At 39.9% G+C, this 144,179-nt stretch overlaps 2 protein-coding genes and 1 long non-coding RNA gene across 7 annotated transcripts in view; 2 read left to right on the forward strand and 1 right to left on the reverse strand.

Moving 5' to 3' along the window:
- Positions 1-12,150: 12,150 nt before the first annotated feature.
- LOC310893403 lies at positions 12,151-18,890 on the reverse strand. The gene is made up of 3 exons (XR_014578959.1): positions 18,835-18,890; positions 17,480-17,594; positions 12,151-13,884 (listed from the first exon to the last, which is right to left on the reverse strand). It is a non-coding gene; the product is annotated as an uncharacterized lncRNA (long non-coding RNA).
- Positions 17,819-115,702, forward strand: CHST9 (carbohydrate sulfotransferase 9). Of its 4 annotated transcripts, XM_083822339.1 has the most exons (5): positions 18,934-19,101; positions 26,259-26,475; positions 97,830-97,985; positions 98,426-98,463; positions 114,159-115,702. In XM_083822339.1, exon 5 carries the CDS (start codon positions 114,240-114,242, stop codon positions 115,254-115,256), a length of 1,017 nt encoding a protein of 338 aa, XP_083678465.1. In that variant the 5' UTR covers positions 18,934-19,101; positions 26,259-26,475; positions 97,830-97,985; positions 98,426-98,463; positions 114,159-114,239; the 3' UTR covers positions 115,257-115,702. The 4 variants fall into 4 exon arrangements, with proteins under 4 accessions (XP_083678464.1, XP_083678463.1, XP_083678465.1 ...); XM_083822338.1 differs by lacking the exons at positions 18,934-19,101; positions 97,830-97,985 and adding an exon at positions 17,819-18,875; XM_083822337.1 differs by lacking the exon at positions 97,830-97,985 and having other exon boundaries at positions 18,926-19,101.
- An 18,324-nt stretch (positions 115,703-134,026) lies between these two features.
- AQP4 (aquaporin 4) overlaps positions 134,027-144,179 on the forward strand; it is a 13,056-nt gene continuing 2,903 nt past the window's right edge. Inside the window, exons 1-5 of one of the 2 annotated variants that reach the window (XM_083822342.1) lie at positions 134,027-134,219; positions 138,242-138,656; positions 139,578-139,742; positions 140,112-140,192; positions 142,322-144,179. The exon at positions 142,322-144,179 is cut by the window's right edge and continues 2,903 nt beyond it. In XM_083822342.1, the coding sequence (XP_083678468.1) occupies positions 138,276-138,656; positions 139,578-139,742; positions 140,112-140,192; positions 142,322-142,600 (906 nt within the window). In that variant the 5' untranslated portion in view covers positions 134,027-134,219; positions 138,242-138,275 and the 3' untranslated portion in view covers positions 142,601-144,179. Of the gene's footprint in view, positions 134,220-134,271; positions 134,407-138,241; positions 138,657-139,577; positions 139,743-140,111; positions 140,193-142,321 lie in introns of those variants that run through there. The other variant, XM_083822341.1, reaches the window with a different exon arrangement.

The following is a 144,179-nucleotide window of genomic DNA, read 5'->3' on the forward strand; positions in this document are numbered from 1 at the left end:
CCCTTGCATAATGAAACTCTATGCAAAATCATTTATTTTGTTCTTGCTGTGGGGATATCCCCCGCTGATTCACTGTACCCTGTAGTGCCATGTGTGGACACTTAATGGTCCATGAGCAGGGATGGGTTATACAGAACCTCTGGATTGGTCAAACCTTCAACCAGATGGGCAGTAAGTTCGATCACTGCTGCTTATCAGTCTGGGACCAAACTTGGAGTACGTCATGCTGCCTGGCAGGGCTTTAACTTGCAGACTTAACTTTACTCAGGAGAAAACTATGCCAGATTCTGGCCTTTGAAGATTTCGGTAAACTTCTTTTTCAGGAAAAAAAGGGTTGCCAATTGGGATTTTTCATGACATGTCTGCTTTTCAAATATCTTTGTGAAAGGGGCTTGGTTAAGGGCATTGCTGGGGGAAACTAATTATAATTTTCAAATATGTTAGACTTAAATAAACATTTAATTAAAGTGAGACCAGCTCTTTCAGCCATTGCATATCATCTCCTTTTTGTAGAGTTGGGGAGTTCTGGGGAATTCCTGATACTACATATTTTTTTGACAGTGTCAGCAAATTCTTCAAACTAACCTTCAGTACTTCCTTTCTTTTCTCTTCCCTTCCTCCCAACTCCTTTTCTCAGAGACTTTAGCCTACTTTTTAGTCTCTTAATTTTCCATTTTCCCTTTATTTCTTGCAATCTCCACTCTCCTTCTGACCTTTCCCTCCTTGCCCATTACTCCCTGATCCCTTTCCCATGCTTTTCCTTTCCAGTCTCTCTTTCCCCAGACCATCTGAAACTCACCCACAAGCAGCGTTATATCCCCAGTAGCCTCTCCCTAGCAAAGGAGAAGAATGCCCTGAAACATCAGCTCTCAGCAGCTGGGAGCATGTCTTTTCATCTCCTCCTTGATTTCCATCATCCTTATCTAAATGTCTATCTGCCCTTGGTGGCAACAGATGCTGTATCTGGGCTGGCAAGAAGCAGAGTGAAAAAGGAAGATGATTTTGTCACTTGTTGAGCAGCTCTGCATGGCTGTCAGGCAGCCAAGGGACGTGGGGTGACAGAGGACTAGACCAGGCCCTTGGCTGGGGGGGCACCTCCTACCTGATGTGCAGCATACAAAGATGTGTTCCTACTGAGGTATCATAATGCTGTTTTTATGGCATTATCAGCATTATAACCATGACAGAGCATGCAACATTAGATGCTGAGTGCGAGTCTTTGCAGTTATTAAAAACTATAAATATCTTCCATAAAAACAAAGGGAAAATATTAGCCACACAATGTTTTTCTTTCAAAAACAACCAACTGACCCTAGTTTGCGCCAGGTTTAAAGTTCCCCCACCCTCCAATATAATTTAATTTCACATTGCCTTGCTTTTCCTCTGCCTTTTTTTTTTTTCTCAAGGACTTCCAATGCTTAAGTGTGCGTGCTTGGTAGGACATGATTAAGGACTATGATACTGCACTGAGATAAAGTAAATGTAAACAGTATTTTCATCCCCATTTTGCAAAGGGACAAAGAAGGTATTGTGCATTAGCTTGTGACACTGGCTGATATTGGACATGCATTAATACACTAAATTGTCACTATTTTTTACATCTGCAACAATACAAGCAAACATAGCTGAGCAGATGTGTTCAGCAACTACGCACACTTGCTAACTACAAACAAATAAACAAAGCATAACTTTAGCCATTCCTGTAGTTTTGTTAGTTATGGAATTATTTACAAAATAAAAAATAATAATTAAAATAACTCTGTAAAAAGCTCCAATTCTGTTCAAAAGACTGACCAAATTCTTATACACAACTCCCATGCAGGCTTCTGCTCAGACTTGTTCTGTTTCTCCATGATAAACATAAAACATGATTTTTCTTTTCTACTTTAAAATATACATGTTGTGCAACAAGCTCTTGTAAACTTTGCCTATCAACCTTAACTTCTAGGCCTTTCTAACCATTAAATATTGGATCTCATAAACCTAGTTTACCATTAATCTCAACATTCTCTGTTCTTTTACTCTAATTAAAGTCTTGGAGACATTTTGCTTTCAATCTGCAGGTATTTTGTGAAGACCCATCACTTTTCCCACCTGTTGATTCATTCTCAAAAGCAGAAGGTCTTTTTAAATTTTAATAACGTAGAAAAGTTACTCCAGGAAGATTCAGCAGTCTGAGGATTCAGTGACAGTCTAAATTAATTTGGATCAAGCAAGGAAGTGTTTTCTGAGCACATCACGATAGCCAGCCTGCTTATAAATTCTGTTTCAGCTGTGAGCAGATTTTTTAGTCTAGAGGCATTTCAAAAGAAAAAAAAATAGATTCCACTGAAGGTAAACAATTTCTAGGCTTTAAGAAAAAAATGTAAAAACACATTCAAAGTAACAGATTCCTCAATAGGTTACAATTCTTGAACAGAATTGGAAAGATAAGCCCTGGTGAGATCACATTCAATGTCTTTTATGAAGTGGATTTGATAACATTGCTCTGAATTTTGAAAAGTAAATAGTTACTTGATTGGAGGTTTGGCCACAAGCACCTTTATCTTCATTTCCATACAGGCACAAAGATTCTTTAACAAAAATGATTTGGTGATAATATTTTAGCATATATATCTTTATCTATAATAAATAAATAAATAAATAAATGAACATAATACTCTTCATGAATCTTCTTCACACCATGAGACAACTATCAACTTGTATATAACTCCTGTCCCTCAGATGAAGATTAAATTCTGCCATCTGTTAAAATACAAAATGTAATGTGGTTTAAAAAAACTCATAAAGAACAAGGCATGGAGCTTAACTCGTGTTTTTCAGTTTCAAAAGTAAATTTATCTATAATCAATGTGGGGGGTTTAGTCACATTCACAGCTTGTCAATTGAATGAAAACAATCATTTCAATTTTCTCTGCTATCTAAACATCATTAAAATACAGATTCAGTGTTCTGTAAATGGAATCAAATTATTTATTATACCTATTAATATACATATGATTTATCTTGAATTGCACATATTGGTTATTATGTAGTATAAATGAATCACTAAATATATAATATATTGTATTACTTTTCCACTGATAGAAAATAATCTTATACCTGACATTTACCAAACTACAGAAATTTGACACAATAAGCATGTCTGGAAGCATCTCCCCTGTCTGATCAAATCACTAAATTAAGGATGCAATCATGTAAAACATCTTCTCCTAGTTAAAATTTTCATCATATTCTAATAGACATTTTATATGTCATGTCCATCATTTGGAGAGGATAATTTCCATCCAAGCCATGAAAAAAAAAAGAAAGAAAAAGAAAAAGAAAAAAGAAAACATATCTCCTGTATTTAGTAATTTAGTAATAGAGGTCTTCATCTCACATAATCTACTTCTTGCTATTAGGAATTCATGCATATGAGTAAAGAGTAGCAACCTTAAAGTATTTTTAAACTCTAAATGTCTTCCCCAAAGTAAGGAATGAATAACTAATGGGATTTGTTAAATCTTAAAATATGAATAAAGATGCAGGGCTTTTTTATGTGGAATTAGATCTTGTAAGCCATGTGTTTCTCTGATTTTTATATCTTTCATTTTTATCATAAAAGTTCAGAGAATATTATACCTACCTCTGAGGACGTTTTGTTTAGCTCTTAAGTGTCTACATTCATATTTCACTTGTAGAGCTTTTGAAAAATATTGCCTTCAGCTATATGAAAGCTGAAGTTTTCTTTGCAGCCACAGCAGAGTGGTGGCCACAACAGCAGTAATGGGAAGTTTGCTTTGAGTACTCCACAAATGCATTTCAGTCCTCAGCCTTCAGGAGATACCATGTGCAACAACCCCTGTCCCCCGCCTCAATTTTGATTTGTCTTGCAAAGCTGTTAATGACACTATTATTTGTGAGATGGAGGTTTTAGACTGTGAACACTGTGCTTTTACAAACAATTTTTATCTAATAACACTTGCAGTAGCTGCCAAACTGCACTAAATTTGCACTGGGTTCTCATGGCTGGCAGCAAAGTATCTCAGACAATGTTCACGTGACTCTAAGACTTTGTACTTAAAATAAAAGGTAATGTTGTCTAAGTTTTGTCTTAGGCATGTGTGGTAGTGGCAGATGTTCTTGGCAATTGTTAAATGAGCTCCAGATGGCAGCTTAGAAGTTTGACCTTAAATATTTTCTAACCTTCAGCAGTAATTTTTATATGAAGAGATGTGTAGATGCATGGCTTGTTCAGTTTTTCTCCTGGATTCAGACTGAAGATAAGATGATGAGAGGTTCATCAAGAAGATGGATGATGATATTGTCTTGTCTTGAATTCATTGCAAGTGAAGTTTGAAGGAATCATATTTTCACCATTATCAAAAAAAAAAAAAAAAGGTAAAGAAAAAAGAATTTAAGAGGAAAGAAATAGTCCAGTAATTTTGTTCACATAGAAACTCAAGTAAAACAAGTTTCTGTTTGAATCTTTTATTCATTGTTCGATAAAATTTCATCTATTTATGCAGATTGTTTTCTTTTAGGCTGTCCAGAATAAACCTTATCTTGAAATGTTTATCCTAACAGGGAACAAACCACTCAGCTTTCAGGTTTAAATAACTCTTTTAATTTGATTTCTCCTTCAAAAGGTGATGTATATATACGTAGATTATTTACTACTCTCAGCAGAGTAATCACCAGCCAATTTGCCAGAGACTGCAAGGAAATTTATCTCCATGGAAAGCTTTATAATTTAGAAAATAACATCTAAAATCACCTAACTTTTTTTGTCTACTGGAACTGTTCTTTACAAATGCAAAGATAAAGGAGGATAACTCATTGTTCATTTCTTTATTAGAAAAGAAAACAACCTGTTGTTGCAGCAAAACTTTTGCATGCCACTTCCAGAGTGGGTGTATGTATTAAGCAGGTGATTTTGAATGCACAGTAGGCATATTCTGTGAAATCACGTTCTGATTTTAAACTGTTTTTTTTTTCTTCTTTTTGCTCTTGCACACCTACCATTCTACCATTTACACTGAAAATTATACTCTGAAGCTGCATCCCTTCTACCAGAGAGCAGATACAAACCTGCCTTGGTGGTCCAGAAGTGCAAGGGAGAGCTGTGTGTCTCTGTGTCACAGTGGAAGGACAGAGCAGTGGATGCACATCACAGCTGGGTTCTGCACACGCTGGTTCCCTCCCATGGAAATGACGGTGGTGGGAGAGGACAGGACCATGCCCATGTCTCACCCTGACATGGGCTAGAAACGCAGGAGAGTTGTGTCCCTGAACAGGCTACTACTGTGTCCAGTAATTTAGAAATAGCCATAATAATAAAAGCATCAGATATGACCTGGACCTGTAGAGACCTTGTCACTTCAATCAAATTTAGTACCAGAACTGCTACACTCAAAATATCAAACTTTAGAGGGAAGAAAATGAAGCCTAAAGAAGGCCTGCATGTTCCAAAACTCCTCCAGGCCCTTTTGAATGAAAAGATCTCTGAAAATATTGGCATGGAAATATTTAAAGTCTGCCATTGATCATATCTTTGATCTATAGATAATTCAAGAAAATAAGGCCTGATAACATATCTTGTTTAAGCTGATGAACATAATCAGCAGCTTTCAGCCTGACTGGATATTGAATGCTCCTTTATATAGCAATAACTCAAAAGAGTGGGAAGCCATTGCCCAAAATAAATGGAAATAAAACCATGAGGCCAAACAGGATTCCCTAAAGCTAATTGTAAGCCAGTCAGGCTGCAGTATTGATTTATGCAAATGCCTATGTTTGTATAAGGCAGAAACGAAGACAAATAATGGTGAACACAACTCCGGGAACAGGCAGAGAGCTTCAACAACAGCCTTGGGTTTTCAGACAGGGCATCACAGCTGTGTGTAGTATCACTAGAAATGAACTGCCTACTTATTGGTGAGGTATTTTGCCCCATTTTGGTGGTTTATTTAGCCAGCACCGATATGACTTACCTGTCCTTGGCATGTATTACATGTATTTTGGAGAGGGCAGATGCAGGATTTTCTTGACTTTGGTGTAATACACAGAAACAATTGAATTTTTGTTTTAAAATACTAACTTGGTTAATGGATTTTATCACAGCTTGCTACAGACATACTCACCATTGGGTTTAAAATAACAAAACCAACTGTACTTTTCTGCCTGTCCTCCGCAGAGATGTCACAAAGTGGAGCCCAAGGCCAGCTGCTGCTCTGAGTGAGTGCAATATGAGCTGAGGGCAAGCACAGCTTGTGCAGTAGGAAGGAAAAACAATTTCTGTCTATTTCAGGATGCTGTAGGATGGAAGTTTTTATATCGATAGTCATGATGGATTCATTAAGTGTAATTTGAAACCAGCCTGGTACAAAATTGTCCAGAAGTCTGTTAAAATCAATGTAATTATGGAGTGAGCAATTAGAATTCAATTGGCAGGGAAAGCTGCTGATTCCTAAAAGAGAGAAATCAATATATAGTTTGGCAGAAATCATAAATTGTAATGGCTACATTCTGTAAAATTAGAAGGCGACCTGTTTTATTCCTTTAAGATTATCAATTAATTACATCTTTCATTCACACTCCCTCTTTGGGTCTCTACCCAGCACACACAGCTCTCCATAGCTCTTTAATTGTGTTTTTTACATTAATCGTGGAAATTTAGCTCATGATAAGCAATTTTTATGTTCTGATCAGTTTTGGGAAAATGTCAGTTTAAAACAAAGAGGCAGAGATGGAGACAGATTTCTTCACGCAAAGTGAAAATTCACTCAGGCAGATTGCTCTAATATTTATATTAATCGTTAAAGTAAATACAAAGATTTATTCTGAAGATATCATCTCACAAAACTTGTTCTGTTGGTATTTCAGGAACTTGGAGCCCGGTCTATACTAAAACTGCATAAGGTACTATAATGGGTGTAGTGGTGTGGAGTATCTAAAATGGCTAGCACCTCATGGTAGAAATTTAAATGTTTTGAAAGAAAGAGATTAGTATTTAAGTACAAAGTATGCAACTTCCAAAACTGTTAAAATGGCCTTCTGAGATTTCAGGGAGAACAAGTTGAGAACCAGATGTCACAGTGCAGATTTGACACAAAATTTTGTCTTTTTTTTTTTTTTTTTAATACAAATTCCCCTTAAAAGCACCAGAAAAAAATGTGAATTTATGTGCAAGCATATTCTACTACCTGCCTTGAGCCACCTCTTCAACAATGAGCATTAACAATTGTAATAAAAGCATAGGAAAAAAAAAAAGTGAAATCATATGGAAATAATTTGTGTTACATGTCTTTAGCCATCTCATCAAAGATGTGCATTAATAATTTTAGGATGCTTTCTTAGCAAGGCCCACCAATTCTAGTTGCTGAAATTCAGCTCTGGAGCATGAGAGAAAATGAAAAGCAAGCAAAAAACTTTCTGGGAAAAAAAAAAAAAAAGCAGGAAAGAGAGGAGAGTGACCTAAAAAATGACAAATAATAGATTTTATTTAAGTGATCTGTAGGCGATCCTCAGTTCATCTGCACACGGTCTTGGTTACAGAGCAAAATACCAATTTCTCAATCCTGCAAACTGAGCTTAGCAGCTAGTCCATCTGTTGAGCTATAGTAGCAGGCAGAGGCTGTACTCTACCGCTGGGTGTTACTTGTATCCTGGGTACGGTGTAAGGTTATAACTGCACGCAGTGACCTCCTTTCCAGCAGCCTGCATGGGGATTTGTAGCAGGGACACCCAGAGTGAGACATTTTATAGCTGGGGACTGCCATCTTTCCTTCGCTCCCTAGGGACAGGGGAAAAAGAGTAGTGGGTTACAAGCGGGAACTGTGTTTCTGTCCTGGGCTGGTCCAAGTCTTGCTTTTCTTTAGGCCAGAGTATTGACCATTGCTTCTTTCCAGCTCATCAGGCTCCTATTCAGGTCAGCTGTGTGACTAGATGCTGGTCTGTGGAATCATGGGGAGTTATTGCTGGTCCCAGGATACCCTGATTTGGCATTAAGAGTAAAGCATTTTAATAATCTAGTGTGAATCTCAGACTTGTGTATGTCTTCAGCTTCATCCTGCAGAGAAGCTCTTAAACTCCTTATGAGTCTCTGCCATTTAATATTACGGTAGACAGGCTCAGGTTGCAAAAAGGAAGGTACATTGGCACCAGACTTTCTTTTTTTATCACTGCTAAATATCAGGCTGACAAGACTGATAATCTTCCCTGATTACTTCCTTCACGTTTTATTAGAACATGTTCCTGCATTCATTCAAATATTTAATTTCGCTATTGATGGCTGCTTCCTAAAACATAAACAATTCTGTCCTGGTTTGAAAAAAAAGGTTTATATGATATCCAATAATTGCCTTAAGTGACGGCAACCACCGTTACTAGCTCAATGCATTCTCCAAGGTTACTGGACTCAAGAGCATTTTAAACTACTAATTGTTTTTCTGCATGCTTCTTTGTTTTTCCCCTGGTCTGATAATTAATTTCTTCATTCCTTCCTCAGGTTTTCATGTTCACACACTAATTTTCTTCCTCAAGCTCCTGAAATGCCTTTGCGTGCCTTGGCCTTTTGATAGAACCACCATCCTCCTGAGCATACACCAGATTCTTAGGTGGGGCTCTGCTAAATACGATGACCCTATTGCTGCCCCATCAGCTTCAGCAGAGTCCCTGCAGATATATACAAGCATGGCTAGATGTGGGGTTGGCCCCCTAGCTATTTACAAATAAAATACCCTTGCCCTTGCAGTTCCTCCAAGTATGTAGTACTCAATCGGGGTCTGCTAACATGTAATGGGAAACTCTGGATTCCTAACGCTGGCTTCCTGGACAGGTACTGTTCCCTAGAGAGAGACTTTTTGCTACTTGAGCAAGGGACTGACAAGAGCAAAAGGGTATTTCTAAATAATCATAGCATCACCAGGACTTATACTCTCCCTGAGAAACAGTCCTGGAAGAAATAGATAGAGATCTAGACAGGCCTGAAGTGGAGAAAGCAGTGGCTGTCAGACTCTGTGGAAATAATGTGACTCATCCTCTATGAATATGGACAAGGGTGTTGGCTGGGATAGTGAGAATGAGCCACAGCCACCAATAGTTTCACGACTCTCAGTCCAAAGTTTTTGGCAGCATTAACATGAGAGTTACTCACACTAATGCAGGAGAGCCTGTACATGCCAGAACAAAGTACATTACCAGTGCCCATTAGCAGCTGTTAGTTGGTAAGAGTATCTTACTCTCCCATGACATGTGTTCCCCATGTTTTGCAGTAGCTGTATACTTGCAAATATTTACACTGATTTACAATGGAAATCAGAAATGTGAAATTTGTTGACCCACTCTGGTATGTGATTAACACCTCAAATTCAAATGTGCATATCGGTTTTCCTGGAATACAGGTTATTACCTGTCTCATTTAGAGGAAAATTTCACATTATGAAGCATCAGTCTTTGTGGGCCTGTTGACTAGGAGAAAGCAATCCTGTCTGAATACACTTACACCCAAAGGTACTGTACATGAAAAGGATGGAGAACTCATTTTATCTGTACACTTCAAGATATTAAATTGCCTGTAGTTGTTGCAGCTTTTCCTGTCAAATTATCCCATCTTTTGGTGGTGGTGATGGTAGAGGTAATGGTGGCAATTCTGGCTTTCTAACAATAAGACTGGGGAAAAAAAAAAAAAAAGAAAAAAGACCTTACTGAAGCAGAAAGTGTGATTGTAACAATGCAGAAATGAAAAAGGATGCTCAGGGGCAAGTGTAACACCTGAAAGGTGTTGTAACTCATTTATTGAAAATAACCAGGTTTCATACTACCATCATCTTCTTAAAAGATTGCATTCAGTCCTCTCTGACAGCTTAGAGGTCTCTTTTTCTATATAATGTAATCTTTACAGGCAGCTGCCAGAGAATACAGTGTAATGAAGGCAGGAGCTGAATACAAGATACATTTATGTCATAAGGTGAATTTCATACATGTTTTTGAAGTCGATCCATCCATTGCAAACCAAGATCTGATATAGCTAAATGAGATGCCCCATTTTGCTGGTAGCGTGGCAGAAAGGAAACCTAATCTACAGCTTGCAGCCCCAGAACAGCATTGCAGCACAGCACATACACTTGCTGGGGACAAGACCTCTTTTGCTCCAGCCTCCTATAGGAGATATCTTACCTTATATTCAAAACCATATGTCAAAAGTATGTTTGCAGGCAGTCAGAAAGAAAAGATGAAGACATACTGCCCTCTATCTCATTTACTATCGCTTAATTCCTTTAATAAAGCATCTGTCCCCCTACCACCACCCCCATGCAAATTGGCAGTTAGTGCTAGTGAGGCTGGTGATTCAGTGGGAGCCTGAATTGTTCTCTCTTGTTAGTCCCTGGTGATGGTTTTGGGGGAGCCCTCTGTTATTTCACAGCTGGCAGCTAGCAGCTGGCTAGTTGTTCCACCTGGAAGAAAGAATGTGGCAATAACTTTCCACAAGTCCTAGGCTACGAAAGGAGCAATCACAGGTGCAAACTCTAGGGTGGCCTGGGCTGCAGACACAATAGGTGCCAAGTTCCATGTTATGGAGCTGTGGACTATCAGATTAATAAATCCAAACTACAAAACAGAATGCATTTGGCTCTGTGTGGTGCATGGACTCTCTGGCAGCAAGGTGCCAATGGGATTTGCTAATAATGCTTTTTTTCTGTGAGCTACCCATCATATGGGATTTTTTACAGCAGACAATTATGAAAATCCTGACTATTTCCATTTGTTTGTTTTTGAACACTCAGCTTGGCAGTCAGTTTTATTACATTGACACAAACAGCAGGTGGGTACCTAACATGAATCTGATGTCAGTGAGACAGATTAAAGAAAATAAACAAACATTCCTGATACTTTTATTCACTCGTGGAAGTTTAAATTGGTGTTGTAATCTCAGTTCTTTTGGGTTGACCTGCAAATTCAAAACAAATGAACAAACAAACACAAATAAGTCAAAAGAGTATACAACAGCATGTATGTGTGTGGACAAACATGTTGGTCTTAATATATATGATTAAAAATAGGTTTAAGATAGATGCAGTTGGAAAATGTGGCCAATAGTGATTCACAAATATTCAGTTGAAGATGCTAAGAGTGTACAGCGACCACATTTCTTCTGGTTTCTTCTTGTCTAACATGCAAGTCAAAAATCTTCAATCCCTGCTGACTAAGAACTTTGCAGTTTATAAACAATACAATAAATAATGGTATCTGTGTTTTAGTTCTACAAGTACTGTCAAATAGTTGCCACTATGTTTGTAAAGCTTTCCTAAACAATATATTTTGTACCTAAGCATTTAGCTTTAAAGGGATAATTATGATGCAGAGCATTTATTTGTAAAACAAACAAAAGAATAAGCTGTTTTGTTTATTCTTTAACTGTTTTCTCATAGTAATTACGATAATCCTGAAAATTACAAAACAACAAAAACACTTAAGCTCTTCCATTTCCAAAATCAGTGAAGTTCCCAAGCACATTTAAATAAATAAATAAAAAGCCAAGCTAAAGTAAATAATAATAATGCCAAGCTAAAATAAATAAAAACAATCATTCCATTCAGATCTGGTGTGTACTAGGAAATTCACCCAAGAATATTCTATAGTTCCAATGGTAGTTAGCAAGTGTTTAATTGTGCACATGGGTATTTTTCCAATATGAAGATGAATGCTAAAATTATTTTATATTCTCTCATGAATGAGATATTAGATCATATTTCCCTTTCCAGATATGGAATAACAGTCTGTAGCAAAGGAAACACTGCATGAGTGCACTTGTGGAAGGTTGTAATTTGTCCCAAGTTAATTATCATGTATTCTTAAATTTTAATTTCAAGGATGGCAAGATGGAAAACTGTGATACTGTCTGGAAAAGGTAAGTTCAGTAGTCAAAATTTGGAAGAAAGAACTGACAAGGGGAATGGGTCATTCAAAGCATCTTTGAGGAAACCACATTTGTTCTATAGGTAACAAGGAGATAAAGAAAGAACATTGCTTACACTGAATTCATGAATAAGAGAAATTCACTGCAGAATTCAAAGTTTCCTTAGTAGGAAATAATGCTTCACCATGTAATAGGTTACCACAAAGAAGGCAGTGAGCTGTTCTGTATCCTTTCTGGGGACAGAATGAGAAGAAAAGGGCATGAAATCAGTAAGGGGAAAATTTAGATTTGGTTGCAAGAAGTTTCCTAAAAATAAATAAATAAAAAATAATAATAATAATAAAAAAAACCTTTCTGAGGAACCTAATTAGTAGAGAGAAAATAAGCTAAATCCTGGAGAGCATGATTTATTGAACTGAGCAGAGCCAAGGGAAATTACCAGGAAACCTGTGAGATTTGCTAAGACTTTATGATCCTGGGGCATCACCTTGGTTTTCACTTGCGCTTTCTTCTACAGCATTTTGCAATAGTGGAGCCTGAAGGCAGGAAATATGGCTGTGTGTGTGTGACAGGATGGAAATCCCTTAGGTTAGAAAATTTTCTGCCATCACTCGTGCTTCCAGAATAGCTCCAAGCTTAGTTCCCAGTCTGAGCTGAAACAGCTCTTTCCAAATCTCCTCTGCTTCAAACACTCCAAGATTAGAGACATATTTAGTTTTCCCTGGCTACTATTCCTTTTAGTGCATAAAGTAATGGAAGTCTTGATTAAACTGTTATGAAGATACAGAGTTTAATTGTCCATGCATGCTGCTGACCCTCCTATCTATCCAGTCTCCCAGTCCTGAGGTTTTAATATGTGAGGGTGTTCACAGAACCAGGAGCACACATAATTCTAAACAATGATCTCGCTAGGAAGAGGGATAAGAGCATGAGACATGCAGCTTTATTCAGCACCACATGATGGTCAATTCCATCAAATACTGCCAACAGAACTAGCAACATTAGCATAGTAATTAGTCTAAAAGTTTATAGCTAAAAGAAGATGGCCCACCAGAGCAATCACCATTGTCTCAGTGTAATATCTCCATCTAAAAACCCAGCTGTGAGAATATTTCTTTGGCAGAATTCAGGCAATAATAGGCCCCTCTTGCTTATGCCCCCTCAAAACCATTTTTTTTCTTTGTTTTATATATATCCCAACTTCTAGCTAAAGGGAAGTGTGTGATGAGTAATTAAATTGCTTCCAAATCTTAGGCTAACTAGCATGCATCCTACATCCAGTATGGTGTATTTACCTTAGTTTTCCTTAGACTGCCTCTGTAATAATACCTTGAGGAGGTGCAAAGGCATAGTACAGTACAGACACTTGGCCACATATGAATCATTACACAATGACCAAACATTTCAGACGAATATGACACTAGATTAAAATAAATAAATAAATAAATTCTGTAGTTTTCTTTTGGTCTCTCTCCTGTACAGTGTCTGGATGTCAATCTGCCTAGTCTTTATTTTCCACCCTCCTTTGCCCAAAAATTACTCAGTGACTTTTTTTCCTGACATATATGAATACTGTAATGTCATAGTTTGCTCAGTGTTTGAATCCAGGCTGTCAGAATGGATTCAAAATATATCCTTTGGTCCTAATAAGCAATGTAAACATTCAACATGTAGTACAATGCTAACACTGGTAAAGCTAACTGTGTAGTGTTTCATTTCATTCAATTTTCCTTTATCTGTGCTTCAGCTGCCAGATTGTCATGTCACCATATTTCTGCTCTTTATTTCAGGTATTTTAGGATGGAAGAGGAACCATAACACTGGAATGACATATTTAATGTTATGGTGTCTTGTTTCAACAGATTGTGAATCACTTTGGAGGCACACTCAGTTGCATGTATCAGTTTGTTTCTCTGTCGATTTATATAGACAGCTTGTCAACAGATGTTGAATCAGTGCAGAACTTTCTTCTACCAAGACAGCTGTTGGGAGAAAGAGGATTTTGTTTGTATCACATTTACGGAATGTGTAGTGACCAAAGCATAATACTCAGATTTTTCTTCTCTAAGTAATTATATAAAAGACAATAAAATTGCCCTATGACATTTTTTAAAACTGCATAATGCCTAAGAGCAATCAGTTGTAGCTGAGAAATACAGATTCTACAGTGAAGATAGAGACTATTTGTTAATGTTCTACCAGTAAAAATAAAAATAAAAAAAAAAGATTAAAAAAAAACAACATATAGAATGCATCCTTTAAGATCTTTACAAAGGCATTAAAATCAGACAGTTAAGAAATTCCCAATTAATTTTGTGTGAACACCACAATACCCATAACTGAAACACCAAAGAGACTGTCTCCCAGTTAGACACTCTAACAATAAGCTATTATTCTCTAGGAGGTACCACAATCGAGCATTATTTCAGAGAACAAAGATAAACACCCCCCTTTTTCTAGAAGTAGGCAGAACAAAAATTATGATGTTGCATAGCTTTTACAATCACTGTTCAAAAGACCTGGAAAAACAGTTCTTTCTTGGAATTTTCTCATGAACATCATGAAGGCTTTCAGTGGAATGTCCTTCTGTCACAAACCTCATTTCAATAGAAAACCAGCCTTCTGATGCTTGGTAAGGACCTCATTCATTCATTCATTCATTTGTTGTCTGTGATTCAGTAGTAGGGTAGCAATCATCACATCTCATTTTTGGAGTGAGAGAACTAATTTTTGGTGAAACTGTGACCTCCTGGTTTTCAGATGGTCTGTCCAGGAAGACTGCATAGGATAACATGGGTAGGATGGTACCACAGGAGATCTGTAATCCAACCTCCAGCAAAAGGCTATGGGATCAGACCAGGTTGCTTAGGGTTTTATTTAGTCTTATGTTGAAAATCTCCAAGGATAGAGACTAGAAAACTGATATATTCGATCTAAATTGTACATGTATCATATAATAACATGAGAATATAGAAAACTCCCTGCTCACCAGTGCTAGCACAAGGGGATGAAGAGAGCAGGAGATACTCTTAACCTTCCTGGACACACCTGTGCCTGGACGACCTCGCCATCCTTTTAAATACAGAATGGATTCCCTTTTTTCAAAAAATCAATTTTCAGGACATCCTAAGGCATTTTCCAGCAGTGCAGCACTTGACATGATAGTAGCTGCCATCTGAAGAACATTTTAGAATTAGGGTAAGATAACGCACTAGCCTTCAGTAAAAAGATTGCAACTACTGTTCTCTTTTGGCCTTCCTTTGAGACAGGAGCCCGTTAGACTTAAATAGCTTCCCAGTTAACTCACTGAAGTATTTAAGTCAAATTATGTGTGTTTTTATTGTTGTTTTTTCTTTCTTTCTTTTTTTTTAAGATACTTCTTAAAAATGAAACTTTTTAATAGCTGAAGAACAGGAAATTTGAATTGCTTAATATTTTTGAATGAGTACACAACTTGCTTTGAAAGGCTTTGTTAATTACCCCAGCATAGCAGTTACTGAGCAAATGAATTTTATACCAAGTTTCTAGCAGGGTTTTTTTTTTTTTCATTTTAAATAAACAAGCAAATGCCCCATAGCAATGCTTACTAGAGGCAAATTTTTGCCTCCTAACTGAGAAAAGGAGAATGTTGTAGGTGGTGTATTTCTAGCTAATTACCTGAAAATTAAAAAAGCTCGAGGAATTAAAATAGAACTACTTGCTGAATGGTTTATGCCCTCGAGTAAAAGACACCTTCATTATGATAAAATGCTTTTAATCACCAAAGGTTTCTATAATCGGCTCTATATCGATATACAGCACACATCGCTGAAACATGCAGTACTGGTGTGGCCCATCCTGAAATTCAGTGAGGTAAATGATAGTGGCACTTGGAATGAATTTGCCTAAACTAGAAGTATCTGAAGGTCTAATCCTTCCCCTTTGGAAAAGGGGATCAGGCCAAACACACAGTTTTTTCACATCTGATACCTGAGTCATGCACTTTACATTAAAGTTTTCTTAAAAATAAAAATTCATGAATTCTGACTCTTTAAAATTTGTATACTTGTGTAGGTGGCTGAGCTAGCTTTGCTAAAAACTTTGAAAAATGTGAACTGGAAACCTGAGCTGCATGGAAAGTTAAGTTAGAGCAAGGGATTTCCTGGCAGTTCACAACAATGGCACACATGGTTTCTGTCTCACGTCTTATGGGGGAATGGTCCAAACACCCACAGGGAATATGGGGGCTAACACGGTATGCACCAGCAGCCCAAAAAGAACTAGCGAATGTGGGTAACTCTGACCTGATCCCACGCCAAACTTTCCTCCGTGGCTGTCCCTGTTGAGCACTATGTTTTCTATGAAAACATAGAAAACGGTTTATGCCCTCAAGTAAAAGACACCTTTGTTATGATAAAATGCTTTAAATCACCTTCATTATGATAACATGATTATTTTTATGAAAACATAGAAAACATGCTTAAAGAGTCTACTTGGTTTTACTGTAAGGATGTATTTAGTTCAGCAACATGACCTGTAATTTTGGGGAGGTTTCATTTTCAGTTCAGAACCTGTTATCTTTCTTCTGTAACTGCACTGACTACTCATATTACTGTGAGTAGGCATCACCACCCAACCACTGTCCCACTCCCATTAGATGATTATTTTGTTACTTTAACCGTTGAGCTGCCGTCTGCAGGAAACACGTATAGAAGAAACATGCAGAAACCTGAGTAGAATACGTTTTATGAAGCAGTCACTGGCTCTGTAGCAGTCCAGCTGACTCAGACAGACTGACGCCACCCTTTTGTAATTAATTTCTTTTTTTTCTATTTGTCAGGCTTCAGAAGGTGCTGATTACATTTATGCAGTTAATAAGCTTCCTAATTCAGTGTCTAATTTCACCTGCATGTTGAATTTTTAATCTTGTAAAGGTTCTTAAATACATAGTTGGAATATGTCCTCTGCACTGAAAGAACCTGTAGTGGAACAAGTATATATAAACTAAAAGTACTTCTTTTTTATTGAATTGTAAAATGAGGTTTGGATTTATCCCAAAGCGGTTAATTTATTCCTTTAACTGAACAAAAAAAAATCAAGACATCTGATCTTTTCAGTGTTATATATAACTTTAATCAGTTGATGGGTACAGCCTGTGAGTAGATCAATCTGAAGAAATACGCTTGCAGCATGTACTTATTGAGTGAAATTAAATCTACAACACTCCTAAGGTTAATCTGTATACCCTTATTAGAAGCTTCAATGACCTTCATTACAATTTTCAGAGTGTAATACCTTGGGAATCTAAAATTCAGGAGGCATGTTGTTTTTCTCTAAAATCTCACTGGCCGTGAGTGACTAAAAGGTATAGAATTTAAAAGTGAGAATGCATTTTTTGTTAGGGCAGATGGTTATCATAGCATTGTACACCTGTCAGGTTGCCTAAAAGGGGAAACATGCTCAACTCTTGTGAAATTGCAAAAAATTGGCACATTCTGCTATTGAACCAATTTCCATCCCTCCTCCCCCTCTGTTTATTTGTACCAGGGAACCAGGCAAGCTGCAGGTGTGGCAGTGCAAGGGACTGCCTTTACTTACCAGAACTTTAAAAGTGGATCCATGGCTAGCTTTAAAGGATAAGGAGGAAACATCTTTGCTCTCTGGATTTGCTCTGAGCTGCTAGCCTCTATAATGAACTGTGACTAGGGAGGTCCTTAAGTGAGATAAGAGATAAAATTTACAGTACTGTGGGTGAGGCAATATGTACTCACACAACTCAGACTAAGCAGGAGCAGGCTGGCTTAGTGTCTGGACTGCAAACCCATAAAGAACAACGCTGTGCACAGGTCTTGGCTGCCTTTGGTTGCTTCAGACCCTGAAGCACTTTTCTGTGAACATGTGTTATCCCCAAGGTCTAAGCTCTGGTTGGGGTAATTACACTCTGCTTAGTTAACCCCCACTGGAAATCAGAGCAGCACACAGCTCTTTATTACCAGCTCTGAACCACTGTCTTGAGCTGGTTGGTGATGTTCATCTTCACGTCAAAGGTGGTTGTGCTTGGCTGATTGGAGAAGTGATCCCTGTGTACTAGCTGTAACAGCACATGAGATGGTTTGATAGCTTTTAAGATAAAAGATGTTGTGTAAAAATGTGAAGATATATTACTGTTATACCAAGAAAGGGCTTGTGCTGTAAGCGAGCAATGGGTCAGTAATACAGAGAGTATTTGAAAAGCAAATGCTCAAGTAATTCTAGGAACATGCAGTCTAGCAATGAAGTGAAATGCCTGAAGGGGTGAGATGTATAAAAGTGGCTTGAGAATAGCTCTGGAAAATCAGAGCTCCTCTGTGTTTACCCCATTACAAGCAGGAACTAGAGCATGTCCTTGAAAAAACATAAGTGAAGCAACGTGCCTGTTAAAGAGAGACAGTATCATTTGTCTGCACGGCTGGACTATTGTCACAATAAGCTGATAATGTTTGCAAAGCACATATGAAGTGTTAATAAACACTAGTTAAATATTTTTATCTATCACAGTGTCTCCCACAGATAACAAAGTTTTTACTTTGGAATACTACCTGTTCGGTAGCTAACTCCAGCTATGACTTGCCTCCACCTGGCAGCTTAGACGCGTTTATTTGCTGGCTTTGGGAGAGCCTACCTCTGGATATGTAACAGCAAACAAAACCTGTTAGCCAAGCGCTTAATCTCAGGGGCGTTCTGAGGCAGGAACGGCGAGAAGCTCTTCGTTTAATGACACAGGTTTTGCAGACACACCGGCGGGGGAGGGGGCAAGCGGGTAAGCAACCGCCGCATTCACCTGCCCCCGCAGAGATTCACCCCCAAGGCACCAGTGGGGTTCCCCCTTCAGGCGGGAGCCCCGCCCCAGCCTCCCCATCCCCAAAGTTTTGCGGTGAAAGTTTGTGCCTCCCCGCCGCTACGGGAACGCCTACCCGTCCGCGGCGGCAGGAGCGCAGCGCACCGAGGCGGGCAGGTAAAGGGGATGGCGCGGGGGCCGCCGGGCCGGGCGGGGCGCGGCGGGGCGGGGCGCGGCGGCGGCCTCCGCCCCGGTCGGCGGGGCGGGTGGGCTTGTCTGGGGGGTTGCTTCCTGACCCTGCAAGCAGCCTGTTTCTGAGCGCGGCGCCCTGCTGCCGCCCAGCCCTGGGGTGCCGGGTGTTTTAGTAGCGGGAGGAGGCAGCAGACGGATCGCGGCCGCCTCGGTATGTTTTCACCCTGGGGGATGGGGGTGGCCCGGGGCGAGAGCTTGCTTCGTCTGCTCCGGGTCTACCGGGGCGCCTCGCCTTCCCGGGGCCGCCTTGGTGGTAAGGGGCTCCCACTCACGGGACCGGCCGCCAAGGGCTGGCTCCCTACGGAGAGGGAGGGTTGCGGGTTGTTGTAGGAGCCCGGCGCTCCCGAGCGTCCCCCAGAAGTTCAGTGGAAACCCATTACTCCCCTGCCGCGGTACTGTGCGAGGGAGCGCTCCGCAAAAGAAACAACTTTTCTGCTGACTACTCTTCTTCCCTTCCCCCCTTCGCAATCATCACACAAGAGAAATCGGGAATTCAGGGCATATCTATTAAATAAATAATAATAATAAAAAAATTAGTAGTATTGTCTGTGCGTTTTCAAGCAGTAACATGAGTGATTAGGGCAGGCAGACTGCTAGACTAGCATGCTGATAACACTTTGTTTCCCTGCGGTCAATAAACAAGGTCTTATAGTTTCATTACATGAAGGAAAAAAAGAAAAAAGACTGTTGAAACCATTTTTTTTTTTAAACTACCCAATCTTAAGGGGGAAGATGGGGGGGGAGTCCATCTCCAACCCTACTTAGAAGATTCAGAGACATCAAGTTGCTGTTTCGCAAGCTCTGTTTCTGTCTAACTTTACATAATCCAGGTGACTTTCACAGGACTACTTGCTGAATTCAAGCTGTCCTTCAGGCGAGTGAGAGCTAAGCATGCCGAAGACATCTTTGTGTGCTCAAGTACAGTAGGTGCAGTCATGACTGGGAGCTATTGTGGAAAATGATAAAGCCTTTTTTTCTTTTTGAAGTGAGAAGGTGTCCTGGTCTGCAGAACAAAATCATTGGTATTGAGTGTTTTGGTAAACTGGTAAATTTCTAAACCTGTAATTTTCACTAATACTGGAGTGGTTTTGTTCTCTTTAAGCAAGCAAAACTTTTCACAAAGCTGATACGTTAACCTACATAATTGTGTGTAGGACAGCTCTGCATTTATCTGTTGGTAACGTGAGCACAGCTTTTGTTTCTTGTGTAAAATAAAATTATTAGAACTGCAGCTTTATATTAACTGCAAGCTAATTAACTGGACAGTTACTGTGTGGATTAAACTAATATGGTCAGAAGTTCGAGAGGATTTAAGGTTGACAGGTAGGACCAGGTAAACGTCCATATTTCTGCATGATCTCAGAAGTAACGCAGGTACTATGGACTGGTTTCAGTCACCTGATACGAATCTTATGGAAATGTTTAATGGCATCAGAAACCAATACATGCTCTGTTAGTAAAACAAGTCTTGTTTTTATATATTACTTCATTAAGAGTTTTTTCTTTGGAAAAATATCGACAGGGTAATAAGAAACTGGCTTTAATATATTAAAGTGGCCAAATTGAAAGCAAAACATATTTACTGTGCCATATTATTCGTTTTGTATAACATATTGTATGCTGTAAAGTACATTAATAACGAAACATAATTGCTTTAACAGCATTGAGGTTTGCTGTGTAACAAGGGAGAGTGAAGTAGAAAAATGCTAAATATGTGCAACTTGACTGGTGGGAAGCTGCTCTGGTGATGTTGATGTTTGGAATTTCCTGATTATTCTCGAAACTTTAATTTTAAGATTTTTTTTTTTTCTTTTTGAAGGGGCTTTATTGTTTCAGGATTTTCAGTGGGTGAGGGAAGGATGCTTACTTTAAGCAGTTTTCTTCTTTTCAAAGAAGTCTGTACATATCTTCATACAGAAGACTTCATTTTATATAAATATATATATTTCAGATACGTATTTCATGCAGCAGATTTCATTATTTTTCTTACAGAACTCTAACAAAATTCTCTTAACCTGATTTGCAAGGCTGGTAAGTAGTAATCTGTTATTGCCAGTGGTAAAAGTTATGCAGGCCAGATGGTGTCTTCAGTTACACTTGGATACAGCCTTCTTTTAAGTGGCTCTGGAGGTTGAGGAGTTGCAGAGGTATGGAGGCAGGGCTGATGCATCAGTGGCCTGACTGTTACATCACAAAGGGAGACACTGGTTATCTCCCTTTGAGCTACCAGGTACTGATATACTGGCTGTCATGAGGTGGGAGAGAAACTCATCACTGCGCTGCCCTCTACTTAGCCCTTGTAGTGAAGTCTGACAGACTTCTAACCTTTTTGACCCCCAAATAGATTCCTATGGATTAAAAGGGCAACATTATGAAATTTTCTTTTTTTTTTTTTTTTCCCCTCCTCACTCCTGCAAATTTGCTCAGCAGGACTGTTTGGTTACCTTGATTTGATTATGCATTTAATCCAAATTTCTCTAAAACTTTGACTTCACCCAACCACTATACTCTGCATAACTTGCTGGAGAGAGAAAAGAGCAAATATTGTATATTTATTCCTAGCAACCACTGGGGTAAACCAGAACAAAGAGTAGCACTGCCTGATATGAGGAACTGTGCAAGCATTGTTAAGAGCTAGGGCTGTACTTCATGTTGTTGTGAAGCCAGAGAGTTGAGGTGTGAGGAGTGGAAAGGTGATCCGGGAGGATATGCGTGAAGTAGGACACAAGCTAACAGATGAGAAGTGAGGGAGGAGGGGGAGTGGTGAAGTGAGAAGATAGCATTGTATCCTTTCGCTGACTCTGCTGAAAGTAGCCTGGGCGAGTGTCCAGCAGGACATTCCTTGGTGCAAAATTATCCTGCCATGATACTCCTGTGGAGGCATCAGGAAATGTGTTGCTTCTTGGGAGTAAAAAGAAAAGAAGGAAGAAAAAAAATGTGTGTGGGCTGTGAAGGGTTGCAGTAGCTTAGTGTGCTTTTTCTCATTTTCCTTTTATTAACTCAGGTGTGTCTACGGAGATGCTGAGTGAGTAGGAATTTGTGGTAACCCACAGTAATATGAATGCTTTGACCATTATAAGGAGCATCTATTTATTCACTGCTGGCTAACCACTAATCATGATCATCCTTTTTCAGGTGAAGGAAAAAGGATGGAGGGGAATTAAAAGAGAAATAATACATTGCCTCAAACTACTTAGAAACCCTTCTGTCTTTGATTTTAGAACTACATGATGGCAAGGGGAATAGTGTCAAGGAAATATTAAGTTAGCCAAATATACTGCAACCAAGAGCCACTGGTTTTGTGTGGTCTGGAATAACAGGAAGCCAGGAGTGGTGTTTGAGTGCTAGAGATGCACCTCCTCAGCTGCAGGTGTATTTGCTTGCCGGGTAGAGAAGGGTGAATGGTGTATTGAAATAAAGAAGCATGCCAAAAGCAGGAGATGAACTCTTCCCCTTTTTTGGGTGGCTATGCTGTTTCATTTACTTGTGTTGGCCCTGTGCAAGAATTCGCACCTTTGAACAGAACCCAAAACGTGAAAGGGAAAAATGCAGGGGTTTTACATTAGTGGAATGTGGATTCCTGAATCTCTTAAATTTGACAGTGGAGTTAAGCAATTTAGCCTCAGAAGTGAATAACTGTAAACTTGTCAAGTTTCTAATTTTTGCTGCAAAGAGCTTTGTGTTGCCAACTAAAGCATGTACTGTTTTTGTCTGCTGTTCTCTCTCCATGCATGATAGGAACAGTACGTAGCAATCTCTCTCAAAAAGTTGAAAGGACTTGAAATTTTAGGGTGTAAGCATCCCTAAGATGTTCCCTTTGCAAACTTAAGTTGGAATGGCACATTGGGGTCCATACTTCCAAAGAGATGGTTAAGCTAAAGAAAAACTTGATTTCAGCATAGCTGAGAGAGTCATTGCAGTTAGGCTGTATTAGCTTTCCTGAAGTAACCATCCTATCCAGCATGTCAAACTATTGCCCAGTAGAGCCATCTTGACCAGGACCGAGGGCAAAGAAAGATCTACAGCTTAACTGGGATGCTGGGCTTCCATGTGGATAGGATAGATCTCCTCTGAAAATACTTAGGTTGAAAGCAATTGATTGTTTGCTCTTCCCTCGCAGCCACAAAGGAGCATTCATCTTGATTAAAGAATATTTGCAGATATTTCCGCTTTGCCAGGATGCCGGGAGTGTTTTCCAAGACCGTTGCTTTTTAATGCTGAAAGAGCAAATTTGTCAGCGTTGTGTGGCCATTTTTCAAGTTCTACTAGAAGATTGTTAGACTCAGACTTTTTTAATGCGGCTATCATTTTTTTCATATGTGGGTTACAAATCACTGTATTAAATAAATTAAACTACTTATTCAAGCTGAAAAGCCTTTAAAAATATTATAAGGTAGCAGAATAGGTTCACATTCTGGGTGGGTTTGATCTATTTAGAGTCTAACCAGTGCTGAAGTAGGTGTTCTTATTTAAAGCGAATCTTAAAACACAGCCAATGCATAAATAATAGTTTCATGTAAATTAAATTAAACTAATTGCAAGAAACATGAAAACTTGATACAAAGATAAATGTAATGGCTGATGGTGGAGTAGGATGTTTTTTCTTCTTAGTGTTCTTTTGTAGATTAAAGAAGTATTAAAACAATTTTTTTAAACTTCTATCCCCTCAAAACAAACTATCCTAGTAGAAAAACATCTATTTTTCATATTAACAGATTAAATGGCTTGCTACTGCTCCTGATTTTTACTGTGCATCCAAAAGATGATAATGCAGGGCTTGCAGGTGGTGCTGCATGCAGTCATGATGGTGTTTGGGCAAGGTCAGCTATATATCCTGTGCCAGCACGTGTCACAGATGCATATAATGGGTGGTACTGCTAACAGAAAAACTGTAGGCACCTGGGTAGGGCTGTAGTTTGGTTAAACCAGTGCTTTCCCACTTCATTTGTCAGTAAAGTTTCCATTCCATTGCTTTGTGGAACAATTTTTAGCTGGATGAACTTTCTGGATGTTTCTGTGCGGATGTGTAAGCCCTGGTGCTGGCAGAAGGGGCAGGGCAGTCTGGGTTGATGAGAGCAAGTGGCTGGCAAGAGCTGCAGTGCCAGCCTACGCATGTTGGGAATGTTTATGGAGCTGTGTGAGATGCTGAAAGCAAACTATTGTCCACATGGCCTGAGAAAGCATTTCTTGCACACCCAAGGACACCAGCGTTTAAAATAGAGCTGAAAATTCAGGTGAGAATCACATGTAGTCAGAGATGAAAACAGAAGTGACAAAATCACAAAAGTGGATTTGTTTGGAAGTATTCCAGTATTCACTATGGGTGTCTGGGTCACCTGTTTTTTGCTGTAAGAGAGAAAGTTATGGCTCCCAAACAGCTTTCACAAAACAAACTCATTTCCATTTTCTAGTACCTGCAATTTAATTTTTCTTTCAAACCTGCATGTCTTACTTATCTGGCCTTTTTTCCTAATCCAGATGTTGTCAGTGTTCTGTTACATGAACAACATAGCTTTTTGTCTGGGGAAAAACAGAAGGGATTTGAAATTCTTGGTCCTTTGACTAAAGGTTCTTAAAGCATTGCTTATGCTGGAAAGCTGCTGCCTCATCTTCAGAATGATTTCTGAAGACATGCAAGCAGTGTATTTGCTACAGGACTAAGGTGAGGTGCAAAGACTGAGAACAAAGACCTGAGTAAACCTTTTAGCCTAGATAAGGAAGATTGAAAGTCTGAGAATTCTGAGGTTATTGCAGGAAGAGGTTCAGGTGGTAACAGCCAAGGAAGAGCTGGCTGGAAGAAGGAGGCTCCACTACCCCCACCCTTGCAAAAGGTATTTTACAGAGAATTCCCCAATCATTTACCTTGCTTTTGTCCAATTTTCCCTGCTCCCTTCCAATTCTGTGCATCACAGTAAGAGCAAACAAGTACATGTATGTAATGTGTAGGAAATCCTATCTCGGGAGAAGGAAGGCAGAAAACTGTATGGGATAAAGCTCCTCTTCACCTGCCTGCAGTGCTTGAGGTTCAAACCAGATACTTCATTACCCATAGCAAAAAAACTAACAAAACAAAAAAAACACAGACTTCATACAGAGCATTTATATTCTCTTAATGTCTGGGTATCTATCTTCTGCAGTAAAATCACATATAAAAAGTGATAAATTCTTGTAGCTCAGTTTTACACTGTCTTCAGGCTAGTTCATGCTTCACAAAAAATGTGTAATTTTAATGGCAGAGGGGGAAAAAAGTTCCGTAAAGTTTCAGGTGCTTCTTTGTTGGTCTTGAAATCTTTTGTCTCTTAGAAAAGCTAGTTCCTCTGTTCATTCAGCAGTTATTTTAATGGGATTCCCTGCTAAGCCGTATGTGTATTTTTAGAAATTCGACAATTATAGATATGACAGTGCTGAGTTATTTAAAAATACAAATTTTTCACGTGGAACATGCCATACTCTTAGATTTCAGAATAACTGTTAAGTGTCTGCATTTTAGTTTTCTGTTTACTTGAATGCACGTGTACTTCCATTCTGTTCTTTTAATGTATTTCTCTTTCAAATATTTTTTTTAATATGCTATCTTCCTTTAAAAGCTTGACTTTTTCATTGTGTTCTTTGTTGTAGTTTACCAGACACCTCTATCAGATGCTCACTTACAGGAGTGTCCAATTGTGTCGAATTTCAGTGTTTTTTTTTTCCTCTTGATGTGCAGGCTAGCTTTAACAGCTGTTCTTCAGCTTCTAGTAAATTGCTTTCAAACCAAACGTGTCCTGATTCAGGTTAACAAGTTGGCTTTTTTTATGCTCTGCAGTGTCTTCTATATGCTGTTATAAACTGAGTTTTATGGTCCGTTTATGTCAGATGTAGGGTGTTAACTAAATTACTTCCTTCTAGGCTCTCTGCTCTTCAAGATAGTAGTCATTTTGGCAAGATCATGTTTACAATGAAGTTAGTGGGAAGAATCAGGTTCTTGACAAGTCTTTACCACAACATAGCTGGATAAAATGCTGATCAACTAATTCCCCAAGCATCTCATGTGGGGGCATTAACCTCTCTCCATTATGGCAGTGGGTGATGTCCAGTGGTGTGGAGGTGGACTGGTATCTGTAGCCACTTCAAGAGATTTGCTTAATTCCCGTCCAGAGGATTTGCTTAAGTCCTGTGTTGACATCATCAAGATTGTCAACAGAAATTTCAGCATGGGAAGTAATAGCATGTAAGAGCTACAGCTTGCATACAATACACTGTTTACAGAGTCTTTGGTGGAGAATAAGAATGTAACATAAGAACTAGATGCATCTGTTATTATTCCAGGTCAGAGTCTCAGGGGAAAAAGTTCACATATTGAAGAAGATGCAGATACACTGAAGACTTCATAAAAGTGAGCCATGCATCCTTCTGAAAGCTGAGAAGTAGCCCTCTGATAGGGTCATGAACCTAAGGCAAGTCTTTGTGTCGCTACTGATGTTTGGAGTAGCTGGTCTACTCCTCTTCATGTATCTGCAAGCCTGGATTGAAGGACAGCATACAGGTACAGTAGGATTTTGGTTTTCTTATGTGTTTTTTTTTTTTATGGGGGTGGGGAGGAGCAGGGGTGGCTGCTTTTTTTTCCTCCTGGTTAAAGTAATTGTATCCATGGCTTGAAAAATGATTGACAGACTTGTTTTAATAGCTATACTTCATGTATGCATTAAGAAGTAACTTGAATCTCTTGGAAAGATGACCCCAGGTGCCTAATCGTGCTATCAACTTCATTTGCAAAAATAAGTGTTGCAAAAACATACTGTGTCCAAGCAAGTCCACTTCTGAAATAATTCTAGATGCTGATTTTTTTTTCCTGTGCTTTTTTACCCATTTTATGTTGTGTGGCAAAACAATTTTTGAAGAATTATTGTAATGTCTTGTAGATAAAAGTGGGCTTCTAGGTAGCAACACTCATACAGAATCATTCTAACCCAGTCTCGTGGTGGTGGTGGTGTTGCTGTTAAAGATGGTTAGATACTGGATTTACGAACTTTTTATATGTAGCATCAGAGGCACATTGCAACTTCAGGCAAGTATTTATTAGCATTGAATAAGGGTTACACTTCTGAGCTGAGTTACCATTGTGGCAATCTACCATGCTTTAGTTTGCCCCACGGGATGATCTAGATCCCTTTTTGAATGAAATGAGAACAGATGATTCACATCAGGCCCCACTGGATGCTCAGTTGACAGGACCAGTCCATAGTTAGTCTGACGTAAACCTCTATGAAATGTGTGTTGGGTGAATATCTGTAATATCGTCAACACACACAGTTTTGCTCTGCAGATCTATTTCTGTTGTGCCACCCTATTTCATGGCCTATCCTTGGTTATAGTTCTGTACTTGTTTTGCAGTCTTTCTTCAACCCCCTACCCTCCCCTCACACACACACACTCCCCCCAAAATATGGAATGATCCCAGCTTGTTAAGAAGTACTGACTTTTATGTCCTCTTGTCTCTATTGCTCAACTTCTATTACCTCTGTAAAACTCTTAACTTCATAATATACTGATGCCATTGTGAAGAAATACATTTATAAAACAACATTAGTCTTTTGGTTTTATTGATCTATGTTTTTATTCTGCATGAGCTGCTAGGCTCTGTTTTAGAGCAGGGAAGGGTGGTGGTGATGAGGTTCTAGTGCATTATTCCTGCAATTATTTGATGCTGATCTTGACTTTATTTTTTTTAACTAAGTGCAGTGTTCACAGTGTTCATATCAGCTTGTTAATGTTTCTCGACTGATCATAGAACCATGCAATATCCAGAATTGGATGGGACCCACAAAGATCATGGAGTGCAACTCCTGGCTCCACACAGGACCACCCAAAAATCAGACTGTGTCTGAGAGCACTGTCCAAATGCTTCTTGAACTCCAGCAGGCTCAATCCCATGACTGCTTCCCTGGGGAAGCCTCTTCCAGTGCCCAACCACCCTCTTGGTGAAGAACTTTTTCCTAACACCCAGCCTGACCCTCCCCTCTCGCAGCTCCATACTGTTCCCTCAGGTTCTGTTGCAGTCACCACAGACCAGAGATCATAGAATCATTGATGTTGGAGAAGACCTCCAAGATCACCTTGTCCAACTGTCCCTCTACCACCACTATCACCACCTAGACCATGTCCCTAAGCACCATGTCCAACCTTTCCTTAAACACCCCCAGGGACAGTGACTCCACCGCCTCCCTGGGCACCCCGTTTCAATGCCTGACAACTCTTACTGAGAAGAAATATCTCCCCATTTCCAACCTAAACCTTCCCTGCCACAACTTGAGTTTGTTCCCTCTAGTTCTGTCGCTGGTTACCTGTGAGAAGGGGCTAACCCCCAGCTCCCCACGCCTTCCTTTCAGGTAGCTGTAGAGAGCAATAACGTCTCCCCGAGCCTCCTCCTCTCCAGACTAAACAACCCCAGTTCCCTCAGCCGTTCCTCACAGGACTTGTGTTTCAGGCCATTCACCAGCTTCATAGCCCTTCTCTGGACGTGCTCCAGGGCCTCAATGACTTTCTGGCAGTGAGGGGCCCAAAACTAAGCACAGTCCTCGAGGTGAGGCCTCAGCAGGGGGATGATCACCTCCCTAGTCCTGCTGGCTTCACTATTCCTGATACAAGCCAGGATGCCATTGGCCTTCCTGGCCACCTGGACGCACTGCCAGCTCGTGTTCAGGCGAGCATCAATCAGCACCCCCAGATCCTTTTCCTCCACACAGTTTTCCAGCCACTCTGCCCCAAGCCTGTAGTGCTGCATGGGGCTGTTGTGACCAAAGTGCAGGAGCTGGCACTTAGCCATGTTGAACCTCATCCCATGGGCCTCTGCCCATCAATCCAACCTGTCCAGGTCCCTCTGCAGGGCCTTCCCACGCTCCAGCAGATTGACACTTCCCCCCAGACTTGCTGTCGTCTGCGAACTTACTGAGGGTGCACTCAATTTCCTCATCCAAGTCAACAATGAAGACAGTAAAGAGGATGGGCTCCAATACCAACCCCTGGGGAACATGACTCATGACTGGTCACCAGCTGGATTTCACTCCATTCATCACCACTCTCTGGGTCTGGCCAACTAACCAGTTTTTAACCCAGCAAAGAGTGTTCCTGTCCAAGCCATGGGCTGCCAGCTTTTCCAGAAGAATACTGTGGGACACCATGTCAAAGGCTTTGCTGAAGTCTAGGTAGACTATATCAACAGCCTTTCCCTCATCTACCAGGTGGGTCACCTGGTCATAGAAGGAGATGAGGTTGGTCAGGCAGGACTTGCCTTTTGTGAGCCCATGCTGACTGGGTCTGGTCCCCTGGTTGTCTTGCATATGCTGTGTGGTTTAATTCAATATGACCTGTTCTATCACCTTTTCTGGCACCGAGGTCAGGCTAACAGGCCTGCAGTTCCCCAGGTTCTCCTTATGACCCTTTTTGTAGATGGGCATCACGTTAGCAAGTCTCCAGTCATCTGGGACCTCTCTGTATGACCATGACTGCTGATAGATGATGGAAAGCAATCACATCTGCCAACTACCTCAGCACCCTTGGGTGGATTTCCATCTGGCCCCATAGACCTGTGACAATCCCCGTGGAGCAGCAGGTCTCTGTTTCCACCTGACCTGTGAGGGGTTTCCTCTGCTCCTCGTCCCAGATTTCCAGGTCGAGAGGCTGAGTACCCAGAGGATAAGTGGTCCCTCTAGTGAAGACAGATGTAAAGAAGGCATTAAGAATCTCAGCCTTTCCCGTATCCTCAGTAGTCATGTCCACTCCCTGCATCTAGTAAAGGATGGAGATCAGCATCTGTCCCTCAGCTCCCCTCATGAGGAAGCTGCAGTCCGCCATGAGGCTTCCTCTCAGTCTCCTCTTCTCTGGGCTGAACAGACCAAGGGACCTCAGCTGCTCCTCATATGTCTTGCCCTCTAGACCCTTCGTCATCTTAGTAGCCCTCCTTGGGATGCTCTCTGATAGTTTTATGTCCTTCTTATATTGTGGTGTCCAAAACTGCACACAGTACTTGAGGAGAGGCTTCACTGGCACAGATAAGAGCTGGACAATCCCTTCTCTTGATGGTTAGCAATGCCGTGCCTGATGCACCCCACGGTACGGTTGGCCCTTTTGGCTTCGTGGGCACACTGCTGGCTCACAATCAACTTGATGTCAACCAGAACCCCCAGATCCCTTTCCATGGAACTGCTTTCCAGCCTTTCATCCCCCAGTCTGTACGTACAGCCAGGGTTGCCCTGTCCCAGGTGCAGAATCCAGACCTTGCTGTTGTTGAACTTCATGCAGCAGTTGATGATTGTCCAGCCCTCTAATTTGACAAGATCTCTCTGCAAGGCCTCTCTACCCTGAAGGGAGTCGATAGATCTCCCCAATTTAGTGTGGTCTGCGAACTTACTTAGTATACCTTCAAGTCCTGCATCCAAGTCATTTATGAAAACTCTGAATAGAACCGGCCCCAAAATGGATCCCTGTTGCAAGTAATAGTGTATTTACAAGCTTATATTAACAAAACTGTTAAAAGAGTTAAATTGACTGGCATTGGAAAGGTTCCCATGTAATCACGTGTTGACAGGAGGTTGTTGACAGAAACAGAGCTTGCAGTGGGAGTCTGCCTTGAAAAATTTCTGCTGTTGTTGGGTATGTTAAGGGCAGATATCCTTGCTTTCAAGGTAGTTTAGGAATGTAGATGATGACTGTAGATTATTGATTTATTTACTTGCTGACATTCTTTACATTCCTTGCATCTTTTGTCCTGTAATTAACCTTTCCTTCCATGCAGTGCTCCTTGTTACCATTTCTCACTGTTCCCCTTCTTCCCTTCCTTTCTCTCTCCATTTTCATTTTCTCTATATGTGTGTACTATTAAAAAGAAAAAGTGAAAAACAAAGGGAAAATTAGAAGATACCATGTTCTTTTAGGCAATCAGATGCTTTCTTTGGGGACTTCTCTTTGATGTATTGCCATAATCTTCATCAGGAGAGAGGTTTTCCTTGTATACATACATCATTTCCATGTGAAAATATTTCCATAACCAAATAGAAACTATCAGAGAACAACAGAAAGGGTTAGTGAGCTTAAAATGTGACTTCAGTTTTGAGTACCCTTTTATCTCACTGGACTGCTTTTGACAGCACTTCATGAGGATTCAAAAAATGAATTTTGGCACTCTTGGCAGTGGCTAGATCATACACATCAGAAAGAGCATGGAGAAAAATCATTCTTTGGTGTCTGCTCTTGCGTGCTCATCTTCCAATTTAAAATGTAGAGAGACATTCTTTTTTTATTTCAAACACCTGTATCTCCTCTAAACATTCTGCAGCTCAATTCTCTCATGATTTTTCTCCCCCTTTCCTGGATGCTGCTTTAAGAGTTTCTATGAAATAAAGCATATTTGCATATTCACAATATACCTTAGTTTGCGGGCACTCTCCTTTTCTGCTGCGTTTTTCATATTGCCATGTGTTGTACACTGTAGCTTTTTTGCGGATGAGCTGTGTCTGGAGAATCCCAAATTTACAAGCATCTTTATAAGAATTTTATGTCCTCTTCTATGAATTGCTAGTTGTACAGCTGTAAGACAGTTTTAATCTGCAAGTGGCTGAGTGTTTGATTTGATGTTCTACTAAGAAGTGGAAAGTGCGTCTTGTGTTTCTCAACTGCCACGCCATAAGACTGTAGAGACAAGTCTTTGTTGTAAGCGTAGCTATTTTTGTTTTCCATGCTCAAGACCAATAACAGTCATGTTTGCGTTTGGTTGTTGAAGCATGGAAAGCTGGCTACCTTTGAGTTTAGGAATGTATGAGTTTTGCACCAGTGAGTTGCTGTTGCTTACCACTTATTCCTATGAATGTCTGACTTTATAAATCAAAATCATTGGAAGAGATGCTAGAATTTAATTGATTACTGTTTATAATGTTCATACTTATTTCTTAGGTTCTCCTAGTTGTGATGTAATTCCCAGTCAGATATAGATTTTGTGGGGAATCAGAAAATTGTACAGTAATATGCTGTTCCTCATTAGTGTTCTTACTATTGTATTAATCAATTTGCTTTCACACTCACCATTTGTGTCACTACCTTTTGTCTTTCTATCTATTCATGATTTTTCACACTGGACCTCATGCCACTATTTTTTTATAGTTTAACTTCTTTCTCTCCTTTTGTTCGTCTTCTTTCAACTTGCTGTTCACATGTCTAAGACCTCTGCTATGATTTGATTCCACTTTTTGTCTTATGTCCTTGTAGATCTGGTCTTCTCTAAGCAAGTGTTTTTGTTTGTTTGTTTGTTTGTTTTCCTGATTTACTTCTGCAAACTTCCCTCATCACTCACTTTTACCCAACCTATGAATCTTCCATCCTGTCCATCTACTTCAGATGTACCTGTAGGCTCAGCACAGCCATATCTTCTGCTCCTTCCTGCTGTGCTTGGGCTCTTCAGGTTAATTCTGGTCACAGTCACCATCTCTACCCTTTCTAAAAAACAAACAAACAAACAAAAAAACATATCTTGCATTTGTAGATGCATAAGAAGCACCTCTTAGTTACATGGTGGTCCTTTCTGATGGCTTTTTACAGAGATTAGCAAACTGAGAGAACAGCCGAGTTCCTTGGTTTGGTACTGTGCATGGAGCATATAAAGACAGGAAGATATAACCTTACTTGGATGTTGCAGAGTTCTTTTGTTGGGCATCTTCAGTTCACCTCAACGGAGTAATAGCGAATAGACTTCTCAAGAGCGGTTTGAGACATGGCTGTCATCACGTACAGACTTTATTTGGTTGAAAACTTCACAGACATCAAAGTTGATAATGTAACATACATTTATGTTCTGCCTACAGCATATATGTAAATATATTTATTTATATATGTTCAAATATAAAAATGAAATTGGTATGAATTCAATTAAATCTTACAGCTTTACTAGACAGTTTCCCATACCGTTGTACATTGTTCACTAAGAGCATTAAACACTGTGGCATTGATGAAAAAGCAATTGCCATTTATTGCATGTTTAATAATTTCCAGCAGTATTAATCTCATACAGGGGAGGCAAATTTATGGGTCTTCCAGAGTTGGTGTTGAGTTTTATATCATGAATCACTTGAATTAGGGTGTGTGAGTGTGCAAAGCACACTTGCATTTTAATCCTTCTACGTTAGAGATGTGAATTAGTCTTCTAAGTTAGGCATTCAGACGTACTTCAGAACTTTTTTGGGCAGCTGATGTGATTTGCCATGGCTGATTACTACAAAATAATCACAAAAATATTCGGCAATTAGACCTGTCTGCTGTGTTTTGTGGTTTTCTTTTTTTCTCCTCTTAGTAAATTTCATGTAATTAATTGTTGCGAAGTGTGCATATTAACTCTAGGATGACCAGGAACTACTTCAGTGTTTCATGAAGTGCAGTATGACTGATAATTCATCTGAAAAAGGCTGCATTGCCCCTATCGTCCCATAGATTTCTAGTTCCTGAGTGTGGGAAAATCTGTCTCTTCTTTTTCCCAGCAGCTGTGTTTCACCTTAGGGATACTAGTTTTCCTGTGCATGCTTTCTGCTCCCTTTGCAGGGTGCAAGTGTGGTTGTTTTTCTTTCGATTTTGCTCAGGATCTTTGCAGCACTCTGTGGGTGCCCAATCAGCTTTCTGCAGCCTGTGTGCTTTACTGATGCAGGAAAGTTTTGTCCTTTGAGCTCCTGAGTAGCTTCAAGGAGACCCCATTCCTTAGGCCACAGCTTTTATTTCTGTGAACAATCTGAAGAAAGTTCACTCAAATTGTCTTTAACAATCCCATTTTAAGAAACATTTGACATTCCATAAAGCAACATGAGCTTTCTCAGTTCAGTCTGCTGTTGGTAGCTATCCAAGCTCTATATGTATTATTTGGCATAAGAGGATGGGCTTTCTTCCCTACTTTTCTTGACTTGGTAATCCATGTGATATCTTGGGTCATTTGGTTAACTCAGTGAGATACTTTGAGTCCGTCGAGCTTCTTCCTTATCTTGACACTCAAAGTAGCAAGTGTATGCGTGCAACATATGGTAATATTTAGTCTTTGCTGTTTGTGTGGATTTATATATATATAAATTTAAACCTTGCCTAAATGGAGCAACATTGATGTGGCTTACAGGATAGTTCATACCTAATGAATTGCAGAGGCAACTGTTTACTTGGAAGTCATAGTTTTGCCAGAGGGTCCTCAGTAAATACAATATACTACAATGGTTGTAAATGGAAGGAAAGGACTCTGATCAGTAACAGATATTAATCATGAGTAATCTAGTTGTTTTAGTAACTGAAATATTTCTGTTACAGAAGTCTAGGGTAGTTTGCCTGAGGCTTGCTGACAGTTGAAGAATGCCACCAAAATGGGAAAGCAATTCTTCCTGGTTTACAATGCCTAACTATCAGTGAGGCTGTTCTAATAAGGCTGGGTGTGTTCAGGCTTTACTCTTCTCATCAGAATATATGGTCTTCTCTTTGTGTTTCACCTCCCCCTCCCCCCCCATCATTACTGTCTTGAAGCACAAAAGAAAGATGCTTCTTGGTGAGTGGTTTTATTGTTCCTGAAGTCCCAGAAATACAAAATTTTAGTAGGTGAATTTTCACTGTATAGCCTAAGAGTTGTCATTGTTCCCTACCTCCTTAAATGGGTTTAAGCTATATAGAGAAAACAATTCTCTTTTGTGGGGGAACTGATACTTCGTCATACCATTGTGATCTAAATATACAAGTAAAAGCTAAATATCAGAAATCATGGTTTTCAGAGTTAGTGATTATGACATCTCACCCTATCTTCAGCAGCAGCAAAACAGAGAAGTTTTAAGAAAAAGAAATTAAAATTTCACGTTGCAGCATATAACATTTGAGACCGTGTTTATCTTTTTGTGAGGATGTTCTTCCTAAGTCTGGCTGTTTAGTAGCCCTCAGCATTGTGGGTCAGTTCATTTTACTTTTATCATTCCTATAGCTAAGTACCATCTAGTTTTATACATCATGCTTCCTTAAAAGAAATCCCTGCTGTGATTTTTTTTTTCTTGAGGGTGTCATGGAAGAAATTTTTGAATTGGTGGTAAGTTTTAATCCTTTAGTATTTAGCTTCCCTGTTTCAGTGGCATGAAAGAAACTAAACAGGATGAGTTTTTTGGGCCTCCTCTCAGTTGTATGTTCAATAACATGGTTGAGCAGAAGCTGATGACATTTTACTCACTGTGTATAAGCTTTTGACAACCCACCCGTACTCATTAGTACCTAGCCCACAGAAGTCTACTTCTAACAATGTGTGGCTAGTATCTTAATGGTACTGAGAACACCTTGAAGTATTCTTTCTTAACTGTTCTCAAGCACTTGTGTGTTGAGAGCTTTGTGTAATCATCTTCTGTTTGTAGGTATGTAATTGAACTCACTTCAGAATTTGTGCTATAACTATTGCTGAGAGGGGCTTGGGGGTTTGAGATTGGAATGCAAATAAAATAGGATGTCCCCTTTCATAGGAAGGCTAAATATCTCAATATATGCATATTGGATCTCAAAAACGTAGGTGATCTTCGCACTGTTTTCCAGTTATTCAAATCCTTGGAACAGAATAACTAGATGTGGTTTTTCATGGAGTCCTTAGCAATCATTGTTTTTGTTACGTAACTATGCTGTTTTTTTCTTTTTTACACATTATTCAATTTCTGTGTAGTTGTCTAACAGATTTTCTGTTACTGACTAAAGTTTTCAGTTATTGTCCACAGTTGTGGCTGTTTATAATAGCTTCCATTTCCAGAAAGCCCTTTTCTTAAAACGTGATTATTCAGGAAATGAAGCAATGGAGTCTTGTCTCTTCAGTGCACTGATTGTATGATGCAATACAATTCAAGATACACTTATAACCTTACAAATCAAGAAGGCTGGAGAGAGAATTTTTTAGTGAAAGTTTGAGAGATTTTTTCCTGTTCCTGACCTTTCTGTTTTTCTGAAGTGTGCTGCACACTTTCATAATAGTAAGTGGTTGCCATCAGTACATTTAAGGCTCCTTATCTCTGTCTCATGTTGAACAGCTTTGATTTGTCTCTTGATTACAAACAGCCCTGTTAGAGCACGTGATCTGGTCTCTGTAAAACTGCAAGGGAAACCTTTCGTTTCTTAACAAAGTAAAATTAGAAATTCTGATATTTTTAAGTGTGTGTGTACATATATGTTTGTATATTTACTTTCAATATGCTCTTTATTTCCCGTATTTGTTTGGGATTAGAGACTGTTGACAGGAGACATAATTTAGACAAAAATCTTCTCAGCATAGTCAGATATTTGGGATGTGCTGGGATCAGAATTGTTTTGAAGTTCAGTCTTGAGAGCCCTTGTTTCTGTCTTTTTGCTTCAATTTTATTTATGGTGTTACTGTAAACAGGTTATTTCTATAAGTTAGGGGTAATTGTTGATAATCTAGCAGCATCTGTCAGAAATAAGCATTTAAATATCAGGGAGCCATTTCAGTGTACAAGGGATTAATGACCTACATATCACATGAAGAAAGAAAAAAAACTCCTTTTTTGTTGTTTTTTTCTTTAAAGAAAAGGAAAAAATGGTTTTATTTTTGGTTCTTTTATATTTTTAAGAGCAATCATCACGGCAAGGCAGCATGGTGATCAATTAGGCTTTCAGGTTTGGGTCCCTGCTGCCTCAGACAACTGTCTCACATATTTTTTGTATTTTTACTGCATTTGTGTTAGTGGCATATTCAAAGAAATAACGTTTCTACATTTCTACAGTATTTCTATGGAAGGCATTTTATAACTATCAGTTTGAAACCTGGAAGATTCATGTTACATCTGCATGTAGTATTTTTCTTCTCAGCTCATCCAACCTTGAGCCTTATGGCTTTATCTGTGGGATTGAATGCTGCTGTCTTTAGGCACACAGGAGAGTGTGTGAGATACTACCAAATGTTATGTTTAAAACAACCACCACTGACAACAAAAAAAAGGAACAAACTGCACCTACAAAAACTCCAAAGTTTGTTCTTTTCTATTCAAAATCAGTGTCAGGGAGCAAATCAGCTTAAAGGCTCTCTTTTTAAAATTGTAAATATTCATTAATTAAGGGGACTGCAAAATACGCAGTATTTAAAGTGTTACCCTGTATATAGATGAAGCTGTTCTCAGGCACTCATCAGCTTCACTTGACAGGGAGTACGATCTTGGGCACATCCATTTGGTCTGGACTTTGACTGGTTTGGTCCCAATTTGGTGAAGATGTGCAGCAGCATCCTGTACTGCCTGGAAAGCCTTTGCTCGCAGCAAGTGGCAACAGTATTTTGCAACTCAGAAAACATTATCTGTTACAGTAGGTCTTTAGGAACTCCCACTCCTTCCACTCCAACTCATACCCAGCAAAAATGATTGTTCCTTACCATGCACACTCTAAGCCTCCCCATGGTAACAAAGTCCAAGTGTGTCATTGACCTCTAAGCAAACCTGTGTGATACCTGCTAGCAAAGACAATTTGTCCCTCGCTCCTTTGTTGTTTCAGATGATTTTGTGTTGATACTGACTGTAAAGCTTTCCATCACATGATCCTGGCTGAAATTCACAGTGCACAGCTCTAGCAAAATCAGGCTGAATAGGCAGTTTTCTCTTAATCCTTCAGCTTCCTATAAGCCCACTTAACACCATCTGCAAGGGACAATGACAGGACAGCTATCAACATTTCTGAGGGATGGTAGAGATCTTGGAAGTTTGTGAGATCAATAAGGATGCTAAGCAAAGTATATTCAAGATTTCACATCTATTTAATTTTCCTTTTTAAAGGTTTGTAATACTTTTAAGAGAAAAAAGCCAGGAGAGGTAGTCAAAGCTAGACATTTCCAAGCTAATAATAGTGGAAAGTGATGTAGAGACAAATGATTTAAATTTAAATGGTTTAAATTTACTGTGTCACACTCTTTCTCTCTTATTTGTTTATTTATTTATTTTATTTATTTAATTTGGCTCTGGGATGCTGCAGCTTTTAGAAGCTCATATCTATGACATGGGATATGGGGTCAATGGAGGCTATGGTTGTATACAGTTTAGTTTGTGTGTGCAAAACCTGCAGTGAGCTCAGTAAACAGGGTGGTGGGGTGGGGAGGAGAGAGAGAACTAAAAACCTACCGTCCTCCATTCCCTGTTAAAAGTGCATTCGCTTATATGGATAGGTATGACTGTGTGTCTTATCTGTTGATGATGTTTCATCTAATGGCACAGAAGGTGAAATTCACCCCTCCAGCAAGATCTCAACTCTGACCTGTCTTGTTCCAGCAAGTGTTGTCATTCCATGCCTAGACATTGCCCACAAAAGCTATGAACCAGTGAGGTTGATTCTTCTGACTTTCCCTGGACCAGATGGATGTAAATGGTGACAGGTACAGATCCATCAGCAGGCTTAAGAAAAATCCAGTAGGGTCTCTGGACTTCTCTTAGATGCTGGATTAAACATTCCATCAATGTTCTTTTTCCTTTCAAGGTTTGCTGTAGTAGGTCAAAGACAACTGTGTCATTTGCTTGTGGTGTGTCCTGTACCCCCCCACCTCCCCAGAGTAACACTCAAACATCACTTCAACAGGCTGCGGAGACTGATTTGTTTTCTTCTCTCTTTACCCAGTCCTCCTTTGGTGTCCTATAGTGGTGCAACTGAACTTGGCCATCAAAGGTGATTCTGATGTTTGTTCTAGGAATTTTGTCTTTACATTGTGTGCTCGATAACAAAAATAAAATATTTTCACTTTCTGCCTTAGTAATAACTGTTTTAATTTTTATGTATATATGTCCAAGAAATTCACAGGCTTAGGAAATTTCTTCATGAGAAGTGGAGATGCTTGTCTCCTGGCAAAGGCATTCATTACCCTAGAATGTAATGGATGATGGCCTAATAGCCACAACATTTGACATGCACCTCAGGGGACTGCTTCTGCATGTCATGGACACTGGGAAATATGCAGAAATGTATCTAAAGATCAGCAGCCTAAGGTTAACAATAATTTGAACAAGTATTAAATTTTACTGTGAGCAAATGCCAGGTGAAAGAAGAGGAGGTGTTAAATGATTTTATACTTAATGTGATTGGAAGGGACCAGGTCATTTCAGTACCCATTACAATCTAGCAACAAAAGAACTTGTCCAGCTCTATATGTGTAAGGGCATAGATGAAGAAGCTGATAAGGGTTTGTAATACTTTCCACTATAGATATATTATAATCTCAGTTCTTAGAAACAGCTCAAGTGAACTGTGATTATCTCGAGTCCTGCAGCTGTGCCCTAGGTTTGTGCATGTTGCCTCTTGGTAAATTTGCAATAGAAAAGAGCGTTGGGGGTTCTTGCTTTTGATTATGATCAGCCAGAGAGATGTGCGTGAGCTCTGTTAGCTGCGGCTGGAAACACTCGTTTGTATTAGGTAGAAACAGGGAAATATCAGTGCCTGATACATCACCATTAATTCACAAAATACCTCTGTTAAGGAAAGAAAATTCATTTGATAAGAAGTAATACATATAGTAAGCAGTGTGCACAAAGACAGTTTTATCTTTGAATTTAGTTGTATTTGATGTTCTTGTTTAAACTTTCAAAGGGAGCAGACAGACATGCAGTTGTTCCTGAATGTTTTTTCTGTTGTCAAAATCTCATAGTTTCTCTATCTTTTCCATCATTCCCGCTCTCACGCAGCTGCTGATTGTTCCCAAATACAATTGCGTTTGAGCTGGCAAGCCTTCATGTGAACAAGCATCTCACTTTCTTGGGTTAGGATAGGAATCTTGTCTCTCCTGGTACAGAGACCTGCTTGCTGTGGCATGCGAGTGGTGTTTTCTCTGCATAGCTGTGAGTCATGGTGCAATTCCCACCATCCTGGTTCACTTGGGAAGCTGGTTGTTCTTGGCAGCCTTTCAGTAAGGCTGAAAATAGAGCAGCGTGTGCGCGATGCAAGCTGTGTGGGAGGGTCAGCTACTCCGCTGGAAGGGGCACTACATCAGGTACAGTCTCTTGAAGGGCACGCAGAGTTAGCTGAGTGCCAAACAGCTGTTGTTGATGCGGATTGGCTGGGGAAAGGCCACCCTCTTTGTAGAGGGCTTTGGAGGCAGCAGAGTAAGAAAAATTATAGCTCTTTTGTTAAAGGATGGCTACTTGGTGGATGAAAGTAAGAGCTCCCACCACTAATATCCATGAGCCCTGTTACTTATCAAATTTATTCTTCTCAATCTTGACCTCACAATGGTGGCAGCTGAAAGAGAGGCTTTACAGAAGTGGAGTCAATAGAATTTCACTCTTCTTTCTACACTAATATAAACAAAATTATTTCCTTATTCCTGAAAAAAAAACCTTTTAGTCGCCAAACAGTGCAGGGTAAACTATGTTGCAAAAATATTACTATAGTCTCAATACCTACTGCAGTCTATTAAAGAATTAGAGTACACTTTTGAAATGAAGCATGGTAAAGTACATGAAGGAAGTGCACATTGGTGCATTAGTATTGTTTTTGTTTTTCTTTGTCTCTTTCTCGCTACCTCTCCTGATGCATTGATGTATTGTATGCCTTGTCCACTACTGAGATCTAATGGTTTACAAACTGTTGACACTTGTCATAGCACTTGAATTATGTGTAAAATGTAGTCTGTTACTTTAAACATATTATGTACATAATTCATTAAATGTAATGGTTTTAAGATGACTCTGCAATTGTGGTCAAGAATTACAGTATGTTTTCCAGGAAGCTCTGCTACTCTGTTCTTGATGTAGGGCCAAAGAACCAAGACTTTCCATGAACTTCTGCTTGATTTATTAGCCACTTAGACATGCTCAAGCTGAGTAGTTCTGCAAAACAGTTATTAATGAAAGCAACAGAAACTTGTTTTTCTCAGAAACTAAACTTTGAATAGGAGTATAAGATCCTCAAGATATCTAACCTTCTCTGCCTCCTACCAGTCCCCTAAGAGTATGTAAAATGCTGACACTGGGAAAGAAACAAATCTCTGTCATGTTCTGTGATGGGAGGGAAGGACACAGGGCAGGATGGTTGGGAGAGGGACTAGAATTTACTTGTGTGCTTCCTTTATTTTTTTTTTTTTTTACTGTTGCTGTGGGAGCTGCTGAATTATTGATGCAATAATAGAGTCCTAATCACTAAAGAAATTACTTGTAGGAGCAAAATCATTAGGGTGAGAGTTGGCTGACTGGCCCCTGATTAACTGATATCCAGTGAAGCAACAAAATGTAAAACAGATGTTTTTGTACGAGAATTTTGGTGTTTTCTTTTATCTCTTTGATCTCATGTCAGAGTTTTGCTTACTTGAGAGTGGTGGCAGAGAGAAGGAGATCATAAATGTCTCAAAACAAAAAATGAAAGCCAACAAAAAAATGTTCTTGCTCCTGACTTTCACATTAGTTTCATTACAGGAGGGAGGGGGTAAAGGCCCCAAGTGTATGTGAAATAAAAGAAATAATGACGACAATATGATTTACATTTTGGATTTTTAATTTATTTTGCTCTTACAGATTTTCTGTTCTAATTTTGCACTTCAGTGTGCCTATTTTGAAGATAAACAGGCAGATGAGACTGGGTTTATGTAGTCTGAGGTAGTTGCAGTGAAGTATAAATACTTCATGGTTTATTTAACCTTTGAGCTGAAATTCCTTTCTGGTAGAATTAATCTGCAAATAGCTGAGGTGCGCTCCCTCTTAAGTTATGATTGATCATGCGGTATAATGAAACTCTATTGGCATCAGGTTTAGGACTGATGTACATATAAATATAGCGCAGATAAAGTTGCCAGATGCTGTGACTGATGCGTGGGTTCAAGGTACTCCAGGCAAGTTGAGTCAGCCTTGTCTCTCTGGATACCAAACTACACATACTATGTGGCTGGCATTAATAGGTTGTAAATGAAACTTAATTTAGATCACAGTTAGGAGTCAATTTAAGCAAAAACTATTTTGTAATGACCATATTGCAAATAGTTGCCTTTCTTGAAAGCTAGTGGTTAATCTTGGTATTTTAAGTGGGGTAATCCTCATAGGCCAGTAGCCACATAAGACATTCATGTTAATTACTGGGGCAGTCATCTGTTTATTTTGGAAACTTTTGCTATCCTTTCAGCATTCTTTTGTTCCTGAAGACCAAGTATTTTCTCTGGGTACTAGTACTGCCAGAATATCTAACTCCAGAGCTGATAGCACAGCACTTTCACTCTGACCTCTTCTCCTCTGTTTTCTTTCAAGAACAATCATTGACTCCCTATCTTCTGCTATCATTGAGTGCTGCAAGAAGGAAGAATAAAAAAACTGCAAGGACCAAAGATCCAAGAAATGATCAAAAAGACTAGTTCATCCTGTTCAATAAGTTACTTTAATTTGACATTCGCTAACAAGTGTGTTTTAATACTTTTTACTGTCCATGGTAAATGGGAAAAACAGGAATACAGGAATTGGGAAAAAAATAGGAATATACAATTAGAAAAATGAGGGAGATTCCAAAAATGGCAGTGAAAAGTGAATGGTTTCTTCTATTCAATGATAGGAAATGAAGGTAAGCCAGATACAAAAGTTTATTTATTCTAAATTCTATTGCAACTTTTATCATAAGAGGTATGCTAAACTTGTTTTAAACCATTACATTTTTATTGTACATGTTAATGTTTTCATGATTATATATTACTTTGGTTCAGCTATTTCTTGGCATTTCTTATCACTAAGATATTTTTGGCCTCAATTATGTTCTTTCTCATTCATCAGTCATTGTTAAATTCTCTATTATTAAATCATACTTCAGTGACTTCATTAAAAAAGGCCGTCATCACACAGTCATAATGGGGGGTGGGAAATGCAGAATTAATATTGCAGGTGCCTTATGAATAACCTGGTCAAAACTGTGTATTTGCCTTGAGAAAACTTCTGATATTGCAGTTTTTTTCAGCTTTTTCCTGCCTTCCAAATACCTAGAAGAAACTAATGCAGCTGCAGTTTATGAAGGTATACAGTGGAGAATATGTAGGAGTATAGTATTTTTTATGGTGAGAACTAATGTCTTCCTCATGTTAAGATCACGCTGTGCCAAAAAGGTCTGTGCTTCAGAGAATGGTGCTACTTATTAAATATTAAATGGTGCTACTTGTACTGATAATTTGTATGATCAGTAAAATCAACAAAAAAATTTTTGGTAAAAGCAATGCTGAAGTTTGACCAATTATAAGCGCTAAACTGTCTGCTCCTGCGAAGTCCCTAGCTTGCATTCTAAATAGTGTTTTTTCTTTGGCTTCTGTTGTTTTCTTCTGATGTGATAATACACATGTACCGAATGTTTGTGGCATGGAGTTGATGTTATGGGGTAGTTATATTGCTATATAACAGTCACATCTTGCTATATTGCTATATTCACATATTTGCTAGCACATATTGCTAGTCACATAGCAATACTAGCACATATTGCCAGTCACATATTGCTATATATCGGTCACATTTTGTCCTTAAATAAATAGCAGTAAAACAGCAAATAAACATGTTTGTATTTAATATAATGCCAAATACTCTATGGAATCAGAAATGTTCATTTGAAACTGCACCATCAATGAATGTTTTCCAGCTATTAATAAAATATTTGTTGTGGGGGATGGAGACCTAATCTGATACTGAAACATCTAATAGAAGCTAACGATAAGGATTTATGTGTGGAGGCACTACCTCGTAATGGTACTGTGAGCTGGGGAAAGAGGAGTGCTGAAAGGGAGGGAAGGCAGAGCCTGAAAAGTTAAAATAGGTTTGGTGGTGTGTCACTCAGTCCTTGGGGAAAAAATACCTGAGACTGACAAACTAGGCAGGTCAAAGACAAGCAAAAAAGCCCAAATCTGATTCCCATAAATTTTGTTTTCAGAACAGGACAGTTTAATCCAGGGGCTCATAAATAATCATTATAATGAGGAATGTTTGTGGGGCACCATAACTTGGTCTTAAAATATTGTGCAGTTATGAATACCAGAGATACTGAGGGGAGACATTTAGGCAGCTGCAAACCTGAAAGCACCAAGTTTCAAAAAGAAATGTTACTTGAGATAAGCATAGGGTGGCAGAGTAGCAAGGTGATCATCCTCCACCATGTCAGGCATACCACGTCATGTGTAACTTCAAGTACCTCAAGTAGGGACATGATAAAACCAATTTGATTTGGCAGATAAGAAGAAAACCTAAACTAGCTGAGGCCCAGAGGTCTGTCTATGTTAGCATATTGTCTCTACTACAGTGCCTAGAGCAGACTATATAAATAAGGCAAGTTTATAATGATAATTCAGAGAATTTTCTTTGACCTTTCTGATTTATTACTTGGAGACTTCCTGGATTGGAGATGTGTTAAGTAGCCCTGTATTATGCTTTCTTCCATGAATTTGTACAGTGCTATCTTGACTGATGCCTTTCCCCTGTGATTCCTGTGCTGAAGAGTGCCCAGCTTGAATGTGTTGGGAAATCCTAGTAGCATTTTTTATATGATGCTGATTAATCCTATGGAAATATTTACCAGAGCATGATATCATTGGATTACTAAAAAATTTTCCACCCAGTATGAATGTGGTTTACTAATCTTAAAATGTTAAAGTGACTCATGGGTGACTGGCTCAGCAAAACATCCTGGCTACTTTTTTACTTCCTTGTTAATTTTCAATATTTTTCTCTAGCAGAAGCAGTGAGTCAGGAATGGTTGGCTGTTTCACGTTGGATTTGTACCTATCAAAGAATTAACAATAATTTGTAGAACGTTGTTCTCTATTTTAAGGGGGGGGGGGGGGGGGGAGATACCTAATTACGTGTACTCCTGGCTGTTCCAGGATTGAGTTCCCATATGTGTAAATAAACTGTTTTTCAAAGAGAGACTTATATAAGAACAGGTTACAGAATCACAGAATGGTTGAGGTTGGAAGGGACCCCTTGAGATCATCCAGTCCAACATCCTTTCCAAGCAGGGTCACCTGGAGCACGTTGCACAGGACACAGATCTGATAGACATTTGGGTGGGGGGTTGAGTGTAAAGCACTTCTTCCATAAGATGATGATTAGCATTTCTTCAATATGAATAATAGATAGAACTATACTTCTCTGCTAGTGGGATCAGTAACTCAAATAATGATTAGTTTTTAATTAGATGGATACTTTTTTCCATGCTTTTAACAAAACATTCGTATTTTAGTGCCTAAGATTGAGAGGGAGAGAAACGTGAGGATTTTTTTAAATATAAAACATAAAGTATTCTAAATGCTGCATTTGTTTAATGTTGCTCATACAGCAATTAGAAACAGAGATGACAGTCCAAGTCAGGCAAACCATTTGCTGGATCTGGATAACAAATAGAATAGCAGCATAGCTTGCTTTCATTTTTTGACACCATCTAGAATGAAACTGTAGTGTATCAATCAGATGCAACACCTTTAGAAACAGAATTATGATTAAACTGTTTGTGGAGCTACTGCCACCACCTTTTCCACTGCTTGGAGGAACTGACCTGCTGCCATTTCATCTCAGAAGAGCTGTCATTAGTGGGTATAGGTATGCCACTTCACTTCTTCATCTTAGAGAAACTGAGTGTCTGACAGCAGCTAGGGTATTTTAGGATGAAACTGCTGCCTAAACATTAAACTTTAACAGATGAAAACTGAATTTTCCTGTCTTATCTGACAATTAATGAGGAAGATGGCAGTAATGTCAAATGGCCTCTGAATGAACTTTTGAGACGTGAAAATGCATGAATGGAAAAATAACTTTAATTTGAAGCAATGTAGTTAAGCACTGATAACAAACAAATTTTTGGAGGGGAAAAAAAAAAAACCACAAACCTGGATGGGGCAAAGAAGGGCTCTAAGAGATTATGCTTAACACTGAATAGATGCGAGTAACTAATTTTCATAGAAGTTTTCACTTATTTTTCCTGTTAATTTTTTAGAGTAATTTTGAAATTACTTAAATTGCAGACTTTTTTTTTTTTTTAAAGCAAATGATTTTTGTTGCATCACAGAAGAATAATGAGTAAATTAAGGTTAAGGTTGCCTGAAAATCTTTCAGAATACTTTTTGCTGGAAAATATAATTTTATCAAAGTAGGAACTAAATATAAATAAAAAATATAGATTCTTTCATGTCTTACTTCAAAGAAAAATGTAATAAAAATACAAATTTAATTATTTAATCTCTGAGTTTGCCTTTTAAGAAACCTTTTGATTGAGAGCAAGATACGATGTGTAGATAAACTTCCACATCCTGTTAAAGATGAAATAACTACAATGTTGAAGTTTCCTTCAAAACAGTAATTGAGGTTTTTACACAAATACCTTTTGTAACAAAATCCCTAAAATGCATTAGGGTATATAGGAGATACTGTATAATTTGAATTTAAGAGTGAGAAGGATAATACATCACTTAATTTCTTTGACAAATGAACTTTGTTTAATTAGCTACAGTACTTCAGAGACATTAGCAAATATTTTGCTGTTTGTCTCCTAAAGTATGACTTAATGTAAGGAGACCTTGCAACAGCAGTCTACTAAGTTTTCATTTAAGATGATGAGACCTCAGAATTTCATGAGTAAAGTCTGTCTGTACAGTTTATTGAGGCATTAGCTGGAGAATCTGATAGATACTCCTTTTGTTCATCGTTAAACTTGTGTTGTTGTTTTTTAATTCTACAAAGTTAAATTTTCTGATAGAAACTATACAGTGTATGCTGTTGGAGCTGTTAGATAAAGGTTGCATTCCTTCTAAATTCAATTCCTAAAAGTAAGAAGAAGGCAACATTCAGTCACAGATGAAATAATCTCCAAAGCAGAGCTGATCAAATATTTTGAAGCTTTTAGAAAGTAATATAAGCCTTCCTTTTCATTTATGCGATTTTGGTTTGGAGAAACCTTGTACTTATAACAAAATATATCCTTCTTCAAGAATTAATTTTCTTTTGGAAGCAGTCCCTGAAGTCATTTTTCAGTAACTGTCTGATTAAGAGATGCAAGAATATGCATTTGATTGTTGAATCTCTGCTAAAGAAGCTCAAACATTTCGTTTAGTGTAAATATATATGTGTGTAAAAATCTAGCTTTCCTCATAGCACGAGGCAACTGTTTTGAGGATCACTTCTAACCTGATAGGCTGTCTGTTAGAAACTATCTAGTGGATAATATACTGAAATGGTAATGGCTCACCATTGAATATAAAATAGCATTTCAGAAGACACGGAGCATCATGTCTTCTCTTATGTGTAATGCAAATGGATAGGAGAAAATGACATATGCAGTTGCTTTGCATTGATACAGTGACAAGCAGTAGATGGAACTGCAGGTTTATGCATGCTTCATACTTTTTTGCCTGACAGTAGAAATGCCAGTATAAATTTGGACTCCTCTATCCTTTAAATTGCATAACGTCAGTCAGTAGTAGCCGTGGTTTATGGAAATGAGGGTAATGTCAGCTTACTTCAGTGTTATGCTTTTCATGCTTTAGGCAAATAAGACCACTTTCATAGCTCATTTGTGGTCTGAAAAGTTTGAGGTGTTTTGGATTTGAGTAGTAAAGTATTGTAACACATTTCCCATGTGGTCTGAGCATGACATGTCTGTTGCCACTAAGACACGTGACTGCTCTCAGCCCTTTGTAGATTGTAGAATCCCCAGATGAGCATCTCTGGGTGCCTTTGGGTGTAAATAGTCCTGTAATGAATGATGCTGCTCTCCTGTATCTGCTCAGGTAGGTACTGATCCTCCTATATGTCCTAAGTTAAAAAATAAAAAGGGAGACTTTCTTCAGCTTTTTAGCCCGGGACGTCAGTAGCTCATGGCTAGAGTCATTTGATCCTGGTTTAGTTGGAGAAGATCAAAATAAGATTTGCTGTACTCTGTTTAAAAAAAAACAAAAAACATGGTTGTGACCCCTGAATAAAGGAAAAGTTTTTTATAGGTCTAGGGGGTCTTGGGGAGGGTGTTGTAAATTGATCATGGAGCTTAATCAAGAAAGATGTAAAGAGGTTTCAAATCATGACTTTCACATTAAGTGTAGTCACATCTGTCATGACTTATAGGAGAAAGCTAGAGACAAGATGTGTAGGAGAACATTTCTAAAAGAAACTTGGGGGTCGATAGGGTAATTTTGCTGACTGCTGTGATTGGTGGAGAGAAGTACGCTTCCTTTTACCCTGCAAGATAATTTGGGGTTTGGGCTCTTCTGCAGTGAATTGCCAGTGAGGCTGGTGTTACATACTGGTTTGGACTAAGGCTGTGCCAGAGAGTTGGTAGTTCTTGTTTGCAGTATGAGCAACTGGGAGGATCAGGAAGAGTCCTCTGGGTAAGGCTGAAAATGGGCTGAGAGCAGGCAGATACAGAGGCAGGTGAGTTACTAGCTTAAAGTTTCAAAATAACATTGTGTGGTTGTTTTGTTGTTGTTCTGGTTTTGGTTTGGTTTGTTTTTCATCTGATGGATTACTGCTTGCAATTAAAAATTATCCTTTTCTGAACATCTCCTTTGGAGCCACTGTCTTTCCAATGGCTTTAGAGAGAGTCTAGAAAGAGACTGGTTTCTTCTGCCTAAAATTAGGCTTGTGAATACCCCCCAGAGATACTACAGTTTGTGTGTTCTCTGTATAAACATTTTAAAGAGGGTGTGCAAAGGAAATCTAGCCAAAAATAGAAAGGAGGTTTCATGTTGCTTGGTTATATAAAACTGCAAAGGTTTGCCAGGTTCTTCCGTGGTTACACAGCTTATTTAACCCTTTATATGGTCTGTAGTTCAAGTTTATGTTTTTTAAGATCATTTTCAAATGCCAGCTCAAGAACTGAGCAAAAAAATGCAAATGTTTCTCTGTGAATAGTGGGGGAAAAATAATGCAAATTAGATCTGATACATGAAATACTGTGAGAGGGAATATATAGTATGCTGCATCCTCTTTCAGCCATTAAGCACTCAGGAAGTTTCTTTGTGTTTCACGAAGGTGTGCGATTTTCGTCTGATGTGCAGTGAGCTTACCTGGTAAACAGTAAATCAAGAGATTTACAACATCAAACGCTTTTACCTCCTCTCATTGTTCGAGGAAGGGTGACCTCTTAACCGAGGACCTTAATAAGGTGGGTGATAATACATTGTCTGAACTTAGCCTAGATTTCCTACAAAACCTTCTACCTTCAAAACCTTCAAAAATCTTCTGTGCCACAATTCACTGTCTACAAAGTGGGATCGACACCAGTTCCTACTTTACAGGATTCCTGTGGTATTTGGATCTCATGCTAACTGGGACATACCATCTTAGGTTCAAGGGAGGTTTCTTTGTTTGTTCTTTGCAGCCCTTGCTTACAAAGGCAAGAGAACTTCTTCACAGATTAATTATATTTCCTTTTTCCCATTTCTTTTTGGTAACTATGAAAATCCAGAGTAATTTTGAATGAAATCCTAAGATATGATATTTTGCTGTTCTTCACGGTTTATGCTCTGCTTTCATTATTTACAAAGTTCTTATAACCAATTCATTTATCTTATCAAAATGTCTAGTCAGATAAAAATGATTTCTTGTGAATTATAATGGCCAGTGTACAGTAGCTCTGGTTGCAAAGCTGACAGGTGGTCCATAAGATGTAACGTATACATATTTTCTTGTTTAATCTAGTTTAAGAACTGCCAGCCATTGCTATGCCAATATGAATATTTATTTTACTGAATTTAGAAGCCAATTCTTTTCACCATCTCAAATTTCCTGGTTCTATATGTCCTTGCATATTTAACCCAATAAAGCCTATTAATAATAATAATAAACAAACTTACTTTGCATTGCATGATTTTAAAATATTAAAACACACACACACAAAAAATGTCTAATAAATTTTCAAATAGACGTTCAATAAATGTTATGTCAGTATCTGTAAGCCACTTGCCTTTAACTAGAGTATTAATGTATTTAAGAACCAAAAGGAGAAAAATACAATTTATTGTTCCCTAGCCATTTAAGCTGGAAAGCTTATAGTCTTGTATTCCAGCATCATCTGCCTCTGAAAGACTGATGTTTCAATGCTGTTTATGTTAAAGGTATTAATGCTAATCACAGTGGTCTAACAGGGTTGTTTCATAAGCCTTAAATATTCTTCTTTACATGTCATAGATCTATATTGTATGTTTAGTTTTTTGGGAGGGTGGTGTGATACTAATATTTAAGCACTTCGGATCAGGTAGATTGTCCTCATAGTGTCTGAATACTTCTGCATATAACAAGTTTTTACCCTGTTCTATTTCCCTTTTTGTTGCTCAAAAGTGAAGTAGATATATTTTTGATGATTTTGATCCTAATAGAGAAAAATATATGGTCTTGTTTGTGTCTTCTACACATTTTATATGTAAACTGGTAACTGGATTGAAGGATTGTTCTAAAGGGGCAAAGAGCAGAGCAAAGATCGTGGAAAACCTTGCAGTGGTATAGATGATCATTTGTATTGTTTAATAGCACAGTTGGATAATTGCTGTGGATTCTTCAAGACAAAGCTGTTAAATTCTCTATGCAATATCCAAAGTACCACCCATAATTCTTTGAGTATTATTTTTATCTGTTTGACAGATTCTTTTCATTCTCCCATTCCTCTTCAATCCCTGAGGCAGAATGTTTTTGGTGGTTTTTTTTTTTAAATAATTTTCATTTTGACAGCTATGTATAATAAGATATCTTAAAGTAGGAGAAGAAAAAATATTCAGAACCAACAGACACTAATTAATAAAGACGAGTGAGTTAACTTAAGTGTGTTCGCTGCTTCTGCTTTTCTTATCTGCACCCAAGAGCCTCAAATGAACTTCTACTTTTATGTAAGTGTGTTAATATTTTACTACTAGGATATTATTTTGTACCAAAAATTCTTTAAAAGAAAATGTTTACAATGCAAACTAAAGTGAAAAAGGAGTCCGGTTATAAAAGGTAATTAAAGTAGGGAAAGTAGGGAAAAAAAGGCATTCTTACTATTAATCAAAAATACAAAGCATGGCTATTTGTACGTGTCCTCTTGTGCTGCCCTGAAAGGGCATAAATACCGTAGTCAGAAATACCATACTTCTTGCAGCAGCAATTCTGTTTGAACAGGACAATTAATTCTGAGTTTAAATTAAAAATAAATGGTATTTGGCCTCTGGAGGCATTTTCCTGTTTGTGGCTTTGGTTGCTAGTTCTGGTATCTGGCTTAGTGATATAAGGTGGAAGGTCTTTTTTAAGGCTTTTGGTTTCTTGCTGGCTGAAACTATAGATTTTAATGCCCTCTGTCCATGGGCACTGAAGTTTCTGGGAAATCTGTACCTAGAAACCATTATCAAGATAAATTTACTTACGAAGTTACAGAACATAAAATCTGAAATGATGCAGAGGATTTGCATACACGGATCTTGATTAGGAGTAACATTCTGCCTTGAATGTTATTCTACTTTCTTTCTAATGCAAGCCATTTCATGCATGGCTTAAGGTATCTGAGAGGTGTGCAACTATTTTATAATTTTGAAGGTCTGCGTTGTCCTCCCAAGTGGGTAGCAGTACAGAAAGACACTAGGAGCCTAGCAAATGATTCCATCTCATGTAGGCAAAGTGGAGAAGTCATTTCTACAAAACCAGGTCTTTTGATTGTTCAAGAAGAACTTAATAGCTCTGCATTTTCTGCAGGTAATCCCTGCAGCTCTGCATTTTCTGCAGGTAATCCCTGCACCTCGCAATGTGGAAATAAAATGTGGTGAGAGATGGGCAGGGTGCCCCCCCCCCAAACAAATCCCAGGCCTTTCTTGCACATGTTGAGTCCCCAGTACAAAGCAGAAGGAAAGCTAACTGTCCTAACTCAAAATGGGCAAACAGCAACAGCAGTTAATTTTGGCTAAGAGATTTACATTAACTGTTTGAAACAGCTGGGCTATGTTTCACTGCTCTTTTGTTTGGTATCAAGACATACAGACAGATAGATACACATATGTGCATACTATTATTTTATGCATAGTTTCTTGTCCCTTTAAACCTGTAAATGCAGTAGGATCTTGGAACATTGGGAAGAGAACAGAGCTAGTTAGCCTACTTGGGAGGTGCCCCATTAGACCTGCTGTTCATGAACAGAGAAGGACTGGTGGGAGATGTGGTGGTTGGGAGCTGTCTTGGGCAGAGTAACCATGAAATTGTAAAGTTCTCTATTCTTGGTGAAGTCAGGAGGGGGTCAGTAAAACTGCTGCCTTGGACTTCCAGAGGGCAGACTTTGAATTGTTCGGGACACTGGTACAGAGGGTCCCTTGGGAGTCAGTCCTTAAGGGCAGAGGAGTCCAGGAAGACTGGACACTCCTCAAGAAGGACGTCTTCAAGGCACAGGAGCAGTCTGTCCCTGCGTGCCATAAGATGAGCTGGCAGGGAAGAAGACCAGCTTGGCTGAATGGAGAACTTCTGCTGAGTCTCCAGGAGAAAAAGAGAGTTTATGTCCAGTGGAAGAAGGGGCAGGCAACTCAGGGAAAGTACAAAAAAGTTGCTAGCATATACAGGGAAAAAATCAGAAAGGTTAAAGCCCAGCATGAGCTCAACCTGGCCACTGTGGTAAACGATAAATATATATATATGTTTGTACAAATATATTAACAGTAAGAGGAGGACCAGTGAGAATCTCCATCCCTTACTGGACGCAGTGGGGAACATGACTACTGAAGATAAGGAAAAGGCTGAGGTTCTTAATGCCTTCCTACATCTGTCTACATCTGCTCCACCTGGACTGTCACAAGTCCATGGGGCCAAGTGCTGAGGGAGCTGGCAGATGTGATTGCCGATCTGCTTTCTGTCATCTGTAAATAGTCATGCTCAACTGGAGAGGTCCCAGGTGACTGGAGACTTACTAATGTGACACCCATCTATAAGAAGGGTGATAAGGAAGATCTGGGGAACCACAGGTCTGCCAGCCTGACCTTGGTTTACCCTGACCTAGGGAAGTTTATGGAAAAGATCTTCTTGAGTGCAATCACACAGCATATGCAAGACAGTCATGGGATCAGGCCCAGCCTGCATGGGTTCATGAAAGGCAAGTCCTGTCTGACCAACCTCATCTCCTTCTATGACCGGGTGACCCGCCTGGTGGATGAGGGAAAGGCTGTTGATGTAGTCTACCTAGACTTCAGCAAGGCCTTTGACATGGTCTCCCACAGTATTCTCCTGGAGAAGCTGGCAGCCCACGGCTTGGACAGGTACACTCCTTGCTGGGATAAAAACTGGCTGGACGGCCGGGCCCAGATAACGGTGGTGAATGGAGTGAAGATCAGCATGAGTTTAATTTTAAACTTCTGGTTGGTTGGTGGTTGGTTGTCTGATTAAAAAAAATAAATAAAAATAGTACTCTTTGCTCATAGGTGTTACAGAAATAATGAAGTTTAAAGTGCTTTTGTTATTCCTAACAAAACCAGACAGCAAAAAAAAATGGAGAAGCATTTAACCATAGTTGCTTTGTTATATTACATTTTTTTATGGGTTACTGAGCTTCTCTGTAAATTCATAGGAGCATGAGGGTGTATAGAAGCAAAGCAATTAAAATGCTATTCTTGTTCCTCGGGTCTCTAAACATAAGTAGTTTATGCATTCAGTATTTTGGGATCTTGAAAATATATAATTTGTATAAAACATCTTAGCAGTAATTCAAGCTTTCCATAACACATAAGGGCTTTCTAAATTAGTTTAAAACTTATCCCTGTGTTTAAAAGAAACCTGAGAAGCAAAATCCAACCAAGTTCATATTTTCCTATACATGGAATGTAAAATTGTTAGATTTCTAAATTCCTCACTGGATGTTGGAACCTCTGATTACAAGTGGGTTTTTAAGCCTTCCCTTCCCTTGCCCTTAGAAAGAAGATGGTGGTATATTCCTTTCCATTTTGGGGAAACATCTAAGCCAAAGTATAAAATGTGTCTTTGTTGATGTTCAGTTAGTGTTTCCCTCCCCTGCATCTTACTCACTGGTATGACTTTGATAGTTTGTTGGGGACTAACCATATTGAATAATTTGATTCTGATTTTTACGATCTTGCAGTTGTATTTTTTTTTTGCAGTATTTTATTCTTCAGAGTTGTTTGTTCCTTTTGTTTTCATGAGCAGCAGTAAAAATTCTTGGCTTGGAAAAAACTGCTGGACATTGTGGGAGTTTGATAATAGCATCTTCCTACACTTGGCATCTTTGACTTTCAGCAGTTTCAAACATTACCTTAAGGCAGGTATTAGCAACATGGATGTTGATTCTTGAAATTTGCTTTGAAAGGTACTGGTAATCAGGCTGGGTCCTATTTTGGTGTTTTTCATTTAGTAGGTATGGTGATGGTTGGATGTTATGATATGGTACTTCCTAGAAAAAAATGACAACTTTTGTTCTTTTTACCTTGTTATTTCTCTGAATGAATTATAGAATTGCTACGGGGGGGGGGGGGGGGGGGGAAGTACTGTGAATCTGAAATGCTATAGAGAGGGAGGGTAGTGGGAGAAAAATAACACTGCAGATATGACTAATTAAATTAGTGATCTGTGCTACTTTAATAAAAATTTTGAAGATGTATAGACCATACCATGACCTTCATGTTTGCAATTAACAATAACTGAATCTAAAGTGTGATTCAAAGTATACCCCAAGATCTGTATGCTTGTATGCTTGTACTGTACTCTAGATATATATAAAAATAAAATAATAATAAAAAACTTTTTGCATTTATTTTACTCTGTGGCACAGTTCTCTTAGAGTCCTTTGCCTCTTGATATCAAATATGTTTGTAGCTTAAATTATGATTGTCAGCTCAGACTGCAGTTATTCTCATATGAACAGTGTATGGCAATCAGATCCCAAATACAGCATATTGAGGCCAGATCTCTGGAGCCAGTGGAACAGGGGTTCTTTGGACAAAAAGCACCGAGGGATGCTGTGAGGTAGAACTGGAATGGAGTTCAAATGGAGTGTTTTCCGAATGAGAAGACATATTTTGTGAGGCATGAAGGTAAAAAAGGCCGAGAAGGACAAACTAACTGTCTGAGAGAAATCCTTACCAATTAAGGTAGAAGAAAAGCTCAACTTTCCAAACTCGGAGTATGCCAAGAGTTCTGGGTTTTGCTGTAGAAAGATCATAGATTGTAGCTCTGGAAAATACACTGGAAGTATTACCTAAAATCTTGCACCTGTTGCAGAGAACTGGTAATTCTTGGGATACATTGAGTTGCATGCAGAGCTAGCAAGATGGGCACAATTGGAGGCCCCTCTGTATGTCCAAGCAAATAGTGAAAGGAATGAACTTGAAGTGTGCAACAGCAGAAACAGGAATCTCATCGGCAAAACATACGCACAAAGAAAAGATCTCAGTGCATCCCTTGTTGCAGGAAACTGATTTTGTTTGACTTGTTAAATGAGGAGTGTGAAGAGCAATGAAGTCAGACATATCTTGGTAGTGTCTGTGAAACAAAAGCTCTTCTTGCCCCTTAGAAAAGGGCAACTTAGAGTTTCAGCTGAATGGCAGAGAATTGAGTGTAAGGCCAGAAGTGTAATGAAAATAAGACATTGTTACTTATGTGGAGAACCTCAATGCATTAGGTATCACCACAAAATACTCTGTGATGGTTTTGCCCTGCAGGGTGGCTGAACTCCATCATAGCCACTCTCTCACTACCCCTCCTCCTCTGAGGAGGGGGAGAAAATTCAATGGAAAGGGCTCAGGGGTTGAGATAAAGACAGGGAGAACACTCAACAATTATCATCACAGACAAAACAGACTCAGCATAGGAAGATCGATATAATTTATTGCCTATTACTAACAGACTAGAGCAGTGAGAAGCTACAAGCAAACTAAAAACACCTTCCCCCTATCCACCTTCTTCCACCTCATCCCCCCCGGGAGGCACAGGGGAATGGGGAATGGGGGCTGCGGTCAGTCCCTAATGCTTCATCCCCGCTGCCTGTTCACGGTCGCTCTCTGCCCCTGCTCCCCGTGGGGTCCCTCCCACGGGATGCCGTCCTTCCCGAACTGAGCCTGCGGGGGCTGCCCACAGGCAGCAGCTCTTCAAGAACTGCTCCCACACGGCTCCCTACCACGGGGTCCATCCCCCAGGAGCAAACTGCTCCAGCACGGGTCCCCCACGGGCGGCAGCTCCCCCCAGACCCCTGCTCCTGCGTGGGCTCCTCTCCACGGGCTGCAGCTCCGGCCCGGGGCCTGCTCCTGCGGGGGCTCTCCATGGGCCGCAGCCTCCTCCAGGCCACATCCACCTGCTCCACCGGGGGCTCCTCCACGGGCTGCAGCGTGGAGATCTGCTCCGTGTGGGACCCATGGGCTGCAGGGGGACAGCCTGCTCCACCAGGGGCCTCTGCACAGGCCGCAGGGGAACTGGTGCTGTGTGCCTGGAGCACCTCCTGCCCTCCTGGTATACTGACCTTGGGGTCTGCAGGGCTGGTTCTCACTCACCTCTCCTAGCTGCTGTTGCAGAGCAGTTTTTTCTCTTTCTTAAATTCCGGAGGCCCTACCAGTGTCACTCTCTGACTCGGCTCTGGCCAGCAGCAGGTCCCTTTTGGAGCTGGCTCTGATCTGACTTGGGGCAGCTGCTGGGCTCTGCTCACAGAGGCCACCCCCGCAGCCCCCTGCTACCAAACCCTCGCCATGTAAACTAGTACATTCACTAATCAGAATAGTTGAGTCATCTCATTAGGTGAAATAGTAGGTGAGGTCTATTTAGGTTTTTGAAGAACTGAGACTCATCAGGAGAGAAATTATATTTGTTAGCTTTAAATTACCTTTGCAGACATCATTGCAGAATACTTTTTTGAGTTGCTGTTGCCCATAAATGGAGCAGTTTTATGGGGCTGTATAAGTTACTGTAATGTTCATGGGGTGCAGAAAAATCTGTCTAACTGCCTGCAGCAGCATTTCACTGGTTTGGTTCCCATGTCAGGGACTGTGGTATTTAAAGAAGTTTTCTTCTGAATGGGGAGGAAAGGATCTACTATTTTCTCTCTATTTTATTTAGAGCTTCTGAGGCTGGAGCAAATGTCTTCTTTACTGAATTTGCCCTGCATGCTTTAGTTGGTTCCTTATAACAGGGTGCTACCTTAAAATACTACCACAGTTGTAAATACTGTCGTGTAAATAATAGGAGGGAAAAAAAAAGCAAACAAACCACCAAACTAGATGATAATTGTTTTGGACTTTTTTAAGCTATTGGGACCTTCAGAAACAAGAGAAATTTATTCTGTTGTAAGCCTGTGAAGAATTCCCAGCTGTGAGATAAAACAGCAAATTTCCACAGAACTGGCTGAAGGTAATAGAACAGCTAAAAGAAATTAGGTAAGAATACTGGAGTGAGATAGCCTTGCATATCAGCAGGATTAGTGACTGAGCGGGAAGAAGAAAGAATTAGTACAGAACAGCAGTGTATTAGCAGAGAGGTATAATAATTTGAGAACTGGTCTTAATATTTACAAAATACCTCTATTGTGGCAGACTTAACTGCAGTGTTGACTTCTAGTACTAGAGACACACTGAGACTTGCATGTTAGAGCAGGAAATGCAGGAACAAACTGATTTATAAAATTACATCAAGTCTCTAAATAAAAATTTGAATTTGAAAATAATTTCATTTTATAACAATTACGGTTCTGTTGGGCAGTAGCAAAATGTGTATCACTTTTGTGTGTGTGTATGTGTTGTGTTCTCTGTCTAAAATAACAGAAAGTGTATAAGGAGATAAAACTTTCAATTCAGAGAACCTTCCTCCAAGACCCTGAAAACAACTTGGAACAAGGTGAAGTAATTCTTCAAAAGTGAATTGCATTATTCCTTCTTCTAGGACAATGTTCTCCTCACACGATGGTGTGGAAGGTGGTGTCTGCACAACCCAGCAGTGTATTGACACAACAGGATTCAGGTCTTTTGTCTGCTCAGTTGCCTTCCCCCTTTGAGCGTGCTGAGTATCGACAAACTACTGCTTCTTGGGAAAACAGTTTGGGTATATCACCACACCTCCTCTTTGAAGTCTTCTCAGTCTCTGCCACTCTGTTTTATTGGTGAGACAGCTAACAACACTATACAAAAGTATGATAGCAGGAAACCAGTATTTTAGTGGATGAGTTAAAGATAAAAAATCTGTATGGGAAATATAAGGTTGTCTTTCTGTAAAGAAGTAAGCCCTTCCCAGTAAAAGCTATGTTTAGCTCTTCCCACCCATTAAGCACAGTGCTACTCTGTGTGAGTAGCCACTAACAGCATTTTAAAATTTTGCAACATTTTAGCCTGGATACAGGCTAATTGTCCACTGTACTGACAAGGAGACTGAATGGTTCTTTGGCTTTTTTTAAGGCTCAGCTGACCTATCCAGCACAATCTGGTGGGCTCTGCTGATCTATCTGGTATAATCTAGTGGGGTCAATGGGTGAGGTAAATGGGAAGGGAAGGAGAGGGTAAAAAGAGGGGTGAGCTATCAAGTAGTCTTCACTAAGGACAAGGTAAGACTGGAAACCTGTGAAAAGAATGTGAAATGAAACAGATTATCTATACTCTAAGGGTTTCTCTGTGTTGTACAGAAACATGCAATACTTGCTTCTGTTAAATGCTACTAGAACAGGTGTGGGATGGTGTCTTAGTTCTCATATTTCATTGTGGTAGTCTTAAATGAAAATATCTTTTATTTTGCCTGAATAACGTCAGGCAATATTAGTCCACTATTGCATTATTATATGCCTTTCTTACCCTAGAACATCAATGCTGCTTTTGTCATCTTGTAGCAAAATATTTATTTATGCTCTTGATTAAGGCACCAGGACATGTGGAGAGTATATTTCACATGATAAGGGTGGCAGATATGACTGCCAGACCACCAGGCATGGCAAGGTTTGTTGTTTTTTTTCCCCCTACTTCTCATGAGATGTAATTACCAGAATGCATTACCGGATTCAAAACTAAAACTATATTTTGCATTCACGGCGATTCTTTTTAAATCCCAGAAGTCAGATAGTTTGGTATACTTTTCCTGTATTAAAACTGACTGTTATGAGTTAAAGATGAAAGCTCTTATCTTACTGTATCTCATCTGAAGAATGATGGTCTTTTTATTCTCCCCAACCCACCTGAAATCTAAAGTATAAGGGAAAAGTAACTTGGACTTCAACGTGGAGTTAGTACTGCTACAAAATATTAATATTAAAGCAGAACTACCAAACTGGAAAGCACTGTCCTGTAAACTTAAAGGAGTGCCAGGTTTGATCTAGTTTTTTCTCTCTGCAGAAATGTTTGATCTTCTAAATGAAACTGAACCTCTGCTTCCTTAAATGAATTTCAAAAAAAACCCATTGTAATGTCATTACAATATATGTGCAAGATTTCAAACCAAATAGATCTTCATTGATGGAATAGCTATCTGGTACCCCTAAGTTACCCAAAGACCAATGCCAGAGGTACAGGTCATCATCAAATATGACTTTTAGTACAGTATCAGGGATTACTTACGTATAAATTTTTGATTAATAAAGCATTCTAAAGTTAGCAATTTCTAGCCTTAAAAACATTGAACTTATTTATTATTTTTATTTTATTTAAACTTTAATTAGTGATACCTTGATATACTAGTATATAAAACAGCTTTTATTTGGGGAAAGTCACTTGTTTGATTTTGTATACACTTAAGTACCTTCAGGCTGCAAATCTTATTTAAATACGTATGAAGGGTGCAAAGCAGCAACAAGGTTGTTTGGACCTAGATACTTGGCAACCACAATGTGCTCTAAATTGTATTCACAAATAGTGACTTCACTGTGTTGGAGACGCCCTGGGCTAACTTCAAGCTAGGTAATTTGTGTGTAAGTAGTAGTCTTGCTGCAGCATCATTATTTCATAGTAATTTAGGGCTCATGATGTACGCTACTTCCCAGATCATGTGGTAGACATAATTCAATTCTCTTGTAATCTTTCAGTCCTTTGAAATTGCTGCTCCATCTCTGTGTTTATCAAACACAAGAATTTTTGAGCAGCCAGATTTTTTTTTCCCAGTTCAAGACAACCAATGTGTCATAAGCTACTAAGACTATATTGCATCCTCTTCATCTTTCCCTAATAAAATAAATAAAACCAACGAACCAGAATTTTACAGGGCATCATTTGGTCTTCTCCGCTAAACAGTCATGGCTTCGTTCCTTCTGGTCACTTCTGCAACATGGAAGGGATGGAGCCTGGGAGGGAAAGCAGTTCCTTACTGTGTTTACAGGCAGCCAGGCAGCTTTGTGCAGACCTTGAATGTTTTCACTCAATGTTTCAAATGTTGTCACTATCCAAAGTAAAAAGTACTACCTCTTTCTGTGTTTTTCATACTATTTGCATATGAGAATTTGACCATGAAATGAGGTGAATGTTGCTTCAACTGTAGGCACCAAACATAGCTGAAGTCAAGATGAGGTGCTGTGAACAAAACTCCAACTTCTTGCTGTTGATGCTGAATTTGGGTGCCTGTAAGTTACTAGCAGTTTCTGAAGCTTCTAAAAGTGCTTATGCTGTCATGTTCAGGACATGTTTCTGCATATTCTACAGTCATACCTTGGACCTCCCCAAATACAAGTGGGAGAATGCTCCTGCTATGGTGAGTTCTCAGTTGATGAACTTAAAGGCATGAAGTCATTATTGCTTGATCAAGCAAACAAAATTCTCTTGATGACACTGCTGGCACTAGCTTAGTCCCCAGCTTTGCCTATTTGGCTTCATCTCAGCCTTCTCACAGGAAAGCATGACTTAGGAATCTTAGACCAGAACTGGTGCCAGAAACATGCTGACAGGCTGTTACTTTTGTTTTGGGCAATATTTTCTTGGTGCTTTATATTAAGAATAAATAGAACTGAACATCGATGGAAACAAGCTCTACTTTTGTTTCAGACTAGCTGGTGGACACTTCAAAACCCCAATATCACATATAGCCCACTTTTTAAAAATCTCTGTTTCGTCATTCAAGAATTCAGTGTTTAGCACTTCTGAAAATGCTGAAGGCAAGCTTCTCTACGCCTGTAAATGTATATACAGTAATATCTTCTAGAAGTATTCAGCATCCATTTTTTTCACATAAAAAATTGATAAGGGCTTGCATTTATAACCTGGAGGGTACCAAAGCAGGAGTGAGGAAGTGTCACTGTTGGTCTCTGAAGGTATTTTTTTTTCTTTCTTTTTAAATGATTCTGTAAAAGATGAAGACTACTCTTATTATGACATTGATGGTAGTGTTTGCATCCATGTGTGTTCCCTGTGATAATGATAATAGTAGTATCTAAGCCAGAAATCTGCACTGAAAATTCCATAGCACTGGTTACTGTCACTTTGTCAAATTTCTATGTTCACGTTTAGGCCAAAACTTCACAGGCAAAGGCTTATTTTCATTAGAAACAGAGAAGATTTGCAGGTCTACTCTGACATTCAAAATTTTGTCATTTCAGCAGAACGCATGAATTATGATGTTTGGAGTTCCCAGTGTTGCTTCTTGAGTGATTTAAGGGCTACAACCCAAATTTCCAGATGCATATACTGATTCTGTCAAAACTGATCATTCTGTCTTCATGGACGCAAAAGGGTCCTTACAGGGATGGAGTTTATTCACATCCAGTTGAATTACAGGGAGTATCAGCACTCCAGAATTCTTGGGAATTTATCCAAGTAGCTCTTTTCTGTAAGCCAGTCACAATCACAGAACGGTTGAGGTTAGAAGGGACCTCTGGAGATCATCTGGTCCAATTCCCTGCTCAAGCAGTGGCACCTAGAGCACATCGCACAGGATCACGCCCAGAATATCTTCAGAGAAAGAGACTCCACAACCTGTCTGGGTTTTGAATATCTCCAGAGAAGGAGACTCCACAACCTGTCTGGGCAACCTGTGCCAGTGCTCTGTCACACCCACAGTAAAGAAGTTTTTCCTCATAGTCAGATGGAATCCTTATATTGCAATGGAAAATCCACTCAGTAAGAGTGGTATATTTCAGCTATGTATATCAGCTTCACAGCGGAAGTTAAATTTGCTGTTAATTAATTCTGTGTAGACAAGCAGAGGCAGAGTGGAGGGGAAAATGGACTGTCTTTCTTCATGTTAGCTAACACGACTTAAGCTGTAGCATAGATGAGACCTTTTGCAGTTTTTTTAGATGAGGCAGCAGGCCCTGTTAAATACTGTAAGACAATTGGAGAATTTCATCCTGCTGTCTTGGAGTAAAATAATGATGTATTGCCTTGTTTGTGCGAGGACTGTGTTTCATGTTTTCCAGTTCAGCTGAACTACTACTGATACTCATTAGGTAAAAAGAGCCATTTAAGTTGCATTCCATTAATGGGGCTCCTTCACCTCTTCTGTTACATAGGACTTTGTAATATGTAACTTAAATACCCTTCAAGACATTAATAAATCTTCATAGATGTGACAGAGTGGGATGTCTATGGAAATGAGTGGCTATGTTTACACGATAACCCTCAATGGGTGAATGTGAAGTGGGCAGGCAGGTGTGAGTGAGTTGTTTTATTTGATGAAATGCGTTTATGAAATGAATATCTTGTGGTGTGATCTAGTAAAGGCATAGAATGAGTATGAATTTTTATGTAGAAATGTAAATCTTCACATAAGCTTATACCAGTAAGCATAAACAGTATGCTGATTTACTTAGGCATATACAATATTTTTTTTCAAATGTTATATAATAAATACATCTTTGTTTATTTCTCTGAATGTTAGCTAATGCTCGCTCCCATAGTTGAACTATTTCTAATGAAGAAAATTGGTATCTTAATAACTCTTCCAGTAGCTATGAGGCTGAACATTTAACCTTGATTTTAATTCTTATTGCACATCTCTGTTATACAAAAGGTACGTGTTCCAAATGAAGCTGTACTGTGCAAACCATAGACTGTGCTGTTTTTTCTTATTTATTTCTTGCTAATCCATATTCTGTTATGAGAGTCTTGTGGTTTTGTTTTGTTTTGTTTTTTTTAATGCAGCTATTGCAAGGTAGTTTTCTTGTCTCAAGTCTGTGTGTTCCTCATGGCACTTTTTAACAAAGAGAAACATTAAGCTTAAATGAACATCTCCAGGTAGCCTAGCAACAGGATATGATTAATAATACCTTTCACCTAACTGTATGCAGATAAATGTCTGAAAGTGAAAGCAAATTCAGAATTGGTTGGCCAGAACCTGGTAGTGCAGTGAGAGAGAAAAGGTAAAATGTGATAATATTGTGTGATCTTTGTTAAAAATACAAGGAGAGAAAATAATAGATATATTTAATGGTTCAGATCTTCCTTAAGGAGCAAAATACAGAGCAAAACGGCTTTTTAATTTTTTCTTTCTAACAATTAAATGGTACACTAAGAGAAAGTATGAATGCCCTTGCTTCTCATTACTGGTTATCATCACTAATTTACCAGCCATGTTTTTCATATGTGAGAGATCAGAAACAATCAGTAGTAATTACTAGGCCATCACCGCTAAAATGAAATGTAGTATAAATGAAATGTAGTATAATTTAATATACGGTTAATGACTTTATAGTATCATACCAGTGCTTTTAGACCTGAAATGGTTATTTGTACTCAGTGCGGTACTTTAAAATGTATGTTTATGTATATATACACACACAAAACTTTGGACATAGCATTAAGTTTATAATGAAAAATTTATTGCAGAGGAAAGGAGGAAGAGTTGCTATGGACATTGTGTTAAATGGCAGTGCATTATTTAGCCTTCCATATTTTTTTTTAACAAAAACCCAAATTCCTTCTTTTGTATGTGTATATATATATACACACACACACACATATATATAAAATTAGAGATACTTTTCATGTGCTCAAAATGTGTCAGAATCTGAGTTGGCCACACGCAATTCATTCCCATTTTATATTCATTCTGTATAAAGAAGGGACACTGTGGGAGTACAGTGAATATGGATTCATTTAAAGCTCATTTTGTAATAGCGGGAAATTGCTATTTGTATAGGAGTAAAATGAAGTAATACATTTATTTATATGCTGAATGTAGAAGATCTAGTTATCTTGAGACAATCCCATGGACTGGCATAAAATCATAAACATTTGCCTTTAGAGAAGAAATAACCTCTTACGATGCGGAAGCACGAATTTTTGTCCTGTACTACAAAACCTGCATAACCTGCTTTTTCTATTTTCAAATTACTTAATTATACCGATCGTACACTATCTTCTGTGTGAAATCAGTAGAGCCGTTCTTTCCAGTTCATAGGATAGTATGTATTTATATTTTCTGTTCAATGACACAGCGAACCTTTCCATCTGTTACAGAATTTTAGAGGAAATATTATGGAAAGTTAACTGCTTATAATACTCCTTGCAACTGTCTTGATGCATTTTTCATGGGCTAACATCCATCTGCAATCATTTCAGTCTTCACTTATTTTTTTTCTTTACAAAGCTTAATTCTTTGCTGTCTGGCGGGATTCCAGTTGTTTTTTTTTTTTTTCTGAAACAGAAGGAGAAGGTTTCCTGCATTTAATTGGGAATTTCCTTTTTTGTTCATATCTGGTAGCCTACTGTAAAAGTATGAGCATCCTTTTGAATTAGGAAGCAAGTCTATTTATGAAGTTCTGACTCTCTTTTCTGAGAAAAGTTGCTGCCAATGCCTGCAATAGCTGCCACCACCACTTACTGTGCAAAGATGTCGGTGTAGGTGTGTTATGGTGTTTGAGAGATGGGTCTCTGCCTCGTACCTCAGAGGGTTGCCCTAACCATTGTGAGCTGAAATGCCCTCCTACAATGTGCCAGGACCCGGTATTTGTTATCTGTTAGAGCCAATAGTGTCCCCCGCTGGAAAACTTTACTACTGTAAGGCTTTCCCCCCAGAACCAGCTATGGCCTTGGTTAACCAGTGTTCCTTCTTTCAACTTTTAGTCTTCACCTGAATTACTCTCGGTCTCAGCCAAGGCCAACAGCTTTAGCCCGTCCTGTAGCACCTGCTGCATTTCCTCACCCCCCCTCTTGTGAACATGTCACTTGGTGTCTCTGCATCCATCACAGTCGGGGCGTTGATGGGACTGTTGTGGAAGAGTAGGTCTGATCACCTTGGGCTTGTCACCATCAGGCTTGCAGCTGATAACTGTCAATTTACATGACAGGACTAAATTATGGGACAAAAGGTTATTAAGTGCTGCATTGTATCACTCCTCATGTTTTCTTGGATATGAAACTGGAAACCATTGATCCTTTCATCAATTATCTGCAGCTACCTATCACACAGTAGGCATTCATTTTCTTGCCTGGTATTCATTGTAGCGTACTGTGGGCTGGCAGCACGCTGATGATGCAAATGTGAACTCAAGTCCTGTGTTTTGCTTTCTTCATTTAAACAACACCCAAACCTGTCATTCTGAGGGGTTCTCTAGCATGTCTCTCTAGTATTAGTGGAAAGAAGAATTCCTGATCAAGAAAAAAATACCATCCTTAATCTTCAAGTCTGAGACTCCTCTTTTTGAAATTACTGTAAGCTGTGCCACTAATTAACCTGAGATAAGATGACGGCCTATTTTCTCTAGTTCTGTTGAATGAAATCTCTTTGGATGTCTGCTTGTAATCTAGCCTAACTGTGGTTATGCAAATAACTTCCGTTACTTTCACTTCTCTGAAATAGCAAAGGCTGTCCACGGAACTAGTTTGACTTGTATCTCAGCTGATTATTTATTCTGAGAGAATTACAGCTTCTGCTTGCTGAAGGCTATTCATGTAGCTGTTTCACAGTTCTATTTACCTTCTAGATTGAGTTAGCTGTCTTTGCTTGGGTCTTCTGTCCTTAATTACATTTGTAGGATTTTGGTTGAAAACCGCAAAACAAGAAAAGAGTGAAACTACAGTTGGACTGTATGTGTAAAATTACATTTTCAGCTCATGGAAGAGATCTTTATTTGGGGTATGTAAACTTAGATGAGATCAAAAGTGATTGTTTTCAGACAAACTTCATTTTCCAACCAGTCAATTTTAAGATGGAGTATTAGTAACAAAACAGCTGTGCACTACAATTTTACAAATGCGTAAGATTTTGTTGTATAATTCAGCTCTGGAATATAGTATGGTTATGCAAGAAAAACAGTTTTGGAATGAGAAATGGCCAGTGTTGGGGGGGAGGGGGAAAGATAATAAAGCTTCACATCAAATAAAGCCAGATATGAAAATCTTCCCATGCAGTACTTTTCCATAGCTCATAGTATTTGAAGAGGTGGATGCAATAGTTCTCAATGAAATAGACAGTAATAAAGTTCTGTGTCCCCTGAGTAATTACTAATGAAAGAGTAAGTACATGGGGTTTTTTGCATGTTACCTGTCTAAATTTTCAAATGTCATTTGTGACCTGGAATGTCTCAGTCAATCTATTGTAACTCAGCTGAACCCTGTGTAGGAACCTCCTCTTGAAAGTACTGTAAATCTTCCCTGAATTTGAGTCAAAAAAAGTAAGTGTGTAATGCTGAATCTGTTCTGGCTTTAATGTAAAGCATAGCTGTGGGTCTTTTTTCTTTCAGAATTCCAAGGGGTGAGGAAATCTGTTTCTCTGAAAAATGTAGGGGGAATGATGAGTATTTTTTTTCATTTTCAGAGTGTATGCAGAGTGTGTCTTTTGCCCCCTCTGCTCTCTACCTCAGCTGCCAAAATGCTTTAGCATCCATCTCTGACTTGCACTGAAGTGCTTCATACTTCCATCACTAAAACAGGTGTCCCCATGTTCCAATTGTAAATTTGACCGCTGTGTTGCAGAATGCCCTCAGGATCCTATGTTGTTGAGAAGCTATTGCATCAGCGAGGAGATCCACTTTCTAAATTGCTTGTTACTGGGTAGCATGACTCCCACGTTCCTTCTGTCTCAAGTAGCAGGAGACAGAATTAGAGCAGCTTACCTCCCTAATATCTGTTCGAGGGTCCACTGGTGGTGTAACACTTACAATGCAATCATTAATCTTAATATTTTCATTCTTGTGGAGATCGGTGACATTCACACAAGTCTGAGCAAATCCATTTTATTCATTGAACCCCATTCAGCATATGTATAGTGTTGGTGTATGGCCTTGCAGAATTTTCAGTTTCCTGGGTGTCTGTAATGTTAAATATTTCTTTCTTTTTCCTTGGACTAAATAGAAGTGTCTTATTTAATACAATAAATTAAAAAAAAAAAAAAAAAGGAGAAAGAGAGGAGGTAAATACAGTGATTCAGATTGCGTCTGTTTGCAATTCAGGCAGAACACTGTTGTTCCTCTTTCGTCACATCAGCATTTGCTGAATTTCAGCTGTACCATGCTCCCTTTTGTTTGGGTGTATTTTTCTCTAGATCAGCCTATCTTTATTATGTTTGCTTTTAATATTATGATTTCTTTTTGTCTTAATATTGAGAGCCAGATCGCTTCTGACTTCATCTCTTCAGTCTTTCTCCTCTTCCCTCCTCAGCAGTGGTCATATATTTAATTTGCTGAACACTTCCAATCATTTGTTCTTGGTGTTGACAATCCATCTCTTGTTCAGACAATGTAACTGGCATATGACAACATCATCCTTCCGCTGCCAACAGAAGAAGCTCTTTAAATAGTTTCACATGTAGCTGAATTGGCAGATAAAAACTAATTAATTATCTGTGTTGTTCCTTGGCCATTTGAGCAGCAGCAGCATGTTACCAAAGTATGATAATGGTGGGTTGGTGTTGTCCTGGACTATTGGGTGATATGGGGTTTTTAGCAGGGTTTTTTTTTTTTTTTTTGAGAGCGGTTTTTTTTTGCTGGGGAGAGTTATTTTGACTCAAGGAGAATATGCTTAAGGAAAAAATGTGCTAGCTGTACTCAGTAAGTCTCAAAGTCTGGTGGAACTTTCAAAATGCCATAAAAATACAGTTCTCAGCTGTCAGTCTTATTTGAGTGAGTAAAGATTCAGCGGACAAAGTTGACATGCCTATTTAAAACTAACAGAGGCCTCCAGTTCTTCTGCTTTTGATCTTTTTTGGTGACTGAAGAACCTCTACTTGGTCTGCAATATAGAGAATAACATCTCAAATAATTTATGACATTTGCAGGTGCAGGGGGGGTTATGTGCTTATAAACTTAGTAGTCAGGGAAGAGTATGAAAGGGAGGTCACACAAGAGGTCATCCTCCCAGGGAATGGCAAAACCAAATCTAAGGAACTCAACAACAAATAATAAAGAGAATAAGGAATATGAATGAGTTCTGGTCAAGAGGCATAACAGAAAAAGGCATGAGAAGAACTGGCTTGTGCAGAGTCAGGCATGGACCTCAGAGCTCCATGTCAGTGGTGTTCTTGCCTCCTCCATCTGCAGGAGGTAGGATCTCAGAGCTAACAAATGAGGTTTGTGAATTGTTGTAGTTGATTTTTTCCTTCTGTGAAACTTGTGCTTAGCTTGTGACACTTCAGTAGACCCTGAAGTCAAGAGGGACTTTTCGTGTGATTAAAGTTAAAGGGAGTGCTGAAGTGCTCTGGTTGGTTGATTTGTGCTCCTTGCTGCAGAATTGAGTTTTAGCACATGCAATATAGTAAGGTCAGAAGAGGCAGATTTAAGAAGAAAATTTGCTACACCTTGTCTTCCCTTTCTGGGCTTCTTTCCATGAGCTTTATCCCCGTGGTGCAGACATTTCTTTTCCCATAGCAGGGTTCATTTTTTGAGAGTGTTCTGTGACAAAGTGGAAGAGTTAGTGAAATTGGAACCATAAAAAGACACCAAATGGTAGATGCACAGAGAGGTGGACTAAAGAAGATTATTTTCCTCAGATTTAATAATGGAACCATAAGCAATAAGGCAGATAGGCTTAGAAAGGATAGATCTAGCCAGATTGCTTTTTTACTTTTTGATAAGATTATGAAATAAGCAGATGAAAGGCAAGTGATATAATATGTGCATTTTAGTAAACCTTTTGATACCATCTCAGCAAAATATATATGAATAACTAATACATGTTGGCTTGGATAGAAACATGGGCATATGGACTCGAGAATAGTTGAAGGACCGCAAATAATGAGCAATGATGAATTGAGTCGGGATGAATTGCACTAATGAGACTCTGCAGGAGTCAGGATTTAAGCCCAAGTTTTAATCTTTAACATCTTTATTACAGCATCTTTTCAGCATGCTGTTTATACCCCCCTGACCCTTGTCAAAAATGCCAGCAAGGCAGAGAAGCAAAATGTTGGCACCTACTGGGATTAGTCCTAGGCAGAGCACAAATTCAAGTGTATGTTGGAAATACTCAGACCTCAGAAGTAAGGAGGCTAAATAACACTTTCCTTTTTTTTCCCCCCAATTTATTTTAAGAAGAGAGAATGAACTTGCTACTAATGCTTATCGCCACAGAAAGCTGTAGTGAATAGTGGATTAAACGACTGAATGACTGAGGAGTAGCAGCAGCTGGGTGCCAGGAATACTTAAATTGAAGGGAGTTTAGTTTTCTGTCAGAGTTGTGTAGCATGTTACTGAACACCTTCCTAAAGAAAATTACTTAAAGCCTTGCTGCCAGAGACATGCCTTGTTGCAGTGGAAAAAAACAATAAAATGTGCCGAGTGATAGAAGGTAGTCTGCATTACTTCTGTCTCTGTAGTCTTCGTCTACAGGTCTAGCCCCTAGACACCTGGTTGACAGAGCCCTATATAGCACGTGCTGCTCCCACCCCATACAGTCCTGGCCTCCCTGGCAGCTCTGATGCCAGTAGGTATGCCACCCTACAGCACCTCCAGGTGGTCTTCTGGTGTCTACACCTACTTCCCTGAGGACTTGCAATTAGAGGGGAAATGTCAGCATGCAGTTAGCATTTTATACGCATTCTCTGCAACACAGGAAAAGTGCTCAGCAGTGTTATGAGGAATGACCAGGAAAGAGCTTAGGCTGAATAACTAGCACTGGAGAGCTGTTGCTCGGAGATGTTAACACTAATGAAGCAGTATGTCTATGATGATCCCATACTAAATGCTATCAAAGCAGGCAGGCATGAATTAGGCCTGCTCAGAATTCTTTTGTCAGGATATTTTCAGTGAAAAGTGCCTTTCTTGTTAAAATCAGCACTCCTGGAAGAACTTTTTTTTTCTTGATAGGTTGTCACTGAGTGTTGAAATAATTATTCCATTTTTTCTGGAATTTGTTTGTATCTTCAAAATATTAGTAGGTAAACTAATAATTCACTTATAAATCACGTAGTGAGTGCATAACGTGAGGTGAATGCATACTAGTGTGTTAAAAGTGATTTAGAAAAAAATCCTGTGTGAATCTGTCAATGATACAATAATTAAAATAATACCGATTTTTTTTTTTCCCCAACATAAATCTGTCCCTCTTGGATTGTAACAGAAGGTTATCAATTGCACATAAATAAATGTGTACAACTGCAAATGATTTGCCAAGAAATAATGGAAAACTGAAGTTGGCAATAAAATTTTTCTTAACATTTTCATAGAGGATATTGTGGAAAAATTTTTGATTTCTCAAATTTCAGTGCCTAGAAATGAGCTTATTTAAAGTTTCCTCTGTAGATTAAATGATTTATGTATCAACCAGACCTGAAATGACTGTTTTAGGTAAGTGGGCATATAGAATATCTTGTCTACGTATTGGGAAATAAAAAAGACATAAAAGGACATGGCAATAGCAATATTTTATCTTGAAATGAAGACAGAAAAAAATGGTGAGCCAGTTGAGGCAGAAATCTGAATTCCCTAAGCATCTTGAGCAAATTATAGATATATTATTACAAAATTCTTCAGACTAATTTTGCTATTCGTTTCTTGTGGCAGTTGTAATATACATATCAGCCTAAATAGAAAATATTGCATCCTGTATGCAGGCAGTAAGCAATTAATAGCATTTCAATACTGAAAGTTTGGCAAACATGGTTAATAATTTTTCTTCAGTGAGGAAATGTTGCAGGTTCTTTCTGCCACTTCTTGTAATTAGGTCTGTATGAGATGTAATTAAGCCCTATTATATATGTCTCACACTGCTGCTGCTTGTCTTCTTAAATCTAAATCTAAGCCAAAAGAAAAACGAACTGTTTTCTTGCTTATCTTTTAGGTTGAGCTGGAGCAGATTTAATACAAATGATTATGAAATTAATCAGATGTGAAAACAGAGCTCTAATTTTGTGTGTAGCTTGAATTTATGGAAAAAAAAAAAAGGAAGAAAATACAATTAGAATAGTAAAAGATGGGAATTGCATATAGATTATGCATCACTGTAATGCCACAAGGAAAATAAATAATTAGTTTGAAAGACTGGCAGACAGTGACAACTATTTTGTATTCGGAGTATATCTGGTAGTACTATACACATCTACAATTTCAGTTGTGAAACAATTTGTTTGTGATAATTTACATTGGCACCGTTAGAAACTGTTGTTTGATGACTTTGTGATGCGAACAAAGTGGTGTCTAATCCAGTAAATTAGCGTGAACATTCAGTTTTATTTTTCACAGATATTAAGCCAGTTATCATCTACTGTTACACCAACAGTAGTGTAACTGGTGTGGTCCTGTTCTATATCCAACCCTTGCATCTGTCTGAATTCTGTAGGAAATGACTACCATGTCTTATGAATTTGGTACTGCATTGTGTTGTCTGTGATGCCGTTCAGCAAAGTTCTGCCTTTCTAGTTTCTGAAGGGACTGAAGCATATATTAATGCATAGACTAGTTCTTCACCTCTCTAAGGCTGAAGAGGCTTCTGAATGAGATGCTGTTCATGATCAGCTGGAGTTCTAGCATACAGACGCTGATGGTCAGTGTTGACAACCTGTCTTGAAAGCGCTTTGGAAAAAGTTCTTCCATTTCAGTTTTACGTAAAAAGTACTGGCTGGGTTTATTTTGGTCATGGCTATTAAATGAGAGGTCACAACATTCAAGAGGAGAACAATCCTCTTCCTTGAAATAAGCTATGTGAGCATATGAAATCGTGTTTTATGTTAGTGTAGAGCTGAGCCTAGCTAAGGGCCACAGTCCTGAAAAGTGTCATGACCCATGTACATCTTTCCCCTGATCCGCCTTCGGTCATCTGGAAGGCACTTTTTTCCCTGGACACCCTCCAAGTAGCTCCTTCCCCATCCAGGGACAGCATTGCCAACTCGACCCTACAAACTGAGCGCTCCCAACTACCTCTAGGTGCCTCTGTGACTTGGATTGTGTGGTGATAATCAAGCCATTTGTCTGTCCTGCCCCATTTTCCCCGATACTAAATTGACTGGTTTAACTGGTGGCTAGTTGGCTTCCTTAAAGCAAAAGAGATTTTATTCAGAAAAGAAGCTTTCAACAGAAGTCCTGTAAATAAAATACAAGAGCCAGTCACCTGTCTTTCACAGTGGGAGAATTAATTAACACATTAAATAATGTATGTCCTCATTGTAGACAACTCTGTTGGCTATGGTAGAAAACCTGCCTTTTCTGGTGGCAGTATCCCCAGCCTCTACTGATCACTTGTTTCTGCGGTAACTCATCTCCTCCAGCCATTTAGGCAGCAACACAGTCACTAGCAAGCCCATGCAGCTGCATGTAACACTTCTTATGAAATTAATGCAGTAATCTTCAAATGTTCAGTGATTCCACTGCATCTGTCACATAGTGCCCCTAGCCACGCTGTATTGTAAGGGCTTAAAAATAATATTGAAAATGTGTATGTCAGGCAGCCACTAGATGTACAGACTTAGCATAATTCATTCCAAGCAATGAAATGAGGATATAGGATAGATCATGCAGTAAAATGGGAATAATCAGATCAGATTAGACCCTTGATACATAAAAGCATGAAGCCAAAACAACAAAAAACACCAACTAAGTATGATACTGAAAGATTATTTGAGGGCAATACTAAATACTGTTTTGTACATTCATATATAGTGAATATTTGCTTTAGCAATGGGAAAGCAGTTAAGATTATACGGATGAGCAAATACTTTAGATTACAATTAAGCTTCCATTGCAATCAGTTCACTTTTCTATTTTGTGCATTGCCTTTTTAAATGCCCATTAGTTAAAGAAATTGAAGAACAAAAAGAAAGAGGTAAGATACAGTAATTTTTTCGAACCTGTAAGTGCTTTATCTTTTTCATGTCAGTGTTGTGCGTTTTTTTTCTTGAATCCTGTAGGGGCAGCCATCCCCAGCTCAACAGCCTTACCTGTGTCTGCAGTTTTGCCATTCTTATCTGGAATGGTTTTAGCCTGTGCTTTCTCACATCCCCTTCTCACAACTCAGTGGTTTTCTCAGAAGTCTGAGCCAAGGTAACACAGATGTGTGGTTTCAGTGCTGGGCCTGGGATCACAGGCAGCTGGACCCCAAGGAAGAGGGTTGCAGTACTCAGGGTAGAAAAAACATCTTCTCAGGCTTCAATTCTCTTGTTGCTAAAATACAAGTAAATGTAGAGCCCTAGAGCAAGTCAGAGATCTTTCTGACAGAATATTCTCCTTTGGAAAGAAATGCTGATCCAGTGTAACTGTAAAACTGTGTGTGGGAAACAAGGTTTCAAATGAATTTTCTATTTAAATTCATTTCTTTGGAGAACTGTGTTGACATTACTGTTTTGACATCTTCTGAATAAAAGAATCCTTTTTTAGTTATTCTGAATTTGTCAGAGTCCACAGCCTAAGAAAAGGGCTAAAATGTTTTGAAATTATTTGCAAAAAGTGCCCTTTAGTTATAAAATCATTGTATCTTAATCCCTTCCTGATTTGGAGGAGAAAAGTTTGAAAAACCCAAAATATTTTCCCCCAATATGAAAAGTGTTTTCTACTTAGCTCTCAAGGCAACTGAAAAGTAGGAAGATTCTTGATAATGTATATTTGAAATACATGAAGAAGTTTAATCTGGATTTTTGTCTAGCAGATGAGAAGGGATTTTGAGACAAAATTTTCTGCTACCTTAAAAAAGAAGGAGGCATCTGTGTCATGTATATGCGAACTCCAGGGCAAGGAGGCTCAGAAAGTGAGGGGTCTTTCTACTTCTTATGTACTGTCCACCATCTTTTTTTTTTTTTTTTTTTTAACGGTTTTGGGTATTTATTCTGTTTTTACAAATTTAATTATGCTTTTAGGCTTGCTTACATAAGGAAGAAGAGAAAACTAGGTCACCATGAGTCTGTTTATCATACAAAGACTAAACTTTTGGAAGAGGGAAATGGGCAGAAAGGATTGGCAGATTTGGACCTGGAGTCGTGTCCTGCATTTCCCAGCCAGGTATTTGGGGTTGCCTGGGCTTTTCTATGCTGTCTGACTGAGCAAGGTCCATGGCCATAGGGGTCCACAATGGCATTTGCAAAAGGAACTGGATTGTCTGTGGTAGGGCTCATGATATGCAGGTGAAATCACTTAGTACAAGTCTAAAGCTGTCATTCTTTCAGGGAAAAAGCAAACCATGTTTTGTTGAAATGGTACCATGATACTACGTTTCCCAGATAAACCAATATGGGTTATTATTCCAGACAACATCAAAATTAATTAATCAGGTTTTTAGTCTCCAAAAGCTGAGAAGGTGCACACCTTTGGTGGAAAAATACACTTATTTGACTTCTTTCAGAAGTGTTGCCAACCCAGACAGAATCTAGGCAAGTTTGAAAACTGGTCTTTAAGGCCATCCTCTATTTTTGTAATCCATGTGCATTCATGGAGTCTGCCTCTTAAGATGGAGATGTTTTTCTGCTAATGCGATTTACTTTTTTAAAATAGTTAAAGGAATTTTGGTTGTGGTATAAGAAGAATACTTTACTGAAAAGTTTTGCAGTAAAGGTCAAGTGCTAGAGCTGGTCTGAAAGAAACCGAGACCATTTGCATTAGCATCAAGACAGTTTCTTAAAGCAGCTTCTCTGATCTTTGCACCATTTTTGAGGACAGTTACTTGAAAAAGGCATTCATTCCTGATATTAAGACATAAATTTCTGATACTACTTCTACTTGTGGCCCCAAAATTATGCCTCAAGAAATGATGCTCTCAGGCTAGCATCAGAGAACATTGGTTAGAGTCTTGGTCCCATGCCATGTGGAGGCCCATGACTCTTCCGTGGCTGCTGCCCAGTTAATAAGAGTTCAGGAGGATATAGGGTGATCCAGTGGTGGGAAACGGCAGACCTACAGGCCCACACATCTCTTCATATGGTCTTGGCAATTCAAACAGTCGTGCTTAGCTGAACAGTCCCTTGGCCACAAAAGGATCCATGTTTGGGTAGCTCAAAACCCTTGCTGGAGGCTCTAGGCAGGTCATATAGCCTCTCCTGTATCAGTAGTGGTTTGTCAAGGATGGGTGCCACCCTGTGTCTCACATCTTTTCCCTTAGACAAAACCAAGAAACCGTTCAAACCAGGCCTGGAGTTGACCCCATCAACATTCACTTATAAACTCTGTTAGGAAGTTGCTGAGATCATCTGGTTTTTTTGTTTGTTTGTTTTGCTTAGATTTATTTTTTTTTGGGGGGGGGGGAGGGTGATTTAATATTTCCATTCCTTCTTACCAGAAGGAAGGAAAATTTTCTGTCACTTTATTGTAATAGCTGTACTCTGGGCTTATAAAATACTGATCTCTGCCTCTAATGGCTAATACACACAGTAGTTTATAGGTGTACTCTAAGGTAACAAAGCTGAATATTTCTGTTAAAAACATGGCCCTGGAATATCAGATCTTGCAGTGGATACCCCTTGTTGATGTGTTGCCCCTGGTATCACATTGGAGAAGGAACATCCTAAAATTCTTAACATTGGATGAAGAATTTCTTTATCAGACTAGTAAGAATGACAGGATTTTTCCCCCTCATCAAATTGACCTCTTTCTACTTTCTACTGTATCTAAATATAACTCCTCTTGCTTTTCTGAGTTAAATTATGCACAATTACAGCAAAACACTGTTCAGAGTTTTGTCATGCATAATAATTTCATGATTAGTACCTAAGATGCCTTCACACTTGGATATTTACAAGTTGATTAAATACTTTGGTTACCTACTTGGGTAGCAGTTTTTTTAAACTTACAGGATTTTGGAGAGAGAGGGGTTCATGTTTCTTTCTAATAATCTCACAGTGCTGTAGGAAAGGTAAGAACATGGGAACCTTGACTGCAATGATGAACCGGGGAACCAATGCAGCCAGCAGCTTTTCTTCTCAACTTTGAATATCTGGTGCAGCATATCCCCCCCTTGGTACCTGAGGTCCTCTGCTCTGCAGTGGCTGGACTACGGCTGTGTTGGGCAATGCTCAGAGGTATCTATACTTTATGGTAGTATAGGATTGAAAAGGAAGAGTGGGCATGATACAGCAAAGAGGAAGCATGAGTGCTCATTCATCTGTTGCTGTGGGAGCTCTGGGGATGCCACGGCTCTTCCTCTTGTACCGCAGCATGGAAAGGTCTGCGTTAGCAGGTGGCAGAGTTTAAAAGACCAGTGTGCTGGCACTTATGAAATGTACTGCTTTATGAAAGTGCCAGATTAGCTCTTAACTACAAAATCCAGAAGTGAAAGCCTGTTTTAAAACTCCATCTTTTGCTTTCCTTAGCAATGGCTACAATTCAGGCTTGAGAACTTCTTAGCCCTCCTGCCTACTGGCTCCAGCAGTTCCACGTGTTTGCTTTCTTAGGAAATTAGTGTCTCTCCTTCCCATGGAAATATGTAGTCATTGCTGTTTAAAAAGAGAAAATATATAAGAAATAAGTTTCAAATTTGAGTGTGGTGTTGGTTTTTTTTGGGGGGGGGAGGGTTGGGGTGTAAATTGGGCTGATACCAGGCTGTATGTGTGTGTATGTGTGCTTCCATCTTCTTTTCAAAAACAAATAGCCTTTAAAGACTCAGGTTTTTAAAATTTCTCTATCTTTCCGTAGAACAAACGTCCTTTCCACTGCGTATGCAGGGCAGCATCAATATTCTGTACATTATTGCGTTTATGGATAGTTTGCTATTGCAGAGGGAAGTTCTCAAAATGTTACTACTCCCCTTGCTGGTGTATGGTAGTAATGGCACTTAAATATCTGGCTTTCCAGCGGTAAACTGCTTGCTAGTTGAATAGATTACGATGATTTTATGGAGATATAGAACAACATTTAAGAATAAAAGTTTCTGTCTCTTTTCTTATACCATGTGACTAATAAGTGAATAGAATGAATTTCACTTGTTTTTGATTTTACGCACTCATGGACCTCGGGCATGTGTAAACTTGTCAACATATTTTTCTTGCAGCTGAAACTATTTAAGTAATGGCATGATAACTATTTTAGCTGGTTTGTTTTGAAAAACAATTTGTTCCCCTGAATGAAAAATTGAAAAGGCCTGTAGAAATTTTGGTAAATATTTACTGATATTGTGTTAAGGGATAATAATAGTAATTAGTTTTCCAAGACTTAATAGATGGATTTTTTTTTTTTTTAAACATAGTACCATTTTTTTCGTGGCCCCATTTGACTGATGCAGATTAACTATTACTGTGACCCCACTTTGAGGTAAACTCAATTTTTTGACATGCAAATAGAAAAGTCCACATGGTTGTTTCGCCTCGCTGTGAAAACAATGAACCATAGTTTACAGAGAAGAGGTGGTATAAAAGTTAGACTAGGTTTTTAGGGAAACGGATTTCACCATGAACTTATTTATTTATTTATTTTGAAATAACTTGCGTAAAGGTAACAGAAACAGAGCAGCACTATGTTTCAGAAATTCATCTGCTGCAGCCCAGAACGATGTTCTACTCTTGTATCTGGTGTTGTGCTAGAATAACTTTCACGTGATTTTATATAAGCAGGATGTAATTTGGTTGCTTGTTTGTCCAACAATAAAAGGCCACGTGGCCTTTAAATAATAAAAGGTCAGACAGAAAATCTGTTGAGTACAGTTATCTGGTCTTCAGCAGCTACTCAAAAGCAGATTGCAAGGGAAGAATGGGAGAAAAAAAAACACAAGGGCTTGTGGTCCTGTCCCCCAGTTCTCTCCCACTTTCACTTAGGTAATACTGTAAGGCGATTTCAAAATTAATTAAAAAAATTATCCTTGTTCTTTGGAGGGCAAAATTGAGGAGCCCCTAAAGCACGGCTTTAGGAAAGGTGTGGGTGGCTGTGCGTGTAACGCACACATGCTCTAGACAGCCATATAGCCCATACAGTGAATTGGCCCCTATAACATAGAGCCTAGACTTGCAGGGTGCCCATGTGTTTCCAAGGGGGTCTTGTTTGTATTGGTTTGATTTTTTCATTTCAAAGGGTGGATGTGTGTCAGGAGTAAAGCCCCAGTGAGTCACTGAAACATGTCAGGAGCAGGGAAATGCCCTTTGTCCATGCTCATTTCTGCAAACAAAATTGATTCAAATTAAAATTGGAGTAACGGGGGACCTAGGTCAGGGACCTGTGATGACACCTCTGACTTGTGAACACAGAGCCTGAGATGTAAGATCTGAATCTCAGCCCTTTCATTTACGATATAATGAAATAATTGATTTCCTTCAGGGTGCTTTGTCACCTTTCATGTGGACTGCCCAAAGGCTGGGAGGTGTTCTAGCCACGTAATGGCTGTGGAGGTGCTTGGCAGGGAGCTTTAGTGGGTCAGAACTGGTGAAGGTTTTTCAGATAACTTGCATTTGCCCAGTGTGAATGGGGGGGGGGGGGGGTTGTCCGTCACTCCATCCTGCCACCCCAGCAGTCTGCCCTGCAGAGTGCACTGCTCTTGCTATGCTTCTTGCTTCAAGCAGTGGATTTCCCTCTGAGGACCAGGCTGAAGCCCATTAGAGGGAGAGTCTGTTCTTTATGCCTGTTTAACAGCAGGAAGTACATTTTCAAGGCATACGGTTAAAATACAAGTTGAGATCTTTTTATTGGTTTTTTTTTTTCTTTCTTCTGTATGGCATAGTGGAAAAAATATTTAGGAGATCTGTGTCTGCAAAGATTTCAGTTTGAATGGACAATGTTGCCTCCTCTTTTAAAAAAGAAAAACAAAAAAAAACAACTTTTTTAATTAAACCCCCCAAGGCTAAATATGTCTAGTTGAAGGCACTATGGGATTATAATCCAGAAACACAGAACTAATTTCCTTGTTTTACTTTTAAATTAGTTTTTTTTTTCTGTTAACTAAAATTGAAATGTTTCAATTATGAATAATGCCAGGAAGAACTAGCACACTTGAGTGGGTTTAATGAATTGCGTGTGTTCTTGCTGCTTTGTGAGCGTGTGCATGGCAGTGGAGTTTCTGAGACCTGTCACTTAATATATACTGAAATGCATGTTTAATTTATGATGTATTAATTTTAACTATCCCAGCTTTTTTGTTTTATGAGCAGGGTTTCTGTAGAGACCTAAGATCATTTTAATATGTTCAGAAGAAATTTCCACAGCCGCTGAATTGGAGAGCTTTATGTCTCATGAAAGTGTAAGAGTAGCATGTTTCTTGTCTGCTTTTATTAGCTTTAAGAAGGCACTGGATTTTTCTAGCATGATTGAAAAAATACTAAAGGGTGATTTATTCCTTTCCCTGAATAGGCTGCTAGTCTGCACTTACAGTCCATGTATTATATTGTCTATACTATCCATATTAGCCAGTGTCAAATATGAAGAAATAACAATGTAAGCACTCTGAGAATAAAAAAAAAATAAAACGTGAGAATAGGTACTAACGATAAAAACATTCCCTTTTTTTGATGGAAATGTAAAAGGTTAAATTGTAATTTAGAGCATCTTATAACTGGTTTCTGTTGTTTTTAAGTAAGCAAAATTTCCTTAGGAGTTTTGAACTTGCTTCAGTACATTTTTATGTTGTCTGCATTTGAACAATTTGTCTCTTTTGCCATGTCTTTTTAGCTTTATGAGCTGTTCTTTTTATTCTGTTAGAAATTGCTTACTAAAAGGCTGTATTTTAAGGCTGCAATTTAATGTTCCAGAAGAATATAGGAGTATTTTTTGACTAAAACCCCAATATTACAGTAACTTGTGAGCACACAGGAGAACTGCTTTTTTAGCTAACATCATTGATTATGAATGCAAAGACAGTGAGTGCAGCAAACCAAATTAATGTGGTAAGGTTATTACTTCATTAGAAAAAACAGAAAAATGTATTTCATGCTCATTAAGTGTGGAGGGGAAAAAATGTTTTCACAGAAGTTACATCCTCTTAAAAAATAAAAAATTAAAAAATTAAAAAGCATACCAGAAAACAGTATTATTTAAAGTAGTTGTTGGTGATCTGTTCAAAAATTGCCCAGAGCTGTTTTACAAACTGAAGTGTAATTGTTGCAGTGAGATTCTCCACATAAATAAATAAATAAATAAAAATAAAAATAAAAAGCCACCAAAGGCTACATTTGATAAAATGGGAGAATTCCTATTTACAAAACAGCAATGAATAGCTTTGAAGCAACATCTTCAGATCTGGTCACCTGTGTATAGAGTGTGCATGGTGTGTGTGCATGTGTGTGTACACCCAGTTTTAATTCTATATTAAGAACAGTTTGTGAACCTTCAGCTTTCACCTTAACGAGTAGCAGTACAAAATGAAGCCATTGGTGTGCCCACCTTGCAGACATCTTTGTTCCACATGTGGGTGGCTGTTATGGGGAAACCGTTTCCCTCAGGGGTCTGTCTTAGTACTGGTGCTGTTTAATATCCTTATCAATGATATAGACAATAGGATCAAGTGCCCCCTCAGCAAGTTTGCAGATGACACCGAGCTGACTAGTGCAGTCGATACAACAGAAGGAAGAGACGCCATCCAACGGGACCTGGACAAGCTTGAGAAGTGGGCCCATGTGAACCTAATGAGGTTCAACAAGTCCAAGTGTAAGGTGCTGCGTCTGGGTCAGGGCAATCCCAGACATGAGCACAGACCAGGAGAAGAACTCACTGAGAGCAGCCCTGCAGAGAAGGACTTGGGGTTCTGGTGGATGAAAAGCTTGACATGAGCCAGCAGTGTGTGCTTGCAGCCCAGAAGGCCAACTGCGTCCTGGGCTGCATCAAAAGAGGGGTGGCCAGCAGGGCGAGGGTGGTGATTGTCCTCCTCTACTCTGCCCTTGTGAGGCCCCACTTGGAGTGTTGCATCCAGGTCTGGGGCCCCCAGCACAAGAAAGGTGTGCACCTGTTAGAACAGGTCCAGAGGAGGGCCACGAAGATGATGAAGGGGCTGGAGCACTTCTGTGAAGAAAGGCCGAAAGAGCTGGGGCTGTTCAGCCTGAAGAAGAGAAGGCTCCAGGAAGACCTCATTGCAGCTTTTCAGTACTTAAAGGGAGCTTATAAAAAAGATGGAGAGCAACTTTTTTGCTTGGGGCTTTGAGCAGCCTGGTCTAGTGGGTGGCATCCCTGCCATGGCAGGGGGTAGGACCTAGGTGGTCTTTAAGGTCCGTTCCAACCCAAGGCGTTCTGTGATTCTGTGATTCTATGACTGGTCTCAGCTAGGCTTGAATGTGGGGGTGAGGTATTTTTTGAGAGGCAGGCATTGCAGGGCTAGCTCAGAGTTAATTCTTCTTTCTACTTATGCAGCATCACCACTCAGTGACAGACAGCTCATAGAAGTGTATCAGTTCATTGGCTATTGTAATTTGACTCACCACTTTTTTGAGTTATAGGAATACATTGAGTTATAGGAATTACATTGGCTTTGATGCTACCTATGCAGGAAATGACTAATTGAAGCATTTGGAATCATGTTTTGAATAAATAAGTCTGCTTTTAAGCTAACAATTTTGTTTGTTTATTTTTTTATGCTTGACTGTTTTGCTTCGTTTTCTTTAAAAAACCAATGTTTGAGATAGGCTTGGAAGTGTCTGTGAAGTTATTCGTAATTGGACATTGTCACTAGGGGGCAGTTAGTCACACAAAATTAGCTGTAGGTGTTTGGTTTTGTTTCTGTTTTGTAAAAGTTTCTTCAAAATACCTTTTAAAAAATCTGTTGATTTTTCTACTGATTCAAGAGTATGAACATATAAATATCTGCTAATACAGAAGAGTTTCAGGACAGTGATCTGCAGTTAAACATTTCCTCTGGGATAGGGGATAAAGGGTAAGGCAAAGGAGAGGCTACAGTCTGCAGGATTTAGCACATAATACACTCAGGCTAAAAATATACTAAAAGGCTGCTCAATTAGTATTAATTTAATTAATAAAAAACGAAGTGGAGCAAATGATCGTATTTAGCAGCAGGGGAGAAAATAATCACAAACACAGTTACATTTCTTTTGAGTACTAAAACCTCTCTGCTATAGTTTTAAAAAGGCAAAACCTCCTTTTGTTGAAAATCAACAACAACAACAAAAACCACAGAGCCTTTATTCACACATACCCATCAGGAAGCACCTGGGACGCCCACTGGAGTGCACAAGGGTTTTAAATACTTGGTGCTTCATGGTGTGTCCCATCTGGATTCACTGTGTGTCAGTGGTTTGTGTTGTTGGACCCCACTCTACCGAAGTCGGCTCCTGATGTGATGGTTAATATGCATTGGAGGCCTGGCCATACGAAGGCACATTGGCAGCTCACTGTATACCAGTAAGTTGTCTTTGTGTCAAGAAATGCTATGTTTTACCTACCAGCTGCATGCCTGTGAGAATTTGCCACAGGACTTCTTTTCCCCATACCCCTCTGATGGGTAAACAATCACAGAGGGCTGGAAAGTGCCCCAAGGGGTGTCCCAAGCCTGTGGCTTTGCTGTACTCTTTCCTGGCTGTTACTGCCAATCACAGAGAATGAAGAAGGCACTCGGGGACCCTATCTGCCAGGCCAGTGTAATGTTAAGGCGTGCAGAATGCAAGTATTAACTTACGCATGCTTTCAGCGGGCACGGCATGCAGTCGTATTGCTGTGCTTCTGTGTTGTAGGGCTTGTTTGTCAGCGTTGTCCTCAGCTCCTCGCCAAAGCTTGCTATAGAAGGCCTTGGTCTGGTGTTACCTGTTTTTATTTTAGCTGCTATTGGCAGGCTGACAAGTTGAGTTGTCAAATGAATCTGCTGTAGCGAGAGGGGTGTCAGGGGTGAATGAATATGCCATATATGCGAACCTGAATGAGACCAGGAGCAGGAGGGGACAGTAATGCCAGACCACTGGTGACAGGGCTCTGGGGAGGGGGAGAAGCAGTGACAAGGACCTACCGTGCTGGAAGCATGGTTTATTTATTTTATTTTGCGCTGAATTGCCTCACATGAAGTCTTTGGAAACATGTTTCCAACAAAGCTTTGAAATTCAGATGGTTTCAAAAATAGGTAGCTAAATATCTATGTGGGCATTTATGTTTCCCTGTATCTCCTGTCTCCTTTGAGGGAATGCTACTGTAGTACATTTTGGAAGACCCCCAGGTGGGACATTAATGTTCCAACAGGTAGGAAAGACACAGGAAACCGTGACCATGTATTTTAGAACCATTGCCTATGATTAAGGGACGTGCATACCCAAAGCTACTACACTGCCTTTGCTTCCATGGATTTGTAATCAGGTCTTTCTGCAGGGGTTTTGTCCCTCCACAATTAGACATGCTCACACTTTCTATTCTGTAGTTCAGAGGGAAGCAGCATGAAAATCCAGAGGTTACTGAATATGTGTACCCTCTAACAAAAAGTGAGAAAATAGATATCCTGTAGATTCTCAATAGCTAAGGAAATTCAAACAATTATCTTGAGCACAATTTGGAATTAAAAATGCAAGTCAGCCATGATAACAGTGGATTATTGTAATGTTGTTTAGGCTGGGCGACGAGTCAAGGCTATTGAGACAAACTTTTCCTGGAACTCCATTCATGGTGCTGGCTATATACTCATTAAAACTTTGTCTTTTATGGTTCAATCTTATCTGTGCAAGCATCAGGATCTGCCCATCTGTAGTATGTGCCAGGTGCTTGGATGGCCCACGTAAGTGTTTCCGTGCTGGGATTGTATTACAGGACCAGGATTTATGGGCTGAAATTCCTTTTTCTCTGTGTGTCATGATGAACTTCACTGCAGCATAGCTCCTGCTGCATTTCCTGGAAAGATAAGGTGGACACCTGAATTCACAGTCCCAATGATTGAATGTTATTAAGGGAAGCTGAAAATTAGGTTTCGTAAAATATCTGCACCACTTGTAATGGCATTCCCTTGTGTAGCTTACAGCCTAGAAGGGAATAGCACTTCTGATTCTAGTAATTTACAAAATAGATTATGACCAGCTTAATTGTGAGGCTGAGAGAATTTAAAAAAATCAGAAAGTGAAGTTCTGTATGTTTTTTGCTTCTCATGCGTTTTAAGCAAAGCAGGTAGAGGGCACTAGGTGCTAACATTCGGGCTATCTGCTCCATTGTACTGGTCCTGGACAAATCACTTTGCTGGTCTTCAGCTGTGATTGTAGGTAGCCTGATTTTTACATTGGAATAATCTGGGAACACTCACACAATCCATTAACACAACTCAGCAGTTGGAGCTGTAACATCTTAAACTGCTAAAAGCAGGCCTCCTGCTAGGACTTCAGTGTGAGAATACTACAGCCATTGATTTGGGGGTTGTCCATGCAAGTGAAGTTTAGAGCTGACACCTGGCTTCGACAACTGAGACATTTATTGTTTTGTGTGGATTTTGTTTTTCATTTTGAAAATAAATGAAGAGAGAGGCATTATTTGTCATGAAAATGGAACTCTAGAGAGTTTTCATCCTGTAGAAGGAGGAAAGCCATAGGAGCTGTACTGTATGAACAAAGCTTAATTAAAATATAATTGTATTTAATCAATGCAGTATAATTAGAGGCAGTGTTTAAGAGTTGTTATGATTACTGTTGGGCTATTTGTATTCTTTAAATTGATGTCTGTTTTATGAACAAAAATCCACAACAGCTCAGTTATTAAAAAAAAAAAAAAAGAAGTCTCATAAGTTTTTCCCTAGTGATTTTTGTCGAGTTCCAGGGGAGCAGAACCCAAAAAACACCAAATTGACAGGTGGTAAATATATACCTGTAATGCCTCCTAAACACGACGTTTCCAGTGTGTGACCTGGGAGAATGGTCTGGTGTTAGCATGTGGCTTAGGATACTGCAGTTCAACCCCGTGCTCTCAGTATGCTTTCTGTGTAACTTTGGAAGTCACTTTGGAAGTCTGTGTTTGTTTATCCCTAAGCTTTGCACACAGAGCATAATACTTTTAATACTCAGTTTGTCTTTCCTTCCTTTTCCTTGGAAATTCATTTAAGCACTCAGCTCAGTGAGAGAGGTCAACACCATCCTGCGTGAGGAGAGCCTGGTGGTAGGGCATTTCCTCAGAGCAGGAGGCCATCACTGTGCCCTTTCCAAAAAGGAAGGGTGTAAGCTCTTCCACATTTAAGGTCTCCCATGTGTGCTTTAACAAAACTGTAGGATCAAAAAAGAGCCTTGTGCTGAGACCTTGTGCTGAGATCTTGGTACCTGAAAGCAGAACAAGCAGAGAAGGGATGTTTTGTTTGTGGCATCTAGAGGAACTTTGGTATTTCCACGCTGCTTTACTGCTCAGCACTGACAGAGTGTAAGCGAAAACAGCATAGTAAAAGGGCTTCACCTGCATAGGGATCAAGAACTGAACATGATTTCACTTGTCTGGTATACCCCACTGTTGAGAGCTGTATGAGATACGAACTTGACTTCACTCATGTCTTCCCTGCCTGCCACCACCTGGGCATGTCACTAAGCTATGTTGGACCTGCCAATTGAAGGTCTCCAAACTCTGAAGTAGTTTAAACTGGGGCCTTTTTTTTTTTTGGCCTTGTGTTGTTGCACATGAAAACAGCAATACTAGGTCAGACCTGGTCTCTGTCTTGCTCAATATCCTGACAGCAATGAAACCTCCTCACATTACTTTCCCAAACTCCAGCAGTTTGTGTTTCAGGGACTTCCTGCGCCAGAGGTGGTTTCTGTTTGCTTATCAGCCCCCAAAGGATTTCCCGTCTCTCAGCTTGTTCGCTTGTCCCCTGAATCCATGTAAAGTTTTAGCAGCCGTAACATCCCCTGGTGAAGAGTTCCCGAGTTTCCTTTCCCAGTTGCGTGGAGAGCTGCTTCCTCGTGTTTGTTTTGAACCTGCCATCTGCCTGCTTCATCCGATGCCCCTGGCCTTGTGTTAGAAGAGGCAGCGAACAGTCAGTTCTGATTCACCCCTTCCATGTCACTTATGATTTTGCAGATCTCTATCATATCTCCTCTGGATCATTGTTTTTCCAGGTTTCATAGCGTTGCTCCTTGTAAGCCACTCTATGCTTTCAGTCCACCATCTTACCCTCTTTTTTCTATGCCATTTCTGTCTCATCCTTTATAGGAGTTGAAGGACCACAATTGCATGTAATATTTAAGACACAGGTGTGTCTATACGCTAACACAACAGTTCCTTTGTTTTTCCTGTAGTCTTCAATTTGCTTTCTCTAACTTGTGAGCACATAGCTGACATTTGTGTAGAAGTCTAGCCACCCCAGTATCTCATTCCTGAGTAGCAAAGAGTTCTGAACTCAGCGCATCATCCACCACTCTTTAAAGTAAAAATGTTTTTCTCTGCCTTGCATCAATTTGCAGAAATTGCACTTCACATGTCACTGGATTACTTACTTACTCTTGTCCAAAGTTCTTTAGCCTCTGTCATTTCTACACCTTACTCAGGTGTAGAAATAATATCAACAGCAGCTGTGGTCATCTCCCTGTTCAGTCCCTTTGTCAGGTGATTTTTAAGAACATACTGAACATCTTTGGTCCTTTCTCAGCCTCCTGCCGGATTCTGCTTCTGACTTTCTTCCATAGTGAGAAATGACCTTTAATTCCTATGCTCTATTTGCTATCTTTTAAATATTTTCCAAATTCATGCAAAAATATTCTCTCTAATTCTGTGCCTGTTAGGTTACCTTAAGAAATCTTGTGTGAGAGATTATCAAATACCTTTTGGAAATCCAAATAGACAGTGTGTCTGAGTAGAGAAGGAAAAAAAAAAAAAAAAAAGGCGTCCCATACGATGCAAGCCCTGAAGGAAAATAGCAGGCAGTCAAGAGACTTGTTATTGTTGCTCATCTGAACTGTTCAGTCATTTGTGACAAATATTGGTATTCTGGTGCTGATGGTTCAGTAGCAGCTGAACAGATGAGGACTCTGACGATGTGGATTTACAGCAGGTTTATGCTGATCCACGTGTGAGCTTCCTCAGAAGGGGACTTCTCCTTGCCCCCTCTGTTATCCCCAGCCACGCATCTCCATCCGTACAGCCCATGTGGCTTTTCTGAGCTGATGTGATTAAAAATCAGCCTATTAAGCAAGATGAGGATTTTTAGCTGAGTTGGGTCTGTGATACGTCTTGACCACACAATGCAAGGGCACTAGTGCTGTCATAATGGAGGAGGAAAAGCACATCACTGTGGCAAAAGCGCTCTCCATTTTTGCCAGGCTTGAAGCAGTTTAGACCAGTCATGAAACCAAACACTAAGAAAAGTTGTGGGTCTGTAGTTTGTCTCAAGGGGTGATTTTACTAAGATCATTTGTATATTGAATACTAGGAGGTGGTTGTGTGATGCTATTTGTTTTTCCTTTTCCAGCAAATAACTTGGCATTAATGGAATTGATCCCAGCTTCTATTATTCCAGTGACTGTGACTGTTGTAATTTTTACTATACTGGGCTTAACTTTCAGGCTATGCAGTAGGAACCATAGGCATCTGTATTTTTCTTCTGTGATTCTGTGAGGTAGTTGTGTGTAATCCAAGGGGGTGAAAAGTGTGGGCTGTTGAAAGTATGGACATTACTGATATGTTTGTATGAACAGAAGAAATCTGAAACTCTGAGTTGCTTGCAGCTCTGCTATTCCAAAGTTTCCACCTATATACCTAATTAACTATCTATTTAAAAATGCTGCTCACTCCTCGAACTCCCTGCTAGCAACATAAGGACACAAAATTAATTTTTCTGAAGATTTGTTTCTCATTATACCTGCAATACTTGCACTTAGCCTTTATACTGTAAACAATCCCAAGTATACAAATCACTTTAATTATAGCAAAAGGTCAATATGTTTGTGATGCCCAAAAGTTATTGGGGTGTGTGTGGAATGCTCAGTTATCACATTTTCTTTTTTAGATCCCCTAGAAGATAGGAAATTCAGCCCTGTAAAATTGGGTATTTTACTGTTCACTAAATATTTAAGTAATATCAATTGGAGCGGCTTTAGTCCAATATACTTTCTAATCTGAAGAGAATTTTTCCACATTGCCTTTTTGTTTCTATTCACATTCTTTAATTAGATTTTATAAAAAGAAATGTTCAGTTATATAAAAAGTAATAATAAGCTGAATAGAAATATGCCTTTTTTCCTTAATCTGTGGAAATACAGGAAAACCTTGCCCCTGCAGTTAGCAGTAAGCCAATAATATGTTAAGTTTTGTTGATAATCAGACACAATATTGACTGAGTTCCCCTGCCAGAAGGAAAGAGAAATGTCTCATCCTGAGTGCTCAGTTCAGTAGAAAGTAGTAATTCACATGTGAATAATGGTACCATATTATGAATATGTCACTTAGCACTTGCTGAAGCTTACTTGGTCAGTAATTCATATTGCTGATTCATGTCAGGCACACAGGATTTTTTTTTTAATGCCTGAAAAAGAATACAGTTCACTGGGGAGATGTGAAACGTAAAAGTGGTGAGCTTTTTCATTCATAAAAATATTTTTTAATTTAATTACTTAGGAATTCTCAAAGAGCTCTTTACACTTTCTCATCTTTGCAGAAGATGCATTAATCTTGCCCTCACTTTGGGTTACTGTCACTGCTGTCAGTAATAATGCACACCCATGGTCTGCAAACCAGGACTGTGTAGACTTGTCTCTTAAAGTAGTCCGTCAGCTATTGTGATTTTAGTTGTAAAATTCTACCTCCCCTTGTTACGCACATTACATCCTACAGTGACGAATGGGAAGATTACTTAGTTTGTTTTCTGAGGGCTGCTATGTAAATAGTATGCTGCATGGTCACGTTCTTCTCGTAGGTCTCCATAAAGCTGCACCTGCACCTTTTATGGATGCAAATTGTACCAAGGTACCAGCTTTTAGGTACGTGCATATGGTCCTTTGCAAGCAGCAGTATTATTCTGGGGGGGCAGAAAATGCGTGTGTGCAAAACGTGCAGGTGTGGTTTTAAAGCCCACTTGAGAGTTTCCCTTGTGTGTGTGAAAAAGGTGCGCTCTACCTGAGAACAACTCCTTAGCCTCTGCCTGAGTGATCAAATTGATACAGTGCATCATTCAGGCTGTCGCTATTGGGGTACCTCACAGTTTCTGGGCACTGGATATTACCTTACTGCAGTTATTTTTAGTCTCTGTTTAATTAAAGGAAAACATCTAAGCATGTTTTCGGTGACATATGTGAGATCAGTTCTTATAATTATTTCTCCAGCTGAACTCGCTTCATCACCCCTGCCACTTCCCACTTTTGAGCACTGCCAATACCAGAATTGGCACAGCAAGGATGGCACCTAGAGGGAGTCACAGTGGGGATTTCTAAAGTAAGCAAAAGCCTCCTGCCAAAGCAGGGTATGGTGCTGTTTGTAAGGCTTGGAGCATCAGGGTATTTCACCTGCGGGAAAGGAGGTGGTTGCAATCACCTACAGTACATACAATATATGCTCAGTTGCTACTTGGCTAGAGAAAGTTAGTGCTAGGGCATATTACAAGCTTGAGCTGCAGGTTTATCTTTAAACACATTAATCATACAAGGTTTTTGATTGTTTGTTTTTGGTTTTGGGGTTGTTTTTTTGTTTTTTTTTTTTCAAAAGCCAAAATATGGTCTCATGTAGCAGTATTATATCCTTTGCAGACTGGGCTTCAGAGTTGATTTCGGACTTTGGGGGAGGTCATCTCATAAGATTCTGATTAAATAGCTCTCTCATGGGAATTTTGTTTGACCTCTACACATAGATTATTATATAACTTTTTTCCTAGTCCACTATCTTTCCAATACGGAGGATACAGTTTGAATTTTCATGTTTGAAGAACATGTTCAGAGAACATGGCTGAAATGTTTTTATATGTCTATGGAAATTTTCCTGTTGAGGTTTTTTTGTACATCATTATGGGCTCTTCTTTCAAGGAGCTCCTTAAAATATAACCCATCCACTATCTTAAAAAAATAAAATAAAATAAAATAAAATAAAATAAAATAAAATAAAACTAAAGCTGCCTCTGAAGAAAGACTGGTATAGCTGTTTAATTTAGCTCTGTACTCCTATGTTAACCTGAGAATCTTACTTCTTTATAACAGTAATAACTGAGCTTGCATGATCTTTTCAAAGGATGGAGAAACTGTGGGAAGAGGGGGTTTTACAGTGCTCTAGTTACCAAGAGTTGACTCAAATTACAATAAAAAAATAAGTAGTCTTACTTGGTAATATAACCTTATTTGGTAATATTTCAGTAATGTAGTCACAAATGGCAAATGTTAAAACCGTGTATTCTCTTAATAATTCATGTATCAGAAATCAACTACTTTGATTAAACAGTGTTGTCAAACTATCCAAATCCGTTTGAGAATCAAATCTGCAGCAGTGGTTGAGCTTCTCACCCTCCTCTCTCCCCAACTTCTTATGACTAGCACAAACCTGAACCTGTGTGCATCTTAGATTCATATTATATTCTCAGTCATGGGTGACCTTTAACAAATGGCTTCCTATAACTATAGTTGAATTCAAGCTTTAGAGTTGGTCGTGAAAGGTCATATTCTAGTTATACAAAACATAGATAAATTTGTACTCCCTGCAGCAACTGATTGCTGCAGGTTTTTGTTTTGAATCTGACCAATCTAAATGCAGAGCTGTGCATTAGGAAAGGTTATATTTGAGGTTTATTTCTTTTCACTTTTCTCCTCCTAGTTTTCTCTAACTATAAAATCATCCTGTAGATAATTTTTTAGTTTTCCAGTTGTTGAGGTTCTATTTCAAAGGGCTCCTATTTCACCTTTTCCTTTCCCCCCCTGTTCTTTACTCATGGATTAATTGCAAATTCTCATGCACGTAATTTTCCTTACAAATGTGAGCACTGTCTTTCTTTAAGTGTCACATTCTCATTGGGGAATATTTTGCTTTGAAATGGAATAATTTCAGTGAAGTTATTTGAGGCCAATGTGCTAAGAGCGTGCCTTAGAATGACATATTTAGACCTTAAACAAAGAAACATGGCAGATTCAAACAAGTACAGTTTGTTTATGTAGGCATAACTCAGAATGAGTAGTAAATTGAAAGAATATTTGCTCTCATCACCACTGGTCACTTCCTGGCCTTATGTTGCATAGACAATTCATATCCTTTTTATTTCTGAAATACAGAAACTGTAGACTAAAACTTCCCATGGAGACTTTGCTGTGGGACTCTACTTTGTAATTAGTGCCAAGAAGCTGGATTTTTCTACCCCTGTTTGGGCTTGCTGCATGCTCATCTTGCATGCCACTGCTTCTGATTCAAACCAAAGAAGCTTTGTAGCTCTGATGTTTGTGGTGCAATGGTCCCAGCAGGTGAGTCAAGAAAAAAAGGAAAAAAAAGAAAAAAAGAGGCTCTGTGTGCATAACCATGTCGAACTTTGTGTGCTGCTTGCCTTTGGTACTGTTGCCTTCATCTTCATATACCATTTCCAGACCATTCTAATTAAGATTGGATGGGCATGGTATGCTTCACAGCTGGACTTTCACTCATTTTCACTACAAATGAAAGATCATCAGCTGACCTTTTCTAATGTATGCCACACTGGACGTCATGAGTCCATATGGCTTTGCCTCAAAATAGTTAATCTGACTAAAATTTTCAACTGTGGTCACATTCCTTGTCTGGGTGGGGACAGCCATATGTTCTTAATGTGAACAGAAACTAAGCAGGAACCAAAACCAAATCCAAACTACTGCAAAGTTTTAGCCGTACTGTCAGTGCAATGCAAAGCTTCAGCTGCCTAAGGCTGTAACAGGATATGTTAAACATATAGCAGTATGTCCATAGCTCTATTTCTGCATGGGGTACATGAGTATGTACAAGCATGCACTAGTTACTCTTCATGGTCTTTTCCTTCGTGATAGCTCTTAGGTTGCTGCTCACATAGTAAACGCCAGATAGTTTCCTTTCAGTGGAAAGAAATCAAGGGGAACCATCTCTCATTTAGTACACACAAAAAAAGAGACTTAATATAGGAAGCTGCAATGGACCAGCTGACAGGTGGAAACAGATTGTTTTGTGTCAAAGCCCAGAAACCTACTTTGTGGAAGATGATCGCATAAGCAATTGAGCTCAACACTGGAGTGTAGTCAGAGAGACATTTTAACAGATGGTGATCGATGCTCTAGACGATCAGTATATAAAGCACTGTACATACCTAGCAATATGAAAGTGGAGTCTGGTGGTCCATCTGATTGAAAAAGCAATGAAAATGAAAAAGCAATGGCCCATGCAATGTGAGAACTGAGGCAGTTTTTACCTGTGATTTGGAACACTGTGATGGAGTTTGAGGAAATGCATCTGCTAAGCCGTAATTAACTGATCTTTGCTTGCCTAATTGAAGATGAGTAGGATTCCATGGTTTGCTCCATTTGGTTCCTTAGGAGAGCAGGAATCTGAAAAACTTGTGAAGTAGTTAGATAAAAAAGAAAGCTTTTCAAAGCAGTTGCATAATGAGCTGTAAAACAAAATTGAAACAAACTGTTCTTGTTGCTGGATACAGGATGAATGCCAAATAGGCATTCAAAATAAATATACAATGTTGAGCTGGAAACCGTCCAAAGCATGATATCAATATTGTGTTGATCTTAAAACCAAATACGTTGTCTGGCATGTTTCCATTATCTCAATCTTCCATCCTTAAAGGAACAAGGTGACAAACCTTTACTTTCCATTTTCCCAGAAATACAAAGCACAACCAGATAGGAGAAAACTGGTGGACAAGCCTGTTTACCAATTATGTTAGTGGGCATACTGGTAATTCTCTATCATTTGAAAATATTTGTCAGTGCTGATGTGGGAGAAGGCAGGTAAAACTCCAAATCTTTAATTAACTTATTTTCTAATGTCTCCTTGCCATAAGTACAGATACACAGTGTTAACCAATGCAGAATTTGGCCCAAGAATGTATTTGTATTGCACCCTTCCCTCTTTTCTTATGCACAGAATTAATGAATGAAGGTCCTCAATCCTATTAAAATTAATGTTTCTTTGTCAGACCAGGAACACTTTTTTTCCCCCTTTTTTTTTCCTTTGGGGTTTCTTTTTGTTTTGAATTTGTTAGGTGGAAACTGAATGGTGTATGTTAATCAACACAAGACTTTTGACTACTGGAGCTTGCGTAAATGTTTAGTTTCCCAGGGTCCTTTGAACCTCCAAGAGAACAGTTTTGCATCCTTATTAGAAACTGACAATTAAAGGTCTGTTTTCGTATCACAAGTAATCATGAAAAATTAGCTGGGGAGACCTTGGAATGCTGTGAGAATTTCAGTGTTTTGAGATGGACAACTTTCCTTCATTTGCTTCAATCAGTATCAACTTGAGTTTCTTTTTATGTTTCCTACTGCCAGGGCAACTTATGAGTTGGCATTGTGACAGCTGAGAAGGATTATGCAAGACCATGAAGATGTGATTAATACATTTTAGGCCACCATAATCATATTCAGTTGCATAATTATCACAGAGGTGCAAAAATAAGCAAAACTAGGTTTTGAAGGCAATGCTTTAAGTTTCAGTTTTCCAAATTCCATATTCAGAGGAAAATATGATGTGTATCTGAAGGAACTGCGTAGCTTACAAGTCCTGGAGATTCTGCAGTTAATTTATAGGAAATGTATGTTTTTGTCCTAAATATTATAATCTTTCTATGCCAAGTTACAGGCTTTCTCAGAAGATAATCTGTTAGTGCCACACCTCCTCAGTTAAAACTCTGAAACTAAATCTGAGTGTTTCTTCTTCAGGCTCTGGCACCATTAGAAATTGCTGCAAAAATTTGTCAGAAATGAGTGGTTTGGTTTCCTTTCACTGTTCTGGTAGGTTAGGAAACCAGTAATGAAAGTGGCATGGATCATAACCAAATAGGTTGCATATGTGTTTATTTAGGTCTATAGAAATAATGTAAAATCCAAAGCTGTTAGTGTTTCTGTCACGAACTGGAAAAACAAAATTAAATTGATATTAGAATATCAAATTCTCTCCTCAAAACTGATTTCCTTGTAGTGCTGTTCCCCTCATACCTAAGTGAATATGGCTGTTTCAGATTATGAATATGACTGTTTCAGGGCAAGGCAGAGGGTCCCCCTCTTGTTTAAAAAATAAATCAGTATTTGATTTTGGGGAAAAAAAAAAAGAAAGAAATCCTTTGTTGCTAGGACTTGTAGCAGTCATGTCACATAAATTGGCAGATCTGTGTATTTAAGGGATTTTACACTAATTAAATGCAGTAGTAGTCTTTTGCCTTTTGAAATGAAACCTTTTTTTCTTTTGCTATATACTTAGGGAACAAACGTGCTGTCAAAATTCCTAATGTGTCCAACTATTTGAACATAAGAAACAGCATCAAGCTGTTATTTGTTCTGATGGAGTGTGCTCATATTTCTAATCAATCTTTTGTACCTGGTGATGTTAATTATATTTGAGCTGGAAGTAGTTTAACATTAAAAGGAATTACAGCAGATTAATCTGTAAACCTGCACAAATATCACATTCCTTTGTGTGGAGGTAAGCAGGGCACAGTGTGCATAATTACGCGTTGTTCCCTGTGTAGGTTGGGTGAGTAAGGCTGAGGAGTTGGTGTTGCAGTTCCTTGTGACAGCATCAATTACGACATGCTCTTGTGTCTTACAGTGGTCAGTTACATTGGAAAATGTACACTGTTCCTTTCAGTAAGGTAATCTTCCATATCATAAGAACAAGTAAGCAAAACATTGAAAAACCCACCTTGCTCTGGAAGCAGGAGTCGGTGTACTAATTAGTGGATGGAAATACAGAGAAATCTTTTAAAGAAAGTTTGCTGTAAGGTTCTTATTTTTTTCTAAAACAATACAGCTTGAGGTCAACCCAAGAAAGCCATTTATCTCAATCATCCAAAACCACATAAAGGTAGTGTTTTCCACTTTTTGTGATTGGAGAGACAGAAAAAAAGAAAAAAAAAAAGTATCACTAAAAATTATTTTGGGAGGTTTGTTTCTCCACTTCTGGGTTTCAACAATTGTTTTGTCTCAGTTGTACCAGTTTAGCTTCAGTTAGAGTGGCAGGAGAGCAGAGTCTCAGCAAGTAAGAATTCCAGTTGGTACTGGTAAATACATGTCTTCTGATGCAAAACATCAGTGGAGTGTAGTTGTCTATGATGGAGATCGTCTGATATGCTTGCATTGTCAAGGCTGGTCAGATAGCACTACTCAGCTGAGGTAGGAACAGTTTTCCTTGTAACATGTAGGGGGGAAAAAAAGTTTTAGGAGAAATACAGGATAAGAACAACCCATTCACATTGCAGAAGACATCTCTTGGACTACACTGACTACCAGCTGAGCAACTTTCTTACAAATTTCCAGATGGCAGTAAATTCCCCAATTAGTTTGATGTTCATGCATCCATTCATCTTGTACGAGCTGCTGTCTCACTGCAGTGGCTCAGGAAAAGCTGTTGTAAATTTTGAATTTAGTGTTGAAGGTCTATGGGTAATGAAACATCTGGCAATGCTCAGGAATTATGTGAATGTCATGAGCCTAATGCAGGTGTTACCTCTGGGACTGACTGGCCTGTTCTGACAGTTCTGGTCTAATTGGTGTCCCGTTGCCTCGTGTCCTTTGAATTTGGACCTTTCTCTCTAATGGGGCCAGAGAATGATGACAGTCATAACAAGTGATCACAAAGCACCTAAACAGAAACATCCTTCTCAACATTATGGGTGCCTAAAGTAAAACACAGATTAGTGACTAGCCATTCTAAAAGTCATTCTAAAATAAAAATAAAATACAAAGCAGGACAGACAAAATTTTGGTTATTTCAATGACAAAGCCTTCTACTGCCCTACTGTTAACTGACAGCTGAAAGCGTGAACACCTTTCAGTGCTAGAGGTGTTACTAAGTTGTGCCTTTAAACATATATATATATATTTATTTTTTTAAGCTGAATTCTGGAGGGACATTTTTATTTAATAGTTGCTGTTAATGAAAGAATGCCCATTTTAAACTTAATGATGATCTATTACAGTGAGGAAGGGGGAAATAAAAGGCTATTCTATTCATGCTAAGGAAAATGAAGGTGTTGTTTCATGCATTCATGTTTTTTTCCACTTTTTTGTAGCTTTTCACCTTAAAACAAAAGTACAGTACACATCAGGACTTCACAGACTTCCTGAAATAATGGTGCCAATGTATTTGCACCCTAATTTGCAGCATCTCTGTTATTACAGATCTTGGCCTCTTCTGAGCATAACTGCTGACTATACCAAATTCATGTAGTTTCGTGATGAGGACAAGGATCATCTAGTGAGTAAATGGAGAACACAGTAGTCAGTTTGCTGTTGACCTTGAATTTGATCTCCTTCTTGTCCTTAACAGCCTAGTCAATCTCTGTCCTATTTAACCCATGTCATCATTACCAGTATATCATGCAGACGCTTTGGCAACTGCCTTCTCCTAGATACTGTTGTATTTAAATTGACAAAAATAAATAAATAAATAAATAAATAAAGAGAACTAAGAATGAACAAAGAAAGAGCTACACAAATTCATCTTCACTTTTTCCTTAGCCATGTCAGAAGTAGCCAGACAGGTCTTTCCCAGTCTTTGTGTCCATTTTTATATTTGCTTGAGGTAGAAACCACAAGTTTGATTGATAATGCAATTTGCATCTTGATGCATCACTGGCAATACAATGGCATGAAAGGCTACTCTCACGGAGCGCACTTTTCCCTCTGGGCTGACTTTAGAAACTCATTGATGTCACTTCCTTCCTCAGTCAGCAAGTGAATTTTCACTAATTCTCAAGACCAGCTGTCCATGCTGTCAACAGAAAGTTATTAAAATTCCTTTAAAGTGAATCAAAATAGCCTAAAAACAAATGTACTGGGAAACAGGAAAGCATCAGTATTCAAAGTCCACAAACCTTTGAGCAAAATAGTGTTGATCTAACCAGAGATTTCAAACACTGTGCTTTCCTAGCAACTTGTATATGATTACAGAATGCTAAAAACACATATTCCTTTAATCTTCTATTACCAACAATCTATTTGGTTAAAAATTAGTTACATGATAAAATTCCATTAATTCCAAAGATGATCTCAGTGAACAAGGGAATACGTTTTGAAAATTCTCCTCTAAATTATATGGGGTTTTTGTGATTTTTTTTTTTGAGGCAAGAAAAAAAATGTTTTTTTTTATTTATTTATTTAGCAAATGAAAACACAACAGAAGCAGGCAGGAAATAATTATCATAAGAGACAATCTTATAATATAGCCTGAAGTAATTTTCTTTATCTAAATTATCTATAATGCTTTCCTTGAAAATAGGAGAATTCTCAGCAACCAGTAGGGAAGAACATTTTCCTTTAATTATTAGTGTGTTCTAACATTTAAAATATTTTCATCTGATTTTAAAACTTCTATCTTGTGCCACACACATCAATGCAAAGACACTTAGTTGAAATGGAGCATCATTTCTAGTGCTGAAGGAGGCAGCCATCCGTGCTAGGCAGAAACAGGCTGCCCTGACAGTTAATAGTGATACTGACAGGTTATAAACAGTGTCCTATCATTATTACTTAAAAAACACTGTGGGTACATGTAGCCTAGCTGGATAGGTCAGTGCGAAATTCCTGATTTTCCCTGATACGTGTGGATAGTCTCCAGTAGCAAAGGGAGGGTAATTGATACCAGCTGCCCTTTTGACAGATAGTGCATGGGAATGGTAAATGAGGCAAAATTACTGTCCCGTTTGATCTAAAAGGAAAGAAGAGGTTTGAGATGGCACTGCTGTGAGGGTCCCAGATGGCTCTAGGAAAGCAATGTTCTTTCTAGGCTTTCATCATGTCTTCAGGAGTACGCTCAAGGACGTTGCAGAAGAAGGCCAGGATGAGGGAGCGGGACCGTAACTCAACTCATCACTTTGGGGATATTATCAGGATAGAATTTCTCCCTTGAGCCAGCTGGCGCCTACCCTCAGTCATGACACAGGCACGTAATTTTATCTCAGGTTAACAGCAGAAGCTGCTTTTCTCCTCTGATGCTCAAATCCTAAGCTGGATGCTACCAGTCTCTCAGGCACGTATATGTGCAGCAGTACATCTCACAACATTAATTAAGAGCTTTGTAGAACGTATTTGAAATTTGTTGCCTTCATTTTGTATGTTGCAATTCCTTGTGGGGTACCAGATTAGTAAGACTGGATACCTATCTCAATCTTATTTTTATGGTATTTTGCTTAAGAGGAGCTTGTTTTTTTCCTTTTCCTTTGGATTTCTGTTTATAAGTTTCAAATCATTTGTTCATGTTAAACACTATTTCTTAATTACGTTTGATTTTTTTTTGTTCCTGACTTTACAGTGATTGTTGTGTATGTACATTATCATATTCATTAAAATATGTACAAACTAATTATTTTCTTTCTCTTTCAGCATCTGAAGAAAAATTGCAACAACAGATAACTAATCAGGTACTTTCACACTTCCATTTTTTGTTATTTAATTTTTCATGTAGAGAAACTATAGAAATTACAAAGAGGAGAACTTCACAGGACAGGCTAATATTAACTATACAGGTACGTTAAGGGCCACAGATCAGATAATTTCCTGGCTCTGCAGATGTGTCAAATTCACATGAGTAGCCATCCTCAGATATGCCATTTAAGCAACTCAGTGCATCTACTTAGCAGTTGTTGATTGTGAGGACAGAGCCTGCCAATACTTTGTCCACTGGTATCAAACTTTGTAGCACAGTTATGTTATACTTTTTTTTTTTTCCAAGTGAGTGATACTTCTCGTTTGCTAGTATTCCTTAAAAAATAAATTAATTAATTAAAATAAAATAAAATAAAATAAAATAAAATAGAATAAAAAAGGAAACTACTGGTATGAAACATTTCGTATGTTTCATATCGCATACTGGTATGAAACATTTCAATCTTGTTTAGGTTTTCAGTTCTGCTGTGTATTTTCATGCGGCTTCACTAAAGTGGGAAGATGCTTGTGGAGGAGTTTTCTCTCCTGTCTTTATCACTGCATCAGTTGGAAGTAATTATATAGAAAATAGCCTTTACACATTCCTATTCGTTATCTCAGCATCAGGAAAAGTATATAGGAATTATGCTGAAATAAAATTTCCCCTGACCAGATAGAGAGGAGGAAAGGCATAGGTTGCTAAAGAATATGCTCTTCCTGAATGGAAAGACCGGACTTGTACAGCAGTGCTGTGTTACTCCTTATTCACAGTTTCTTGTCCTCACACTGAATGCTGTTATCTGGATGGCACATAAATGGGTGTTTGTATTGTTTGTGAGATTTATTTCTAAGTCACTTAAAAAGCAGTCATTAGAATGTTTATATTCCAGCAATTTCCCTCCATTAACTATTCTTCCTTCCAAGCCTTAAGCTGATGCATGGCGTCATACCTCGCCGTTATCTGTGAACTGACCACCTAGATGGGGACTGGCTACCTAAGGCAGTCGTGCACAGTCTGGGTCCAACAGCATTCCCCTCTGATGGCACAGCACTGCATGGATGTCACTGTCACTTTCAGTCCCTTGAGCTGGCACCACTCCTGACCAAGTCAGGCCCTGAAGGTCTGGAAGGTCACAGGGAGCCTGGTCCTGAGATATCAAATAGTAACCATTGGTTTGTTCCATCAGAGCTGTTCCTGTTACCTTGGATAATTGATGCGCAAACATATTTAGCCCTGAATTTAGCATTTCATCAAGCAAAGAAATACATATATATATTTTCTAAATAAACGTAAAAGTGTTCTGAAACTTACTGGAAGTTTTGTGCTTTGGCTGAAAGTTTATATCCTAAAACAGGCCTAATTAACTTCTATAAACTAAATTACAGTTGAAAATTAGCCTGAAATGTCTTGCAAAAACACTTTTGGGAGTCATTATTGGCCAGAAGGGGGGGCAGTTGTATTTTTAAAACAGCTTGAGGCTACGTTGACGGGGATGGCTGACTGGAGATCTAATTCTGCACGTTTTCCCTGTGACAGACCCAGCTCAGTGGAGGGCATTGCCCTTCACTAAGGAACGGTGTACTGTGATAAAAAGGACATTTGTCATAGTTGCAAAAGGTGTATTTGGTACCATGCTTTATGTACCTGGTCTGGCTCTTTTCCTGCATGCCATTGCCTTCTCCTCGAACTGCTCACAAGCTCTGTCTCTCTACAGTTAGCTTAAGAACATGTTTTCCAGTAAAATTTCATTGCTTTCATATGTGAAGGGTGTACCCAAATAAAGCTGTGAAAAGTTGATTTGGGGATGAATGGTAGACACTCATTTTTAAACGGATACTAGTGAAGCTGATGATGCCCAATTCTGAACTAACTTCCTTTGAGCCTCCAATAAAATGGAAAAGTGTTTTAAATTAGAAACCAATTTTATTTTCAAGTTCACAACTTAGGATGCCATTGCAGAGGCACTGCATGTATGATTTGAAGTAATATTACTTCAATAAATAGATTTAAACAGAAGTTGATCCTAATGGAGGACCTCCCCTGGAAGGATTCTGTTTATTCCCAATACTGAACCAGAAATTTTGTATGCAGGATAAGATATTTACCCCTGTAAAATCCAGTAGCTTTCTTTAAGTCAGTGCAACAGCTCTGAGTTAAACTGGCTGCCAGAATTTTAGCGAGGGAGAAGAGGTTCTGCAGAAGATGGATGATGTTACAACTTGACAGGAACAGTAGTGCGAAGGGGCAAAGAACAGGAAATGTCTTGTTGAGAGGTGACTGAAACAGGGAAGGGATGGGGAAAAGATAAAGCTGCTTGTCCTACTGATCTCCTGCTAGGTAAACCCCTTACTGTTGGTGGGGATGTGGAACCTCTGGCATCTTAAAGACCGCTGTCTCTTTGTGGTTCTTAGCTCCTTTTAAAGTCTAAGCAAAGTTTTGTGAAATATAACATAGATATATTACCACAGTAGTATATGCTTCCAAAACCCCTAGTCTACAATTACCACTTTTACCGTCTCTTGTTCGCTTTGATCATGAGGCATTTGCTATTTTTCCTTGAGCACCCTTTTGAGGTTTGTGTATATGAGCATGCATGTTTGTTTAACAGCAGCGGTCAGCTACCACTCTGCCTGAACCGGGTCATCCAGGCTTTTCAATACCTGTTTTTAGCTACCTTTGCAACTTCAGGGTAAATGCTGGCACTGATCTACAGCCTGATTAGCTGTAGCATAACTACTGCTAAGGGAAATGTAAGGAAACAAGAACAGACCTTGTGCTTCTAACTGTGTAACTGTCTTGGCTAAGAAAACATTACAGACTGCCAGTCAAAATGTGTCTGAAGGCAATCCTTTATGTTTCATCCTTGCCACTCAGATGGATCTGTGTTGTGGTCTTAATACATACTCCTACATGTGGTTTTGCCCAGTGCTTCCCAGAAGCTCTGAAGGACTATCAAGAATATGCGTACTTGCATTTTGAATCTGAATGTGTTTGCATGGTCGCAAGTTAAAATCTCTTCTGTGTTTGTCTCTTTTGCAGTGAGGTTGCTGATAGGGTCAGGAGGCTGGTGGGAATGCTCCGCAATATGTCCCATTGTTTTCCTCCCTGGGGAGCTCTCTCAAAGCAAGCTCTCTTGCAGTGGCATCTCCTTCTCTTAGTCTTTGAGCATCAGGGAGGATTTCCTTTTCTGCACATTGGGATGGGGAGACACAGTAACGCAGAAAGGGCTTTGATGAAGCAATGTACCTGCTCAAGCTAGGTGTGAACCAGGAGTACCTGTTCAGTACATCTGCTGAAGTGAAAAGGTGAAAGAAAAGTCAAACAGACCTCTGTTAAATGATAGTGTAAGATTGTTACACAGACCTTGTTGGGGAATGACCTCTGCTTCCTTCAAGTATCCATGTGGTGTAAAAAACTTAAGCCAAGATGAGCAAAAAACTCCACAGTTCAGTCCAAATTCCTTTATTTTCCTTGTGCAGTGCTGTGGTCTATGTCAATACTTTCCCCTACCCCCTTCATCCTCTTACACAATCTAGCTAACAAAAGTTCAGTCTGTGTACGCTGGCTTCCACATGCTGGTATTTTGAGGTTGTCTAATAGGTATGTCCCCCTTGCTCCTGTTTTCCCATTTTGGGGTCATATTCCTCACTGTTACTTCATTCCCACAAAATTAAGAGTTTGAAAATCTTCAAGAAAACTGATGCATTTAGCCCACCAAACAAGTGGAACACTTCTATATGCTTCATAGAATCACACAATAGTTGAGGTTGGAAGGTGCCTCTGGAGATCATCTAGTCCAACCCCTGTAATTCAAAGCAGGAGCAGCAAGAGCAGGTTGCCCAGGACCATGTCCAGTTGGGTTTTGAGTATGTCCAAGAATGGAGACTCCGTAGCCTCTCTGGGAACCTCTTTCAAGTGTTAAGTACCCTCAGAGGAAAAGTGTTATCTTATATTTAAATGGAGTTTCCTGTGTTTTGGTTACTGCCTGCTGCCTTGTGTCCTGTCACTGTGCACCACGGAGAGGAGCCTGGCTCTATCTTCTTTACTCCCCCTAGCAGGTAATAAGTGATAAGTTATCTTACCACACAGTGGTAAGATGCCCCTGAACCTTCTTTTCTCCAGACTGAGTAGACCAGCTCTCTCAGCCACTCCTTATAGGTCAGATGTTTCAATTCCTTAAATATCTTTGTTACCCCTTACTGGACTCATTCCAGTATGTCTCTTTTATGCTGGGGAGCACAGAGCTGGACACCGCACTCCAGATGTCTCACCAGGGCTGAACAAAGTGGAAGAATCACCTCTCCCAGTCCGCTAGCAATGCTTTGCCTAATTTTGCCCATGATGCTGTTGACCTTTGCCATGAAGGCACATCCATGACCAGGACCCCCAGGGCCTTTTCTGAAGCTGCTTCCCAGCTGGCCATCTCCCAGTTTGAACTGGGGCATGGCGTTGTGTTTCCCCAAGAGGTGCACTTTGTATTTCCCTCTGTTGAATTCCATGAGGTTCTAGTTTATCCCTTTCTCAAGTCTGTCAAGGTCCCTCTGAACAGCAGCACAACCTTCTGGTGATATCTGATAGGAAAATCAGACAGGAAGAATTGTTCAGGTTTGCCCTGCACATAATGTATTCTTCCTTCCAAGCTGATCAGGGCCGCTCCTGATACCATTCTTAGTGCTCTTCAAGTTCAGATAACACAATATCCCTTCACTTATGAAATAATACATAGTATTGAGATGGTGAATCTCAGAAACATGAGGGAGTACATACTATTCAAACAAGAACAACAGACACTTTTATTTGAGAACCTTTTCAGTATGCTTTTGGAAGAAACCTTGCTTGGGCTCTATACACAGGAATATAAATGCAATGTGTGAAGATAAAAATATCCTCAGTTTTGTGGAGGGTGATCCTTGTGATAAAAGCAAGGATTAGAGAATGCAACAGGCTAAGACTAAGGTTGGACACTGAGCACAAGTAATGAAGAAGTGACATGAGGTTTGAGCAGTGAAAGTCAGAAAGGACTGGGAAGTTGAGTTGCAATCCTGACTGACTCTGAGTTTTCTCTCTGTCCCTTCTCACTCTGTAAAATGGCAAGGTTTTTTAATGTTAATCAGAAATTAGGAATTACAGTTTTCACATGGGGTAGGCAATTATTATCTTGCCATGTTTTGCAGACATTGAAAAAATGAAGTGTGAAGGTCAAAGTACTTTCTCAAAGTTACAAAACCAAACACTGTGGTTCTGGCCCATGCACCTGCCCTTAACCATAGCAGTCTTTTCTATTCATTCCTCTGCTTCAAAGAGGGACAGTGGTTGCACTAGTTAGTGTTTGGATGGTGCACTGATCATCTGTAACACTAATGGCATGCATACCAAGAGGACTGCTAGACTAAAAAACTTCCACAGAGTTTTTTCTCTTACCTGTGATAAACATGAGCTAGTTTCCTCCTGTAAAAATAGGATGTTACATTCCAGTTAGTATGAAGGAGCATGCAGCAGATAATTCCCTTTGTAAATTCACAGCCTATTTATTCCATGTTAATTCATGAATGTAATCAATTCTCAAGTATTATATTTTTTTTTGTAAAATTGAACACATAAATTTATTTGAAAGTATTATGAATGTAGGCAAACACAAATTTGAGATATTTGCCAACCTAGAGTGTAATATACATACATATTTATTTTTTATTTACCAATAAAGTCATCTAATTTGAATGAAATGCTAATTGTGATTGAAGGGAAAATGCTTTGAGACCTCTAGAGATTTTACTGTCTCTTCCAAAGCAATTTGGGGGAAATTGAATTCTTCATGCCTGAATATACATTAATATTCTTCTTAACCTAGTTTCATTTGAAACTTTTCTTACTGTTTCTAAAAGAGCAAGATGTCTTGTTTATTCTGGAAGATAAGTGTGTTTATCTGCAGACGAGATGGAAACGGATTCGGTTTACCAGCAAAAAATCCCTATGGATCTTACCACAGCCACTAATGTGAGAAATATTGCCATGTATGCAGAGGCAAAACATTACATTACAGGCCTCTCTTCTCAAAAGGGATTTTTGTGGTGGTGGTGGTTTTTTTGTCTTTTTTTTTGGGGGGGGGGAATACCTTTTTTTATTCATCTTCATTTTCACATGTCTCTAGATGTAAATGCTGTTGGCACCCTGGGGAGACCTGTCCAGTCACACTGCCAGGTCATCTCCTTGTTAGTCCTCCTGTGATAATGTTTGATGCCAAGGCCAATTTTAGCCAATTTCAACATGATTACAAAAGGAGCTCAGCAGTGTGAAGGGGGGCTGGCTGGTCAGAGGGGAAATTTTGTCCTTGCTGGGGGGAAATGCAGAAGGTCACATCCCAGTTCTGTATCCATTTCAAGAGAGGGCAAAGGGTTGGCCAGCAAGGAGTGCAGGTGGTGAGCCACCACATTTATGTTGACCACTGCCAGCGGTTGGATACAGGCAAGAACTGGAAGTGCTGTCCTGGGAGAGGATAGGGAAATATGACTGAAACCCCCACAAAACTAGGCCACCACTTGTCTTGCTGCCTGTAAGAATGGCTTGTTGAACAGCTTGTTTGTAGCCTAATGTCTGTAGATGAAGTAATTCCTTTAAGTAATTGGTGGAAAGGATTTGGTACCCAACTCAAAGCCTTTTGGGTTTACAATCACGTTGTTTCACAACATAGCACATGCTCTTTGCCTCATTTTTATGCCAGGTATCTTAACGGGCATCCAGACTCCACATTTGCCTACTCAGAACAAACATCTAAGCAACTATTTAAGTAGCTACTATCTTCACTGTAGTTCATGGGGGCAGGTTAGGAAGGACACTGAAGTACTGAAATTCAACCCAAGTCCAGGTCTGTGATAACCTCTGCTCATTCATCATCTCGCAGTGGAGGCAGCTGAGCCTTTGTTCCTCTGCGGGTGCAGATGTGCCACAGTGTTGGCAAGACTAAACCAACCTTGTCACTTCTTTTCTTGGTGTGGTGGGAACCCACAAATGGCCATCTTGCTGGGAAAGCTCACACCTGCCAGATTGGGCTGCATAAGGTACAGGTATGCTGGGAGATCTTAAAATGGCACTGGGATATCTGTGAAAACTGAGTCAGTCCCTGAGATAAGGAAGTCCATGGTTAATTTTCTTCCTCTGCCACAGGAGATTCAAGACTACAGCTTCTGCTGCCTCTAAAATCTGTGTTGTATCCTGCAGAAGTAAACGAGGGAGAGAGGCTCACGCACCTTACAGCACTCCCTGGAGCCAGGGTTTCAGTCCAAGCTTGCAGATCTGGCAGATCTCCAGAGTTAATGCCCAGCAGTTAGATCACTCTCTGGGTGAATAGATGGTGAATCTCCTCGTGGGGATGGTGCCAAAGGGAACCAGGTTTTCCTGGTGCAGGGTGGGTGCTGGTCAACAAGTGCCATAAAAAGATGTTGGTGTCTAACCTCAAGTGTGAGCCCTCTTCTTTAGGGAGGAAAATTAGGGAGGAAAATAGATGTTGTTTCAAATATGAAGTATACTTAAGAATGCCTGTCTGGCTTAAAATAACTATTTATTTTCCTCTTCATAAAATGACTGTGTATGTGACTTACCACATACTTGGAAATAACGATTTTGAGAATTGCATGTCAACAAAAGAAACTGTTTAGATTATTCGATTTGCTTCTGTGCTTTAAGTTATGAGAAAGTAGGCACACTAACATTATTTAATGAACTCAAATAAGAGACAATACTTAATATTTTGAGATTACCTGTCATTTTCAGATTTAAACTTCCTACATGCAAATAGTAAGCCTACCAGTCAGTGGAACACAAGAGTCTTTTATCTAATGTTCTTTTTCATAAAACAAGTATAATCTTAATTTGAGTCCATTGTGAATTTCAGGTTATTTAAGCTGCTTTATTATGACATTGTTCTGTACAGAAATCAGTGAGAGCTGAGTGAAGATTTCTGGTTACTGACTGAAGTGGCTGACATAGGTTCTATTAAGAGTCTACACAGGAGGAGGACTGAGCTCAGAAATAAATAATGATGGAACACACTGGGCTACCTATTCCCAAAATGAGTGTGACTGCACAGGAATGAGGCAGGGCTAAAGATGAGCAAGGTTAAATGGTCTGTGATCTGAAATTTGCCTTTTACTAGCAGACCATTTTAGCTAAACATCTAGAGACAAACACTCTGTGTAAACTGGATGCAGTCTCTGCCCAACCACAAGCTGTCTGGGCTGTAATGTCTCTGTGCTTGCTTACAATTCTGTAAAGTTACACTGGGAAGAACCAGCCCCATGAAACTGTTGTCAGAAAGTCATAGTAGTAGCATCAGCATTGCACTATACAGAGGCCAATTTATCACAACTATGGATCAACCCTGACAGTGGTATCTTTATTAGTAACAAGGGTGAGTGCTTATTTTTGTCTTCAATACTTGGTTGCAGCTGTCTTGGTGAATCTTTAATCTGTCACACAAACTTACATGGCTGTGTTAGTTTCTGATAACCATGGCATTTTAATTGGGACTTTTTTTGTTTTTATTAACTGTGCCTTGATCTTTCTTATCCATCCCATTTTGAGCATGTTTTGGAGAACCCACATGTTTTGACTGTGAGGATGGAAACAGGAGGGAATTAATTCCAGATTTGAACAAGAATTGGCAAGTAAAATTAGAGATTAATTTCCTTCATCCAAGCTGCTGACCATATGAATCAGCTTGCTGGAGTGGCTGTTGCAGACTGTCTTGCCTCATTACCATGGGTGACGTTGTACTTTCTGTACTTGGATACAGGAGGCACAGAGAGGAGGGGAGCCCAATGCAAAGCCTTCAGTAGTGTATCTGTGAGGGTCCTGGGCACAGACAAATGGTTTCCTCCTGTTCCCTTACTAAATGGGGACAGGGCTACTACTGTGGTCTTGATAATATTGCTATTCATCTTATAATGTTGGGCCTCTCCACTTTCCCAATGACCCGTGGGTATGAGTTGTTCTCCAAAACCAGCTCTGGTCTGGTGGTGTTCTTTAAGTTTTTTCCACACCACCTCATTCCCTGACACCAGGCCACACCACATTAAAAAAAATAAATAAAAAATATTACCCTCTTCTCTTTTCTTCCTCACTCACTTTGTCTGTGCCCTTGCCACAACTCTGAGTCACCCTGCAGTGAGATGCCTAGCTTTCTGCTAATGGATTCAAGGGGCAATAGTCACCGATTCAAAAAACTGTTTTGAAAAGCAGCTCCCAAAATGGCTGGTATCTGTTAATTAAAACTTAACTGCAGTATTTGTTACTATGATAAGCTGTTCTTATTTGTATCTGGCTTAGTGTTCACAAGTACCTCCTTTAAACCTAATTGTGTTTCAACTACAAAATACAAAGTTTGCTTCTTCATTAGTCTCTGCAGGAAGCTGATCACCTCATGTACTCATTTCTCTTTTCTCCTTTCCCCAAAACTCATTCAGTAATCTTAGAGGTGATTGGTACAAGTATGTATGTTTTAGGGATATATATAACGTAGGAAAACATTCTGTCTATTAAAGTTTTGCCTGTCAGGCTTGTGTCTGATGGCTCCACGTAAGAAATATTCCTAGAACTTAATCCAGATGAAACATTAAGCTTGCTGCTATTTTGTGACCTTTTGAGAACTTCAGGGGCAGAAAGAACTATGAAAGTTCAAAGCACAATTGTTTCATTCTTCCTCTTCCCTAATGGAACTGTGTATAAACCATAAGGTGACATTATGCATCTCTGACAGAAGGACTTCCACTGAACTTTCAGTGTTCACAAGGAATACGTATATCACCTGTGGCTCGTGAGGAATGCAGCAGTGATGATTTGTCTGGAATAAATTAGATAAGCCATAAATTCATTACTTCGCTGGGAGAGGAGTTACTGGTGCCTGTCTCTGGAGCAGCTGTTCTAAGCACAAGTGATGAATCAAGAGGTTTATCTGCACTGCACAGAAGGCAAAGCATCTCATCAGCATTTCATGTCACTTGTGGCCAGCCTAGGTAGTTTCTCCAGTGGGAGCTCCTGGAGGGTTTTTCTTACCTCAGCAATGTTAAACTATGCAGCTTCTATGTTATGAGAAAGTTGTGGGCATATTTACTGGTTAGGTGGGGTAGCACTGCAGCAGAGGAGTCTGGCCATTATGAATTATACTTTGTAAATGCTCTTCTAACACAAAGAAGTTAAGGATATTCCATTCTTTTGGCAGGCTTAAGAAAACTTGCACGTTCATGTATAAGTATAGTTCTACAAGTTTTTACACTTAAAGTGAGGTATTAACAGCTGCAGGCTTCACTGGCATGCTGGAGATGGAGTCATGCAAAATTTTCCTCATATTTCAACTACATAACAATTCTGAATCATCTACCACAATCATGGACCTCTAGTGAAGAAATCCTCCTAACTGTACCCAATTATGTGGAAAACTTGATATATTAAGCAGTAAAAAAAACTATATATTACCTTTTCAAGACTCACGCCTACCTACAATCTGAGTAAGAGAATATTTCTTTTAAAGTCCTTCAGTATTGAAGCTGACTGCATCTAAAGACCTAAGTTAAGAGACTGATCTTCCTGCGCTCCCTGATCAGTAAAGAGTCAAAGAATTAATCAAAAAACGAGCCATGTCTCTCTTTCTGTGTCCGTTTTCTACAGAGGGATCCTAAAGAAACAAGTAAGGGTCTGAAATTAGGTTGTCATTGTAGTATAATCCCCACATAAGAGGCACCATAAAGATATAAACAGTGAAATAAAATGTTTAATGCTCTCAGTCCATGCTGAACTTCGACACTGCCTGAGCGTATCTAGTACCAAAGGACTGGGATGTAAGCAGAGATGTGGTAAATACTCCAAGCATGTACTTAATACTCCTTTCGTCTCATCTTTGCGGGGGGCAGGCTTTGCTTCTCATGGGTAGGTTTCTATAAGTATGTACTGCAGAACCCCTGCCTGGGGTTGATCAGAAAACACAAATGCTCTGTCCTTCTAAACAATTGCTTTTCATAAATTTCATCAGGGAAAAAAAAATAAATGAAATAAAAAATCTTATAACCTGCTTTTGTCTTAAGGAATGGAGATTTTATCATCTTGGAATATGTATGTGTTTGCAGAGCACCCATATTAACTGTGCAGTATAATACTGCCGAGAGAGTCCTGAGGACACGCAAATCCGCAGCAACCAAGTGCAAACCACAGTGGAAAGCAAAGTACAGTGTGCTCCCAGGTGATTTGTGCCATTGCTCCTGAGAAGCATCTTAAAGGACTATTTTAGCAAGCATGTGTTAGGACAGAAGAGATATTTGCTAGATGTTGAGAACCCATACATTACGAATGCCCACAATGTAGGTATTTAGTAGCACAGAAAAGCACAATAGAATAGACCATTTCTTTCCTCCTTTATTCTCTGCCCTATGTTTTTTATTGGGCTCACTTAATTTTATAATTCTTCTTAGTAAAAATGAAGATCCAGCAGTAAAACGTTTAGGAAACAGCACTGTCTGCACTGTAGGCCATTAAATCTTGGTAAATCAGCTCTGGAATACCATCCTTTACAATACACCTTTTTTTTTTTTGGGGTGGGGGGCGGGAGGGAGTGGCAGGATGCTCTAATTGCAAACTGTCTAGGCGAGATCCCACCAGTGCATTGTAAAACTACCACAAAGCATAATTGGGTGAGTCTTAACTATTCTTGGCAGTAGTCAGTCTCTTCTAACCCAGTAGCTTATGAAGGTATTAAAGAAAAGGACAGCTTCAACATGTGTAAAAGAAGGTATAGGTATTGGCTAGTAATTTCTACAGTGAGAAAAAAATCTTGCGTGAATGGGGGACGAGCAGGGAATCTCCAGCAATAAAAGTGGCAGAAAAAATCCATGAACTCATTAATGACCTCAGAAATGCCTTTTGTTTCAACTGGATTGTCTGCCAGTAGCCAAATGCTAAACTAACACTGTGTTAAATACCTTTTTTCTTTGTATTTAGACTAATTTTTAAATCTCTCTTCTGATCCTGTCTAGCTAAAAGGAGACAGAGGTTATATGCATACTCTTCTAAATTAGACTCTTGGCCATTTCTTAACTTTCTTTCAAATGTGTTAATGCAAATGAAGAAAAAGGCACTCCGCATAATTACTGGCAAGGGTGCAACACTTCACTGGCTTTTAATTCTTGGATGAAATGTGCACAGCCTGCTGTACAGGTTGTCAGCATGTCTCAAGGACAGACTCGCTTCTATCCAAGGTGACCATGGAGTTTTTCTCCTATGCTAGGCAGCTAGTTCCCAAACATAGCTGCTCCTTAGAAAGGCATGAATGGCCATCCCTGTGTTTGGACACTTGTCTGAAAGAGTTTGGTAGGACTATTTGCGTGGGAATGTCTGGATCCAGAGTTAGTAACTGCTACAGGATTATCTGCTTGCTGCCCGTTGTTGGTGTATGTTCAGGCATGTTCCAAAATAATGGTGCTCAGCAGCTCGTGGACTGAACTGTTAGGAATGTAGGTATAATGGCCACATGTTGTGTTTTTGTTTGTTTGTTTTAGTTTTGCTGTTGTTGTTGCTTATTTGGATTTTAATTGTTACTGGTTTTGCAAGTTTCTAGTCTTCCCATTCCTGATTCCAAAAAAAAACCAGTCACCAGATCATGGAGACGTTCAGACCTTTAAGGTGTCAAAAAATGTGAAAAATCATTGGCACCGAGAGGAAGCCAAAGAAGACACCTAGTTTTGAGTAAGGCTAGTATCATAAAACATTAAAGTCCTTTCACAGCATGTGGCTTTCAGCTCTCTCACCCATATAAGAGCAGTAGCAGTTAAATATGCCAGACTGCTAGGCAATTTTGTTTAAGAAATATGGCACTACTTATTCAACAATTAGTTAAACAGTTAGTTTCTCAAGAAAACTTTCTAGTTAAATGTCTCTCATCAAATGCAAAGCATGATTCATCCCTTCATTATTCTTACCTTCATTAGCTACTAATGTCATTACGTAGGCTGGTGTATAGGCAGGTTTGGTAATTTTTATTTATTCATTTATTTCAGTTGGAAAACTACTGTGGCAATGTGACAGCCATTTATGCCTTTGAAAATTATCACTATCTGTTCCCATTCTTAGAAGCAGCAAGTTACAGCCAGCATTTACTGCAAGCACACTATCCCTTGTGGAGCTTATAATAACATTTATTAGCCATTACTGTTGTATTCACTACGGGATATGTATCTCAATGAGAAGGGGAAGTGGAGAGGGGAAGCAACTAATAGTATTTTACATATTTAGATAATTTTTTTGTCCTCAGAACTTCCCGTGTCATTGTTTTTCCCCTAGGTCTTTTTTTTTTTTTCCCTTCTGTTTGGGGCTTTTTTTTTTCCTGATAGATTTCTTCTTTTGCCTCGTCTTGCTTGGAGGGAACCCCTTTCAAGTGACTCCCACTGTGCATATGTTCTTCCTTTAGGGTGTTACCTGAGATTTCTCTGAATAGTTCTGCCCATCCTTCTCTGAAGTCTTTTAATCCCATGAAAAATCCTTCAGTAGTGGTTCCTACAGCTGCAGTCATGGTTTCCGAGACTGAAATGCAGTCCTCTTCTGGTATCTCCTCCAGTTATCCTCTGAGGTTGGTCCTGCATCCCAGGTGGACTGTTTGAAATGGAATAAAATCAAGACCACACACCTTTCAGTCTTTCTTCTTTCATGCTCTCCTGGTGGAACCAAGGCATCTTCCACTGGTTCAGGATGGCAGACTGAATTCAGGAAGTGTATGGCTCTGGAGCGCATGGCTCATTTTTGAAGCTTTAATTAGAAATTCAGATGGTTAAGCATCTTTTCCACAAAATATCTCCTGAAGTTGCCATTAACTGTGATGCTAAAATTACCATTAGATTCATAGGCATCTCCTGTTTTACTACTAGCACTACCTGCTGTTATTATACACTGACCATTCTTCTGAATTCTTTCCATCGTAAAGCAGAATGGATAAATCTCTAGGCACACGTGTTTCTTCTGTTTAAAAGAATGAAATATTAGAAAACAAAACTAAAAATTAGATGATATTAGAAAAACAGACCAGGCCAAGTTGAAAGAATTCAATTATCCTTTTGCAGCTCTCGTAACAGCAACATACACACTCTCTTAGATGTATTAGTGCTGCATGGCTGTCCTCTTTTATTTGCTTTCACCAATGCAAAAATCATTTTACTCAGTTCAATGAAAGCAAAAACCTGATAGTCAGTGGTTTTTGGCAGTACTGAATGGCCTGATCCCCTGGGTTTGTTTTTGTCATTGGAAATTACTACACAGCAAGATAGGCTAACTTTTCTTGGAACTGCTTGTTTTTCTGTAGGCTTTATTTCAGACTGGAATTCAAGTTGTGTTCTCTGCATTACTTTTTTTTTTTACATTATTCCTCTAAATTGATAACAGCCTTATTTATTTGAGTCAGCCTATGAACTTTCCCATCCTCCCAAATACACACTTAGGGTCTGCCAGTCCACAAATCAACTTTCCAGTAAATGTTTAATCAGTTTATGGCAGAAGAGTCTTTTTGTGCAAGTTTCCAAAAAAGTTAGACTTAAGAAATCAGACAGTTTGTGTATGGGTGTCCATCTAACTGTTTGGCTATGGTATTTCCATAGGATGTTTAAAAACCTATTGACCAGCATCCCCTCTCTGCAGAAGTATAGTGAAAATAGTAGGTATATAAATGTTCCAAGGCTGCAGACTTGCCTGCTGAAAGGAGAAAAGCTGTACAAGCCTTAGCAGACACAGCAGAATACACCCAGGAATAAGAGAGCAGAAATAGCTAAACTGCAAGAAGGTGTTCAGTCAGCTTGCATGATAATTTGGAGAATTTGCCCACAAAACACAGGTTTGAGATTCGCCATTTCTGCAGCTCATGGACAGCACAGAAACTGGGAACATTAGAAGAGATGTCTGGGAGGAAAGTCTCATATTTTCACATTCTTTGCAGGGTCTCTAGCTGATGTTTAGTTAGTTGATGTCATTGATGTTGATGTTTAAATAAGCCAGATGGAATAAGCACTAAAAGCACCTATTTTGCCGTATTGGCTGTGAAAGCAGCTAGCTCAGGTGCAGACGTCTGTATGGCAAATATGTGCATGCAACCCAATGCATGCCACTTCCATGATCGGTCTGTAGGGGGAAAGGAAGAGGACGTTTTTGGAAGAGGGATTTTGGCTGTTCCTACACCCCACTCAAACCTACCCTCCTCCAACTATTTAGGAGCCCTAGTTTGGTCATGGGGAGCAAGTGGTCCTGGAGCCACTGGGGCTCAAGGACTGCTCCAGATCCCAGAATATGTTCCAGCAGTGAGCTCAGGTGTGCCATGCACTTTGGAAAGCTGTTGGCAACATTAAATTCGACCAGTGCTGTCATGGAGGGAAAATGTAATAGGCATAGAAAAGCACCTGGCCACCCCTACCTGGACTATCAGTCTCCCTGTGTGAACGTCTTCTGATTTCTTAAAAGGTCTGGTATAAGCTATTTATTTTTGTAGGAAGACCTACTGTGCACTGTCAGGAAAGCTTCAGAAGCATGTATTTCAGTAATTAGCCCAGCTTGTTGCTAAACTAGTTGTATCGATCAACTGGTTTGAAAGGATTTGCGGTACTGATTGCAATGTGACTGGGCTCGGCTGCGCTGTTGCTGCATTGTAAGCTCTGCTTCTTTTGATGTTTGCAGGATTTCACGTTCTCACCTCCAGGGACGCAGAGGAAAGTGGTGCAAAACGGGCACGTCCCTCCTGGCCTCAGTAGGCAGGAGATGGCCATCTTGGGCAGCAGGCACTGGCGGGGGAAGGCCGACCCTTTTGGTGCAGTAGCTGTCTCCTTGGTGAGCAGACTGTCGGACCAGCAGAAGATCAGCGAGCCACCTCTCAGCCAGTTCAGAGAAGTGTATTTACCACCTGCACTACGCCCTCTGAACAAGACTTTGGTCAAGGGTGATGAGTGGAAGGATGTGGGTAGCACCCAGGAAAAGCGCAGGTCCTTCCTGTATGAATTCTGTAAGAAATACAACAGCAGGAAGAAGCTGCGGACGCACCTGGTGCACATGGTGTCACGAATTTACGTGGAGGACAGGCACAAGGTCCTGTACTGCGAAGTGCCGAAAGCGGGCTGCTCCAATTGGAAAAGGGTCCTCATGGTGCTCAACGGACTCGCCACTTCCGCGCGCAACATTTCCCATGACGACGTGCACTATGGAAAGCATTTAAGGAAACTGGACAGTTATGACCTAAAGGGGATATACACACGTTTGAACACGTACACCAAGACTATATTTGTACGTGATCCTTTGGAAAGACTCGTATCTGCCTTCAGGGATAAGTTTGAACATCCAAACAGCTATTACCATCCGGTATTCGGGAAGGCAATAATTAAGAAGTATAGACATAACGCAGATGAAGAGGCATTGAAAACAGGATCAGGAGTTAAGTTCAAGGAGTTTATCCAGTATCTGTTAGATTCCCATCGTCCAGTAGGAATGGACATTCACTGGGAGCAGGTCAGTAAACTCTGCTATCCCTGCCTCATCAACTATGATTTCATAGGAAAGTTTGAAACCCTGGAAGAAGACGCCAATTACTTTTTGCAGCTGGTAGGTGCTCCAGCTGAGCTAAAATTTCCCAAATTCAAAGATAGACATTCCTCTGATGAGAGAACAAGTGCAGAGGTAGTGAGGCAATACTTAAAGGAATTGTCTAAGGAGGAGAGACAGCTGACCTACGACTTCTATTACTTGGATTACTTAATGTTCAATTATACATCACCAATTGTATAGCACCAGAATAGCTTCAGGCTTCTATTAGATATTTGTCATTTTGGGATTCAGAACAACTACCTTGATATTACCTCTGAAAGGAAACAAAGTAACTGCTAAGTGGAGTCGTCTTGACTTACTGGGGGTTTTATAAACTGCAGTGACATCAATTGACATAAAGTTATAGGAAAATGCACAAAAAAGACCTGTAAACAGCATAAATTGCACTAAAATGCCTGAAAAAGCTGCTTTTACCATTACAGATTATATTGTGGAAGTGGTAATGCAGCCAGCTGTTGCATTAGCCTACCTAATGTTCTTTTAATGGTTTAAGAAAAAAGCATTCAGAATAGCATGATTTTTTTTTGGTGTGTCTGCTTTAGAAATTGTTTTTGAAACTATTTTTTGAATGTATTTTTTACTTTCTGTTGCTTATTAATAAAGAATCATTGGCTAATTTTCTAAAATGTTTGCAGTGTTCTCAGTTGTAAGAGTTGGTTGCTTGACTACCATTAGACTGTAGCTGTTTTTAGACCTGATTTTTTTTTTTTTACTGAAGGCTGGTTTTGAATACAAATACATAAAACCACAAATAACACAGCAACTCAACTTTTCAGCACGGTAAGTTTGGGCAAGCCTGCCATCTGAAGTCACAGTTCACTACCCCATTTTGACTGATGTTCTGTAAACAACACACACGAGCCTCCTTTCAGAAAACTGAAATGTACATTAAAATTAACATCTTAATTTTACACTGGAGTCCACTGCATGATGCATACCCTGGTCCTGGTGTTCAAGATAGTCTTTATTTTTACTGGTGGGGCGAAGTCTTAGGGTGGTGGCTGTGAGACATTATAATGTCTGTACCAAAAAGCAACTTCATTGCTACTGCTGTGACTGCACTTGGTCTGCCAGTGTCCGATCATCCATCCAGGTCCCAGCAATTTGTTGCACAGAGGGTGCATATACCCATCACCTACCAACCCCATGGGCTGCTTTTTGACCCCAGAGCTTCCTGAAGTCACCATTTTGCTGTTCTTCCTGCCTTGTCAGCACCTAGCAAACCCCAGGGGCGGGGTGGATGCTGCAGTGTTAAATGGTGGATGTGTATTGGTGGTTAGTCCTAGAGGCAGTTGTGTCCAGCGTCCCACAGTCTTGGTTATAAAATGAAATCTTCTATTCTCCTCCTCTCTCTCCTCCCTTAAGTGCTGTGTGACCAACACATGTGGTCATTCTTGCAGTCCACAGCTGCATTCAATGTGGCCAGAATGTCCTAGGAGGAGAAATCGCTGCAAAATGAATAGAGAGGAATCCCTATGCCCTTCCAAATGGAGAAAAAAATAAAATAAAATAAAATAAAATAAAATAAAATAAAATAAAATAAAATAAAATAAAATAAAATAAAATAAAATAAAATAATAAAAATAAAATAATAAAATAAAATAAAATAAAATAAAAATAATAAAGACACCTATTGTTTGTTTTCTGGAGTGATTTGGAACATTTTGCTCCAGCATCTTCATATAGCAAACTGTAGAAGAAAGAAGCAGTTTGGCAGGAAACAAGCAAGTGAAATGTCCTTCTCCTATGTTCCCGACAACTGTTCATGGTCAGAACTATTGCTGTCCTTTCCCTCATCTTGTGCAAATGTATGGCTTCAGTCCTTCTGCAGAATTAATTGTGGGACACACAGGGAGAGAGACCATTTGCTACATAACTCCCACTGCTTGTTTCTGCCTCAATTTCCTTCTCAGAAGAGGAGGAAAGCCACTTACAGCCTCCAAAGTGCCAGCACATAGCCCCACAGGCTCTTCTCATCTCTCCTCGTGGCAGGATGAGCTGCGCTAAGGACAGAAGGTGAAAGCAGGCCTGGCAGCCAGAGGCAGAGGTGGTGCTGTATGGGGCTACCAACACCTGCAGCAAAGCCAGCCCATTCCCTGGGGCTGTGGAGCAAATCTTCAGCGTGAGGCTTGGAGAAGTACAGATGTTCATCACCAACGAGGACATCCATGGGTGCCTCAGGGAGATAAACGCACACGGTGTTACTCGTGTGAGCCATCGTTGTGCCTCAGATGGACCCACAGATGTTAACACCAGAAGTGTTTTGCATGGGATGTCTGACCAATGGACCGTCCTGATGCATGCCTTTCCTCAGGTGAGTAACATGTCCCTAAATCTCCCCCTTTACACTCAAGATGGTGTCTGATTCCACCTTCTCCCATAGAAATCCCTCTGTTTTTTCTGTACGGCTGAGGGCTCGGCCCAGGGGCCCATGCTGGAGATGCGGTTCCTTGCCAGGCTGATGGTCTGGGCATCATTACGCTACCGCCCAGGTGCCCTTGCATCACGCCAGCCACCCTTTACAGAAAAGCCCTTATTGAGTAACATTGAGTTCCCATGTATCTTTACCGAGCACAATTGCTTTTTTTTTTTTTTTAATATATTTTGGCCGTGCACTTTCATGACTGTCTTGAGCAGGACCCTGCATTAAGACATTTAAGAGCAGTTCCTGACAGAATTTTTATTTTGTGTCATCCAACCTCCAAATTCATGTGAAAACTGCCTTTAGATTTCACTTGGATTTGACCTTGGTGTACAAAGCATCTTTTCTACTGACACAGCAATGCTCTCTAGATCCTCTGCTCTTTATAAATATTGATTCCCACCTCAAATCCTGAATGAATCTCTCTTGCCATGTAGGGACTTCTTCCAGGTCATCAGGGATGTTAAATAAAAAATAAATATACACCAATATTTTGATACCCTTATATTTGCTTTGTCTTGTCTGCTGCAGATGTTTGTTAATTGTTAATTTACAGAAAAAAAAAAAAGCTTATGTATCAATATATTCCCCAGACTATATGCAAATAAAACAGTTTAGCATCCTAATAAAGAATGGAGATGAATTCATGTATGTTTTGAATGAATTCTTTAATTCAGAGAAATAAATAGTAATACATTACAAAGTCTCTGAAGAACTCGAGTTTAACCTTGAGCTTGCTTTAGTGACAAACTTCAGCTTATCTGATCAGAGAATGAAAGAGATTATGAGGAGGGGAATGTAATTGTATTGAAAAAAATGTATGGTCTCATAAGATTTCATATACTAAGTGGTCTTAGATAAAGCCATTGTTTGAGTCAAGGGGGGTGAAAAAAATGTTATTAGCAAATGTTTGGTTTCTGCAAATGAGAGAGAAAATGACATTGATTTGCATGCATCCGTGGACATAGACATCAGGTCCCTGGGTTGTCATCTTGAAAATCTGGTATGGTTTGTATTTGTGATTTAGAAAGGGAGGACACTACTTAAGGCCTTTAAAGTGTGTATGTGCACAGAAGTGTAATTGTTTGAGCTGCACTGTTGTTCTATGGCTCTAGTGAAAGTAATTCAACTTCTTTTGTATGCTCAACTTCAAATTTCATAGCCCCTAACTGCACTTAAAAATTCATTTTTTGAAAATCTAACCCAGACTTGTGTGAAGAAGAGCCTCTCCACAGTCATCTTCAGTGACCTAGGGGATTCAGATGATCTCAGTAGCAGAATCTAGATTGTACTTTGCCTCATTAACCACATTTTGAAAATCACCAGCCTGCTTTGCCAGGAATTAAGTTACATGATTTAAAATTAACATAAGAGTTTAGCATAATTGAAGTGGGACTGTGATATCTGACTTGTGGGATTATAAGAGATGAAGGCATAATTTGCAGCATAAAAGATAACCTCTATTTTTAAAAGTAAATTTTAAAAGGTCAAAGTGTGAAGTTGAGTTTTAGTTTAGCTTATATTTTGTATGACTGCTAGGCAAAAACAAAAGCTGAAGGTCATCCACTGTAACTTACATAAAATCCCATCTCCACAATGATGCACAGATGTTTGTTTTGCTCAGAAAAAAGATACAGAACATATGCAGAAGAGGAATGAAAACACACTCCACAGCATTCATTCAGTGCAATTGCATATATACTAAAGATCAGCTGCAGCTTGCAGAGACTGTTTTACAGGGCTCCATTACAGTAAATGCTTTTTAGTTATGAACATATCTTCATTTGCAGATCTCTAAGCACTGCTGTAATGCAGGTCAGTTGTCAGCGTAAGTCAGATGTTCCATAAAGGCATTACAGCGAGTCCATGGCAGGGCTGGAGCGGCAGGAGAGCGCTCCCTTGGCTGTTTGCTCTGCTCCAAACATCGCAGTTGTACTTCCCTCCTGAAACAAAAACTTAATTTTGGGAAAGTAGCATTCCGTATTTGCCTTTCTTCTTAAACGAATGCATGTTAATTTGAAAACAAAGGAAACTTCACAGATGTGCATTCACAAATTCTTGGTGTTTTTGCCCACATGAGGCAGCTGCCTCTCTCCATGAAGGATTTGGCCTGCAAAGCTGAGACAGCCATCACCCCTATCTCTTCTAAAGCTAAGCTGTTGCTCGCTGGCAGTCAGAGGTGTGCAGCCACAGTGCAATCAAATATGACACAGCCTCCTGAAATGTCCTCTGGTGTAACTCCCCCAAAAGGCCAAATTTATTGGAGCTACTCCTGCCTTGGGCTATTCTATCTCGGTGATGGGTCGTTGGAGATCACCACTTTAATTTTAAATGTAGTTTAAATTTAAATGAAAATTACAATATGACACTTTTCAGAAGTCTGAGAGGAAAATATTTTAATAGACCTCTGTATTGTGTATGTAGGTTATATATAAAAGTCTTTGTTGTACGTGCCTTCAGGCTAACCATGCATCAGATAAGTATTTTTAACTGTACTGTTAATACCAGTTTATCAGCCATGTAACCTGCTGTGATGCTTTCAGAGCTAAATGAATCTGGCCTTGGAACCTAAAGTCTGAAATCAGGCCATAAATTGTTACACTTCATAAAAAAAAATAAATATAGATGTACTTGTCCTGTATCAAGAAATTAATTTACAGTTCAGAGGACAGGACAGGGACAGAGTACTGGGGGATGGAACTGACTTGGCAAAGGGAATCTGCCCATAGCCCCAGATACTTGGGACTGATTTGCCTTCTGAAAAGTGTGTACGTGGGTGGGTGGAGGAAACAGTCATATTACTTAGTTTAATGAGAATGTTTGCAGTGAAAATGGGTGGGCATAAAAATATTTATCTGGGGGGAGAACTGCTAAGCTCTTGGCTCTGTAGCTAATTGCAGGGAGTTCATCAGATTCCTGAGGTATAGCTCTGCTTGTGGCTGCAGTATCAAACTTGGACTTCAGACACCTGGATTCTCCTCCAACTTCTGTAGCTTCATGGACTTGTCGAGCAACCTGACCTGCTCTCTGCCTCAATTTCCCCATTGGTAAAATGGTCCTGTAAATGGGTGGTAATTACACCATGAGTCTTCTGCTAAAAGTATTGAACTCTGTGCTTTAACAGATGTGTTTTGAAGTAAGGTATTAGTATGGAATTTAGCTCATAGGATGTTCATGCCCTTTCTTTACATTTTTTTCCCAGTGGACTGGAGGAAGCCAGGGACTTCCCAGATTTGTTCCAGCCAAGAAGTGCATCATTCAGCTCCGTTCTGTGCAGTTGGCAGCCTTAAGAATGCAAGCTCTGTTTCAAAACACTGTGCATCTGTCAAGCCTGCCCAGGCACTGCCTCAGCATAAAACCAGTGCCAGGTTGTCTGACCAGAGGAAAGTGCCCCTCCGGTTCCTTTTGTACAGATGAGAGCAGACAGAGACAGGCTGAGAATCTTGCTTTCTCATTTTATTTTGAGCTCAGTTTAAGAGAAGTTATTTTATTCTGGTGCAATAGCCCTAAACAGTGCGATGCTCAACTTAGAGGTTCTGCAGAAGCAGAGGAGATATGTGAGCACCGTAAACAACATTAATCGTAGAATCATAGAATCATAGAATCATAGAATGGCTCAGGTTGGAAGGGACCTCAAAGCTCACCTCATTCCAACCCCCCTGCCATGGGCAGGGACACCTCCCACCAGACCAGGTTGCCCAAAGCCCCACCCAGCCTGGCCTTGAGCACCTCCAGGGATGGGGCATCCACAGCTTCTCTGCGCAACCCGTACCAGTGCCTCACCACCCTTACAGTGAAGAATTTCCACCTAATGTCCAGTCCAAATAACCCCTCTTTTAGTTTAAGACCATTCCTCCTTGTTCTATCATTATCTACCCGAGTAAAGAGTCCTTCTCCATCTTTTTTATAAGCTCCCTTTAAGTACTGAAAGGTCACAATGAGGTCTTCCTGGAGCCTTCTCTTCTCCAGGCTGAACATCCTCAGCACTCTCAGCCTTTATTGATGGATCCCACACATGTAAGCAAGCTCCTTCCTTCTCCCAAACGCTATCACTGCATCACCTTGCACCCAGGGCCACGTTCCCCCAGCTCCCTGAGGTTCTGGCAACCCTTGAGACAGCCTCCAGTTTGCCTGGCTGCTAGAGACTCTCAGGATTACCTCCCACTAGCACAGCCACTTTTCCTGTGGCTCTGTGGAGGCTACTAATAAGGTGGAGACTGTATCGACACAGAATACGTTGCTTTGTCTTTAGAAAGTGATGTGATTCACAAACCTGACAGAGGAGAAAGAGCCCCCTTTCCTTACAAAGTGAAACAGAAAAACCATAACTATCATAACTATCATCACTTACACATGTATGTATATATATATATAAGTATAAATATGTAATTATTTCTGCCTTTCCTCTGCCTTCTCACAGTTTCCTGCCTTCTTAAGTATGTCAGCACAAACAGGTGCACCAATTGCTGGTTCGCTCTCAGCTGTCAAGCATAAGCCAGCTCCAGCCCAGCACATCTATGTTACCGTGGCACTGAGGCTGCACTAATAAGCCTGCCTGAGAGTATGGTACTGTCAGTCACCATCTGTGCACACATAACCGTCTTGGTCTTATTCATGTAGAAATTCCTCCCATGTATGTCAGATTTTCTCCTCAAATTCTTTCCAGAAAACAGTTTCCACGGAACCTCCCAATTCTGCTCATTTTTCAAGATTTGCAAATGAAGTGTCCCATAAAATTTGCATTCAACAACATTCTGGGAAGTGATGGGTAGGAGCAGAGCAGTTTTATCCAGGCATCACATAGAGATGTAAATTAGCACTCAGTGGACTGTAAATACATGTCACTAGGATATTAAATGCTAAAGGTTTAATTTTCCCAAGCTAGTTACTTGGGTGTAAAAACTGGATGTAGGCAGACTAGCATCTGCCCATTGAATTATCTCTTTCTTAATAAAAACAGGCGCTCATGTAGGCAGATCTTTAAGTTTTAGGATTGAGTTATAATTCATCAGAAAACGCTGTGTGTGTGTGTACAGACAGATGAGTTCTCTATCGAAAAGTTTCCTTCCTTCAAACTTACACACATGCGTGTATTAATGCATGTATATATTTTATAAATGCTTGTGAACACGCACATAATGTATATATTTGAGAGGCATAACATTTAGCCAAATGCTTCTCAGTGATAGTATTGGAAGATATTTAGCTTCAGTTCTGCGTTTGACCTTAAAGATCTTAAATCTGTATTAAGAGATACACTCTGTAAAGAAAAAGAGCTCCCATCTATTGGCTTGGGATGTGCTGACAGAATTTGGATTAACTCTATTCCCATCTCTGAGTATAGCAGAGAATGAATATGGTAGCATTGTACATGCAAAGGTATTGCATGCTGTATAGGCATTAAAACATTTTAATAGTGTGTTGTGGAGCCACCAAGTTATTCCAAATGAACCTGAGCTATTCACAGGGACTGCAAGTTTACCTTTTGCACAGGTTTTCTTCTTACTTCTTTAGCTTGCCCAGAAGAGGATGCTGCCAGGTCTGAGGGACTGCAGTTTGTGCAGCTGCACCTGGTTCTTATCGTGGGTAAGGCTACAGGTTTTTGGGGGGAGGTCCTTTGGTGGGTAACTTGGGAGGAGGGGAAGTGGACAGGAGTATCAGCATCTTTCTGCTTTCAGGAGTGTTCTGGTGGCATCACCTATAACGTACTCTGAGACATAGACACCAGTTGTCACCTTTTCTGTGACTTCTGCTATTGTTTAAAAAAAGAGAGAGAAAAAAAGAAAAGGGACAGAAGGAAAACCTCTAATGAGAAGGGGAAATGTTAATTGTGGCTGGAGGTGACAGTGCACAATAAGAAATTTTGCTGCCTTGCTTTTGTATCTCTGATGAAAGTACCCTAAGAGTGCAGCACAGCAAACATTCAGCTCTGAGGGAGGATGATGTTTCCAGAAATCATCCTGATCCCTGCAGGTCCTCCTGAATAGCAGGGAAAATGCAAACACAGTTAGACAAAACTGTTCGGTGTCTCAGCCATGCTGCCAACAGATGCTCTTCTCCCATTTCTCCCCGAACCTTCCCGACTGCCTTCAGACAAGGGGCTACCAGGTAGGGACCAGGTGGGCCCACGATCCCGCATTGCCTGTGCATGCAGAGGCTCCGAATGGAAGCGTTGCTACCAGCCAAAAACCTGACTCACAACTGGCTTTCTGCCTTGCTTAAAAGTGCTGCTAAGATTGAATTTTTCAGGTTAAGCCATTGCACATTAGGCTACTCCATCCACGAGCCAGCGGTTGGAGGCTATAGGCAAATCTCTTCAGGTCTGAGCGAGTGCTGCTGCCAGACAGACCACAAGGAGCTGCAGGTGCCTCCTCTGAAAGGCAGGTGCCCCTAGGGGAGCCCCCAAAGTGTGGCTGGAGAACCCACTTCTTAGGTAACCGTGCCTAACAGCTGCGGACAGGGTAGCAATGTTCAGTATGAAAAGACAACCCTAAATGTACTTTAACTGGAAGCAGCAGAGGCTACTTTGTCAAAACCATAACTTTCTGAGCAAGCCATAGAAAAGGCGAGGGAATAATTCAGGACACTTGAGAGATTCTTTCTAGCATTTTCAGTTTGGCTTTTTTTTTTTCTTCCCCTCCTTCAAGCACTAGGGCATTTCTATAATTTATTGCAATTTACCAAAGGAAAACAAGCTCTCCCACTGACATCTTTATAGCTCAAATCTGTTCTCTGTGCTGTCTTGGTTGCAGAACTGGGCACACGCTGAATGAGAGGAGTGAGAGAAGCTGGGAACTCGTTATGTAAAATCTACAGTAACCAAGCTTTTCTAGTGCTATTATGCCCTGACCCCTTACTTTGGAGCAATAACAAAACCACTGAGACTGGACAATTATAGGGTTTCCCAGGCTCTTTTTTTCTTTCTTTCTTTCTTTTTTTTTTTCTTTTCTTTCTGGCCTCATCACAAAACCCAGGCAAGTCAATGGTGTGCCCAAACTTCTGAAATGGTCTAGGTCTTTTGGTATATCTAATGAACAAAGAAACAGTGGGGAATATCTCTGTTTTATTTATTATCTGAACAGAACAGTAGCCTGTCTACAACAAATTCCTTGCTCTACATCACTGAAGAAATCTCTGACACGTTTTCTAATTGCTTGATATTTGGGCTACACTATGATCCTCATCGCTTTTATGTTCACTTTGTTTTCTGCATGTGGTTTAAATTCTTGACACTCGTGTGTAACTCAAGTAATTATTCTCCCCTCTGAGACGATATTTGTTCCATTTCAGCATTGACACTTAAGTAAAAAATAAAAGGGCTTTCTTGGCTACAGGCTTCTAGGACTTCATACACACATTCTGCCTTTTCGCGATGTTGGAAACTGAGTCATCTACAATTCCACAGCTATGCTATCAGCACTTTGCGACAATGCATTTGGGATCAGGATGAGCTAAACCTTTTAAGGATGAATTACAAATTTCCAAAACTGAACAGCAAAAACTGCATTGTGAGACTGCATGGAAGTGCCTCGCTGTGCCATTCACACAGATACGTTCAGTTCACAAGTCTAAAACCATTTTCTAAGAGCCCCTTCTGCAAACTCCACCCTGCAGGACTGAGGAACAGTTGGTGTGGTTTTCTGCCCCCTTTTACACCCCAAGGAACGAGCGGGCTGGCGTCTCACCGATGATGGTGCTGATGAGGCGTGTAGCTGAAAAGAATCCCTTTCACTGGCGTGTTGGTTCTGCCGCGCTGCTGGGAAGAACAATCTGCTCGTGTCAGTCAAGTATGCACGATGAAACTGAAAATCAGATGGGTTTGGAGGATGTTAAACGTATTCAAAAGGGGACATATGAAACCACTAACCCCTCAGAATTTCCTATTTCAGTAATGCATTCTTAAAATATATATCTTCTCTGTATGCATTCTTACAAAAATAGATACAATTTTAACAAATATTTTTTGGCATGTATCCTTGAAGAGGTAGGACTAGACATTTCTACCTCCTTTTTAAACACTAATTTAATACAATACCTGCCTTCACAAAAATAATTCTCTCCACGAACCTCACACAGTTCCCTGCAAACAGTTTATAGCAGGGCTATAAAGGCTAGCCAAAGCATGGGTGCAGGAAAACAGATGACTGATGATTATGGAGAAATAAGCCTTGCAGAATGGTGTCAGACTAACTGTTCTGTATTGATGTCTGCAAACAAATCAACAAAATATTTATTATCCCCAAAGTCTTCTGGAAAAAAAATGTGTTTTGGTGCTGTTTTTAATTATTTACACAGCTTACTGCTTTTTTCCTCAGTTGGCTTGAAAATTGGCTTGTCCTTCTATAGGAGCCCACAGAAGGCAGTAGTGGAAGTTATACTGGAAAAATATTGTTTAGAAAGTAACAGGAGTTTCTTGCAAACAAATACAAGGAAAGCCCTGTGGCCCTCTGCTTGATTTCATCCAGTCTTTGCAGATTGCATCCACCACTCTCCCTCCACCCCTGTGGGGTGCCAGGAAACATGCAAACACTGGGCTAGAGCTTTGGGTCTCAAAAGACGGTTTGCTATGTCTGCATGTGCTTCCAGAGCACATCCACTGCAATTCAGCAGCTGAAGACAGAATATTGTTGAGTGATCAGTTTTCATATGTTGGCCAACCAACCATGCACCCATGCAGAGGCTATAAGCTGGTACCAGTAAAGGTGAAGGTGGTGTCAAGAAGTGTTTATTTATTTAGATTTTACTGAGCTGTATCTCTATTATCTTTGTTGGTAATTCAGCTAAACACAAGAATCTTCAGAGCAGTACAGCTTCTGTCATAAAAGAAACTAAGTAAATCCAATTCCTCAGTTTAAAAACCTGTTAGTCCACTAAAAATGCAGCATCTGCATCAAAAGTTATTAGGCTTCCCTATTTTTTATTATTATTTTTTTTAAGCTGGAAATGTGAGAAACTGTCAGAAATGAAACTAATGTTCTACAAAGGATTTCAAGAAAAACATGCTGTCAGATTTTCTTTAGAAGCTTATGGACAAAAGAGCTTGAACTTGTAAATATTCATAGTCAGACCCTGCTCCTCAGATAGTTCAATGAAAGAAGAACCTTTGCATTGAGGAAAGATCAACATCTTCACTTGTCCTGAGGTGTAGCTTTTAGAAGCTATTATTATTGAGAGGGAAGAAGAAGAAGAAAGAAAAAAAAAAACAAAGAAAAGAAAAAAAAACAGTATAAAATACATAATATTAAGAAGACTGTTACTATTGTAATCTGCAAAGACAGCCTGAATGATCTGAAGCAAAATTGTCTTTTTCAAAACATGCTGCATAAACCCATTCATGGCATACATTTCCACTAAGTGTATAAATCCATGAATATGAAGCTATGTATGTATTATCATTATATTATTATAGCAGATGGCTTGGGCAAAGAGCAAATTCCCAGCAGTGGGGCACATGTCAGCTATCCAATGCCACCAAGTCTTGGTATTTCCCTCCACAACCACCACCCCCCCAAAAAAAAGAAAAAAAAAGTCAACACAGGATAAATTCATTTTTAAAATTACACACTGGTTGACAGAGGTAGCTGCACTGAGCAGTGTGTTTGTGCATTTCTAGAGGCTTTACCACAATACTGAGTGACATTTGTTTAAAACATTACCGCTGTACATTAGCCATGGAGCATTAAATGGATTCAGACCTAGTCGACAGATCCCTGAAAGTACTTAATGGACCTGTGTAATGGTAGCTGTTGGCAGGGATCTGAAGGGATTGCTGTAGGGCCTCATGTGGTTCAGGGGGTTCCTCAGTAAGTAAATCTGAAGGTAAATATAGAATCACTGCCAATTTAGTTTGAACATAAATCAGTATGTTGAGAAAAGAATGGACAAACAGAGCACAGTGAATTGTTTTCTAGTTTTATCCCTGTCAGACAAGATGTCTTCCAATACAAGAACATGCAAAATTTAATGTCTCAGAGTGAAACAAGCCTTATCTGCAGAATGATATCTATGTCCTGAGAAGGACAGAGGGGGCTCTGTGGAGGGGTGAGGAAGAAGGCTTCCTCAGTGTGATGCTGCAGTAAGAATGGCTCGTACAATTCGTAGGTGTGCTACAAGATGTGTTTTTACTTCAAAACATGAGTGCTGGGAGTCCAATATTTAAACAGAAAAAAAAAAGTATTTTAAACAGCATGTTGAAAAAGTAGTAAAAGCAAAATCAAGACCTGAAAAAAAACTGTTAATTTCTTTAGAGTGAGAGCTCAGCCTGCTTAGTTTCTCAAAAGGATGATGAAGAGATGACTTGCTCACATTATATAACTATCCTCATGGGAACAAAGTAGAAGTACAAGAGGCTTTTTAATCTGGGAGAGAAGAGCATAAGAGGAACCACTGTATGGCGAATGAATTCATACAAACTCATTTTAGAGAGAAAGGCCATTTTTGGTGATGTAAATGATTAGTCTGGGGAATAAACTGCCAAGGGAATGGGTAGATTTTCTATCCTGTGAGTTTTCAAATCAAGCAAAGACGCTTTTTGTAAAATGGATTTAACCAAATGTAAGTTATTGAACTGTGTTATGAGGTGAAACGTGATGGTCTATGGTATATAACATTAGCTAGAAAATGTTGTGTTGCTGTCTAGTCTTAAACTGCATGATTCTTTGACTCTTGTGAACAGAACCTTTTAGTTGTGGCCACATCAGGTAGAGATGGAAGTAATATAACAACTAAGATAAAAAGCACCTTCAAATAAACCATCTTCTGCAGCTGGCAAGCAAACTTCTCTCCTGGAAACCAGATTCTTGCTTGAGTGTGCTTCTTGTTTCACAGATACTGGAATTACATGTCATAAAAGGCCTTTATGATGTAGGTCTTTACGATAAAGGTTTATGATATAGGTCTTTATGATAAAGGTCTTCTGGTTAGTTATAACTTTGTGAGTGTGGGGTTTTTTTGTTTGTTTCTGTATTTGGTTTTTTTTGTTGTTTTTTTTGTTTTGTTTTGTTTTAAGTAGTACTCTTTGTTTTTAACACTAGGTGAAAGAAAAAATCAAATACACAAACGATGTCACTTCTACCATGGCTCAGTAGCTGATAGGATCAAAAATCATTGAGGATAACAGCTGCACAGGGAAAGAGAGACAGAGCTGTCATGACCTTCATTTCTGAAGGAAATTAAGGGCCTGGAGTGGTGCTGAGGGAAGAGGTTGAGCATTTGGAGATGAGGAGCTGATAAACAGCAGCAGGACTGTGAAGGAGAGCAGCTCAGATCAGCCAGGAAAGCATGGCTGGATACTAAAGAACATGCAACAGTGGGGTATACAAAGTGTCATACTACTTTTTCTGTGGCTGATAAAACCTGTGAGAGCTTAAACAAATTTCAGCGTCCCACCTAGAAAAGTTAGACAAATCTCTTTGGCCCCACTGGGTGCAACTACATGACCCTCAGCGCACAGCCCATCAGCACCTTGGGCTCTTTCTCCCTCCCAGCACAGGTCATTACCTCCTTCCTTCTCCCGCATTTTCAGTCACCCCGCTGGGATGCTTCCCACCCACTGCTGCACCCCCATGAGTGCCCGGGGCTGCTTTTCCTCTCCAGCTCATCAACCCGTGGCTGTGTGTCTATTCCTACATATTCCCAGCAAAGGGCCTGTCCGTGCCATGTTGTAATTAAACTACTTCTAAAGATGGAAAGCCTCCAGGTGGTTCCTATACTACCTAGATCACAGTTTTGCTTTTCCAACTGTAATTGCTGCTTATTGAGCTGGGGTGGGGAGCAAAGAAAAAGCAGTCGATCCAAATCGTCTCATCAGGAAGGTAATGGAGCAGGATGAAGGAAGCGCAGCAGTCATCCAAGTGCACAGCTTCTTGTAAAACCTTTATGAAAAGCCTGAATGAATCCCTCAAGTGAATGGCCATTTTGTCCCTTTCAGTTCTCCTTCTCCAGCATGGGACTCAATGTGCAGCTTGTGGACAGACGGATTCCACAATAAACAGAGAAGGAGAGTAAAACTAAACCCTCTGGAGCTTGGCCAGCAGCAATGTCAAATCTCTTGACTGATTTCCCAGTGAATTCTTGCTCTAAATGTCAGGAGAACATAGCCCTGCAGCCAGATCTGGACCAGACTGATACCGAGGCGTGACAAAATGAATGACCTAAGTAACAAGATTACACCACAGGAAAATTAAAACTTCAGAAATGTGCAAAGATCACATTTCAGTAAGCGGTGCTTTATGTAAGATCCTTTTAGTAGACAAAGCTTAGCCCAAACTTATAAAACATAAAGTGGCGAGGGGGGTGGGGGGTCATTAGTGGCGACAGAATGAAATGTTCGGTCCAGCGGTAAAGAAAGTCGGCGTTTCTGCAAGCGCCAATCATTTTTGAAAGGCTTGCAGCCTGCTTTCAAGCGCTCTTGTCAACAGGAGCCAGGGAAGGTCACAGGAATTTAGTCTCCTAGGAGCCTGTGCCACTGTGGAAATGGCAGCTAAGTCTCTCCATCACTTCAGGCACTTCTGAAAATCATTCTTGAGGCTCTCCTGCAAGTGACAGCAAGTGTCCCTTTCGCTCTGGTTACCTGCTGCCTGCTCATGCTCACAAGGCTGGCAGGAACCTGAGCAGCCTGGAGATCTCTGATCTTCCTTCAGCTGCAGCTGAGATTGGCCTGAGGGCTCAAAACACATTGGAAAGAGCAAGAACACCCAAAGAAAGAGGGTGGTAGAAGAGAGAGCACATTTGGATAAGCTTCATTCCCTTTGGATACAGAAAGCCTGAAGTGGTGCTGAGAGAGGAGCTCAGCAAGCTGAGGAGCTTAACGAGAGCAGCATGAGGGAGAGCAGTCCAGGTCCTCTGGGTACAAGTGAAACAGGACCTTGGTCACTGACAAAGCACACAGTGCTTCTGAATTATGCCTTTTTGCTGTTGTTCTGGATTTTCTTCTCTCTGTTTCAGCCTACAACCCCCTTGAGGCAGATGTGATGGAGTTGCCCAGGATGGATATCCATGGGACTCACCATAGGAGTGGAGGGACTCTTCCCACGCTGCAATTCAGCGAGGTGACAGTCTACTCCAGGGAGATTTTCTGCCTCTCTCCCTCGTATTATTTTAGCCGGAATTATCTGTTTGCACATTCCTCTCCAACCTCGGCAGAGTGCCCACTCCTCCACGACAGACCAATCCAAAATCCCAGACCCAGCACGCTTCAACTGTCTGGGAAGTCCTTGTTCAGAAGGTGGATGTGCCTTACGTGTTGCAACATCTTCTCACCATGGCTTACTTTCCTAGGGAGATCTTTTATTCATGATGCCCTAAAAATAACTATAGAAAGTCAGCTGTAATGTTCAGTGAAGGAGAAGCAGAGGCACTGTGAGTTTCTGCTGCGTATTCCCCCCCCCCTTAGACAGGGATTGAAAGTTAGCTCAAATTTAAAAATTGTCATGTATATTCATTTGTGGGTTATTTCCTTAATTGTGTTTAGCACAGCAGCAGGAGGAATGTTGGAATGTTTCATCCTTGGGCAGAGGTCCAAACCAAGTTGAGCCAGGTTTTAAAGAGATGAAAATAGATAGGGGAGGAAGAAAAAAAAATAAAAAAAAAATCTATGTGGTCCCCCAGCTCTCAAGAATGGCAAATATATCACACATTTATCCCTGGATGAATTGGGGTTGCTTTTCTCTGTTTTTCAGTGCCACCTCAAGGGATGTCTTCGTTGCCTCTGTGTTTTCAACAGAACATAGTCTGTTTGATCAGGGCTGGCACAGTGCAGTTTGCCCCAGGTTTGTGCCCAAAACATTGCCTTTCTCTGTTTATGTGGCCACAACCTTTGTCTAATTCTCCAGAAGACCTATTGCAGTGAGAATGGTAGCAGTGACAGAAGCTATTAACGTTCTGGCTTCTCCGTGTGGTAGGGATCTGCTCCGCCGATCACAAAGAGCAGATACGTGCTGTCCACGAGAAAAGGAAAAACAATTATTTGTTTTGCTAAGTGAATTTTGTTTGCGAATAAACTAATGGGCCACGAGAGCCCAGTCTGCAAGGTGCCAAAGAACAAGCGTGCTGTCAGGGCGAAGCTGTGAAAGCAACCTCAGCCCTGGTTGGAAACAGGCAGCTCCAAAACTGGGAAGTGTTGTGGTTTAACCCGGCTGGCAGCTAAACACCACACAGCCGTTCGCTCACCCTCCCCCCTCCCTCTCTGGGATGGGGGAGAGAAACGGGAAAGTGAAGCCTGTGAGTTGAGATAAAGACAGTTTATTAAGACAGGAAAATAATAATAACAATAATAATAATAATAGTGATAATGGTAATAGTATTAACAATAATAATGTGTAAGAAAACAAGTGATGCACAATGCAATTGCTCACCACCCGCTGACCGATGCCCAGCCTATTCCCGAGCAGCCGGCCCCCCCACCCCGGCCAGCCACCCCTATATATTGTTTAGCATGACGTCAGATGGTATGGAATACCCCTTTGGCCAGTTTGGGTCAGCTGTCCTGGGTCTGTCCCCTCCCAGCTCCTGCTGCACCCCCAGCCTGCTCGCTGGCAGGACAGAGCGAGAAGCCGAAAAGTCCTTGGCCTGGTGTAAACACTGCTCTGCAACAATTAAAACATCAGCATGTTATCAGCGCTCTTCTCATCCTAATCCAAAACATAGCACCCTACCAGCTACTATGAGCTACTTAACTCTGTCCTAACTGGAACCAGGACAGAAGAAATTTGAGATTTCTGTGTGCTCCTTTTGTGGCCTTTGGAACAACAGAGAAAAGGACATGTTAGAAGTATCTGTGGTACAAAAGGCTGAAATAATCAAATAATTAATTCATTAAATGCAGGTGGTAAAAGATGTGTGTGATACATTCAAGTAAGGGAATCCACAGGTGTTTGAAAGAGAGCACTAAAAAGAAGTTTTTTGTACAGTAATTCCTGTTCAAAGGGCAATAGGGGTGAAAAAAAAAAAACCACGTATGCAGAGGAGCATCCTAACTGAAGTGTTTTCACTGTGGGCAGCAACTCCTGCAGCCTCAATGTGAAAACTTGTCTGTGAGTATATGAAGTATATGACAGGCTTATGTGCCCGTATGACAGTATTAGGAATTGAAGTTTCTGGAATCACTGTAACAGGCTGTGAAACTGCCTGAAAAAGACTGAGAAACCAAATGCACCAGAGGAAGGAGCAGAGCTGTGTGATGATGCCTGCACCCCTTCTTGGCTGAGCGCAAGACAGCAGCAAATGAGGCAAAGCTTGAAAACAAGAAAGTCAAACATCCAGCCAGCTGTTTTCCTTTGTCATCAAACTGTGAATGCCTCTTGGTCCCCTTTATGACTCTGCTCTAAAGAAGGGAATTGCAGGCAAATGTGAGAGAAACACCTACATTTGTACTTTATGATCACCTGGTACGTACCATTAACTCCGATCTGTATTTAACACATAGGCATGAGTTCTTTATTGCTCGGTGTTCAAATTTGTTTAGGGTATCCTGAACTGATAGCGTTACACATTAGACTCACTTTTTGCCCATGTAACTTGTTGCCTACAATCTCCTAGCAGAAGTTAAGAGAGGATATCCGTGGTTTTCCATGGTTTCCACATCCAAAGTAGTTCTTCAGCTCTTGCACTCTTTTCTAATGTGCAGAAAGATTGCCTGGCACAGTGGGTATAGCACCGGCCAGTTGATTATTACATCTAATTTTGATTCTTTCTCTGTTGCCATATGGGTGTATGGCAATAGATGTAGTTTCTCTGTGCATGCTGTTTTAACCTGGTTTAACCCCTGAACAGCATGTCCTTTAAAACATTTTCTATGTAACTTATGCACTGATTATTTTACTGCATTCAAAGGTCAAAGCCACCTGGAAAAAAAAGAAAAAGAAAAAGAAAAAGAAAAAGAAAAAGAAAAAGAAAAAGAAAAAGAAAAAGAAAAAGAAAAAGAAAAAGAAAAAGAAAAAGAAAAAGAAAAAGAAAAAGAAAAAGAAAAAGAAAAAGAAAAAGAAAAAGAAAAAGAGAAAAAGAAAAAGAAAAAGAAAAAGAGAAAAAGAAAAATAAAAGAAAAAGAAAAAGAAAAAGAAAAAGAAAAAGAAAAAGAGAAAAAGAAAAAGAAAAAGAGAAAAAGAAAAAGAAAAAAAGAAAAAGAAAAAAGAAAAGGGGATTTTATAGATAGATACTTTGTTCGATATTCATGCCTGCCTTCTTCAAGTGTCAGGTTCTGTGCAGTCTCTAACAAAATAATCCTGCCTGGAAACTTGGGTAACTTTACTGATGGTCTGTTTTCGTATAGCCTAAAGGGCTGTTTTTTCGTCAGATTTTTCTCATGCTATGGATGGGTTGGGTTCCTCTCAAGGTGAGAACCACCTGAATTGTCTCACCGGCATCAGGGTCTAGTGTCAAGAGCTCTTTTCAGCGGCCCCCGCCGGCTTCCCACACGAGGCAAAACTTTGCTGAAGGCAGCAGATTAACCCCTCCGCCCCCCTGGGAGCCAGCAGGGTCCCGCTGAGGTATGCGGGGTGTTTCACACACCTAGATCTCCCCACCTCACAGCGCCCCGGACTCGATTCCCGCGAACCCAGCGCGCAGCGGGAGAAGAAACCGCAAAATCTCCCACTCGGACCGATCATCCCCAAACCGCGCAGCCCCCCCCCCCCCCCGCGCTAATTAATTAATCCTATTCCCACGACCGCAAGCGCCCCCTCTCCGCCTCGAGCCCCCTCCCGGCCGTCGGGGAGCAGCAGCAGGTAGGGAGGGGAGCGATTGGGAGCCGCGCCCCCCCCGCCGGTCCCCCCCGGTCCCCCCCCCGGGTCCTCCCCCGGTCCCGGCCCCGGCCCCGGCCCCGGCCCCCGCCCCGAGCCCCGCGCCCCCCCCGGCCGGCGCCGCAGCTCCGCGCGGAGGCATGAGCGACCGGGCGGCCGCTGCGCGCCGCGGGTGAGTGCGCGGCCCTCCGCGGGGTGCGGAGGGGGGAAAATACGGGGGGGGTAGGGGTGGAGGGAGGGGGGGAGGAGATAAAGCTCGAGAGGGGGCTTGGGGAAAGTTTCGAGGGGGAAAAGGGGAGTCCCGGTGGGGATTCTCTGCGGTGCCAGGGTGCGGGGTAGGAGGGCGGAGGGGGGGGTATGCATCGTGGGGGGCTTGCACGGAGCCCGGCCCTGTTCCCTGAAGGTGATAGCTTTCAGTCGCCCTTGGGGTTTGAGGCTGGAGGTGCCGGAGGGCTGCAAGCCGGCGCTGTTCCGCGCCCTACAACTTTTATTCGCCGCGATCGTGCGCTTGCCCCCCTCCCCTGCCGCCCCCCTCCCCACAAGCGGGTGCCCGGTGTCCCGGCGGGACACGGCCGGCACAGGTCGGGGGGGCCCGCGGATGCCCCCCAAAGAGCCGCGGATGCCCCCCAAAGAGCCGCGGATGCCCCCCAAAAAGCTGATGCTCACACGGAGCTTGCACCCCAGGTAGGGTCGCTGCAAGCCCCCCCAGCTGCTGGCCCTGCTCCCCGCAACCATAGTAGTGAGGGGAGGAAGAATTTGGTAAATGCCGTTTGACATTTATATGGATGACAGCGTTACTGCTTACGCTGCTATGGCTTCGGAGCTGTAGTCACTCCGGCAATGTCCTGGACACCAGTGAGTCCTGTCCGTACCCCAGGCTCCTTTGGCCCTGATGGCAACGTGAGCTGTGAAACCCACCCTGCACCCTATCAGTCTCCCGTGTGGTCTAAACCAGAGGATTTCAAGTGAATCCATACAAATTTAATGTGTGACCGGAACACAAAAGCATTGTTCTGCTTTTCTATTTTGTATTTGTGTACGGCAACGATGAACAGCAACTACTCCAAAAATTGTTTTGCAACTTTGATGGCAAATCTTAGTGGCTGGAAAGTCACGTTTTCAGTTTTAGAGCTGGCAGCCATCACCATCTCATCTCGAGGCTTTAAATTAACTGCATGCAGAAAGAATAGTGGACGTTGGAGGCGGTGTTGATTTCCAAGTTGCTTTTGGATTTAAGTGAAAACCTGGGCTCAGGGCTAAAACACAGTATTAAGCTTTTATTAGCAGGTGCGCAGCTTGAAAGAAAAAAATTTGCTGTGACAGCTGGGTGTTTTGCTGGGTGTTGAAATCATAGAAAAACAGACTGCTTCAGAAAAACATTTCTGTATTCAGAATAGGTGTTTAGATCATTAACTATCAAAGTATGGCTGGCAGTACAGTTCTACCATTTTCATATTTTCCATGCAGTGTGCTATTTAAGAAAAATAGAAACTTTCTTTATTTCGATGAACAAGGTTTTGTGCTTTTAGACTTGATGATCCTTATGGGTTCCTCCCAACTCAGGATAAGATTCTGTGATTCTTTGATTCTATGATTCTATGATTCTATTGAGTTATGCTTTTGACTTATATCCAACATTTCTGCATTTTCAGGGCTGTAAATAATATTGACTGAGTTGATTGTACATGTTCTCATAGGGTCTAGCAGTATGACATGGGCCCTCCTTAAGTGGTAGCCTGGACAGGCCCGTCAGCAGGTCAGCAGAAGTTGTGATCTACCAGATCCTCCCTCTGTCACACATGTGCATGCACCACTCATTCACTCTTGCTGTGTTCTGGGACTTTCCCCAGCTGGAAGGAAGCTAACTACACAGTTTTAATACCCAATACAATCACTTTTTTCTTTCCACTCCTACAAGATGAAGGGATGTAGCTAATTTGCACATCTCGCTGTTCTCTGCATACAGAAGGAGATGGGTTGGGCACTCTTGGACAACGAAGCCAGGAGTCACCATACCCCTGTCTCACATTCTCCAAAAACCTACGGTCCCCTCACTCTCTTCAGTGGTAGGAAATTTTACAAAAGTCTAGAATATAACACCAGGGCTTGAGTTTTGCTTAGAAAAAGCAGGCGCAAGCTAAAGCTCAGGGAAACCCATGGTGCATCTCAACTGAGATGGGTGTGAAAGGGTATGAGTGCCACTTTCCTTGCCTGTGCATCCAGGTTTCTTTTCCATGGACACCAGGATATGCCTCATCCCTGTATGAAATGTTCATCCAGGACAAATCCTGTGACGCTGACCCCTTCTCAGTGTAGATGCAGTTCCTGTGTCCTCCTGAGGCCACTGAATTAAGTTGTTAGTAAGGGAGTAGCAAGGTTGTTGGAGGTAAGCTATAGACAGTCTTTAGGTTGCAGTGAGAATCTGGGCATAGTGTTCAAAGACAAGGATCCCCAAAAAGCTGTGTACTTTAGCACTGGGGGAGGTGGTGAATTTGGAGCCATTTTGAACAAAAAAGCCTGATCTAGGTAGCTGGTCATTAACTGGCTGCTAGTATGAGATCTTACAAGTCCCACTCAAACTTCAGAGTCTGTCAGATCACTTCACAAGCACAGCCATTTGCAGGAAATAGTGTAATTCTTGTTCTCTTCTGAGAGTCTAGAGAACTGAGATAGAGTACAAATGACCTACCCAAAGTACACAGTAAATTAGCATAAGAAATGAGACAAGGAAACAAATTATTTGCTCCAGTCACAGGATTAAATTGCCTTTCCCTAACTCTCAGCAACTGTTAAGAAATTCATGGGCCATTCCTCTTGCAATAACTTGAAAAAGCTAGACATGCATTTTATGCTTCTTTCTGATGTAAGTGGTATTAAATATGCATTGTAGCTCAGTTACCTTAGATAACTGAGCATAAATTCATCCATCTTCCACTTGAAATTTTGTTCCCAAATGTAACAGCTGAATATTCTTTCTTTTGTTTTCTGGGTTTTTGTTTTTTGTTTTTTTTTGGAGGGGTTGTTTTTTTTTTGCTTTTGTTTTTAAAAGAAGAATCTTGTTAACATTCCTTAGAAACTCATTAAAATGCTTCCCTTTTGGCTTATTCTCCTAATTTATTAATACCACAAATAACTTTTCTTTGGTGACCCACTTTCATAGGTATCTGAGCATCTAGCAAAACTGTAACTCATCAGGAAGGCTGCACAGACTAACGAATAGCATTTCCAGACAGGGGAAAATCAAGACGTTCCTTTCTTTACCACATGCAGTTGCACACACCAAATGTACAGAAAACATGTTTCTATTCCACTACTTAACTCTGCACCCTTAGCCCCTAAAAAGGACTTAATTGACTGCATGATTGATTTAAACGTCAGAATTTAGGATTGCATCTATTCTCCTGGCTGGATTCAAATTTTACTCTATGTCCACAGAGAAGAAACAGATTTTTGCATAACTATAAATTGAAGTATTGGTTTGTGTGAGTGTTCAAACAAATAGACTTTCTTTTACAAAAAATATTTGGTTTTGACTAAGATACTTTTTACTGAAATATTGTACCTGCATTGTGAAAAGTACACATTTTCTTAGAAAAAGAGAATACCCACTGATTTAATGAGCATGATGCTTAACAGGCCACTGGAAGTGGTAGGGCTTTGCAGACTCTTAGGCAGAAGTCAGCTAGTGTAGAAGATTACACTTATTTTCATTCTCATTTATTTCAAAAAATATAGGGGGGTTCTTTGCATGAACCAAAGCTATAGGGACAGATTTATCACAGAGTATGACTAATTACCCTGTGTATCACACCTGCAGATACTCAAACACTGGCAGTATTTTAAGGGCAGTCTGTTTTGACAGTGCACACATCCGTGGTTGTCCCAGTCCAAGGATACTCAGCCTTGAAGCCTTCCCTCCAAAGTCTGCCAGATAGCAACCTTCCAACAGGAGAACATAGGAGAACATTATTGCTTGACTTCTGATGAAGACTTGTTTTCCTTTTCAGTAAGTGTGGACGTCTGTGCAAGTGTGAGAGCATCATGGTAGCGTTTAAAGGCGTCTGGACACAGCCCTTCTGGAAGGCTGTTTCAGCAGAATTTTTGGCCATGTTAATTTTCGTCCTTCTCAGCCTCGGTTCCACAATCAACTGGGGTGGAGCAGAGAAGCCCCTGCCTGTAGACATGGTCCTTATCTCTCTCTGCTTTGGACTCAGCATCGCAACCATGGTGCAGTGCTTCGGGCACATCAGCGGTGGCCACATCAACCCTGCTGTGACCGTGGCAATGGTCTGCACGAGGAAGATCAGCCTCGCCAAGTCGGTCTTCTACATTCTCGCCCAGTGCCTGGGAGCCATCGTGGGGGCAGGCATCCTTTACCTCATCACACCACCAAGTGTGGTGGGAGGCCTGGGAGTCACTATGGTAATCACTTCTGCTCCAGCTCCTGGAGTAGACTAACTCGGAGCCTAAGAAAATATAATCAGTGTCACACAGAATAAAAAGAGCTCAAGTAGAGATTTTAGGAGCTGGTTGGTTTATTTACAACATCCAGACAGGGTTTAAAGCTCTCCCTGGGATGGCTTTATGCAGCGCAATATCTATAGCTATTCTTTTTATAAAAGTTCTCTTTTCTAGAACTTCCCCAAATCTGATGACAGCAGGTAATGTTAATTTACATACAACATTTAAATAATATATGCATGAAATGCCATTTTCATATGGACTGGGGAGGGGAAATTAATTCTATGCCATTATGATGGGGATTGAAAAAACATCAATTTAAAATGACATACTTTTGAAATAGATTGTGGCTTAGATTTCAGCTTTGTTCTAAACTAATAAGAAATGCCATCAGTTAGCCCTGTTGCAGGACTTATTAAAAATGCACTTGAGCCGCACACTGCTTAATTTTTAATTGAAATTTAAATTAATTAAGTCAGGGCTAATTAATGAATTTATAATTGAATAGTAAATTACAGCGCTCCCAAGAAAAAAAATGGTGAAGGGGAAGTGCAGCATTTGCAAATCCCTGTGTAAAAATAAACTACACTTCTGCAGTCTAACTTTGAAGTTCTTGTTGGATGTTACTGGCAAGCTGTCTGTTGTCAGTCCAGCTATAATTTTCCATGGCTCTCAAATTAAAAAAAATAAATAAATGGGAAAAGGGGGGAGAAGAAGGGTGGGAATCTGCACCTCCAAAAGTTCATTGTTGTCTTTCACTGTGTACTATTTAGGAAGTCACCAAAAATATAATTCATTGAAATATAGTCAATGCATGTGGTTGCTTTCTGATTTACAAAATTGCTTTTGCTTCATCTCCGGTGTTTCTTTCTCTTCTTCCAGGTACATGGAGATCTTTCCGCTGGCCATGGACTCCTGGTGGAGTTGATAATTACATTCCAGCTGGTTTTTACTATTTTTGCCAGCTGTGATTCAAAACGAAACGATGTCACTGGTTCAGTAGCTCTAGCAATTGGATTTTCTGTTGCAATTGGACATTTATTTGCTGTAAGTTAATGGCTTCTCTTTAAAAAAAATAGAGCCTTTGTCCCGTTATGTCTACTTCAGACGTAAATGGAAGCTTCTGTAGACTTTATAGCTGCTATAGCTGTATAGCTGTTGTAGTTTTTATAGGTCCATGACAAAAAAACATTGGAAGTAGCAGGAGGGTCCTCTTGGGCTGCTGCATCAGAGATTTCCTGCCTGTTCTTATGATGGCTTTGTTAATTTTGTGATAAGACTCTGGAGAGTGACAATACCTACTGTCAGGATTAGATGTCTTACAAAACCAGGGTGTCCCATAGTGCAAGGACTAAAAGAAATTGAATAACTACCTTTGAGACTCTAATAACAGGTAACATTTTGTCTCTACTTTAGATCAATTACACCGGTGCCAGTATGAACCCTGCTCGATCATTTGGACCTGCTGTCATCATGGGGAAATGGGAAAACCAATGGGTAACTCTGCTTTCATGCTTCCTTCACCTTAGCAACAAACAGCTATCAGGATTTTTCATACATCATCTGCCTTTAGTTGTCTATCCTTGCACACCCCATAGAGGCATCACTGAAGAAGACAGGTGCTGACTTGCCACATGCTTTAGAGTAATCTTGCTGCTCCCCTGGGGCCGTAGTGTGGTACACAGCACACTAGAATAGCATTTTGCTATTCGGGGGTCATTTTGTGGAGGTAGTAGCTGTGGTAGAAAGGAAATCATACAAAAACTTCCAAACAAAAAAAGCAATCCAGCGAGACGGAAAGAATTGAACTGCTAGAAATAAAAAAATCCTCCGAGGCAGATTGCAACCCCCCCAGTCATGCTGATGAGAAGTTATGGAAGTAATTCTGTTGGCTTCACGTCTCGCCTGGTTCCACGGCAAATTGGGGCAGACATATACAACGAGAGCAGAGACCCTCTGCAATCTCTTTCCAGGGAGAGAACCTGCCTCGGCAAATGCCCGCACTGAGAGACAAAGGAGTTGCAACCTGGTCTTTACAAACTAGACCAGATGTTACCTGTTTTGATTTTTGATGAGAAAGCATCCCCTTAACTACAGGTATTTGTGCAGGAAACAACTTGATAAACAGATTGTGAGTGACACAGCCATTTTTATAGCATCCCACTACTGAACTTATCAAAAAACAATTAATGTTTTATAGGGAGAGATGGATTGCAGCTCAGCCTCCCCTAATTAAAGATAAGGAAAGCACTTCCAGGGACACTTTCAGTACTAACTATAAGATCTGCATATTACAGTGCATATAAGGATTTTCTTGATTTTTAAAGTATGGAGCCCACATTGCTCCCACTGCAGCTAACAACAGAGATAGCATTGTCTTCAGGCCCTGAGGCTCCAGTTCTGCAAACACGATGCCATGTGTAACTTTGTTCCCAAGAGTTATCCTATTGAGGCAGATCTACCCAGTTATCAGTGAATGGCTTGTTCATACAAAAAACTGCTATAGTTTTTCACGAGATTAATTATCCATTCTCTGAGGGAGCCTGTAATTTACCACTAAAGCTGTAAACAGTAAGCAAATGTACTATGTAGAAAGTTGTAGGAGAAGCTTAGCTGCTGTCCTGGTCATTTGGAAAGACGGCCTTTCTCTCCTCCTTCAGAGCGGTGACATTAGCATGTCATTAAGAGAAGTCAGTGGGCCTCTTCACCTACTAGTGTTACAGAATTGCTGCATGTTGTACTGAAATAGCTACCCTACAAAGTTGTGTGTGTCATTTGCATATGGTTATACAAATTAGATAATCAGATAGATGGCTGCCTGTTGGGTTCTGCAGGATCAGAAGTCAAATTTGGACTCTTGGAAATGTGAGTCTGAAATATTGAAACAGAACTGCTTGTATATATGCATTAGGATAGGTTTTGTTTCCTTACACGTTGATCATCATCTTGGGTGAAACTGCAGAAAGAAGATGTTTTTTACATTGGTATTTATTTGGTGTGTCATCTGGCAAACAACACAAATGCATTATCTACAGGTGGAAAATAAACAATGAAAATTTAGAGAAAGCTTCTTGGAAAGAGGTGGATCAATAAAAGTTGACAAAACCATTTATCTCTGAGGCTATGGGCTTGGTTCTCAATCACCTTACTCTTGCTAGTTTAAAAGAAAAGCAGAAATACTAGGGAGTATTGCTGAAGTGGGCAAAATACCTGTGAGAGAAGAGAGACAGGGAGGAGGCAGAGAGGGAAAAAAGGCTACATGGAACTAATGCTGTTAACTGCCTAAGAGACTGCCTTTTGACATATTTCATACATCACTTCAGAGAATTCACTTCACTGTTGAGCTGCAGGTCACCATCTGTGAAACTCAGTGCTCCTAACTAGAACCTAACACTTCTCTGCCTCATAATCTGGTATGTGGGCAGATTTCATCCCAGGCCATGAAATCCAGTGAACTATATGGCCATACATTTCTGGAAAGCAGAGTTGTTTTAAATGATTGGGCTAGAGCACTTCATATAAAGTTTTCGGAGTGAAGTCTGTAGTGACATGATTTCCTCTGAGATCCTGGCTTCTTTCTTTGCTGTATAGCTTAATGCCTATGTTTTTCCCACCTCTCTTTGTAGGTTTACTGGGTGGGACCAATAATAGGAGCAGTCCTTGCTGGTGCTCTTTATGAGTATGTCTATTGCCCAGATGTTGAACTCAAGCGCCGTTTTAAAGATGTCTTCAGTAAGGCTACCCAGCCATCCAAAGGGAAATACACAGAGGTGGATGATAGCAGGAGCCACGTGGAGACTGATGACCTGATTCTGAAGCCTGGCATAGTTCATGTGATTGATATTGACCGGGGTGAGGACAAGAAGGGAAGAGATCCGTCCAGCGAGGTGCTGTCTTCTGTATGACTAGCAAGGAGCACTGAAAGCAGAGAGCAGCCTGCTAGCATGTCCACAGATATCCTTCCACCTATTAAAGAAACAGATCTCCTCTAAACTGAGCATCTACCATTTCTTAAAAGGTATGGTGTGGGCAGCTGCATGGTAGTGACATCATCAAACCATACATCTGCTCAGTTGGAATATTAAGCCTTCACTATAATTCTGATTCCCCATGAATTATTCCAAATTAAGAGTTGTTTCTACTACTTTCATTCTCTTCTTTCTGGAATAACCCCAAAGTCAAAAAAAAAAAAAAAAAAAAAAAAAGGAGTTGAAAGCATTCTCCTCTAATAAATCAGTCAATAATGAGATGAAGATAGAGATGTTTAACATTCAGATTGACAGTTAAGACATATCAGGAAATGCCTATAGACATGAAGACCTACTTATCAGATTGTTCTTCTGACACTTAATTGGCTGTTGTCAGCTCTCATTAGAACATCTTATCCATTAAGCTTTCTCTGCAAGGTTCAGGGAGAGCATCAACAAAATTTAAGAGTTCTATCCAAAGTCAAGCAAAGGAGTATTGTTTCCACTTACATACATCACTATTGCCTTGCAAACTACCTCTGGAAAAAAAATGGTATTTTAATAGGTTTTGAAAAAAATTCTATCAACCCATCAAATTTCACTCATATGATTTCCTGTATAAATATATTACCTTCATCTCTTCCCAGGAGTAAAAGTGCTGAAATTGAATGTTGAAGTCTACTGTAATAAGGCTGCAAAGCATTTGACTGTACTTCATGCTCGCCCATGTCATTGTCTGTCTGGTGAAACATTCTCCTGGGGTTTGACTGTTGACCATTTAGTGGTAGCAGACTCTCAAGGTCATGCAAAGAATATAAAGGCTTTCCTGTTACTTAATAACTCAAATAAGAGATATCAGAAGAAAAGAAGGCATATCTGTTTTCAGTGCACTTGTTCAAATACAGATTTCTGTGCTAATTTATGTAAACTAAAGGTTTAAATTACTTACCTGCTTTCTTACAAGATGGTTGGAGATCTGGGTTTTTTTAATTTATTAGTAATGTAGAGGGTTTTTAACTTTTAACTGTATTGAAACACTGATTGGGAAATATTTTTTTATAACAGATGATAAAAATACGACTGCTTTTGTTTTTCTGTTTTAGCTGATGCCTAACTAGTTGAACAAGATCTTTGCTTGTTCCACTGCTCATACAGTCTTAATTAAACCTCCAGCACCTTCACCAGCTTCTTTATTTGTTGTTAGGAAAACATGCAAGCACTTGCAGGTTTTTTTTAGGGGGAAAGGGTAATGAAATATTTTCAGTAATCAGTCTTTCCCTCATAGAAGTATTTTGATAGACATAATCACCCCAACAGGACATTTTATAAAGATTGTACTGACTTACTGCTTTTGCTACTGATCAGTGGTTTTGAGTTTTACAATATGCAGCTGCCAAGCAGTCAGGAGCATTACATTATTACTGTAATTGTATAGTTTTATTTTGAAATTGAAAAGCTACTCCTGCCTACTTAGCAATAAGAGGAAAAAAAAAAAGCATTAGTCCTGACAATGGGC

The sequence above is a fragment of the Anser anser genome (assembly GCF_964211835.1).
Source record: "Anser anser genome assembly, chromosome: 2".
Classification (NCBI taxonomy): domain Eukaryota; kingdom Metazoa; phylum Chordata; class Aves; order Anseriformes; family Anatidae; genus Anser; species Anser anser.

Coding starts and splice junctions, on each gene's coding strand:
- CHST9 (XM_083822338.1), top strand. CDS start 26,376: ATGAACCTAAGGCAAGTCTTTGTGTCGCTACTGATGTTTGGAGTAGCT. Junction 26,476..98,425: donor GATTGAAGGACAGCATACAG/GTACAGTAGGAT, acceptor TTTCTCTTTCAG/CATCTGAAGAAAAATTGCAA. Junction 98,464..114,158: donor AACAACAGATAACTAATCAG/GTACTTTCACAC, acceptor TGATGTTTGCAG/GATTTCACGTTCTCACCTCC.